Source organism: Dermacentor albipictus, unplaced genomic scaffold (assembly GCF_038994185.2).
Source record: "Dermacentor albipictus isolate Rhodes 1998 colony unplaced genomic scaffold, USDA_Dalb.pri_finalv2 scaffold_103, whole genome shotgun sequence".
In the NCBI taxonomy this organism is placed as follows: Eukaryota; Metazoa; Arthropoda; class Arachnida; order Ixodida; family Ixodidae; genus Dermacentor; species Dermacentor albipictus.
The window spans coordinates 103,941-244,194 of record NW_027225657.1 but is presented as its reverse complement, the minus strand read 5'-3'; the positions used below and the strand labels follow the sequence as shown (position 1 = coordinate 244,194).

At 47.4% G+C, this 140,254-nt stretch overlaps 1 protein-coding gene across 1 annotated transcript; it reads right to left on the bottom strand.

Moving 5' to 3' along the window:
* Positions 1 to 22,043: 22,043 nt before the first annotated feature.
* LOC139046651 (monocarboxylate transporter 12-like) lies at positions 22,044 to 104,425 on the bottom strand. The gene is made up of 7 exons (XM_070530384.1): positions 104,407 to 104,425; positions 72,974 to 73,074; positions 66,103 to 66,416; positions 64,295 to 64,438; positions 38,202 to 39,023; positions 31,368 to 31,487; positions 22,044 to 22,142 (listed from the first exon to the last, which is right to left on the bottom strand). The coding sequence occupies exons 2-7, from the start codon at positions 73,054 to 73,056 to the stop codon at positions 22,075 to 22,077; spliced, it is 1,551 nt and encodes a 516-aa protein (XP_070386485.1). The 5' UTR covers positions 73,057 to 73,074; positions 104,407 to 104,425; the 3' UTR covers positions 22,044 to 22,074.
* Between the last annotated feature and the right edge of the window lie 35,829 nt (positions 104,426 to 140,254).

The following is a 140,254-nucleotide window of genomic DNA, read 5'->3' as shown; positions in this document are numbered from 1 at the left end:
ACTGATGTCCTTGCTGCGTTACATCGCTTTCTACCGAATTACTCGGTGATTCAGCAAATCACATCAAAATATCCTCACTGCAATACATATGCGCCGTAAAGAGCACACTTACTTTATAAGAATAAACATCTGATGCCTACTTTGCTAGAGTTTGGGATCTGGCAGGTCTGGTTTGTCGTTATTTCACCCAGTAAAGTGCAGTTTACTAATCTGCTATTTCCAGAATCTGTCCACTCCCCAGGATACGTCGTCATAACGGGAGCTCATCCCAGATACACTGCAATGTGAGTTCACGAGGCCATATGATACGGTTCTCCATGTCTTGCCTCCTTCATTGACAGAGAGTTAATTGTTCTGGTGAAAAACGCTGTGAAATATACAAGTAGCTGCATGCGATTCCCTTACAGGCTTCCTGACAGCTTGCTTTACCAGATTCCAAACTGTAGGTTCGAAATGGATATTTTTATCCAAGGTGTGCTCATTATTCCAATGCTATTGCCGGCCAACTGTTTGAAAGCCTCACATTTGCTCGCAAGCACAAAACAGTTCATTCACTTTGCGCCGTGCTGCTTGGAGATTGCTCTTTCTAAGCGGTAAATTTTGCCCTTTTTGATTTCAAATTCAGAGCAATCTTGGTCCACACTAACATGCACTGCCTTGTCTTGGCACTTATCCCAAGTGCAATATATTCTACTTATACACTCCAGGGACTACCAAATTCAAAGAATAAAAGGATCGGAAGTCGTCGTTAGAAAATTACAGTAGAAATGATTTGAGGAAGGTAATCCACACCTTACAGCTATCACACAATGTGTGAAACAGGGAAGGGGCACGTCTAAGAGGACACTAAAAAGAAAAACAATTTCCCCGGTGTTAGTGAATTACCTTTCCACATACGAAAAACCACATTCTTACCGAGACACGACTGTTGCTACGCCAGAGAAGACGCAACAACAAAATCCGCGACTTCAAATTGGCGACGCCACCTTCAGCTATCGGCACCAGCTACCCATGGGGTCATCGCTTTTGACGCCATCTGCTCAGGCGTACCAAGCTTGCGTCAGAAAAAAGAATTAACTACATCGTATTCTAAAAAAGAAAAATACTAAAGTTACGATGTTTCAAGAACTTTTATTGAACCACAACCGCCGAAATGCGAAAAGGATACTTTCCTACCAGTGACTCGGCAATGAAGTATAGTCCCTGAGATTTCGGCGCGACATTCAAAGTTGGAACATTCACCACCTTTCTTGCTTATAATAATCAACCTATTGCCGCAACATCAATCAAAGTACAGTTTTTCAAGAGTACCCCTTCAACCCAAACTACTTCAGTGTTCTTTTTCAATGTTTCTTCAAGCACTCCATCTTCTACGCAGGTATACCTTTGAGGACATATACAAAGATCATGAGTCGTTCGACTCTGTGAAGGTGGTTGACCAGTAAAGCAGTTTAGCACACGACACGGCGGTAACTCATAATTTTGAAGAAAGGTAAGAATTCATTTATTTGATGAGTGGTCATCGTGATGAAAGCTACGTACACATTGTTTGATAATGTCAAATCGATACACGTACTCTACTAGGTGGTCGATAGGGCCGGGTCAGTGTGGCGTCGGACTGGATGTGTCTCCAACAAGGAACGAGTAAACTGCTCTATTTTCGCTACCGACACGTACACATGGAAATCACCGAGGATGCCAACAGGGGTAGTGTCATCGCAGCTAACTTAAGCAAAGTCAGCAGCCATGAACATTACCGGACTATGAGTCAGTGAATTTTTTGTATATACGCATATCTTCCTTATACCATCATCATTCATCCACCCTTTCCCTCCCCGTCCCTTTTCCCCAGTTTAGAGTAGCAGGCCAAATCATGTTATAGCTCAGGCCGACCTCTCTGCCTTTCTGTAAATAAATTTCTCTCTCTCTCTCTTGCTTGCTGATGGGGGTATGTGCCATTGCTCACGGGGTATGAGCCATTCATGATGACAGTTTTCGACATGCTCTTCTGTATGTTGTATGCATGGTTAGAAAGAATATAAGCACTGTTCGTTTAACTTTGCTGGGTGCTTGTAGCCTCTGCCTTACGCGGCTACTAGTATTGCATTTTATTTTCCTTGCCTACCTCACACGCTGCCTGTCGCTGCCTGCCACACGCTGCATCTATGCCTATGAGCCATAGATGATAATAGTTCTTGTTCAAGCAGAACAAAAAATAATGGAACCCTAGCCATATATAGCTTCAATGTAATATATTTTCATATTTACCACGACAGCATTGGCAATCCCAACTAAGTAGAAATTATTTTCTAGCAGCATGCTACGATGCAGTCCCACAAGTCCATAATAGGTGTAACACCCTATTTTATAGAACATTTTTAAATGCTCCCGCATTTAAAAATAAAAGCATCAAAAGTATTTACTAGTCTTACCATGAAAGCTCGGCAATAATTCATATTTTCTCAAATTATTACCCTATACTGCCATAGTTCGTCACGATTTTTGCTCCGAGCCCTCGTGCGCAATGTCTGGCTGCCACCTGCGAGCTCTCTTTCTATCGACCAAGGACACGAACGTCCACTGAACGCTCACAAAAAAGCTGAAGCCTCCAAGGACCCAGAACATCTCGTTGTACGAACCAAGGTCATCCCTGAAGAACCCTGAAAAAGAAAATGAGAAAGACATGTTCGGTAGGCCAACAGAAACAGCTAGTTATTTTGGACTTGAATCAATACTATAGGCTCTGCAAGAAATTAAATAACCTATGGGCAAGAATTGGGAGTTTCGCATGAAGGGCACAGCACTGACTGCGAGAACAAGGTTCAGCGTAACGCATGACAACGTCGCCCAGTGTTGAAACAACACGTGGGTCAGACTAACGAAAAAGAGATACGCAGCTGCGCCAAAATTTGTGGCGCCCTTACGAGCGTTAATACGCCATGTACGACCTGTAATGCAGTAGCACAGGCGTCACTACGTTGCCCGTAAGGAGCCGCTCCAGTAAAATTGCATAACGTTCAGGTTCGAGCACTCATATTGCTCTGCCGTTTTATCATTTCAAATTCTCAGATGATTTAAAATAACAGTCATGGGCTGTGAGTTATATGTTTCATCAAGTGTGTTTAGCAAGTATAATTAGTGTTATTGTAATAGCAATTATATCGAGACCCTAGGCGCATTTTTGCCGTCACCATCGCCGTTATCTTCTGGATAAAATCGAAGGGCGATAACACCGCCGCGCGTCGTGTGCTGTATGTGCAAGTGAAAGCACGCGAGGAAAGCCGACGATCGCGGCTCAATCTGGCGCGCGCGAAGGAAAAATGTGGAGAGCACACCGCCGTCTTCCATCGCGCGTAAGACCGCGGAGGGATGAGAGGGAGAGAGGTGGGCGCACTTGTGCTCCGGCAGCAGCTAAGGCCCCTGAATGAAACCAATAGATAGCGACATACTTTTATGTTGCAGCCGCCGCTACTACGAGGAGCATGCAAGGAGCAGGAGAGAAGGTCTGCATCTTGGAATTGGTTGAGCGCCATCGCATGGTATTTCTTGCGTGCTTTTCTCTATTTTTTTTTCTTATTTTCCTCTTCTTGTCGCGCTCCCCACCTTGACAGTTGGCCGCCGAGTTTCCGCGGCAAGGCTTTCACAAAGTATATCAGATTTTTTCGCTGAGTGACATGGCTATCCGCACCGTTGAAGAACTCAGTTCTTGTTTTGAGGTATGTTAGGTATTTATTTTAAGAGTGCCAGAGGTGCAAACGTGTACGAACGAAACTTATTTCTTTGTTGAAGGGGTACGGAGCTCAGGCATGGGTTAAGCTTACCCGTGCCTGAGCTCTGTACCCTTTCAACAATAGCAGGGGTCCTATTCTCGGTGCTCATTCACAATTGTTTTCCTGATCGCGCCGTCGCCAACAGGCGCATCAAGCTATGAGTGCGTAGGCTCTGCGCTGTCATAAATCGTGCTAGAAACGTAACACGTAAGATTGTTGTAGTACTGAAAGAGCGTAGCTTTGTCAGTCCATGCCTTCGTTAGGCGCTGCGAATATATATATATTGCGAGGAAAAGGTGTTCGCTACCAGTGCAAGTGATTTTGATTGACTATTGTACTTAGGCTTTCTCCGCTTCGCCGTCTCGGTAGGTTAAAGTGGCGCATGAATGCTTTGCGTCATATTCACCTGACACTTTGCAATAGCGAAAAGTGATCAACTTTGGCCTCGGCATACGCTTTGATGACAAATAATGTACAGGTTCCCCTGTAATGTTCGCGCTTGAGAGACAACGGCACCAGTCTACCATAAAAGTGTAGGACAACTTTAACTGTATAATGAGATGCCAGTGTCATGACGGAATGACGAGAATAGCTCAGATTCCCCACGTGGATAGGGCACGTTTTTACATGACGCTCACGTTATTCAGGCGAATATGCCACGTGCCTTGTGTTCAGTGGCACTCAGATGATTTTTTTTTATTGCGAGGCTAAATGCTTCAGGGAATACAGGGGTATGGGATGGGGGTGAATAAAGATGATTAAATGAATAAAAAAAGGTTAGCGGATCTAATGAAGTCTAAAAGGGATCGATAATGTGGTCCATGCGTCCACTCAGTGTAATCACTAGGATTATAATAATATTTTTGGGGTTTTACGTGCCAAAACCACTTTCTGATTATGAGGCACGCCGTAGTGGAGGACTCCGGAAATTTTGACCACCTGGGGTTCTTTAACGTGCACCTAAATCTAAGCACACGGGTGTTTTCGCATTTCGCCCCCATCGAAATGCGGCCGCCGTGGCCGGGATTCGATCCCGCGACCTCGTGCTCAGCAGCCCAACACCATAGCCACTGAGCAACCACGGCGGGTTGTCACTAGGATTATGCGGCGAAAGTCCCGCTACTGCGAGGTGCCGGAACCTCCTCGGTTTGAGTGCAGGACAGACCCACAGCAGGTGGTGGATGTCGGCTTCAGCATTTCGCGACTTGCAGACTGGACTCTCAGGGCGAAGATGCAACTGGCGAATGTGCGGCCACTTCCAAGTCACGGCAGGAGTGAGGGCAACCCCGACCCGTATCCTCCAATGCGCTACCTCCTCTGCACGTGTAAGACCGCGGGGGAAGTTTACCACATGGAGGTATGAGAGCACGTGTGCGGCGCGGGAGGTGCTCCTTTCTTGTTAAAAGGAGAGTGGCATCATTTAGGTGAAAGAGCTGAGGCAGTGACGATGGAGAGATCGCGAGACGGGTGGAAGAATCCGCGCAGCTTTGGAAGCTTAGAAGGTTGCGTGGGATCCACTCGATAGATATTGGCTGCGGGATGCGTGCCGCCAGAAGATCAACCTGCTGACATATTTCAGGGCTGCGACTGACGCGTCGCAGAAGCCGCGCCACCTGGAGGGTATCAGTGCGGATGACGATACAGGCCGTAGGGACTATGGGAAAGGCGACCACAGAGCGCAACGCTTCTCGAACAGCAAGGAGCTCAGCACAAAAGGAAGAGGCTCTTGTACTTGAAACCGGAATGGCACGGGCAGGTGCGCAAGGGCAAAAAAGTACGCTGGTCATTTCACTATCCTAAATACTTGCATCAACGTAAAGCACGATGGAGCCAAGCGGCAGGTGGGCGTCTTGAGCTATAATTCGGTCACGAAGCGACGCCGCCGCGTGATTTGATGTCGAGCGACGTATATCAGTTGGCGTGTCATCACCCAGCTGTACGAAACTCCAGGTAGGAAGAGCTGGCGATGGTGGTGGTAGAAGGGAGTACGAGAAAGCGTAAGCTCTGAGAGCACAGATTGCGTGTGATAGGCTGGCCTTAAGCCTGCGAGCATCACGTCGCTGCTTCACCAGCTCATCTAGTGTGTTCAGCTGTGCATTCTCTTGGAGAGCCATGATCGGGTTGATGCGGGGAAGGCAACGGATGACCCTCATTGCCTCGCGATTAACAGCTTCAAGGCGATCCCATTGTGCCCTCGTCAAATGCTGGAACTGGGAATGATAGACAAGGCGTGGTTGCGCTACCGCCTTCACCAAATGTCCCGCCAGATATGAGCGGGCGCCGCCCGTTTTAGTAGCAATGCGCCTAATCAGACTCAATGTCGGAATCGCCTGCTTTTTAGCGCTGGAGAGCCAAGCAGTTCCGGTTCCTGACTCGTGGACCGTCAGACCTAGAATTTTTATATTGAACATTATTGAAGTGACGTGGAAGTGCAGCGCAAACAACATCAGAGTTGTTGAATCGGCAGCTACATAGTGCTGCACACACGCAAGCGCATCGAATTTGGCGTATACCGGCGAAACCTTCATCGCACCCCTTTCACTCCGGGCAAGTGTCATTAAAAATCAAAATAAAGAGTATGATCAATGCAATAAAAATAACTGGTGAAGCAGGTTGATCCGTGCAAGCAGCGACAGTGTTTTCGCTTACGAGTACAATGCAAGGCCCATGGACGACATATAAATACATTCAAACCCTTACAAAAATGACTTTAGACTGTCTATAGAAAGTCTATAGACTTCTTATAGACGAGCTTTCCTTTCTATAGATTTGGACTTTTGTTGATACAAAGTCTGTAGACTGTCTATAGAAGAAAGTCGATAAAGTTTCTATTTCTTTTTGTCTATACGCAGTCTATAGACGGTCTATAGAAAAAAAGTCGATAAGGTGTTTGCTCTTTTTTGCCTACTTCCCCTCTATGGACTACCTATAGACGAAAGTCGATACAGCTTCTATCTATTTTTGTCCATACTTTGTCTATAGACTTTCTATAGACGAAAGTCGATAAGGTTTCTATTTCTTTTGTCTACTCGCAGTCTATAGACAGTTTATAGAAAAAAGTCGATAAGGAGTTTGTTTCTTTATTGTATCCTTCCCCTCTATGGACTACCTATAGACAAAAGTAGATTACGGTCTCTATCTATTTTTGTCCATACTTTGTCTATAAAATTAAATTAAATTATGGGGTTTTACGTGCCAAAACCACTTTCTGATTATGAGGCACGCCGTAGTGGAGGATTCCGGAAATTTCGACCACCTGGGGTTCTTTAACGTGCACCTAAATCTAAGTACACCGGTGTTTTCGCATTTCGCCCCCATCGAAATGCGGCCGCCGTGGCCGGGATTCGATCCCGCGACCTCGTGCTCAGCAGCCTAACACCATAGCCACTGAGCAACCACGGCGGCTATACTTTGTCTATAGACTTTCTATAGACGAAAGTCGATAAGGTTTCTATTTCTTTTTGTCTACTCGCAGTCTATAGACAGTCTATAGAAAAAAGTCGATAAGGTGTTTTTTTTTATCCTTCCCCTCTATGGACTACCTATAGATGAAAGTGGATATGGTCTCTATCTATTTTTGTCCATACTTTGTCTACAGGCTTTCTAAAGACGAAAGTCGATAAGGTTTCTATTTGTTTTCGTCTACTCGTAGATTATGGACGGTCTATAGAAAAAAGTCGATAAGGTGTTTGTTTCTTTTTTGTCTGCTTCTCCTCTATATGGACTACCTATAGACGAAAGCCGATACAGTCTCTATTTATTTTTGTCCATACTCTGTCTATAGACTGTCTATATTAGACAGTTAATAATAATAGTCGGCTAAGGTTTCTATTTCTTTTTCTCTCCTGGTGTATTGAATGTCTATATAAGAAAGTCGATAATATGTAATGCCGAGTTCCCATACTCCCCGCCCTCTGCGAAGGCGATGATATGGCACTGGTTCATGCGCGACCGGCACCGCGTGCAACCCCGGCGCGGCGGGCAAACCGTGCAGACTGCTAGTCGTCATTCGGTGCAGCTGCACCGAACGAGGATCGCGGCGGAACAGGCAACGTCTGAGCCACAAAGGTCTTCCAGGCACCCGAAGGCCCTAATCCTGGCTGCTTCCCGGACGTACACTTCGCGAGACCAGCTGGTGAAGGTCAGATGGTGATGATGTGGCAAAGGTGGTGAATAAGTCGCGAAAGCCGGCAGACCAGGTGGTGAATTCACCACCTGGTCTGCCTCTGAGTTGTCGTGGTATTGCATGTCTATAGATTAACAATAGACAAACATCGTTAATCTGGGCCCAACCCGTGTACGCTGTAACCAAGCGCAGGTACCGGTGGATAATACGTAGCTGCGTTTGATATAAGCCACTGAAGTTGTATACTGCTGAGATTGCTGTAGAGCCTATTTGTAGACATTAGTATACACATAGTGTATACCTCCGCATTTGTTGACCACATGATATGATCTACGTAGTCGGTCTCGGCAATCCCAAGACAGTCTTCACAGTTGTCGCATCACTTTTGCGGCAGTAGAATAAAGAAAGCAAAACGCCGATCCAATTGTTATAATAGTTGTTATGAACGCCAGCTTCAGCTACAAGTGGATTCCAAACAGGCATCGAGCTAACAGCAAGGACACTCGTAATGTTTGTAGCTGACTACGCGGACTTTGTGAATGTGCGATGAACCGATGTCGCGCATGTGGTGTTCGCGTTGTGTGTCGTCCGATTCTCGGATACTTTTCACATTTTCTTCATACCTCGGCTGCGTCACTAACATAGGGCGGTTTTTTGTTGACTGATATCCTGCACTGTAAACCCATCAAAGTTTCTCATTCACTTAAAATAGGTGCCAAATTATCAGAGCCCACCCAGTATTTCGCCGGCGGTATGCCTGGGCAGCCACGCATATGAGTACCTCAATGCTGTACTGATTGCTTTGACCTATCACCGGAACAGAAAATTAGCACTAACATACGTGCGGGCATCACATTTGGTGGTACGCTGGAAGATATGCTACAAGTACGCTGTATTACTAATCGACGCTGGCAATAATGCGTCTGAAACCTTTGAAGGGCCCTGTAATGGCTTTTACAAACAGCGCATTCAAGTTAGCGTTCCAGTTTCATACGATAGCCCACAGCGTTTGTCATACAACCTGCCAGCGCATTTCCTTCGTCCACGAAAAAAGATGAATAATGGTGATACAGATGAATAAGCCACCCGTTCCGGCGCGCATGGCGCGCAGAGAGAGAGCGAAAAAAAATGAAGGAGGAAAAGGCGCTCACACTCCTCCGAGCGCGCGCGCTTTCGCGCGCGGAGCTCATGCGCGTGCGCGGAGATCTTGCGCATGCGCGGCGGTGCGCCATCTTAACGAGTGCGCCAGGCACGTATACGGTTGTACCGGTGTGCGGTGTCCGCCTGAACGTTGGTGTCTGTGTATGCGTGTCATCTTTGTGACATCACACGTCAACTACACTGAACGGTAAGCTTTAGCAAAGATGTTTTGCGTCAATAGCTCATGATTATGTGAGCGCATTTCGTAGCGCGAAGCGGCTGCATGTAGCGCAGGCGACTCGGGTATAGTGTCGGTTTGTCGTTGACGTGGTTTCATAACGCGCTCTTGTTCTCGCTTCTACTATACGGAATGTTTTACGGCGAGCGATCGCTCGGGCTTGTTGATTTTCGCATAATAGTTTAGGTGCGTAAAGAAGGAAGCTACACTATGTTTTAACTTGATATTGAGCTACCACTAAGCGGATTGTGTATGTTGGGCAGCCAGTGTGGTAGATCTCATTTCGTGGCGCTTGATCCGGCCGCGATGAATGCTGCGCCGCATGTGTAGTGAAATTCTCGTGACACGCTTTACGTATATATCTCGAAATTGTGTTAGCATCAAGAATGTTCTGACAGACACGTATAGTTAAATAAATGCTAACGTACTCGGATGAAAGGCCGTGTTTGCGGGGCATGCATCAGCAGTGTGTGCACTGCCGTTTTCGCATTGTTTAAAGGTAGCAGTATTTTTAAGGTATCTGGCAACCAATCTAAATAATTTTGGGAAGTTACCGCAAGCAAAACACGAGACTTGAAGAAATGTCAAGCGAAAATCTCTAGATTCACCCACTCTATTTATATGCAACCACAAACGCTTTTGGAGCATGAAACCTGCGATAAGCTCAGTCACTCGCAGCTTCGCAACTTAGCCGAAAAAATTGGAGCACAATAAATTAGTCGCTCCGGGAAGCACCTTTGCACGTTTCAGACTGAAGGCATTGCGTTTGACGGTAGTTGGAAGATTTGTTTTTTGTCTCTTTTTTGAACAGTTTAGCAGCAGAAGTTATCTTTCGAGCTATATGAAAAGCGTTAAGCGCCTTTCGATGCTTCGGGGTTATGCAGTTTACGTGCTCTTAATCTCTAGGCAGCTGCTGGCGCAGATTCGCATTGTGCCAGTCGTGCACGGTATGAAGCCCTTGTCGTGCGCAATAAGTGTTCCGGTTTTCATTACTGTTGCATGTAGCGCCGTCGTCTTGGACAGACTGCATACTATATGCGCTGTACAAAAGAAAAAAGAGCCAGATTATCAATTTGGTGGTCTTTATTTAGTAGATAACGCACAGATTATTCAAATAATTCAGTGGACATTGCATTTGTTCTACCCTTATTAACACACCTGAGAGATCGTAACATGTTTTAGTTGATAAGTAACCTGATCAGTACGCCCCCATTCATGTGCATTCTACTGAAAGTGTGGCAAATGTATTCATCTCGAAGTATGAGAAAAGAGACAATGCAGACTGTTCTAAGCGGAAATAAATTGCAAATGTTAACGTGATTGTTCAAAACTGCAGTCAGTATGCTGAGCATGCTCGATCGGCACGGGCACATTGCATTAACACCTGAAAAATGTGCACAGTTCAGCAGGGTATCTTTGTTTCAACAATTATTATTATAGGAATCGTTTGGGATTCTCACATTTCTTTTATTTTTATAAGTACACTGTGTGTCACATGAACCTGTCTTGAAACGAAACGTACCGTTGCTAACACCGGCGACCATTATGGTTGTCTAACTGCTTATCATACTGTAATATAACGAAACATCATAATGGCACTGATTAATATTGCCATGTAGTCTTTAGTCATAGGTAAACAAAGTTAACTAGAGGCATAAGTGGTGAGAGCAAATTATATAGAAAACTACTATTGAACTGTAAAAATAACTCATTGTATAGTTTTCCCTCACATTCTTGCATTTGTTTTACGCGTGTCTCTGTGTCTTCCGTGCTGTACTCGTGCGGCCATCAATTACGAACTTGCCGAAGCCCTTGTCAGCTTTATTAAACAAGGGATTCAAGTCAGTTGCATCTAATCCTACATGTTAAGTGACTGACGTGTTATTCGTTTTATCTAAATATTATGGACTGGCACTACTTGGCAAGCATTAAACCATAGTATTTTTTATTGCACTTAAGCTGCAGGCGTCATAGATTGCCAGAAAATTTTCATGAAAACAGCCAGGAAAGGCTTGGAAAAAGATCGGGAAACTTTAAATTGGCCACATAGGTATGCTGTCTTGTTACATGTCAAAGTTTCCAGACAGTCTCTGTGTTAAATATATTTTTAAAACGTTTCACTTCATAAAAATTGAGGGAAATTGGTTCTATTTATTGAAAAAAAAAAAGAAAGTTAAGCAGACTGACAAAGCATTTCTTACTCAATATGTTTTTTTTTTTGCGTTAACTAAACGTCCTGAACCTCGATAGCCTAGAAAAAATTTTCATCTTTCAAAACACCTTAAATAATTTACTGTGATAGAATTCATTCGAACTATACTATCAGTTCTGTTTCCTAGGAGGTGCATATCTGTCGTGCCATGACACAAAGTGCTCGTGTGGTATTTCGGGTGCTCATGTGGTATACCTAACTTGGAAACCTGTTAGCATGCCCAAGAGGCCTCATTACCTGCAAGAAATGAAGGTACCATATCAATACAATCAACCCATCTGCCATCTGTTGAAGTTATGGCCAATGACCCATTCATTTAAAAGTATGAGAAATACATTTCAATGTGTACTAAGCAAAATAAATTACAATCTTAGGCATGATACTGGGAATATTCCAGTCACGTCTTCTGAAAACATCCCTCTGCACGGGCATACTTAACTACCAGCCAAAAAAACTGTACAGACAGCCCAACTGGGTAACGTTTCCGCAATAAATATAGGGACCATTTGGGATAAGTACATTAATGCATCATATATGAACTTGTCATAAAAGGGAACATACTGTTGCTGACACGAGCAGCAGTTGTGACTGTTTAATTGTTCACCATACCATGCAATAGCACATTGCATAAAGGTACTGATTTGTATTGACAAGCAGCCATTAGTCATAGTTAAACCGCATTAAGTATTGACTTAGATGGTTTGAGTAAATATATTCAGCTGCTTAATGAACATACAAAGAATACACATCTGTTATTTTTGCCTCATACTGCTGCATGTACTTATTTGCAGCATACACCTGCAGCACCTTTGGGACTAATGACACAAAGGTCAAGGCCAGCCTGCCGACCATGCTTGCCAAGGAGTAGTGTAAATATTTAATCGGATTCCATAATAGCATAAGACAAGAATTTAAGGAATTCATGTATTATATCCAGCAATAAAAACGGTTAATGCATTGCCGGTGCATTTGTTTTATTTTTTGCACTGCATGATTCAGCACTATATAAATTCTTTGTTTATGCAACATATATGAAAGTACAGCTGGTTCAGGAGCTTTATTAATCTACTAACGGTAATGCATAAGTGCAGATGAAAAGGAACAGGTGCACATGCATAATATCTGCATTCCATGCATTTCATATCTATAAAATGAAATGAAATACATTCAAAACGTTTTGCTACCGCATGTAATGAAAAATGTAAACTAACTTGTAGATAGCCGCTATGGAGTTATGGCCTTATACACTCTTTGTAGACTTGTCTATAAAATGTCTGTTTCTAAAGAGTGTCTATAAATTAATGAAAATGCATGTTTGTTGGCAAGTGTATGCAGAATGTCATAGAAAAAAGTGTATTGGATTATAAAGTTCTGTTTTTGTAGACTGAAGTCTATAGAATGTTTATAGTATATATACATTTGTCTGTAGACATTCCATAGACTTCAGTCTGCAAAAGTAGAACTGTAAGCCTATACACTTGCCCATAGACATTATGCAGACAACTGTCTACAAACATGAATTTTAATTAATCCATAGACACTCTAGACTCAGACTTTTTATGGACTAGTCCATAAAAAGTGTATGGCCATAAGTCTATAGACGGTCTATAGACAGTCTATAGACTCAGACTTCTTATAGACTAGTCTATAAAAAGTGTATGGCCATAAGTCTATCGAAAGTCTAAGGACAATCTATAGACTCAGACTTTTTATAGACTAGTCTATAAAAAGTGTATGGCCATAAGTCTACAGACAGTCTATAGACAGTGTATAGACAGTCTGTAGACTCAGACTTTTTATAGACTAGTCAATAAAAAGTGTGCGGCCATAAGTCTATAGACTGTCTATAGACTAGTCTAAAGAAATGTCTATAGACAGTCTGTAAACTCAGACTTTTTATAGACCAGTCTATAAAAAGTGTGCGTCCATAAATCTATAGACTGTCTATAGACCAGTCTAAAGAGATGTCTATAGACAGTCTATAGACTTCATAGACAAATGTCTATGGACCGTCTATGGACTTTCTATAAAAAGTTTTGTAAGGGAACAAAGCTCTGGCATGTATACAAACATCATGTACATTGCGTATACAATATTGGCGAGGAAAAGAAATATGATTTTTGTGCTAGTACTCCACAGCAAAAGGAATTCGTCCAGCAAACTTGCCTCAAAAGCCTTCTTCTAAGTGGAATTAGGCAGCCAACCCGAAGCCACAATAAAGGCGCGCAGTTGCGCGCCGAAAAAGCACAAAGGAGGTCTGCTCTTGCCAGTTTCATGGCGTTCCATCATCGCTATTTTCAGGGCACACAATAACCAAGTCCTAAATAAGGTAAAAATTCATGCGCAAACACCAAACAACAATTTTAATATTTCACCTCCTGTAACTCTATGAGCGGCTTCCGAGCGAACGACCAAACTGCGAGGGTAAGCTACGACAGAAAAAGCGAGCTGCGAGAAGGCCAGGGGGAAGGAGAGGCTGGGCATGGTGGAATGTCGCTACTTTTTAGATTTATTCAGGGACCTTAGCAGCAGCTGCGCTTTTCGCGTCCGGGCGCTAGAAGAACTGGCGATCGCGGCTCGAACTCGTGCGTGATGTATGGAAAAATGCTTGAGGCAGCCCGGGAGGGAGGGGGGGGGGAGGCTTTTACTACGCCAAGTGAGTGCTTTACACGGCCGTGCGTGGTCGCGCACACCGTATCTAGGACTTTAGGGATCTCCAGACGGCTCACGTACGCGTTTAAGTTCGCTGTGTGCTCGCTGCTGTTGCGTTCGCTGCTGCTCACAACCGCGTTGTGACAGCCAGTGCGCGTGCTCGTCGAATGTGATGTGTTCATGTTTGCTTGTGGGTTCTGACACCATACTTGTTAATTCAGTTAGCAAGTGAGTGTTTCCAAGTTTATACGGCCGATAAATCTATAGTCTTTACATCGTACTAATTGGCTATCACAATCGTTGTTCCGCCTTTCGGGGGAAACTTCAAGTTTTTATTTGATATTTAAACACACATCCACACACGGAAGAAAATAATGAAGAAGCAAGTGGGGAACTGCCACAAGAGACTTAGCCTGCATACCCTTTAGGATGGAGGGCAGGGAAACGGGAAATTGACCAGAAGGGAATCCAACAAGAAATATGCAGTCAGCTGACAAGCCACAAAGACGAAAGTAAAGCAAGACATAGACTGAGTAAGTAGGATCAGCACATTAAGGCAGGAACAACAAAAAGATGAACACAGGTCAAACTAATTACAAAAAGATGTAAAAACGCTGACAGTGACGATGAAGATTTGTCTCGTGTGTAAAAGAGATACATAAAGATGTGCTTATCACTTGCGGGTGAATATTTATACGGACATGAGAGCATTTCTGTGGTACAAACAGCAGTGACACGGAATGCACCGCAGCGAAATAAAACTAAGCGTCTTGGAACGAATGGAAAGCATCTTGAAACGCCCATACTGACGTCCATGATGCCCTTAATAAATCAATTTTTGATAGCCAAATTCACATTTATGTTTACTAGGCGATTTTAATTTTCTAAACATAGTGTAGCAAGACTGTGTTCCTTCCCTTATGCAATCATCTTCCGAGTGCGCCCACTTTTTAGACATCTGCGCCGATTTCAATCTAACCCAAATGATTCATGAGCCCACACACAGTACCAGGACTTCCTCTAACACTTTAGATGTCCTTTCTACAACAGCTCCCGATTTGGTCTCTCCTCCAACGTACCTAAAAGGAATCGGAACCTCTCGCTTCTGCACTTCGCACTTAAGAAGGGAGTTCGCTCCAGGAAAGTCGTTAAAACTGTACGTGATTGCAATGCCGCCGATACCACATTCATTACAACTAAAGTAGAATCACTCATTGCTGACTACACACACAACTTTTCTGAACGTGCAGTAAAAATGAGAACTGGTCATTGTACGAAAACAAACTGCTAACACTGATACATCGCTACGTGCCTAAAAGGAAGATTGTTTAGAATGCTGCCTCAACGTTGTTAACTGGAATCCTACGCCACCTACGAAACAAAAAGAAGCGAATTTTTCATCGCGCCAAAGCAACTAAGTGCACCGAACTCTGAGAAGCATATCATTACATTCAGGCTGATTATGCTATCGCTATTATAAATGCAAGGAAGATTTCTTTCGATAACGCTTTCCCATAACTTCTGTAATCTAATGCACGGAAATTCTGGAATATTGTTGGTGGGAAATAAAACAGAGTAATTGAACTAGCCCGTTCTGACAATGTTGCATCCCTTTGAAACAGCGCTGGTGCGTATTAAATGACGTATTTGCTCCCGTGTTTTACAAATTTGCTCCGGCTACTCTACCGTCTATAAGAAGTTGCTCTTGTTCACCAATGAATTATCTTTCAATAACGTGGGTAGGCATACGAAAGTTCATTGAAAGCCTGATATCTCCTTGATCCGGTGAAGATTCAATCAATTGTAAAATGCTGAAAATTCCTGAACCATATTCTTCCACTATGCATTCAATGCTCTTTTACCAGTCCCTACATTTCTCTGTACTTTCAAGATATTGCAAGGTTGGCAAGGTTGTTCCAGTCCCTAAATCAGCTAACACTCATTCTCCCGACAACTAATCCTATATCACTCATAAGCATACCATATAAAATATTGGATCATAATATGCATTCTCATATGATCGACATCCATTAGTCTAATTTCTTGTTTTGGACTGGATAACAAGGTTTCAGAAAAACACTTTCATGTGAAGCACAACTGATATGTTTTACTAATGACCTATTTAGGGTACTGGCATGGGCTTCGATGTAGACTGCGTGTTCTTGGACTAGGCCAAAGCTTTCGAAACTTTTTCACATGGTCTCCTCATCCTTAAACTAAGCATGCTTAACATTGTACCCAATGTACTAAACTGTATTAAAATCTTTCTATGTAATCTAACCTAGTATGTTTCTCCTAACGACTGTTTAGGCTCACTCACTTCTGCCTTCTCGTGTGTACCCCAGGGATCGCTAATGGGACCACTCCTGTTCCTTGTTTATATTAACGACCATCCTAAATGCATTTCCCATTCAACTATTACGATTTTCAAAGGTGGCTGCGTCATTTATCGCAAAATAGCTAACCACACTGATTCTGATAACGCTTAAGACAATCTAACAAGCGTACCCCACTTGTGCGATAAGTGGTTCCTGCGACTAATGGTTAATATATGTAAAACAATTCGTGAACTGCGTTCCACAAATAACACCGACAAAATGTCTCCTTACTTCACGACACTTCTCTTGAGTCCAACTGGTACAAATATATTACGTGTTCTTATCTCGCGCAACTTACCATGGCATACGCATATCGAACACGTCAGTACTAATGCTAACCAGTTTCTTGATACTTGCGTAGAAATTTCTCTGCTGCACCTCTACCGTTAATATTTACCCACTACAATACCTTAGTACGGCTAAAGCTATAATATGCATCCATAGTATGCGATACCTGTAAAATCACAGAGATAAAGACACCACGTTTCATGTTATCTAACTATTCCTGTTAAGCCAGTAATACTTCCGTGAAAACCACACTACTGTGCATTTTCCACAAGATATATCACCACAACCAACAATAAAGGACGATCTCAATGATCGCCCTTCATACACTTCATCCCGTTCTGATGACAAGTTTTTAGTTGGTGTTCCATTTTTTAGAGCGAAAATCTTTCATAATTCTTTTATTCCAAAAATCAGTGCCGACTGGAGCGACCTTTCTCCATCCATCGCTGCCATTTATGATGTTGAAACCTTCAAGACTACTGTATTTCCGGCCGTTCTTTAGAGCGCATTATTTTATAATTATGTACTGTTTCTTTTTCTACTCACCACTGCTTCCTCTAGTGCGTTCGGGCCAGGAAGGTATTCGAAATGAATAAAAATTACTAAATTTCGGCACAGTTCTCGCTTCGCAATACTGCACAGTCAGAGACGATAGAGCCATTAAATTATTGAAATCCTGCTGTTCTACACGTCAAATCTACAATGCGATTATGAGGTACGCTGTACAGGAGGGCTATGGATAAATTTTGACCACCTGGGTATCCTTGAAGGACTCCCAATGCTCGGTACATAGCACTTTTGCATTCCGCCCACACTAGAATGCGCTCGCTGTTGCCGGGCTCAAATCCGCCTCCTTGAGTTCAGGAGCGAAACGTCATAGCCAGTAAGCTACCGTGGCGAGTAAGAGGCCGCTGTTTAAGAGATAAGTATTAACAACCAATTTTCCCATCCCAACGACTGACACCGATTGAAAGAGAGAACAAGGTGATTGTTCCAATCTTGCCCATTTATACCTTTATTCATTTTATTGTGCGTTTTCTTTTCAAATATTTACTTACTTTGATCGTAATAATGCTTTACGTTGGTTCGAAGAACTAATAATAGGCGGGTTTCATCCCAGCCAGCTTATGTCTTATTTGTGTGCATGTATTTTCACATACGTTTCGGATTTGCTTCGAAAAGGCTTTGCACTTAATTGCCTGGTTATGCTGTTGCAAACTTCATCATCAAAAATGCCTTATCCTAAGCTTCACCATCGTTAGAGAGGGTAAGAAAGGAGAACTTTGCCCAAAACCAATACCACGGGATATCGAACTCGTGTCGTTGCAGCAATCACCACTTTTGAACCGGACGCGGTAACCCCTGTGCAAGAGTAAGATTTTTTGTTTTGTGTTACAAAATAGTTAGACAATCTAGAAAAAAAGTCGCATTTTCGCACGACAGGCGAGTGTTGATAGCGATAGCAAAGTATTTTACCTTTACATGTTGTATGGCTCTCAGTTTCATCTGCCAGGTAAACTGCACTAAACATCCGCCTAATAATTAAATTATCAAGCATGGTGGTAGGCGCTCACACGCAAAGATATACGGATCTCACTCGACCACCAAGAACATTCGCTCTCACAACGCTGGTGTAATGAATAGCGCCGGCTGTGGGGAGTGAACACTTCGGGCTTCTCAATCAATGCGTGCCGGAAAGATGAGATTACGCGACTTTCCACAGCAGGCGCACGGGAACACAGCATGCATGAAGCCACCGTCCATTTAAGCCTACCTTAATCTTCGCACCCGGCGCTGATAAAATTCCTGATACCGCCCGTAGACCGTGTACGCCCTCAGCAGCCATGGCCGAGATAGACGAGACAGGCGTTCACACACCCCCTGGATTGTGCCTGATGAAGCTACCGGGCGCGCACTTACCCGCACCGTCTAGCACACGCATGATCATGTGAACGAAAATTGAGCTTGCCGGAAGATGCGCACATCAAAGCACCATCCTGCTCGGCTCACACTCGCACGCTTTTCCTCGCACACTTTTGCTCACAGCCACAGGGTACAGTACGCTGGGAGTGTACGGCTTTTATTCCACTTGGTATCTGCAGGGAACATCATGATGACGCTGAAGATTTCCCTCTAGTGTCCATAAAATTGATATCGCAATAAAAACGACGCAGCTCGAAAAATTACAGGAACAACAAGTACACTGAGAACCAAGCTAGCAAACACAAGCGTCCAATATAGGTATTCAGTCCCGTAGTGATTCTGACGTGCATGCGCAATAAACATGTAATAATTATGGGGTTAAACGTGCCAAAACCACTTACTGATTATGAGGCACGCTGTAGTGGAGGACTCCGGAAATTTCGACCAACTGGGGATCTGTAACGTGCACCTAAATCTAAGTACACGGGTGTTTTCGCATTCCGCCCCCATCGAAATGCGGCCGCCGTGGCCGGGATTCGATCCCGCGACCTTGTGCTCAGCAGCCCAACGCCAAAGCCACTGAGCAACCACGGCGGGTCAATAAACATGTGAGCAGCAGGTTTAAGAAAGAACGGCAGCGTGTTAACGGTGTTTCAGCAGAGAACTATGGCATGTCGACTGCAGTTGACCAGTTGTGCAAGGTTTTGTGCTCTACACAGACTCTCAGAACAATGGCGTCTGCGCGTGTTTTTCAGGGGCCACTGCGGGTAGCACTAGAGTGGATTAGGATGGCGTCCGCATCACATAAAAGTTGTCCTTGACAAAATGATGGTTCTATAGAGCACAATTCTTTGTCATCATGGTTATGAATAAAGCGTGATGGATGGATGGATGGATGGATGGATGGATGGATGGATGGATGGATGGATGGATGGATGGATGGATGGATGGATGGATGGATGGATGGATGGATGGATGGATGGACGGACGGACGGACGGACGGATGGATGGATGGATGGATGGATGGATGGATGGATGGATGGATGGATGGATGGATGGATGGATGGATGGACGGACGAACGGACGGATGGACGGACGGACGGATGGGTGGATGGACGGATGGATGGATGGATGGATGGATGGATGGATGGATGGATGGATGGATGGATGGATGGACGGACGGATGGACGGATGGTCAGCCCCCCGAAAGTGTGGGAAGTACCCTAGGAATGCTAATCGTAATAAAGTTATATGTCCATCTTGTCAAGCCTTGCTGGGAGGGACGCCGTTGATGTCTACGACTTCCCTTTCCACAGACCGTCCGACTCTAGGTGCTTGCTTGATTGTGGATATGTGCCACGTTTCTTTGTTGATCGTTCTTGTACGGATGGATGGATGGATGGATGGATCCATCCATCCATCCATCCATCCATCCATCCATCCATCCATCCATCCATCCATCCATCCATTTTCCGCCAACCTATATCACCAGGCAGTCCATGGTAGAATGGATGGTACATCGGGCTACTGTACCGAGAGAAGACAGATTGGGACCAACCATTGGACCAACTCACGTCACTGCATATGTGGCAATGTGTACGTAAGTGCCGCTCTTCAATGAACCTATTTGTCGCCGACATGGGTCCATGGGAATGCGGCACAGGGTGTGAACCTCGGCACAGGGTGTGAACGCCGTCATGGAGTACGTCATGGAGTAATTGAATCACTTACGATGTGCCAATACGCATCTAGCGCTCTTCAATAAACATATCTGATGCCAGCTTTAGGTAAGCCCGCATATGGAAGTAAAAGATGTGCCCTTCTAGAACGGTGAAAAAGCATGCACTAATTTTCTTCCATGGTCCGAGGAATCGAACACATGACACGCGTGGACTTTGCAGCGGCGCTGCGAGATGGAACAGTGAGTGCAGTGCGAGTTGCCAGTGGGAACCTGCACTCGCGATAATGTTGATGAAAGCATCATACGATCAGCCATCGAGATAAGCCAGAGTTAAAGTATTGGTGGAAAAAAGCGAAAACCTGATTTGTTACTGACATAGGCAGTGGTACAAGGTAGATGGAGAAGTTATGAAGACGAGAAAACACTTTATGGAAATGTACACCAAAGTAGCAGAATGAAAAACATGTATAGCATCCCCGATTAACTCAAGCAGCTAACTGACGATTTATCATCGCCAAGATCCAAAAGACGTGGGAATAAATCGTCAACGTCATCATGATCGTCATCATCGTCGGGTGCGCGAGAGAAGAACAAGGCTGCACACAGTTTCATTGTTTCCCTTACAGTACGTATCTTCCCTGCTTCAGTGCTAATCACATTACCGTCGACATTCATCGTGAGGTGGCTTATGCCGATTTCTTAAAAAATAGAAGCATGTATTTGCGTAGTCAGAGGGAATGTCAAAGGAGAGGCCGTCCGACTCAACTGGAAAATGCTATTTGTTTTCAAAGACATCTGGTGATGGAAATAAATCATTATATTATATTATTATCTCATGAAGTAGGAATAGGGAACGAGACCCCGTTTGTACCAGGTGCTGTTTGTGTCAGTTTCAACTCGTTAACTCCAATCCCGTTTGATCATGGTCAGTCTTGCCCTGTTTAACAGCGTTCTGTTTGATCCCGGTTAGTTCCAGCCTGTTATCCCGTTTCAGACCTACTTATTCCCCAATTCCGACCACGTTTGTTCAGTATGCTTTGATGTCGCTTAAAAAAATTCCCTCTTTAAACCTATTTGCTGTACTTATGGAATTGCAATCAGCCTTAAAGACAAATGGATCTGCAAGTTTACTCCAAGAATGCCACTGCCACATATAGGTTTGCAGTACCGTTGCTTGATACAAAGATGAATACGATTTCCGGCATACATTATATAGCATAAGCAACACTGGCGTGACACATCATGAACAAGTTTTGTGTAACCTATGAGTGCGTTCACCATCTATGACCTGCGAGAGTGTGCACCCTGAAAAAGACTGGTGCCTCATATTGATATTTACTACTAGTATCCAAATGTCATTCTTTTAAGTTTACTACGTGCCTGATAATTCGTACTCATCTTATTGCTGTGTTGTGTTACTCTAGTGGTTTGTTGAAAAATCTAAAATAAAGCGTAATTTTGAGGTGGAAAGACTAAAGGCTTGCACTTGTACATAGAAGAGATAATAGAAGTAGTGGCTTGCACTCTTACATCAAATAAATAAATGTACTTTGCGTATGTATTTTGTCCAACCATTTCAGCTTTCACTAATCCTCAAGTCCTCCGGTTGAAGCAAGAGCACGTCATACATCTCGCAAGCATTGTTTATTGGGCCTTCTAATGGTATTTAGATACACCGTGTCTGCTGACAGAGACCATTGGAATTTGTTGCATTTTTGAGAGCTTGCAGGGCACCTGAAAAAGTAAAGCCAAGAAATTATTTTCAGTAATCCAATAAGTGAACATAAATGCAAAAGCAGCGCTGCCTATGTTCGCACAGGTGGTGATGGTTCAGCATTCAGAATATAGGAGATACTCAAGAAATCTTATCAAAATTAAGTGGTTTAATGCAATGCGTATTATCCATAAAGGAACATTCACTACTGTGGTAGAGTTAGTGGTCATAATTAGCAAGCAACTTAAACAAGAGTCCACTGGTAACGCAGGTGGCGCGTCACTATTACCACTGACGAAGCATGATAAGAAATGACATTAGAAATAGGCACTCCTACGAAATCGCGGTCCTGAACTTGCTAATAGAAAAAGTGCCCGAAGCATAGCAAACATGAGGCGCAGCTGCCGAAGCGCGCGGCATGCCCTAGAGGGCAGACCTACATAGAAACGCAGAGCCGATCGAACAAGAAAGCTGACAGCTCTCTGCGCACACTTGAACACGCGTGTTGTGGAAGTTACGTCTACCTTCTCGTGCTCATCACGCCTTGTCAGGGATCAGAGGAACATTCTACGCGGATTATCAATGAGATCGCAACCACCCATGAACAGTGGATAATAAGAGCGGCGTAGAATGAAGCGGAATGTGGTACAAACTTGCGGTCTTGTCGCTTTCTTGCAATATCGCAGATGCGCACAAAGTTTGGAAACCTTTCGGTGATGACTGTTTCACGACTTTTTCACAGTCAAGATTTTGAGATATCAGGAACACAGCCCAAAGGCATCGCGTGATAAAATGTGAAACATACATACAGCTGACGCCGAGTTAAACGATATTTCTAGATATCAGAGCTTGAGCTATCCAGGGTTTACTGGAGAATCCGGAGTTCTCACTACAGCATTCATCAATAATTATATCGTGGTTTTAGCATGTAAAACTCAATAATTTATTCTGTCAAACCAAATAGCATGTGCATAAGACAAAATACTGATATTGACTAAGCTGACATCAGCTGCATTTCGCAAATTTCATACTTTCCAGGACATGAAATTGTCAGATGGTCGGAGCAATGATCTACTAATGCCCAGATTATTGCCATCTGATTTAAATAGCCTATTCTGCGATACCTTCCTTAGTTTAACGAAAATGATAGGTGCAGTGTACATTCGTGGTGCTGACTACAGGAAACAATATTAAGCCATCATCCACGTTGCCGGTCACTCTCGGCAGGATCGGGTGAAACATCCTGCAGTGTTACAGTTCAGTAGACAAAATGGCAGTTTCAGGCTTGCAGGGCTTACAACAAGACAAGCTGAACATACCATCATGGTTTGAACGCGCTCTTTTAATTTCATTATATCAAACTTTCTTGTGACGGCCTGTACAGATGGTCTTTTAACGTCACCGCAAAGTTTATATGAAACTGTACGACCCGGAAGATACTAACAATGTCCTGCTCTAGTTGGAATCCTGTAAATAATTCGTCAAGTTCCTAGCCTTTGATTTCCTGTCAATATCCTTGAACGCGTGCTTCCAGTAATTCCTTCCAGGCTAGCCAAATTATTTTGAAACCTCACATTAACGCTATACCTATGTCTTCACTTGCAGACTTTTTAGGATAAGGTGCTCAGCTTTGCAACTCTGGTGCAAGGAAAGGGGGAACAAACAGGTGGCTATCCTGGACGCGAGTAGGACAAACCAGTGAGCCTTAGATAGAACTGCGTGGCCATAGGTTGTATAGGAAAGTTTATCAAAGGTTCGACTACAATTAATCTCATCAGGTTACATGATGATGGAAGTTGTAATCACTGACCATGTGACTATCATCTTACCAGTGAGGTCAATTTTGTCAATCCTTGACTAACTGCTACAGAACTAAAAATAAATAATTATATTTGGGGTTTTACGTGCCAAAACCACTTTCTGATTATGAGGCACGCCGTAGTGTAGGACTCCGGAAATTTTGACCACCTGGGGTTCTTTAACGTGCACCTAAATCTAAGCACACGGGTGTTTTCGCATTTCGCCCCCATCGAAATGCGGCCGCCGTGGCCGGGATTCGATCCCGCGACCTCGTGCTCAGCAGCCGAACACCATAGCCACTGAGCAACCACGGCGGGTGCTACAGAACTAGAGACAAGATGTAACCAATATTCGTCACTTTGTCTCACTAATGTCTAGGATAGCTACTTGTAAGTGCCTCGTTTGCTTCAACCACCCTTGCAAAGCAAAGAAACTTAACCTGAAAAGTATCCACTTGAACAAATCAGTAACATCAGCGTGGGGCCTAAAGATAATTCGGCAAGCCGAGAAATTGATGAACTTGGTATGTTCAGGCGCGAGGGACAAGTATGGCCAAACGGCGCCAAAACAGTGCCAATGAGTTGGCATTATGGCGATAAAGTTTGAGATAGAGGTGGCGTGACTGTATATCGGATCTTAGGAACAGTCGTTGTAGAAGTGCGTAAAATGTGCGGGTAGTAAAATTATGGCAGTGGCAGTCAAGTAGTATCAATGGAAAAGTGACACTGCTGATGAATTTGATTAAGTAAAATATGTCAGTGCTGAAAATCTGTGAAAAGCACTACTGCAATAACAAATCCCTCGAAACTCAAGGATTTGCAGGCATGTGCTTTACAAAAATACTGTCAGCATCATCTGGTTAGAGGGTGTGCTACGATCGTGGTGGATATTGTTTTTGGAGCAAGGGCCAGAAATGGCCAAATGGCGCCATGACACTTGATGATGGAGCCGATAAATTACTGACAGCATGAGTACTAGTATGCCAGCAGAAAATCAAGAGCTTGGCAGCCGATGCATTCTTTGCAAAGCGCGAGGTACAGCAGGTCATTGTTCAGGACTTCCCGGGTGTACAATTCTATGCCAACTTCACGCAGACACTGGAGAAGCACCCCTGTAGACAGTTTCAAGATAAAAAGGTTGATTTTCAAAGACAACTGTGACCACTCAAACAATGAGAGTTATAGTTAAATTGTCGTCCTACAACTAGACTGAACCTAAACCTGTTATTTTGCGTAAAAGAAAAACATCAACACTGGTGTCTCGACCAGCTCGAGTGATAGGCGCCGTGGAAGGCGCCGACACAGTTTCCTTCCGGATACGACGCCCGCACCTGCATTTGCATGTGCTGTACAAATTGCAGAAGCACAGCCCAGAACCTTTTCTGCCTTATGTTGAATTCCAATGGCGGAGTCAGAGCAAGTTTTTCTGCTCGTTTCGGAGCAAGTTTGTTCCAATGGCAGAGTGAGGGCGGGAGTAAGGTGTTCCAATGAGAGAGTCGGAGGGGATTCAGAGCGGGAGTCGGTGCGTGGAGCAGAAAAAGATGCTCCGCTGCAATCGGCGGAGTGGACCGGAACTCTGCGTGACGTATTTCCTTCACCACGTTTGTCTGCTGGGAGGCGCCACCGGTCACGACTCGCGAGGAAGCAAAAGCTGCTGCACGCATGGCGAGATATCCATTCCGCACTTTTTCCAGAACAACAGGTGAACGGCGCTGAAGAGACAAGTGACCGGTGCGGCAGTGCTGGGAGCAAACAGCGGAAGGAATGATAACACGCAAGGTATCCTGGGTAACTCTGTGATATAACTTCCGCTTCCGCCTTGCTCCGGCGGCGCAGGTTGTGTTCCACTCGCGGATCTGGAAGCGTTGCTCTGCGCCAGAGTCGAGTGCTCGCTCGCGGAGTCCGTCGGCTGCTCCGACTCCGCCATTGGAATTCAACATTAGTGTGAGCGAGGAACATGTATGGGATCGAAACCCCACCGAAACAATGAACCCAAAACCACGACCCAAGTTTGTTCCGCGCCGAGAAAAGTTTCTTATGTTGGCTTTTCCTACAATTATTTCTCGTCAAAAAAAAAAGCTTGGTTTTTTTGTGTACGAACGTAAATAATGAAAAGCATGCACAACTACCCGTGAAATAAAGCATGCAGTAAAAGCTCTATTAAGGATCGTTCACGCAGGAGCGTGCGGTTAGCATGGGCCTGGCAGTATAGGGCCAGCATGGAGGGGCACAGGCGGAGACGAAAGGCGCCCCAGGCGGCGAGTAACAAAAAACGTTAAATAGGTCGTTATCGAGCGGTCAGCTCTACAAGCTCCTCACAGAGAGCGACGCAGTCAACCTTGCTCAGTGAAGCCCGTTGGCGAGGGCAGGCTTTATATAGTGCGGAATGCCCTCACTCAGAAGTAAAGAGTGAACGCTCTCTACGCGCGAGGCCGCCGCTCGGTACACATAAAACAGCTCAACGGCTCCTCTAAACGGCACTGGCCCAACAGAGGGGAAAATCACTGACGTGCACACAGACACCACTGGCGTCTTCGTTGCGGATGAATGCAGGAATGAATGCACGCGCGTAGCCTGGCTGCCCCGCTCGCTGAACGGAGACAGCACTGCGCAGCCTCTGGGCAGATATCAGGGCGCCGCGCGCACCGCTGGGGTAGGAGGCCAGAATGCGCGTACAAACGGTAACGTCTTTTCGTCGTTCTGGCCTCCTAGGCTGGTGTTAACGTGCGGCTTGGCGTATCTGAAACGTCCCGGATTTCGCCGTTACTTGGGCGACACGGTATAAACCACCTGCAACCTAGCCGCGGGTGGTTGCCGAGCAGGTCACGTCCAGTAGAAGACCAGTGAACTTCTTCCGAAAGCTGCTCCATTACACGTTGAGAACGCCGCTGAATGGCTTATTAGCTCGTGCTGCAATCTCGAGTTCACAGGAGGCATCAATCAGTCAGAACCAAACCGAAAACGCGACCGTTCAGCCGGCCAGCCGAGGCACATTCTCACCAAGCTTTACCAGGCTTACTTTTCTATTTAAATGTCACGCTGCTCTATCAAAATGGCGCCGTGAGCACGTGAATTAGTCGCACTGCAAAAACAAATTCTGACAGAAAAATGCAAAACAAAGCAAAAGATCAAAAACGTAAGTCAGGAAGAAAAACCATACAAAGTTGATGCTATATAGGTCATTCATGCGTTAAGGGCTTTGACTTGAGCCATTAGCTTTGCCTTCGAGACTCCCTTTTATGACGCACCCCGAAATAATTTTTCTGAAAGGCTAGGCTCCAGTGCAGGACAAGGTAATTTCCCGAAAATTTGTTAGCAGCTGTTGTAATACGTTGAGAGAATTTAACCATCTCAACAAAGGTTCACGAGGCTGCGCATTCGCCTGACAATTTAGAAACAGCCTGGGCACAGTTGCGCTGTGTGGCTGCTCACGATGGCACGGTCTATTTATGACTCGGATAGAGAATTGGATGCTCCTGCTCTCTATGTTCTACCTGGCACGCAACATTGGTCTCGCCTCGCTCCCGAGCGTTTCTCTAAATATCCCACTCAATGGAAATCTGTGATTTGAGTACTGGCTTGCTAGACTGTGCTTTATATAGGATACGGAAAATCCATTCACTTTCCTCATCACACGAAACATTCCCCTGTGCCATCTTACACATCGCAACTTTGAATGCTAGTCCTACTTGGCGTAGGCGATTCAGCACTGCATTACTAAGCCCAAGTTGACGATTTCCAACTGTACAGTCATAGTAAATATTGGCTCTGTACTTAGCCTTCGTCCTTGGTTCACGTGATGCTTCTCGTGCACGATGCAATTTTTTCTCTATGTGAAGCGCACCCTTCACTGTAAGTGCATCACCCACAATCCGCCGAATGCGCTCTGTCGTGACTCGTACTAGCTTCGCTAGCCCCTTCGCTCGGTCTACTGGCTTGTCAACACATTGACGTGTGTAGCACGTTCCCACAGGTTGGTGTTTAACGCGGTAGCAACCAGTTTTTTTTTTTAACAACTGGCTCCGTGAAGCAGGGACACTTGCATGCGAAAAATGCAGCATGCCCTGGCGATAACGCTAAGGCGCGAATAGCTAATCGCACCCAGTTTCCCTGAATTGCGGACACTTTCGCTTCAGTGCAACGCCTTTCTCCTGAAAACTTACGTTATTTCGCGCTTCAATGTGGCTTACATCGCACTAGATGTTTTGTAGGCTGCCGTCCTCATTGTGCTCGGCTATAAAGACGGAACGACTCGTCTCTAGCCTCGCTGGGTTAAAGGTATGGGCGAAACGTTCGACTGTTAACCGGTCTACCCGTTTCGTTTCCCGTGCCGTCTCTAGCGTATCCCGCGATTGTGCCATATCAAAATGAAGCCTTCTACTGGACTTCACGGTTTCAAGACCGTGTGGCTCCGTCCCGTGGTGTGATTTATCTACACCGGGCTCCATCACAGAGATTGTACCGATATCACCATGCAGTGCCATGCAGTATCTCGTAATAATTAAACTTTTATCACAAAACTTAACAAAGAGAGAGTCCTCAAAGACTACTTAATCGGTCTAAACTCGTTTACTATTTCAATTTAGGGCTCATTTAACGTTATACCTCTTAAGTGTAATCACCGAGTTATGTGTCCCGAATCACCGACATTCATACCACTTACATTTGGCCTTAACCACTACAACCACTACCAAACGCCTTTGTATTCAATGCAACAAGAAATTGAGCAATACAGGGCATTGTGAAGGGAGAAACTAGCGTGAGGCACCAGCGCAGGCTTAAATGGACTGACAACACATTTTTCAAGGACCCGTTTTTTTAAGCCACAATGAAACGCTCATCTTCGGAAGTAGTCATACCTGCTTGTAGAGCCTGCAGGCTCTGCTGCTGTAGGTAGAGCTGCTTGTAGAGCCTACCTCACTAATCGGAAAATCACAAAGATAGTTGGCTTCTGGGGAATTTATTTCAACCTTATACATGCTTAGTCATGCTTAGTCATGCTTAGTCAGGTATTAGTCATGCTTTTGTCACCTGAGGGCGTCAAACGTGATTTTCCGCAGCCTAGGTGACGATTTATACCCACCCCGTTCCCAAAGGGTATGTCACTTAATGATAATGGTCGCTGTTTGTTGCAATGTAATAGAAAGGCAAATCCTCGTCCAATGAAGAAAACCGGGCTCGTTTCAGTCAATACGAGACACAATCTTTCCATCAGCTAGGTTATCTCGCTTTACGTTCTCAAAGGTTGTCCATCCCTTTAGGATAAAAGTGACTTCGTCGCAAAAGGACAAAGGAAAGAAAGCTTTGAATGACGCTCATCATGGTGCTACCTGAAAATTAAACATGTTCCTGTTCAGTCTGCGATTATCCTAGAAGCTTGCTAATGACACACACCTCGCTTTGTGCCACAGTGGCGTCTACGCGAAACTAGAGCCTAATGCTAGAAGTTCAGTGGTGGCACATATTTGCACCGTCTTGTGTGTTATGATCTTTGTTTGCACTTTTAATAGTTTGTACCTTTATCGACATAACTTGCTATAACGTTATTTTTTATGAAAGCATGGCGTGCCTAAACCAACTTTAGATTAGACAATATTGTTTCCGGTCCTCCTTAGGGGAGCGGCCCTCTGCGTGTTATTCACAATACAATACCTTGTTTCAGTGAGAATGTCATAGAAAATTGCATATTTTATATTGACCATCTTAAAATCCACCCAAGGTAGAGCGTGACTACAACGCAGCGCTATTTATTGAGGCATACACACATAAGTTCAGCAGTCTCCAGAAGTCGTGCATGTTAACTAGTTCACAGAATAATAAGGACGGGAAGGTTAGAGCGATTCTTCTGTGATAAGAGAAACAATAGCAGATTTCAAGCTTTATCCTGTGTCATATGCGGAAGAACCGAGCGTGCCCAGCTTGCGCTTACACTCTTATTTGCGACCATTCCAACAGGCTGACCGACATGCCTAACCGGAAGTTTGTTAGACCACATTTGCAGGATATATAATAAAGTTGTCACACACACACACACACCTTATTACAACCGGCAATTTTTGTGGGATATGAGGAGACCACCCTCAAGGTTGATAATACATTGCATTCGGCAGGCCTTATAAAATTGCCACATTTAAATCTTATGCTTCATGGTTTGTCGCCTTCTTCAGTAATATGAATATTTTTTGTACATGATCCCCATAGGCTCTAGCTAGAGTATTCCGTGCGGCGGTAGGAAAAAAATTCTGAAGAAGAACATTCTACAGAAGAAGTCAAAGAAAAGAAGAAAAACAGTATATCCTCTGCTATTGCGACAATGCGTTCGGCAGCTAGCTTATAAAAAGCAATCTTTTAATAAAGCGCACCTAATTGTAGTGCTTTACGAGACGGAATGCTGAATTCCAGGATTAGAACACTTTTAAGCCACCTCTTGTGGCTTTTCGTACTGAGGTTCCTTTGCCAGTATTATGAGAATCAATAACCTTCACCCCCCCCCCTCCAAAATAGAAAGAAAGTAGTGTAATACGCAATTTTGACTACTCATGGCTATACAATTAAGAACAGAGATTCTGTGCCGGCGCAGATGTTAGAAAAGAAGTGTACAAAAAAATCGTACTGATAAAGTTAGGCAAAGCGGTTCTGTTTAGGTCTCACAACACAGCCCCTAAAAATATTCGTCACAATACAGTCATTATGGAGCATATCATCGATATTCATTCTACCCCATGTTTAAATCAGAGTAGGCTACTTGTGTAAATCAGTTAAAACGAACGTAGGCGAGATATTAAAATAACGAGTCGTGAAGACCGAGAGTAGAAGTTAAGAATATGGCATCCAGAGCAAAAGTGTTGTAGATTATGTCGTAGCCGACACACTGCGAAGTTCATATTTTATAAAAATGTTGCAGTCACGCAATTCTATGTTGAGGGGATAGCCCAAGATTTCTTAAAGCTCGCTTTCAGTGCCCACATTATTGAATACATACCTTATTAATTATTATTTAACTTTACATGCAGCACGCGGAACAGCGAACTTGAGAAACACGGGAAACCGACAACCATGCATTTAGATCACAGGGAGCCTCATTGCTTTTGCTCCTGCAAATTTAGACTGCTTCAAGAATTTATCCAAATCAACCTGTCTAATAAATGTGCTCCCTCTAGTATGGTCGTTACAGATTTCCCGGTGCCAATAAGAAAGCAGGGCAATTACCGTAACAATTAATTTTACATGCAATTTAGCAACCTCATGTCACTCATCTCTTAACAGCTTCAAGGCATTTTAAACGAACATAAATTCACTGTCTTAAAACTTAATGCAGCATTCGTAAAATTCTAGAATGTACCCAAATTAGTAAACATCGTCAAAAATTCAGGAGAGTTGCCTGGTTAAAAATTTACGATAAAGTCCCACAACTCGTGTAAGTGACAGTGCCCGTTTTGTACACACCTGGTCGCAGCATACAGATCAGATGCTTTGTCGGGGTGTTCAGGTGGCAGAAGTGCTGAAAGTTCCTGTGGGGGTCGCATAGGAACCAAAGGCTCCAAGTGAGCCGAAGTCGTGACATTCCTAGACAATAAGAAACGTTTAATTTTTTTTTTGTTGTCTCTGCTGAAACTGCAAACTTGCGATTTAACAAGATCGTGTTAGATTGTGAAAGGATCCTCAAAAAGCCAGCTGCATGAAGCTGCGTCTGGTTTTAAATCACAGGTATTTGGAACTGGAAAGTAACATGTATATGGAACTGCAGCAAACATTAGTCTGCTATCAAAAGCTTGTCACTGATGTGCATGTGTAGTAATTGAAATGTGGATTGTACTATGAAGAAAATTCTTTAGAACATGAGAAGGGGTGTTCAAAAAGCTAATTTCTTGTGCGGTGCAACAAAGCACTGCCCGAAACCACGGTGCACTCAAAATTACAAAAACAGACTCCTCCATTTTCAAGGGAGATTTAAAAAGGAGGTTTCGTATAAAAAAAAAGTAATATTGCTGCTTTAAACTCGGCTTCTTCGCTAAATCAGAAACCTTTACAAATGTACGACGATGCACAGGGCACCTGACACTTGAATGGCAGGCTGTCTGCCGACACTGTATAAACGGAAGAATTTGCATACAAGCTAAAATCTGGCCATACATCTGGTCATCTCTCGCTGCCGTTCCCTGTGAAGACGGCACATCGACGTACCTCTGTAGGACCTATACGATTTGTCGCTGAGAAATAATACACACACACAGTGACTTTCCTTGCTTAAATTTTTTGAGCCTATTCATATCAAACAATCATTCACGCTAGCATACCTCATAACTAGAACAAATAAATGATAAATAAGGCTCTTTGCTAGATCAACACGTTTGAGGGCAATTTTTATATAGCTGTTGGATAATGTGCAGTATAACATGAACAAAGAACATTAGAAAAGAAAATAATTTTTTTTCTCGCTTTACGAATCCTCTTCCGATCCATACAACAAGGCGCACTTCACGAACGAGAGGCTAAAGGAATGCGCTCAACCGCCACTTACCTTTGCAGTCGTACTCGGCAAACGCTCCTTCGTGTCCCAGGTAGACCGGCATAATACAGGTACCATGCAAAGGACTGTCGGTGCAGGATCCATCCGTCGTAAACATTGTAGAATTACGGATGAACTACAGTGCCTGATAGGACTACTTTCAACAAATTTTTCCGAGCACTGTTCCCCAAGGCTATCGCTGTGAGAGTACCAGAGACTTTTCATGAACCGGGTACAAAGAAAGCGCAAACGGACCATAATTACGATGGTCGACACTTGGGCATCACATGAAAGATATGTTGCATGTAGTGCACGTGGGACCTGGTATCGAAAGATATGGCGAGCTATGTTATACGATCCAAGGAGTTTTATGGTCATCATTGCATGCAGAAAGCACTACATTTTCTCACCACAGCGTACCCATAATCGAACTACCACATCGGCCGGCCTTAATGCAGAGCGCAAGCACAGTGACAGAGAGAGGTAACACAGAGATACACAAAAAGAGAAATCCAAAAACAAGAAAGGGGCTGACAGATGGAATAGCACACTGTGGTATAAAGTTTGTAAACAGGGATAGCATGCCTCAGAAAGGCTGACCAACGTTTCGATAGTAGGACCTATCTTCGTCAAAGGCGGCCTCGTCATCCTCGGCGTGTTAGTTTTAAAGGGTTAGTGTAGTGACGTCACGTGCGGGTGTTGACACCAAATTAATACAGCAAATTAACAACCAATAAAACAAGACTCAATGGTCACCGCGCGGACACAAAACACAATTTACCTAAAGCATTAGCCAGCCACTTTAATGAACATGGTCATTTATTTGACAAAGCAAGGCTCTATATACTACAAACAAATTTTCGTTCCCCTCGCGAAAGGAAGTATACGGAATCATACCGCATACGCAAGTTTAACTGCCTACACCCGACAGGAATTAATTTGGCACGCGACAACTTAGAATCTTTAAAAGCGGTAACTTAAATCTGAAACTCTCATATCATCAACCAAGACACAAAACAGATTAGGCCACCAGCTAACTTTAATTCCTGACCTCACCTACTCTTCCATTTCTAAAAAAAAATTTTCCGGCCTAGTACTCAATTTGATGTACTCTTTAAGGTTTTTACGTCTATACCAACTGTACGACCCCTTCTTCCATGTACACTTGCCCACGCCCGCTTCTGCGCGCATCACCCTCCTGTTTGTTATTCCGGTTTCGGTCCCCCTTCCCCGTCTCCCTTCCCTCCGCCCCCCCCCCCTTTTTTAAATCTATTTTTTTTAAACCCCCTCATCAACACATTCCGAAGTCAATATGCTTTTTCGGCGACTCAACCCAGAGTATCGCCATTTCTGGATGCCGCCGTAAAGACACCTACGATGAGCGACTGGGGCAGTGCCCCTTGAAAGACCATGCCACTGCCTTTCAGGCACCCCACACATTGCACCGCAGACTCCTTGTCGCCATCTTAACTATTTCAGAATTAGTCGACCTACTGCTGCTATGCTACTCAAGTCACTTTCAACTCATGTTTTTTTTGTGTGTGTGCCTGTTTTTCTCTTTTTTTTTGTCTTGTGTTACTCGCGCACTGACCGCTTCACCGGCCGTTCTAATGCCTCAAAAACATGCTGCCAACGCCTCCCCCTGAATACTTCCTAACCTTTCGCATCCCCAACACGCCCCAAGCCCCCGTATTTCTTAAAAATTTCATTTTTCTCTTTCTTTTTCTTTCACGCTCCCCCCCTTTCTTTTTGTCTGTCTTGGTGCCGCCCTGGCTTCCTCCACCCCCCATTTTTTCTCTTTTTTTCTCCTTTTCTGCTTCTATTTCTTTTTCTTTTCTCCCCGCGTGCCCACTCTCACGCTCTTGTCACCTCGTCTTGGGAATGAAGCTCACAGACGTCGGACGACAGCACTTGTTTCCTCTGGTAATCTCTCTCTCTTTAAAACCAGCCGCCAGCGACAACACCCGCACGTGGCGTCACTACACTAACCCTTTAAAACTAACACGCCGAGGATGACGAGGCCGCCTTTGACGAATATAGGTCCTCCTATCGAAACGTTGGCCAGCCTTTCTGAGGCATCTTATCCCTGTTTACAAACTTTATAACACAAAGAGAAAGGTAATTCCACTTGTAGCTTGACGACCATCCTCCAATAATAATAATAATAATAATAATAATAATAATAAAAGCCAGGCACGACCGAGTTGAGACGACAAAGAAAATCACAGCGTATTTGTTAGCGCAGTGTTATTCTCCGGGGGCGCCTCTATAGCTGCTATAGTTCTTATGCAAGACGAAGACGAAATGATCTCAACAGGCGTAGCTTATTAGCCTTGCTGCGATAGTTTTCTACTAGCGGAGGCTTAATTGTGCTTCTTGGAGGAGATGTCGTCCGAGGCGATGAAAGACGGTGCGCCATCACTTGTGTCGAAGACGCCTCTTCGCACTGTATCCAAGGCATATAGTAACCAAAGCATATAGTCTAAGGCTTGCCACGTGGACATAGCGATGTCCGTTTCCTGTTTCTCCAAAAGCGAGCCAATGGACTCCGACAACGACTACACCATCGTGGAGGGCTAGCGACTGAAAAGAAAATACTGCAAGACAACCGTAGACCTGAGTGAGCAGGGTCACAACGGACCGCCTGCACCAACTCACAGGATTGCGTTTGTGCATCTCGACGTCTCTAAGAATTTACACTCTGTACACGGACACATTCTAAACAACTACCTTGGTAATGTGGCTGCAAAAGGAATTGACAAAGTGCGTTTGAGCACCAAGAAAAACGCAGTCACAGCGTATGTAGCGCGACAGGCCGCCCTAGAAAAATTGTACACCGGGCGCACACAAGGACACAGAAATCTGGTCGTTCATCGCGCACAGTCGTGGAACTAGGGCAGATGTTATGTCCAATGTACGGATTGACATCCGCGTCGAAGAGCTACAAGGGATTCTGTCTTCAACAAGGAAGGTCGTCGATTTTCACCGCTTCGGTCGCTCGACGAGCGTAAAGCTTCCTTTCGAGGGAGACACGCTACCTTATCATGTCAAGGTGGGATATGGGAGTCACCCTGTGCGTCCTTATGTGCCCACTGCAATGTCACAAGTGCCCGAAGATAGGCCATGTCAGTGCTGTCTGCACAGGCCAGACAGCATGCCTCCGCTGTGCCGGCAGCCATGACGTATCTTCGTGCACAATAAAAGAAATGAAGTGCTCGAATTGCGATGAACCCCACGAGGCGAATTCCAAGGACTGTAATAAAGAGAAAAAGGAGATCCTGACCCATATGAGCAAGACAAGTATGTTCTACAATGAGGCGGCAGCGTCAGTGCAACACCGGCGGGGACGAACGCGTCGTCGCTGTGGACAAGCTGTAGGTCCAAACGAGAGCTCCCTGGCTCTAACTACGCAGGTCCTGCATAAGCTAGTTGAATCGGCATCGACAGATCTCTCTAAACCATTGTTTCAAACCAGCCGCGCAAATCTGGTATCGAATGTATGGCCACGCTTGCCGATGCGCACACGGGCCTTAGATTGTCAGCGCGAGCAAGGACAGTGCACTCAGATATCACTCTCAGGCTCTGTCACCAAAGCTATGCTGCGACAAATAACCGATGCCCTGCATCTGCTACTGTCTGGTTTAAATACGCCAGTGGCGCTAACACCGACAAAATTATAAAAGCTATAGACAGTCTCCTAGCTACTCTGTACTAACTTCTACCTCTGCCCACGAAGAAAGCTGTGCTGCGCTGTGAAGCGTACACGTGCGCGTTGCACAGAAAAAGTATGTGGTGCGGTCCTCATCATATTCATCATACAATCACCATCCTTCCTCTTCACATCATATCTCTGTTATTGCCCCGAAACCCTTCCCCAACCTGAAGTAGCAGGCTAGAGGGACTTCCCTCAGGCCGATGTCTCCACCTTTCTGTCATTGAATATTCTCTCTCTCTCTCTTATATTGACTGGTGGCCAAGTTCTGAAACGCACGAGCATTCGCTTCGCGACGATTTTGGCGGCGGCCGCACTCAGTGACAGAGCACACGAGCCGAGCTTTGCTCACGACATTTAGTGCTCTCGTGCGGTGTCGTCACAGTAGCCGACACCAGAGCACGAAGCGCTCTGTTGTTCCCCTCCATACTGGACCAATTTGCGTACATTATTTTTGTTTCGGGTGACCGTTTCTCACAGGCTAACTGTTACAAAGTTCTCACTCGGCGCAACGTGCGCCTTTTTGTATTGTAACTTTCTTGCATTCCGTAGCTGATCTCTTAGCGAGGGATTCTCGCCTAATGAAATTGCGTGCGCGACGCTAATAGTGGTGTATATTCTGCGACATACGCAAGCACCAGGAATTGTGCTGGAATGTACGATGAATCGTCTTTAAGTAGCCGACGCGCTCGACCCGAAGTTCATATATCGACAAACGGCTACTGTGCTCACCGCTTTGAACACGCTTTTTATAGCGAAAGCCTTAGATGTCTATGCTGACGGTGCCCTTGGTAAAACTGCGCCGTAACGAAAAATGGCCAGTGATGCAAAGAGTAAAAACAAAAGCTAAAAAATGTACTCGAATTCACCTGCCATTGGTCAGGGTTGTTCCCGTAGTGCAAGTAAATTAGTGGCTTCGGAAAGAAAATTTGGTACACTTCGCTCTGGGCGGTAATCGAACCGGTGCCGCTGGGGTGCGAGGCAAGGACACTGCTCTAGGTGTCTGGGGCACTAAAGGTGTGCCTAGTGTGTGCCTGCCTACACATGTCTCGTCGCAGCCATCTCACCGCCTAGGGCGTGCTTTCACCGCCTAGGGCGTGCGGTGGCGCCACGTCATGAGTGTGTAAGATGAGCGCGTTGGTGACGTTTCGAGGACCAAAAAACGGCATGTTTTCGCATTCCCATCGAGAAGGAGTCTGAAGTCTCTGCCGAATTTCCAATTTAGCAATTGCTCTCGCGGAAAGTGTGCCACAGAAAATGAGTAGGGTGCATTCTGCGCATTGGCGTCGCATTGGGAGTGGCGGCGGCGGCTGTCGGCGGCCGGCCATGGATGAGCCTACACGCTCTTGCTGCTCTCCAGGACAGCCGCGGAAGTAAGCAACTGTGGAGGAAGCGCGTGCTGCTAGGCCGTAGTTAAAAGATTGCTTTAGTTCCGCACGTGTACTTCCCTATGCGGTTCCTTATATCTTGCAAGAAATCTAGCTCCGATTGTACAACTTGATGCATTACCAATATGTCATACAAAGAAGTGTAACGTCGAGCCTATAACTGTGTGTATCACCATGTGTGCATCAGGCTTTCGCCTTCTTTTGTTACAAGACTGTAACAGCTTCCGAACTTTTAATGTTTGTTTTGCTGCGCACAAGTTCGCCCAATCAAGAGTTCAGTCTTGAACTAACCCTCCGGCAGTGGTATCGGAGGAGCAACCAGATAAGCGCTTCGTCCGTCTCAGTCACGCCCCGTTGTCAAGAGCTGCTACTCGTTTTCTTCACACAGGTACCAACCCAACCCAAGTCAGCGCGTTATTGCGTGATTAAAATGTACTGTGTAAGCCACTGCCGTGAGTCAATTTACAAGCGTGTTAGTAAGCATCACACGTTTCTCCACATTCCTTACAACTGCTCTTCGTTCGTCTGCACGGCAAGACAAGCTTTTCAGTCCTATTACCACCAATGCAAACTAAACAACTCTCCCACATTTCGGTCGTTCCCACTTTCCTAAACGGCATCAGTTATGCACTGTTCATGCAAGCAGCAACAAATGAGAAAATGACGCTCACCTACGAAAGGGGCCTTTGCTAAGAGTGCTGGTCCACATAGGGCGCCCAGAACGGTATACCCTGCTGCAAGTTTTTCGATTCCCAAATACTGGGCCATCAGAACGCTGTGCATGGTAATGGCACAGCCGAGGAATAAGGCCACGCCTAGACACGCCACAAGCAGGACCCAGTAGGAGTCGCAGAATGGCAGTGACATAGTGCACAAGCCAAGGAGAAAGTAGTTCAATACGATTAACGTCGACCGCTGCAGGAGCCCACGATCAGTGAAAATAGGAAGGACAACCCTTCCCACGAGATCCGTGATAGACGTGTAGGTGATGAAAGACACGGTGTCCTCCAGGGGCATCCCTTTGTCCATGGCGAAGTCCACGATCGTGGAGAAGAAAATGTCGTAGTTGAAGCAGAACGCTAGCCACGTGGTCGTGAGAACGTACACCATGGGACACTTGAGCACTCCGAGAATGTTTCTTAGCATTATCACAGTGGCGGAAACGTTTTTCCCATGCTTTGAATCCGCTGTGAATATCGATGGCCTCCTTGTCCCCTGTGCGCCTTTTCTCCTCTTGATTCTGTCTCTCTTAACCCATGGTGGCTCTTGGAAAGCGAGACTCAAGGCGACCAAGTTCATGAGAACCGCACCAAACAGCAGCAGGCTGCCTCGGAAGCCGTAGGTGTCTCTAAAGTACAGCAGCATATGGGTGAAGATGAACGCAGAGGCAGTGGATCCGGCGAACATGATGCCGTTGGCGGCTCCACGGTACCGCTCGAAGTACATGCTGATGAGTACCTGCAGCATGGTTATCACCATGCCAAGGCCCAGACCTGCACATAGCGCGAGCAAAACAATGTCATGAAACCAATACGACACTATGAGAGAATCTGCAGCACAAATGATGTCTGGCTATACAAAAAACAGTTCCTTGTCTGTATGCACGCAGAGAAGTCCTTCGCGGCATTATACGTTCAAATTTGCATTGACCAGCCTTGCTCACAGGCATAGCTTTCTACAACAAGTCCCTAGACATGCAGGGTGGCATACTCAAGGTGGTTTATGTACGTCACTTGCTCCCCATTTTTACAACTGCCGTAGCCACTCCTCTACCCTCATTTGGCATACCAGAACCTTATACAGGATGCGACCGACAGTACGATACACAAACCAATTGTGCGGGGACGAGGAGGCATTGTAAAAAGAACATGGAGGCAGAATAGAACAGAAAACATAACTCAGTGAAGAGAACGGTTACAATGCAGAGGTTTAGCTTCAGTCGTTTACGCGCATGTATTTACACGTTGCTAAATATAGTAATCACTCATTCACAGTCGCCCAATTTTGCTTTTTTTCTGGCAATGCACTAACTGGTCCTGACGCCGCTGTCCTGCCACTCATCAACGCTCACTTGTGCTCAGGAACACTTACTGAGACCAGCCGCAGTGGCCCAGTGGCTATGGAATTGCGCTGGTGAGCTCGAGTACGCGGGTTTTTTCTAGTCCACTGCGGCTGCATTTCATTGGCGACAAAATGCGTAAACACCCCTAGTATCTAAAATAATTAACCTAGCTTTTAGGTAGCTTGCTTAAGTTGTTTTTAGGTTTTGCGAGGTTATGCTAGGTTTTTCTAAGTTGTTGGTAGGCTTGGCTAAGTCGTGTCTAGGGTCTTCGAGGTAATGATAGATTGGCGAAGTTGTTTCTAGGTTTGTGAGGTTAGTGTCTCGGCGGGCTTGAGGCTGAAAGTTTCCGAGCAGTCGGAGGCTGTGATCACTTTCTCGGCGACGCCGAGCGTTCAGGCGCAGATCCTTGCGTTCCCTTGACTGAAACTCGGGATCCTTGACTCGGCATCGCCTCTTCTCAGCCGCAGTTTTGGCGCAGTGTTCCTGATCGCTTTGGCAACGACGCGTCACTTCTTGCTTGGCAGTACGGGGCTCTTCCTGTTAAGCCGCTTCTTCGGGCGTCCGCAATTTGCTCAGTCTTCCCATGGCAGCAGCACGTGCGCACGGAGTAGAAGAGGCGAGAGGTGTGTCGCGTGCCGACTTCCTTTTTATTGCGACAGCGTGCCTTTTGGCATAAAGAAACATTTAAACGTGCAGATACACGCCAGATTCTTGGAAGAAGTCCAGCAATGTCCGATGATGGGGCCCCAAGATCCAACTGTCTACATCTGGCAGCCGGCCTGGGGGTGGTCCACATCGAACGAAGCAGGTGTTTCTGGCGGAGGGCATGTAGAGAGGAGGAAGTCCACAGGAGGTGCCCATTGTCCACCTCGCAGATGGGAGCGGGACAGAAGGGGCAGGAATCCCTGATGGAGGCACGGTACTGTGCCAACCACGACTAGGTTACCGCATATATGAGGGAGACACGGAGACGTAACTTTCGTAGCAAGACCTCTCTCGAGCGCGCTAGGCCGCCAGGGAGGTCGGTGCCACACGGTGAGAGAAGTGCTCGCGTGGCGCGCTGAAGGTGTTCTTTTTCTGTGAGGAGCCTAGTCTGTGGAGAGGTGGGGGCTAATGGAAGTGGACGAGAGAGAGAGAGAGAGAAACTTTATTTTGGTTCCTTCAAGGATTTAGCGTCTCGAGGTCTCGGTCGTCTTGGGCGCCGGCGACTTGGAGCCTCTTCCAGCAAGGGTGGGCCCCTATTCCAGGGCTCCACTGAGCCTAGCTACCTCACTAGCGTGCCGCACTAAGGCCCTTTGGGCCGTGAGCTCGCAGCTGGTAAGCCGACTCTCCCATTGCTCCGCACTCGGGTTATTGTGTTGGTGGAATGATTTATTGTGTTTACATTCCCATGTGACATGGTATAGTGTGGGTGTGGCCCCGCACCAAGGGCAGGTGTCTCTATATTGTGTTGGGTACATTTTGTTTAGGATGTATAAATTTGGGAAGGAGTTTGTCTGCAATCTGCGCCAACTCGTTGCTTCCTCCTGCGTTAGAGCTTTGTGCGGTAGGGGATATTTGGCTCTCGTCCCTCTGTATAAGTTTAAGATTTCTGTGTATCCTCCCTCACAAGCGTGTGGGTGATACTCCGGGGCGCGCGACTGCTCTGCTCGGAACGTGGTCTCTCGAGCTAGGCTGTCTGCCCTTTCGTTACCCTCTATGCCTGCGTGGGCCGGAATCCAAATTAACTTGTGCGTAACGTTCCTCTCGGCGAAGTTGGCTCCGCCAAGAATTCTGAGGGTGGCTTTGCTAATCCTGCCCCGCGTGTAATTTCTGCACGCTTCCTTCGAGTCTGTTAGGATGTTTAGAGGCCTGCCTGTCCTATATCCTTCTACTGCCGCCAGCGCCACGGCAATTTCTTCGGCCTCCGCTGTGTCGGCTGCCTTTGCCGTCGCACATGTGATCAGAATCCCGTCGCTGTCCACCACCACCACCGTGGCCATGCGCTTCCCTTCTCGCGGGTACGTGGCAGCATCCGTGTACACCGTGTTCTCTAGTAGCGCGAGTGTCTTTTCCACGTATTCGGCTCGCGCCTGCCTTCTGCTCTCGTGGAGGTTGGGGTCCATGTTCTTAGGTACTGGCCTAACGCTTATTGTTTTTCTTAAGCAGTCGGGCACGTCTGCGTATCTATCTACGTGTCCACTCGTGTCCCGTCCCAGCCTAGTCAGGAGCGCTCTCCCTGCAGGGGTGCTTTTGAGTCTGGCTTTTTGCGTTTCAAGCAGGGCTTCCGCCAGTTCGCTGAAAGTGTTGCTGATGCCCAGTTGGAGCAGTTTTTCGTTTGAAGTGTTTTTCGGCAGATGGAGAGCCGCCTTGTATGCTTTCCTGATTATCGTGTCCGCCTGTTCCCTCTCTCCTTTGGTCATCGCGTGGTACGGTAGCGAGTAGATGACTCGGCTGACGACCAGGCTGCCGACGAGTTTGAGTGTGTCTTCCTCTTTCATGCCGTATCTTTTTTGGGAGACCCTGTTGATTATCCGGCCCACCTGCTCCGTCACTTTGCTCAGCAGGCTGATGGTGTGGCTGCATTTTCTGCTGCCCTGTAGCCACATGCCCAGGATTTTGATCATATTCTTTTCCGGGATGTTTTGACCATCAAGCGTTACTTCCAACGTTGCGTGGGTGGGGTGTCTACCTACTCTCAGTAATTCGGATTTTTCTGTGGAGCATACCAGTCCCCTCTCTCTGGTGTACTTTTCGACACAGCGCGCAGCCTCTTGTAGCTTCTCTTGTTTTTCTCCCAGTGAACCTTGCGTGACCCAAACCGTGACGTCGTCAGCGTACATCGCGTGTTGGATGCCCTGAATCTCGCCAAGTCGTTTTGCCAGGCCGATCATCGCCACATTAAATAACACGGGCGATATCACGGAGCCTTGGGGTGTGCGTTTACACGGTGTGGAGAAGGTGTCGCTCCTCAACTCCCCCAGTCCTACCGTTGCCGTTCTGTCGGTTAGGAAGTCCTTGACGTAGTCGTGTACTTTCCTTCCGCAGTTGGTGTTGTTGAGGCCCTCCATTATGGCCGCGTGGCTGACGTTGTCGAAGGCGCCTTTGATGTCGAGCGCCATCACAACATTTTCACCCGCCTTAGGCATTGTGTCGAGTACCTCCTCTTTGAGTTGCAGGAGGACGTCCTGCGTCGATAGGTTGGCCCTGAAGCCATACATGCTGTCAGGGTACCACCTCCCGTTCTCCAGGTGCTGCTGGATCCTTCTGGTGACTATTCTCTCATACAGTTTTCCCAGGCACGACGTAAGCGAGATCGGCCTGAGATTCCCGATCTGTAGTTTCTTGCCCGGCTTGGGTATCATGACCACGATGGCGTGTTTCCATTCCGCCGGTACCTTCCCCTCTTGCCAGAGCGTGTTGAGGTACGACGTCAGCTGATCGACTGCCTCGTCGCTTAGGTTTCTTATGAGCGAGTTTCGAATCTTGTCCGCTCCCGCCGCTGTATTCTTGGTGGCCGCTCTCACGGCCTCGGTGACCTCCTCTCTTGTGATGGGTCGGTCCATTTTCGGGTTTTCCTCACCGAGATAATCTCCTTTGTAACCTTCGATTTGGTCTTTCCCGTAGCATTTCTCTCGGACTTCTTTCAGAAGCTGCTCTTCGGGACCTTCGTACTGGTGGACCAGTCTTTGGATCGATTTGCCGCTTTCGGACTTGTTCTTGCTAGGGTCCATTAGGGCCTTGAGGATGCGCCACGTTTTGGCCGTACTTAGGGTCCCGTTCAACGAGTTGCTAAACTGTTGCCACCCCTGTCTGGCCAGCTGCGTCGCGTACTCCTCCGTCTGCCTAGTGATGTCCGCTATCTTCTTCTTTAGCTTCTTATTTAGCTTTTGTCTTTTCCATCTCTTGGTGAGCCCGCGTCTAGCCTCCCAGAGCCCGAGGAGCCGCTTGTCTACCTCCGGTGTTTGTTCCGTTCTATGCACTTCTTGCGTGTACATTTCCTGAATTTGCTTGAGTTGCTGGCTCCACTCTTCAACCGAGGTAATGTTACCCTTTAGCTGTCGACAGTGTGCTCTAAAGGCGTCCCAATCCGTCAGCCGAGCCGTACCAATTTTCCTCTTGACATTGTCTGCCACCGTGCTGACTCCTATTATGTGGTGGTCGCTGCCAAGGTTCTCGAGCAGGTTTTCCCACTCTGCCTGCTTGGCGCCCCTGATAAAGGTTAAGTCGGGACACGTGTCTGGACTGACGCTGTTTCCCTGTCTAGTCGGCTGGTTTTCATCGGTTAGCAGCTCACACCCGGTGTTTTCTGCCGCCGTGCAGATGCCTCGTCCCTTCTTGTCTTCCTTCTTATAGCCCCAGCGCGGGCTTTTAGCGTTAAAGTCTCCCGCTATGATTAGGGTGTTTTGTCCCGCCAATTTTTTGGCCTCCGCGAAAAGTTATTAAAGTTTCCTTTTGTCTGTTTAGGTGGGCTGTACAAGTTTACTATGCACGTACTTCTAGCCTTTCTTTTCTTTTTGGGAATCACCTCCGTGATCACGTGTTCTATCTGGGTGTCCTCGATTTCTTTATGCGCTATGGTTACTACTTTGTTACTTATGAGGGTCGCGGTGCGGCCACTCTCCTGGCACGTGTAGCCCCTGAGTGCGGGGGTATTATTGGTTTCCTGTAGCATGATTATATCTGGTGGATTTTCTCGCGTAGATATGAGCTGTTGCAGGAGTCCTTGCTTGCGCTTGTACCCCCTGCAGTTCCACTGCCATACTTCTAGTTGGTTTTGTCCTGCCATGCTGCGTTGTTACTGTTGTTGCTTGTACCTTGGGTTTCTGATCCGAATCGCCTGTCATTGTATAGCCTATCCCTGGCGTCATTAGTGGTTTTCTGCGTGTTTTGATTTTTGACGTAGTTACGGAAGCTCTGGTCCTGCAGAGCTATCTTTTGTTGCGTTTGTTGCATCTGATTTTGCATCTGTTGCATTTGGTTTTGCACGCTAGTCATGAAATTCCTGATTTCATCATTAAAGCTTTTCTCCTCTGTGTTTTGCTGCACTGGTGCCACGGCCTGCGGTGGTGGCGTTGGCGTTCTGATCGGCGAGTAGCCCGCTCGTCTGAGCGGTTGCATTTCTTTAATTAGGTCGTCTATCCTCTTTCTGAGTTGTCGCGTTTCTTCTCGGCTTAGCTCGAGTTCGCGTTTGGGACGAGAAGTTTTGTTATGACTTGCTGCATCCACTATGGCTTGTTTGGGATGTGCATTGCGACGTATCCATTGTACAGTCGCCCAAATCTTTAACTGGTGTGCGGGAGCGGCGACTTTTCCGGGCGTCAGCGCCGTATGACGCGGCGAGGCTGGAAACAGCCTAGTAGACGATGGGCCCAGCTGAGCGCGCTTTGTCCGCATGCGCTTAGCCTCAGACTGTTTCCAGCCTCGCCCCGTCAAACAGCGCTGACGCACGGAAAAGTCGCCGCTCCCGCACACCAGTTAAAGATTTGGGCGACTGTACACGCACTGTAACGGGTAATTTCTCAACTGTGTCCTGAATCTCCTGCGCCAAAACGTCGCAATTCAGAACAAGCCGCAGAAAACGGATGGCAGCTGGGGTATCGGTGAAGATGTCAATGTGCCTACTAGACGGTGGAAGCAGCGGACAGGGGATGGATATTGCGTCTCAGATTGCCAAGAGCTCCGCCTGTCTCGACGGCCAGGCAGGGGAGCAAGCACACGAGCAGGTTGCTATTCATGACAATATTTCCTGGCTACCGATAACTCTCGTGACGCGATCATCACACACGCTAGACTCGATATACGCTACATGTCTGCAGGAAGAGCTCGCACTCGTAGTTGATGAGCTATTTGCTATTATACTTGACTCACTCAGGTGGCCAACGGATCGTGTGTGTATGGGAGTCAGAGGCCGATTGTTCCTAACTTGCTGATAAAGCCATGGTGGTCGTGCCAGGCAGGCATCGCAGGGCATCACTGAACCGTCCTCCATATTCTTCTCAAGAGTTGCGGCTTCAGCGATATCATAGAAATTTGCAGAACGAGCTCGGCGACGTTGGCGGACCAGTTCATCTAGCGTATTTATTTGCGCTTCGGCCTCGAGTGCGTGAATAGGCGTAATTTGTGGGAGGTCCGTAATAACCCGCATTGCGGCTCGATTGATAGATTCCAAGCAGTCCCACTCTGCTCGTGTCATGTGGTGAAACTGGGCTTGGTATATCAATTTTGGCTGCAGCACAGTACGTATGAGGAGGCGGGCGATGGTGGTTGTGGCAGCACCCTACTTTTGAGAAATCCTACGGATAAGTTGCAGCATTTGGGATGTCTTCTGATATGCTGTGCGAATTCAGGGGCCGGCGGAGCCGGAATCGTACAGGTCCGGGCCGAGGACTCGGAGTGAGTTGATGACTGAAATTCTGCTTCCGTGCAAGCGAAGGGTGATATGGCTGGTGTTAAACGCACGGCGGCCGCGCGCATTCGCGAATGAAAGCAGAGCCGTCTTTTGAGGCGACAGCGTGAGTCCAACAAAAGAACACCACTGATCTATGTAAAAGCGAGATGTAACCTTGTGGCTTGAATTTGGAGAGACGGGTGGACGCTCCAGACTGTGATGTCATCCGCATAAATGAGTGTGTGCAGGTCAGTAATGTCGCGCAATCGCCATGCCAAAGGTAGGAGGCTAAAGTTGAAAACTATGGGGGCCAACACTGACAGTTGCGGTACACCGCGATGTGGCGCAAAGGATCCCACATTGTCTTTGTTGATCCGGATGGCGAATTAACGAGATGTAAGAAAGTTATGAATAAACTTGCATATGTGGGCGGGTAAAAGAATCCAGCGTAGCACTTCAACGAGGGCAGCGTGGCTGACGTGGTCGTATACCTTGTGCACATCCACGTCGAGAATGGACCTCACTTGGGTCGATCGGCCTCCAATCAAAACTATAGAGGACAAGCGACCTAGGCTGCCTTCAGCACCAAGGTGGGAGCGGAAGCCAACTTGCGAGGAATGATACCAGTGATTTACGTCTTGCCACCACTGCAGATGGTTAGCCACCATGCATTCCAACAATTTCCATAATGAGACCATAATGAGGCGCCGAGAAGTCAATATGCCTTTCTCGGCGCCTCAACCCAGAGTATCGCCTTCTGGATGCCGCCGTAACGACACGTACGTTAAGCGCGTGGGGCAGTGCCCCTTGAAAGACCATGCCACTGCCTTTCAGTCACCCCACACATTGCACCGCAGACTCCTCGTCGCCACCTTAACTATTTCAAAATTACTCGACCTATTGCTTGACCGGCCGTTCTAATGCCTCAAAAACATGCCGCCAACGACTCCCCCTGAACACCTCCTAACCTTTCGCATCCCCAACACGCTCCCAAGCCCCCGTATTTCTTAAAGATTTCATTTTCTCTTTCTTTTTCTTTCACCCCCCCCCCTTGTTGTGTATTGGTACGGCCCTGGCTCCCCCCTCCTTTTTTTCCTTTTTTTCCCTTTTTTCTGCTTCTATTTCTTTTCTTTCCTCCCCGCGTGCCCACTCTCACGCTCTTGTCCCTTCGTCTTGAGAATGAGGCTCACAGACGTCGGACGACAGCGCCTGTTCCCTCTTGTAATCTCTCTCTTTAAAACCAGCCGCCAGCGACAACACCCGCACGTGACGTCACTGCACTAACCCTTTAAAACTAACACGCCGAGGATGACGAGGCCGCCTTTGACGAAGATAGGTCCACCTCTCGAAACGTTGGCCAGCCTGTCTGAGGTACTTCAACCCAGTTTAAAAGATTTTATATCACAGTGTGCCATTCCATCTGCCAGCCCCTTTCTTGTTTTTGGACTTCCGTGAACGGAGACTGTATCCCAGCCATAACATGAGCTGATGAGAGCGCCCTGTACTCGGCGGAAGCGTAAATCGGGCGGAAACCCCAGGTGGTTGCATATCCTAACCGGGAAATAATGCCTGCGCCAAGTCAAATGCAAAGACGTCTGCAATTTTGCCAGACGCGAGGCACGCGCTGGAACCCGGGTCAGGAGATCATCCACCAACTTCCATTGCTCGGACCTTTCTCCAAATTGAGGTGGCGCTGGTGGTCGGACCTAGCGAAGAACACCACGCCAACCAGCGTTGACGTGAGAAGCGGAGTTCGTGGCATCTAGCTGCAGCTGTTAGCTGACGGTGGCGGCGTTGAGCCTCCAGGGAATCTGGGTGTCGCCTGGCATGAACCTCTGCCTGGCGGCGCTGTGCCCAAAGCTGTAAGAGTCGAAGAACGGGTGCCGGACAAGATTCTTCAACCCATGACGTTAAAGTGGCTGGTTTGACCGCCGATTGTAACATTGGAATGGGGTCGCATAGAGGGGCGAGAGCGTCCCTTGATAAGGAAGCACGAAACGTGTCCCATTCGATCCCCCTACATTGGCGACGGAGGCGGTCGGTTTTCATAGGGGCTAGGCCGAGCCGAATGAGATGTTGATCACTCCCCCAGCAGTCTGGTTCCCGATGCCCGGTAACTGTCTGATGGCCCAAGCACCCGGCCAGGTCTGGTGAATATGGTGGCAATTTATGGTGGCAATTATGGTGGAATATGGTGGCAACGCCTTGTAGGCACGGATACGCCATTAATCGGACTAAAATTGTTCTGGGTGAGAGTATCAACGATGACACGTCCACGTTCACTGGACACAGAGTACCCCCACTCACGGTGAGGAGCATTGAAATCTGAGAATACGATAGCCAAGATGATACCGGCGAAGCCAGGTGATCCACCCTACACGAAGGCCTCTCCCGAGTGGACACGCACATAACCCGATACAAGCACATTGGCAGACTGAGAGAGTTGCACCTCTGCAGCCACGACCTCTTGCCACGCAGTCCACCATGTCACCATAGTTATAGCCGTCTGAACGAGAGAGGTTCGAACATATATAGTTGATTTGCTTGGTTTCTCACCTTACAGGCACGCACGGCGATCTGGAAAGGAAGGTCTTGCGTAGCTAGTAAACCCCGAGATTCGAGGAATAGAATTCTGCTCCTGCAGGAGGAACGCCGAAGCTCGAAGTGAGCCCAAGTGAATGCGTTCTCGGAGTTCACCAACGTTGTTAGCGAGACCCCGACAGTTTCATTGAACTACGTATGAAGGCGGGTTAGAGGCCATTGTGGCAGCCATCATAATAAGTGCTCCGAAAGAGTGGCAGTTAGGGCCTGTAACTGTTGCTCGACATAACGCAGACGCGATGCCGGGTCAGAGGCGAGTTTAGGCGCAGGTTCACGCACAGACGCAGTACTTGACGCCGGCACTGTTGGAGGAGATTTATGAGGCATTTGCGCCGCCGATGACCTACTTGTTGTCGACGAAGTGCTCGCAGTGACAAGGCGGTTGCAGCGAGAGTTGAGTTTGGATAATTCCGTTTGCAATCTTTCAATGTTGCGATCGATGTCACCCAATTCCTTTAAAAGTTTCTCCTGGGCCGTTGTTGTAGACGGACGATATATGTGACCAGTCCGGCTAGCAACGTCTCTGTATGTTGCCTGTGAGTAGATACCTCCTTAGATGTTGAAGGGTCATCTTCCTCGATGGCTTCATCCTCTTCTGGTAGTGGAGCGAAGGGGTTGGGAGACACCAACAGGTCCTGGGTATGTGGAGTAGGGCGAAAAGTGCGAAATTTGCCTTTACTTTTCTGAGCCTTACGTTTCGTTGGGCAAGCGCGATTCCTTATTGAATGGTCATTGGATTTGAATAGACCACATCGAAAGGCTTGGGAGGTGTTTGGCTCATTTGTCGGCACTGGAGCCGGGTTACCGCACGATGCACGCATGTGGCGTTGTTGTAGGCACTGATAACAGTCTACTACGCTTGGGCGGTATGAACGAGGTCAAAAGACGCACCCATTGTAGATGAACCAGTTGGGTGTGGTAGCGGGTCCTGAAACTGTTACCAGGCATGTGCGACCACGCCCTAGTTCGCGAGATAGCAGCACATGATGAGTGTCGCAAGTCAAAGCATCACATAGGGTTTCCGGCGATTCATCCGGATCGACCCCTGTTACCACGGAGCGACAGATGCCCGTGCCAAAGGGCAGGTATGCTTGAATGGGCAGGACGCGTCCATAGGGAAAGGTGATTGCTGTTAATGTGCACAAATGTGCGCTCATTTTTATGCGAAGCATATTACTAGAGCTCAACCCAGCTCCTCAGGCGCGGCGGTGTCGCCTTCAATACCACGCGACCGTGACGTCACGACAGAGGAGAAACGGGGCTCCAACTCGCGCCGTCGCTCGCGGCGTCGCGGCGATATATAAGCAGCTGCGCTTGCCTCTGCTAGACACTCACGAGGTGAGATGCCTCCTGGAGACAGAGCTGCTCGTTGGAATGAGAAGCGAAGGCTGCGGCGTGCTACAGAGACTGTTTCTAGGTGGCTTTGCTACGGCGCAGCGACTACGCGCCCCGCATCGGACGCGGTGAGCGTCGAGCAACGCAGCGTTCGGCGCGACAACGAAATGTGCGCCTGAGCAAGCGCCGCACGCCTGAGCCGACGCCGACGACACCGGCTTTTCTGCGACACGAGCTCCTTAACGCTATCGCGTTAAAATAAAGGCTAGTATGCTTCGCATCCTGGGCTTAACCTTAGCTAAGCCACAGCCAGATTTTTTCTAAGGACGGCACCCACATGGACGCCATGTTAAAGGCTCGGTGATATGTGTAGCCTGAGAAGCCCGTCGCGGTGATGCAAGAAACGAGCGTCTTCTGAAGCGTCGTCATAAGGATCTCTTCTCTCTTGTAGCCTTCCTTTGGATGGATTGCAACATAGTACGATCTATGGGGGCTGTTAGATGGGCGTTCCGGGAGAGCGCCAGCATTGAGCAGACACAGACGCTTTTGGGCAGGAGCAACTGACGAGGCAAGCATGGGAGACGCGCCCGGTGATGCAGCGTTGCACTGAGACGCCAGTGCTCGCGGGTCTTCTACCTCGTCTTCCATGGTCTCTTCGTTGGTGGCGGTTATCATCTCAGCAGCAGGAATAGTCACCATAATCTCTACAGGTAACTGCTGCCGCAGCTGCTGTGTCGTGTGTGGCATTATTGCGCCTTGGCGGGATCGCTGTTCGCGCGATGAGATGACTAAACCTAAAGGATTCTGACTCGCTTTAGGCGACGCTGTCTTGCCCTCGGGATGCTCCCGGATTCCTCCATGGCTCGGTTCGGTGTCACAGGTGGACTGGCTACGAGGAACGGCCAAAGGTGCTCGAATTCCACAGTTCAGTTCCAAAGGGAAAAAAACACTTCAAAAGCCGGAGCTGCAGGAACGCACGTCCGACGAAATCAAGCGTTGCAGCTCCCTTACCGGGCCGGCTGTTCCGTGCGTTTATTCACCTGTGACGTCACGACTCCGCCCCACGCGCGTGGGTTGCGAGGAGGTTACGTCGCTCGGTGCTCTCGCAGGTGGTCGCTAGGCAACGCAAGTCAGCCCACACCTGGGCCAAAGCCACCTGCCTGGGCTCAGTTTTCCGGTAACGCTCCACGGCGGAACTAAAGCTTAAACAGCTCCGCTGCTAAAATATAAATATATATTTATGTTAAAGAACCCTAGTTAGTCAAAAGTAAACCGGAGTATCCCACTGCGGCGTGCATCATAAGCAGATCATGGTTTTAGCACGTAATGTCCCTGAATGTATTATTTACATCTCGGAATTACTCTTGTATTTACGTCCCCTATTTCGCACATACATTCAAACTCTCACTCGGACTTGCACTACAGTAGGAGAAATGTGTGTGAGTGAACATGAATAACGTCACTCATGTGAACATGGCGACCTCAGAGTATTTTACACAGCTCGTGACAATGGGCACGCATTAAGAATATCAGCAACGATTCAAGTGCACTCGTGCTGTTCTTGGTGTGGCGACGCCCAGGTTTGCTCATCTGGTTCGTTCCATTTATAAAAGTTTTTCGGAAAGAAGCATACATCACTTACACTACGAATCACTATTGAAGAAAGTAAACGAGAAGAAAGGAGGTTAACTCAGGGGCCCGATTTTTATTGGTCATATCATGCGAACCCAACAAAGACTGACACCAAGGACATACCAAGGTCCTTAGTGTCAGTCTTTGTGAAGGACTGAGTCGTTGCTCTCATGGCAGTGCTTCCTTTTTCCAAGTGTTGCGTTTGTTCAAATTACCTGACGCTGAAGGCCAACGGCATGCTTTAGCAGTTTTGAGACGTAAGCAGCAGACTGCATGGCAGTCTGACTTCCCTCGAACCAGAGCCATATAACCAATTTACAGGACCACGTGAAGTGGCTCTCTATAGCGAAATAAAGTTCCCATTCTATGCGCATTGTTGTTACGACTGACCCGTGTGATGAACGAAACAATCTGTGTCACGCTGCCAATACCACGGCGAAATCCGCAATATTCCAAGTACGCCGAGCAATGACAGCTGTTGAAAAACGCCTAGAAGGCAACACCCGCCATGCTTTCTTAGTGGCTGTGGTGTTCGCCTGCTAAGCACGAGGTCGCGGAATGTCGCGGGCCCGGCAGCCGCATTTTGATGTGGGCGAAATGCAAAAATACCTGTGTACATAAATGTAGGTGTACGTTAAAAAAACACTAGGTGGTCCGAATTTCCGGTGTCCCCCCTTACGGTGGGCCTCATAGTCAGATCATGGTTTTGGCACGTAGAACACCATATTTTATTTATTTATTTATTTATTAGGCTACAATGGCGAACAGACGTTCCTTAGCCATCGCGCGCATTCTCGCCTCCTTCCACGCGGCGCGCGCGACCCTCCTATGTCTGCGTCGGTTCGGCACTGTTTTCTCTTTTCAGCGATCGAGCGAGACGGTTAACATATGCGCATTCGCTCCTTCCAAACAGTGGTCAAGAAAGCTTCTCAACTGAAGATGATATCCTAAAGGTGAAGCTAGCCGACTCCATCTTACCATGGGAGTCGATTAACATTTGGCGGAGAACAGGAAGCGTTTCCTGCCCGCGTTCCATTATATTCACAAGGCCTGTTTTGCCGCACAGATCCTTCTCGATGTGTCTGTCTTTGCCGCTGGTTTTAAGTTGAAGCTTGAACGTCTTGGTAACTTGCACGGGAGATCATGTTGTCATGACGCAGCCTACGGCAATATTTTTGCCAGAGACATCATTCTGGTGTCTTCCAATTAGCCTAAAAGTTATATTACCAGATCAAGAGCGGTTTAACTGCGACTGTTCTCCGTGTAGTTAGGCACGCTTTCATGGGTGAAGTAACGAAAAGCGCTGGCTTCGCTTCTGATGGTAAGAATCTGTGAGGGCTGCCACTCCATAATTTATTTTGATAACCTCTTTTCTCCTTCTACTCGGCGAAGGAGACTCCCGCGGTGCATGAGTGTGCGTGTGTACGCGTCAGTGTCCTTCCTTCGGCTGCGCGAACGGTACTCGGAAAATATGTTGTGCTTAATAACTAAGATACCGAGTGGCAGCCGCAACTGTGGGTGTTCCCGAAAGGCTATAAAATATGTCGCCGCAAATGCACTTCAGCATTCAGCACAAGTTTATATAGTGTCTGGCGCTCTCCGTTACGAAGCTTGTAGGGCTTACCGCTCCGTAGTGATGTAATTAAAGTCCGTGTTACTCGTTACGTCGATCGTCTTGCGTTTCTCCCTGGGCCTAACGTCCTGGTCAAGCTCCAGACAGCTAGGACCGCGCTACCTCCATGGTACTGGGTGCACATGCGCTTGTAAAAACTGGTGCCAGCAGTGCGAATTGATATCCACTGGTTGTCTGCATGAGATGCAACAGCACGTGTAACTACACGCGCTGGCTTGGTCTTGGCCGGATTTCTGGTGGCGAGGTTTAGTTAGCGCATTGCATTTGTCTGCAGAGTTTAACCGGTGGTTTCTCAGTGTGACAAAGTCGGTAAAAGCTGTCGTTTTCGCCCAGTTTGTGTGAGGATTGTCAGGAGCTCGGTTTAGCCGAGTCAAGCAATGCACGTTTTGACAGCTTGAGAAAGGAGAGTCGCCTGGCTTTATTCAAAAGTAAAAGAGGGTTTGCCGAGTGGCACTGGTGGCGCTCTAGTTAGGCAGCCGCTTCAGTTCCAATAAAGAGCAAGAGACCATCATCCCCATGGCTAGGCACGGCGAGGTAAGCTGAATTTTCAGAGCAAGGGGCAATGGTCCCCATGGCGGGAACAATGACCTGACGGACGGTCGCTACAAGGGTTCGTTCGCCGTAGAATGACGGAGGCTTATGCGTGAATGGCGGAAGGAACCAAGAGGTAATGTTCAAGATACGCTGGTTGCACGCGGTCGCACCACAGTTTCCTTTGCCGTGAACGTCAATCTTCAAGGTTTTCTCTGAACGCGAAACCACACGAAAGGGGCCTTCGAAGGAAGGAGTCAATGGTGGCTTGATAGACTCGTGTCGCAGAAAGGCGTGTGTGGTTGTGTCCATTGTCAGGAAACTAAACACAGGTAGCCGGCGGGCGATATATTGGGTCGAAGCTGGTTGATCAAGGAATACAGGATTAATGCTGCGCGGCCGCTGGTGAAGTGCCTTGCTGGGCGCACAAAAACTGGCCTGGAACGCGGATTTCTGACCCATAGAGCATCTCGGCTGCGCTGACACCGAGGGTATGCTTGATTGTTGTTCTCAGACCCAGTAGTACTACAGATGGCCTTTCCACCCAGTGCTGTCTGTCGAGCGGGGCGGTCAATGACGCCTTGTTACGTTTCGCCTACGACGCGCGATATGGCCGGCGCGGATGCAACGGACGTCGGGGCTTCGTTCAAAGCGGCGGACATTTTGGCCCGTTCGGAGCGGCCGCGACGCATCCCCGCCGAGCGCCTCCCGGCATGTTCAGTGCCACGTGTCTTTGTGTGTGCGTGTGTGTGTGTGTGTCCACGCTTGTCAAAGCGCGGCAGCCGGGGAGGGGAGCTCCCCCAGTGTGAAGCGAGGAGGTCTGACCGGCGCGGGCCCGGCTGATGCGTCACCTCCTTGTCCCAACGTGTCTCTCAGTCCGTCCGTCGCCGCTGTCACGTGGTGTCGTCCCGTGACCTTCCTTCTTGCCCGCGACGCCAAGAGTATAAGAGCAGCTGCCCCCGGACGCCCGGAGAGAGGCTCCGATTTCTTCTGTTGGGTAACGTGCTCTCCCGTCTCTCTACTTCGGTCGACCTGACCGCCCGCTCTTTGCGATGCTAGAATAAACAAGTTGTTCTGTTAGCAGTCGCCTCGTGCTTTGCTGGGACCTTCGGATGCTTCCAGTGTGCCCCAGGCCGCCAGGCCAACGCTACCCTTGGGGCTTGCGACCCATTCGCAACAACGGGCGCCAACGGTCCGGTTGCAACAACGGGTGTCAGCACTGAGGTTCCAACAGCCGGTGGCAGCGCTGAGATTCCAACAGCCGGTGCCATCGGTGCGGATCAAATAGCTGGTTGCCAGCGGTGAGATCGCGACAACGGAGGCCAGCAGCGAAGATATGCGGTTGACTGTATGCTGAGCAGCACAACGACCATCCGGGAGCAGTGCAACGAGCCCTGTGTGATGACTGGTTGCCTGCAGCGGAACCACTGCGCTGAATTCTTGGCTGCAAGGTTTGGTGAGTGCGGGACTTTCTTCTTCTGAGTTTTGCCAGGCTTTTGTTAGTGTCAGAAACAGAGCTGGTAATTGTGGTTGTCGTTGCTGCCGGGTTAGTTTGCGGCAAGACAATAGTAAGCAGTAGAGAAAGCAGCATTCAGAGCAGCCATGGATTTGAAGTCGTTGCGCAAACCGAAATTGTTGGAGCTTGCAAGAGAGTTGGGTCTGGATGTCTCAGACAAACTCAGAAAACCAGAACTGCTAAGTGCTATTCTTGAGTTAGGAGCTGAGGATGACGAGCTGTCGGAATTGCTTGAGACCATTGAGGAGAGGGAGACGGCAAAAAGACAGGAGCGCGAACTTAGAGAGCAACAAGAGAAAGATGAGCGTGAACGAAAAGAGCAAAAAAGATGAGCGTGAACGAAAAGAGCAGAAAGAAAAAGAACAGCGCGACCACGCTTTGGAAATGAAGCGTCTCGAGGTAGAGATGGAACGCGCTCGTAATGGAAATCAGGCACACGGTGCAGGAGAACGAGTATTGTTCAAAATGACTGACCTAATGCGGCCGTTTAACCTTGGAGAGGACATTGGTTTGTTCCTGGTTAACTTTGAGCGAACGTGCGAGAAGCAGGGGTTCCCTCGGGAAACGTGGCCACAGCGCTTGCTCACTTTGTTACCCGGCGAGGCTGCCGACGTAGTCGCTCGCTTGGAGAGAGAGGAGGCAGAGGATTTCGACAAAGTGAAATCGAGTCTGCTAAAAAAGTACAGGCTGTCAGCGGAGGCGTTCCGTCGGAAGTTTCGAGAAAATGAGAAAGGCAAAAGTGAGTCATATACAGAGTTTGCCTACAGGCTAATGTCAAACATACAGGAGTGGCTCAAAGAAGAGAAAGTGTTTGGTGACCACGAGAAAGTTCTGCAGTGTTTCAGGCTAGAACAGTTTTATAGTCGGTTACCTGAGAACGTGCGCTACTGGGTCTTGGATAGGCCAGACGTTAGTACGGTGGCTAGAGCCGCTGAGCTAGCCGAAGAGTTTGTGACGCGTCGGGCTCGCGGAGCTAAGGACGGTCAAAAGGGTGAATTTGGCTCCAAGTTTGAGAGGCCGAAGTTCACGCCCATGAGAGCAAAGGGGGACACACGTAGTGCGGATGCGAGTGAAAGCAGTCCGACCGAACGTAAGGAGACGGCGGCAACCGAAGCCGAACGCAGAAAGCGGTTCGAGACGAGGCAAGCGCGCGTTTGTTATACGTGTCAGAAGCCGGGTCATTTTTCGGCGCAGTGTCCAGAAACAAAAACAAAAGTCGTGTTTTTGTCGTTATGCAGCACTGACGAGAACATGAAGCTTCTCGAGCCTTACATGCGAGACCTCCTCGTGAACGGGAAAGAGTGCCGAGTGCTTCGCGATTCCGCAGCTACGATGGATGTAGTTCACCCCTCTTACGTAGAACCCGATATGTTCACGGGCGAGTGCGCATGGATCAAGCAAGCCGTGGAAGCTCACAGCGTGTGTCTGCCCGTAGCAAAAGTGCTTATTGAAGGACCTTTCGGTGCACTTGAGACGGAGGCGGCAGTGTCATCTATGCTGCCCCCTCAGTACCCGTACCTATTTTCGAACAGGTCCGATCACCTCCTGCGCGAGAAGGGGCTTTTGTTTGGTGAGGCTAGCGTTCAGGCCTTAACCAGATCGAAGGTTCGGGAGCTCGCTGCAAAGGCGGTAGTTGCGGGGCCGACGTTGTCGAACGATGAGAAAGGGTCAGAGGCGCAGCAAGCTGATATTCAGAGCACGCCCGAACTGAATAAAATTGAGCCTGTAGCGTTAAAGGCACCAGATACTGGAGAAGAAATTCCCGATGCGGGAAAGTTAGAAGAGCTATCTGCAGATTTGCTCGTCGCGCCTACGTCAGACGGACTTAATAGGTTGCTAAAAGTCAGCCGGTCGACTTTGATAGCCGAGCAAAAGAAGGATGGCAGCCTAGAAAACATACGCTGCATTGTCAAGGAAGGCGTCGCCAAGAAAAATGCTCGTTTTGTGGAAAGAGGTGGGGTCCTGTACCGGAAGTATCTAGACCGCAGGGGAGTGGAGTTCGATCAGCTGATCGTGCCTCAGTGCTACCGTCAGGATCTGTTGCGCTTGTCTCATGGGGGTTCGTGGTCCGGACACCTAGGAGTTAAGAAAACTAAGGACCGTCTCTTGCAAGAGTACTATTGGCCAGGGTGTTTTCGGGACGCAGACCACTTTGTGAAGACATGTGACACCTGTCAGCGGGTGGGCAAACCAGGGGACAAATCGAGGGCGCCGTTGAAGTTGGTACCTATCATTACGGAGCCTTTTAGACGGCTCGTTATTGACACAGTGGGACCTCTGCCGGCAACAGCCACGGGGTACAGACACATTTTGACTGTGATCTGCCCAGCGACAAAGTTCCCTGAAGCAGTGCCGCTTAAAGAACTCAGCTCAGTTGAGATAGTCAATGCACTACTGTCCATATTTGCGCGAGTTGGTTTTCCTGCGGAAATCCAATCAGATCAGGGCACAGTGTTTACTAGCGCTTTGACGACAGCCTTTCTCGAAAGGTGCGGGGTAAAGCTGTTACACAGCTCGGTGCACCACCCCCAGTCGAATTCCGTTGAGAAGCTCCACTCCGTCATGAAGCGCGTGTTGAGAGCATTGTGATTTGAACAACAAACTGACTGGGAGCTGTTTCTGCCTGGGGTGATGTTTGCATTGAGGACCGCGCTGCATGCAGCTACGGGGTTTTCGCCAGCTGAGCTAGTGTACGGTCGCTCGCTGCGATCTCCGCATCGCATGTTTCGAGACGGATCACTGCCCTCTCCAATGGCTGCAGACCATCTATTTCACAAATGGCCGCCTCCTGCGCTGGAGCCTCGCTTTGCAACAACATTCCTTTGAGGTGCGTTACAAAAAGGGGAGTCTCAACGGTAACGCCGATGGCTTAAGTCGAAGCCCCTAACGTGGGAATCAGCCTCAAAAATTGTTTGTTGTTGATGTTTTTCTTCCTGAGGCAGGATTTTTGACATATTGCTTTTGTGTAGTGTTTCAAAGTGATGATGTGCTTTCTAGTGCAATTTTCCAATTTGTGGACACGTTCTGAGTGCTGCTAGACCACTGTAAGGAACTAGGCAGTAGTATAAAAGGGGAAAGAGCCTGGCATGGCTTAGTGAGGGTTGTGCCGTGCTTGCTGACTGAGCGGCTGAGTTTCGGCGCAGTTCTAACGCTTGCTGGGAAAGAGAACAAAAATGGCAACTCTCCTGAAGTCACTTTGCAGTGTCCTGTGTGAACCTGAACGTGAGAACGAGGCCTTCTCGGTGCACTGCGCTCAAGAAACGCCGAGGGACGACCGACTTCGGTTATGAGCATCATCGAGCGACATCCCTCCGGACTGCGGATGCAGTCCCCTGACCATCGCGATCTCCCTCCCCCGGCGGGGCGGTCTGTTACGTTTCGCCTACAACGCGCGATATGGCCGGCGCGGATGCAACGGACGTCGGGGCTTCGTTCAAAGCGGCGGACATTTTGGCCCGTTCGGAGCGGCCGCGACGCATCCCCGCCGAGCGCGTCCCGGCATGTTCAGTGCCACGTGTCTTTGTGTGTGCGTGTGTGTGTGTGTGCCCACGCTTGTCAAAGCGCGGCAGCCGGGGAGAGGAGCTCCCCCAGTGTGAAGCGAGGAGGTCTGACCGGCGCCGGCCCGGCTGATGCGTCACCTCCTTGTCCCAACGTGTCTCTCAGTCCGTCCGTCGCCGCTGTCACGTGGTGTCGTTCCGTGACCTTCCTTCTTGCCCGCGACGCCAAGAGTATAAGAGCAGCTGCCCCCGGACGCCAGGAGAGAGGCTCCGATTTCTTCTGTTGAGTAACGTGCTCTCCCGTCTCTCTACTTCGGTCGACCTGACCGCCCGCTCTTTGCGATGCTAGAATAAACAAGTTGTTCTGTTAGCAGTCGCCTCATGCTTTGCTGGGACCTTCGGATGCTTCCAGTGTGCCCCAGGCCGCCAGGCCAACGCTACCCTTGGGGCTTGCGACCCATTCGCAACAACGGGCGCCAACGGTCCGGTTGCAACAACGGGTGTCAGCACTGAGGTTCCAACAGCCGGTGGCAGCGCTGAGATTCCAACAGCCGGTGCCATCGGTGCGGATCAAATAGCCTTCAGTTGTCGGTGGAGACGCTCGACCATGCCGTTCTGTGGGTGGTAAGCCGAGGCGTTATGAAGGCACGTGCCATGCAGTCAATCGGATATTGGCGCCATAATTGATGGGGCACAAACGGACGAGGAGCTGCCTGCGATATGTCGCACTTGACCAATGTTGCGTAGGAAAGTGGCAACTCCACAGGCTGAAGAGACGAGGCTGTTTCCAGCAATTGTCGCAGCTGGGGGTCGTTTTCCCGGGCGGAGGCTAGAGCGTAGAAATCCGCAGAGTCAGTAGGCAGAGAGCCAAGCGGCGACAATTTCTCAGCTGCCTGATTTTCAGTTCCAGGCATATGGCGTAGTATGGAGATAAAGCAAAGTTGCCGAAGCTCACGTTCTGAGTACGAGGAACTGTTGTTCTTAAAAATGAACGTTAATGGCTTGTGGTCGGTGAAAATATTAAAGCTATAGCCTTCAATAAAACACGGTAATTCTTGGCAGCGCAATAGGTGGCCAACATCTCCCTCCTGATAGTGCTGTAGCGAGATTCTATATGTTCGAGGCACATTAGGAAGAAACCCAGCAGCTTCCAGTCTGTAGTACTTCCAGTGCTGTAGTACTGCACCCACTGCCCTGGTCAACACTTCTACCATACGGCGAGCGGGCGCGTTGGGCAACGGATGAATCAGCAACACTGCAGTTGCCAACTATATTTTGGTTTCCTGGAAGGAGAGTTCGTGCTGGGAGGATAAGTGGAAGATAGGCATTTATTTATTTATTTATTATTTATTTCTTTGTATTGGAGTCGCGACGCAGTAGATCATTAATTGGCTGAAGAACTTGCGCACAGGATGGTAAGAAGCCCTGTGAAAATTTGTGAGCCCCAGAAACTCCCGCAACTTTCGGAAGATGTTGGAAAGGGGAAGTCCTCGATTGCACGCACCCGTGATTCCAGTGGCTTCATGCCTTGGGGGGAAATGCGATGGTTGATGAAATCCATGGCTTAAACACCGACAATGAATTTCTGGGACTTTAGGACCAGGACGTGTTCATCCAGTCGCTCAAATAGAAGGCGAAGGTGCTCTTCGTGCTCTTCGTCCCTGTGACTTGCAACTGGAATGTGGTCAACGTAGAAGAAAATGGATGGGAGTCCGTGCGTAACCTCGTCCATGAGCCTTTGAGAAGTTTGCCCGCATTCACCAAACCGTAAGGCACAAGGGCAAACTCAAGTAGGCAAAACAGAGTAATTGGTTCCTTCGGAGTGTCGCTAGGCTCGACCGAAACCTGGTGCTACGCACTCATCAAATTGATCTTGCTATACATTTTGGTTCTTGCGAGACGGGTGCCGAAGTCATGTATGTGGGGAAGCGGATATTGATTATGAGTAGGGATGGCATTCAAAGCTCGGTAGTCACCTCAAGTGCACCTGTCGCCACTGTCCTTCTTTGGAACCAGATGTGGGGGTGAAGCCCAATTGCTGTAGGACGACATTGCCAAACGCGTCATTGTGAGAATGGCGGTTGCTTAGGACATTCGATGGGGGGCGGTGTAGTGAGGTACGCCGACAAACTACGACACCACATTAGACCTAAGATTCATTATTTGCAGGAGCGTATCATAGACTCCACAGAATTCCTTGATGCGTGAAGTGATTTTTCAGTAGGTAATACGGCGTAGCCAAGCACAATGAACATCTTTTAACTCACTGACGAGACGACATGTTTCCAGTCATCTGAGAAGAGCGAGGAGACCGAGTGAGCAGCTGCCGCTGAGTAACGCCGAGTCGTCTGCGTATGTGAAGCCAGCGAACGACAACAGTGCCACTGCCTGCAGGTTCTGCTATTGGTGCAACCTTCTCAGCTGTGTAGCCACACAGTGAAGTGCATACACCTGTGCATGTCGATGGCGCGCTTACTAGCCTGTAGACAATGGTTGGGAAACGCCATGCCCTAGGATACGTTGGTGCTTTTTGAGTATAGTGACAGCCCAAGTACTTCAAAGCAACCAAGAAAGGGAAGTGTTGGCGTTTCAGATCCAAGAGGGCGGGTGCTCGTGCAAGATAGCCTTTGACCCGCTACATCTGACCACATTGAAGAATGAAACACTGTGTAGAGCCACCTTGGCGCCAACGTTACACGCCTCTGCAACTTAAAAGGAAGAAGTCTGGACACCGACCAAAAATGGTTTAAAAGAGTTATTTACGTATCGGCTCCCCCGGCTCCCCCTCTGCAACCTCACGAGTTTAATTACAAAAGGTATCGATCGGAAACAGTTTCGTCATGCTGAGCGCTACACACCCAAAATGTTAAGCAGTGATGACTATAACAGGTTCGCCGTATTTTGTCATATTGGTTACAATCAATAATGTCAACCCTAATTGGGTCTCTTCAAACGTAGGGAATAAGCGGCGGCTAAATACAAACTAACATCAATAAATTTCGGTACAATGTTTTATTTTCGCTCAAACTCTTAAAATCAACTCACGTTACTTCCAGATTACTTCGACAAAATATTTCATCGTGTCTCTAGAGCATTTCTACTCAATCTTGCTTCTTTTTGGACGTAATGCTCCATGTAGTGGTGTCGCCGAGAAAAGGAGTGTGGTGCGCCGATGGGTGAGAGCATTGAGAATTATTATCTAGCTTGTGGCCCACAGAGTCACACTTACTCAGTGGCCGAAGTTTGCGAGAGACAAATGGAAGGGAGGCACATACCCTGGCAATTCATGTTGCAACTCGCTAAGGCATTGGTGTCAACGGCGTCCACTGGAAGGGGCACATAATCAGAAAAGTTGTGGCACGGCCTCTTAATGCGTCGAGTTGCTCTCTTTGAGGGTAAATTGTGACGGGATTTCGATGCCGCTCATCATCCGAGAAATTAAAAGAATATGCTTCGCTATTGTAGAGCGACATATTTCTTGTGGCACATACCTAGTTACCCAAATTGGCGTCAAGGACGTTCATTGAAGAGCGGCACACACTTCCTCGCACAGGTCCAGTGACCAAAGCTGCCATCAGAGGTTTATTGAAAACCAGCACAGACCCATTGCCACGTAGCGAGTGCTCCAAGCCGTTGTCAGAGATTCTTCGAACAGCGGTACCTACAAAGATACACACAGTGCCCCATGTCGCCGTAAAAGAGGTTCGTTGAAGTGCGGCACATATATGCACATTGCCAAATCCTTGTGAGCCAAGTTAGTCCGATGGTTGATTTCGTACCCTGTTCTCTCAGCACAGCAGCCAGATGCGCTACCCTTTTGGCCACTGACTGCTCAATGGACTAGGTAGCAGGGGAAACGGTTACAAACATACATGCGTCCATAAATACATACACATCCCCCGGAATGTGCGTGAAGTAGCCTAACAACGCTAACGCAAATAAAGTCCAAGTCTGAGGTTTTAGCCATGGTGTTCTGCACCTACTCTGTTCAGTGGAACGAGGTAGTCTGTGGTGCCACGAAGGGGCCTTTATACTCCATTAAATACACACAGTTTCACAATATGGCAAAGGGAGGGATCCAAACTTGGAAAGATGCGCAAAATTTCTTGCACAGCCCACCCTTTGAATTGTTCTAAAAGTTAAGGCGTGCAACTAGTTCTTGGCAATGTCTTCACATGTAGTATAAGTGATTCTCTATGCCGGATTCTCTGAGTGAACATATGGAGCTATGAGTTCAGGTAATCTTTTCAGGCGGCTTAGTGCCGTTGGCTTGGGCTTAGCGCACCTAAACGTATGGCAACGGGTACCTAAAGTGTTCTTTCTTTTCGTGACGCTTTTCACTCAATAGTTCGAGCTTTCTTCTAGCTCAACTTGGTGCATGTTCTATCTAACATAGTAGTTCATGAAATTTTTCTTTGCAGCCAAGTCGTTGTGGGTTTATGAATGAAGTGTACTTCTCCCTTAGGGTTTTAACGGTGAGCTTCACAAACGATAACTTGTGCTCTGTATCACGAAGGAACCTATTCAGCGATTTGTTATTAATGTTGTTCCCGCCCCCAAATCACCGCGCAAAATATTTCAGCATGCAAGGACTGATATTACTAGCTCGTATGTGTAAAATGCCACTGCCTCCATGTGCAAAAAGCGTTCTTCTTTCAGTTAGGTGTGGAAACCTTGCCTGTGAGGACTCGGCTACATTGAAGAGATATTTGCGTGACAGCAATTATTTTCTGCTAGTTTATGCACCCACACCAATAGAGCGTTGTTTTAGAAGCTACAGAAAATATATATTGTTTTGGTGCGTGCTTCAATGAACTCCTTAAATAGACCTTGATATAAATCCTAATTAGGTGCATTAGCTGGTGCCGACAAGCTTTAAGAATGTACCCTTTCATATGGTTTTACTTATTGAAATTGCATAACCATCAAAACTTTAATGTTGGATCGAAATTCTAAGCCTGTAATTTCATCAGCAACTCATTTTATTCAAATGATTGTCCAAATAAAAATATATGTTAACAAATCAAATTTTTTTCTAAATTGCTTGTCTGTATTGTTATGGTGCTTACTTTTACCACTATTTTTTGCTGTTTTTGTGGATATCGGCCATGTCCTAAGCAGCAGTTTTCACGAATGAATAGGTACTCTATGCTGTTCTGTCTATGTGTCTTCCTCTCCGTGCGAGTGGAAAACGTTTCTTAGCTTGTTAATTGCTTTTGCTCAGACGAATCACGTGTGCTACACTGAAACCTCGAGGTTCGAATTGTGCCAAGGACGCACTTTATTCTTTTTAGATCAATGAGAAATTTATTCGGTGAGAATCCAACCAGCGCCCTACGTGGTGAAACCATACAAAGACGCATAAAGAAAACTTCGCTCTAAAAAGACTCCTCTTTTCAAAACAGTGTCTTTTATCTTTCATTCAGACGTATGTTTACATTTGAAGCCTTCAAAAATATCTGATCTCACTTTGTGTCCTCGCTCAATGAGTTCAGAACGCCACTTCGCTCAACCACTCTCTCAGTTACAGACGCGGATTCAATGAAATCGGAAACAAATCATACGGCATGAAGAGCTCTTAAATTACCATGCACAGCTCCCAGCGTGACGCTAAGCCATGTGATATCCGGGGCAAATGAAGATGCTATGACGCCGGCTGCAGCCAGCACGGATCCCCCAACCAGCACGGGAACTGTGGTGAAGACTTCGCTTAGAGGTCCAGAGATTAGGCCTGGAAAAAATGTAAACGGCGTAATGTTTATTTTAATGTGCTAGCAATTATGGGGACACTCGAAGACAACTTCGGCCGTCGTCATCGGCGTGAAAATCCGTATATATTTAGGTATTCGTATGCCATATAGGCCATGCCATGCCATATAACAAGTGACATTTGCCGGTTATGTCGAGACAGTCACAAGGCTGCTCTACCACTTCTTACGTTCTTGAGAAAACTATTTCTCAGATTTCTGAAAATCGCATCCCGCTAACAAATGTCATAAAACATAGCGCTGACAGTGTGAATGGATATTCGCGCCGTTATGCTCACTTTACTACAGTCACTCTCGGATGACTGCTAACTTCTCGCTGTACGTTAACTAAGCGCGACGGCGCAGGCCGTGTGCTCAGTAGCCATGAATAGAATACCTTCACTCTTTTAGATTCGCTTCGAGACTGGTTTATTGTGCAGCAAACTACCAGAGCGGGCAAATGAAAGTGGGGAAAGAGATATAGAAATAACTAAGCAAGGAGGAATGAGACAGGCAGCAGAAGCCTCGCGGATCCGAGTGGCCGCAATGGCCACTGTTCGGTCAGCGAAACGGGGGCGCGGTGGAATTCTATTGTTCGGACGGTTTTTTTTAGGTGCCCCCCTCGGATATTGATGCGATCGCGTGACACATTCCCCCCTTCTTCTCTTTAGTAGCGTTTTCTTTGTGTAATGTGCGTTGTGCTGTCGTCTAAATTCTCCACACCATCCCCCGTAAGGAGCACCGGCTCATTACTGGCAGCGATTGTCCATACAGATTAGCTATTCGTTGTGCTTGAGTGGGTGCAACAGTTTACAAGCGCTTATTCGTCTGTCTGTTCCTGGGAAGGTTTCCACAACACGACACATCTTGTACATCTCGCGAGGAACCCGATCGTACCCGAAAAGAACTCTGTCTCTCTCAACGATACCTCTTCCCCTGCCTGGCTTTCTGGCGACGTCTTCCCACTGCGATTACTAGAGAAAGTTCTGGCACTGCCATCATTCAGCCGCAATGGGAGAGATCGTTCTGACCTTCTTGCTTTTGGCTTAAGACGTTATTGTGGCATAAATTAATATGCTTAATCTATCTTCATAGGCATACATTTTAAAGCTATTTACACTTTTCTTTAAATGCAGAAGGACTTTGCGAGCACGTATAATCACTACACATTGCAGCGATTCCGATTGGGCCGCGTCCCTGCTGTAATGGCTCCAGTTTCCTCCTTCTGTGCTAGAGGTCTTGTTTTCGAATCCACCAATCGGACAAGCGTTTGTATGAATATTTAATTATTGAAAACTCAGTACGTTCGTGACAATGATCAGTTTGTAAAGTCACAATGTCATTGAAAGCCAGAAGGACGAAGTCTAGGCAAATTCCTGTGCTAGTCATCATCCCCACGCTGGCTGAACCACCCGTTCGCAGCTCCCATTAAAACTAGTGCCACAGTTCCGTGTAGTACAGGCATAAATGTGTGAGGCACGGGCGCCCAGGATTTGGGCAGGATTGTGTAAGGAAGCTCTCTCTCCAGGCGGGGACGGCACCAGGACACGGTAACCGCTCCGTACCGTACCAGGAACGGCACAGTGACGTGATGAACAGTCTCTGTGCGGTTCAAGCTTCCCGCAACCTGCAAACTCGAAGTTCTCACCTCCGCAGTCGATAAGGGAGCCGATGAGGCTGACAGGCCAGGAGGCGAGGCCGCGTTCGACGTTCATCTGCTCCATGATTCCGACCATGAGGAAGCCGGAGCAGCGGCTGGACGACGACTCCATGACGGTCATGAGAAAGGCCAGCACCGCCACCCACCAGCATTTGTCAATACCGGCCGCGTAGGACTTCTTTTCTGCCTGTACACGGCTCGGCTTTAAAGCGATGGGGTCACAGCCGCCCAAAGAAAGTCTTCCAGCCGCAGTTAAGCGCCTTGGTGGAGATGGCGTGAGCTCCTGTGACTCCGGCTCCAACCTGCAGTTCATATTTAACTGCGTGTATATAAAAGGAAGCTCCACCGCAAGAGCGACAGAGATATATTTGTTACTATGTGCTCAAGATGTTTGCTGAACGATATGCCTAGCAAGCTACTCCAGGTTGTAATGATTATGCATGAAATGACCAACTTCTACACAGTACGCACGCACACAAATGCACGACTAACGATCACAAGGATACGCTATAGCAAGCATCTAGAGCGTCTCGTTAAAGCCAGTGCGATGGTGGACAACGCGCCTGACTCGAATATGTCGGTACGAAGAAATCGCTACAGCTATCTCCACTATGTTTGTTGCATTTTAAATAAAGCTGCTATCTACCAACTGCAGGCAGCAATTTTTTTTACATCGATTTAAGCAGCCAGATGAGGCAGTAAAATCCGCAAAACATGAAAATAAAGAACTAGAGAATAAGGTTTACAAGGCGCTAATTAAGAAATCAATAATAATATCATTATATTTAGGCTGCAGCTTCTGTGACCTCTTTAACGAACAAATACGCAACTCCAAAGTATATCACTTAGCTAATACCTAAATTTTCGTGATGCCATTGTAAGCATCGTAACGATTCCACGTAAGCTGTCCGTTGTATTCGTGCGCTTTGCTCTAACACATGGCGTAATATAAATTGCGGTGCGTGTTCATGGTGCAGAGTTAAGGATATGTAAACTGTGTGATTCAATTTTCTTAGTTTGTCAGTTTCCGGCAACATTGCAACAATATTAAAGCCCTATTTCAAAATTTGCTTTCTACGGTCGGTAAATTCGGCTTTCTATCGTAAATGCAACAAATTGTGTTGTCATCGGTTGTGCGCTTCTCTGATGAGCGTAATAACGCTTTTTCCATGTATTTGAATTCGTAATGCGAATCTATCATGTGTCACACATAAAGCAAGAAAGTGAGCAACTCAAGTCGGAGATGAGTAGAATTACCGAGTAGGTTCCCCTAACTTGCTCAAGCATTATGCGAGCATGCTCGTCTAACCTTATTTGACCCCTGCTACAATACATTGGAGATGGCCTTGTGTCCTTTTCAAAGGTAACTCTGAAGTAGTCAAGCCAAATATTCTCCTCGAATTGAACGTCAGTGGGAGGCGATACCTTACTAAAGCAGTTTAGTGCTATTCCTGCCATCAACGTTTGTTAAAATAGACACTAACTTGTCCCTGACCTCTGTGTTCGAGCAGACGACAGAAGGCATCCTTGACATACGTTTGTAGTACCGCCAACCAGAATGGCACATCGACATAATATTACCATGCACAATGTGACATATTGATCAGGCAAAGATAAGTGGTTGCTGTGAGAACAAGCATTACTGCAGTATCTCAAACATCACTAAAGCGCATACCTAGACAAGGGACCAAAAGAACGACGAAGACAGGTGCTGGTTCTATAAATCTTGCCGCCCTTAAAATCTTAGTGTGTACTTAACAGCGCCTGTTTTCGTCGTTCTTTTGGTCCCTTGTCTTTGTATGCGCTGTAACTACCCCATACCCAAACCTTGCTTCAGTATATTACTGCAGTAAACGGTTACTGTCTCGGCGTACATAAAGAGGCTACTCTCAGCATCTAGCCACTGTATATATGAACAACAGTCCTATTTTTGAAGTTTATAATACGCAAGTAGGTATTACGAACTAACTTGAAATAGTATTCGACTTCTGAGCTGTATTCAGATATCAGCAGGTTAAAGCCAACTTCGTGTGCCAACCTTAGTCTTTATAATTTACGAGGAAACAAGTGCTGATTTTATTGGAAAGCTCAGTATCTGTGTCTCGCTGGATCCTGGTATTATGTAAGGCATACAGTATCTTCGAGCTCACCTGTGCAAGGTGTCAAAAAATATGAAATTTTGCATACACGAACGCAACTTGCAAGAATTGCTGACTGTCAACTTGAACTACTAAAACACATATTAATGTTAGCTGATGACATTCATTATCAAAATATGTTCAGGCAGTTCATCAAGTATTGATTCGAACGCAAAACTTCGATGGATAATTATTCGACCCTGTTATAAACACCAAACGGATGAGCCCAATCGTTATAACTTATTTCAGTAGTTTTTTGAGCACGCTCGCCGCACCTGGCTTCTTGACGAAAAGCACCTCGGCTGTGGAACGCAGTTTCGCGTGTGCTGAATTTTGCCGGGACAAGTTTTCGCGCTTTCTCTGACTCCAGACATTATTGTAACTAATTTCGCTACTTTAGGGGATAGTTTTGAAGCAGAGTGGGCGCGCTCGGCGCAGTGGCGCAGCTCGTTGTGCGCCGCAGTTTCGCGTGTACTAAATCGTACTGGGACGAGTTCGTGACGCATTCTCTGACCCCCAAAATTATTGTAATCCATGTCGTAACTTTTTTGGGATACTTTTAAGGCATGCTCCCCACGCCTGGGGTTCTGAAACTGTTAGGAAGAAAGCAAGCCTGTCATGGTGTTAGTGTTGCGTGTACGGAATTTTAGTGGGACAAGTTTGTGACGCTTTTTATGGCCCTGCAACAACGTATGCCTTATTTCGGTGCTCACGCTTGCCGAAAACGCGACGAGCGATTGCCTAGAGTGATAACACGGGAGTGTGTTGCTTGAACTGGCAGGACGCGTAAAAGATAACACCGAGGAGCTCAATAACTTGACATTTATGTCTTCCGAGTGACTGGAAACAGGCTTTGCACCCGCGAATCTGTCTTGAGTGCGACTAGAAGGCATTCTGCGAGCGTGTAACATCGTCTGGCTCAGAGCCTCTGTTGTAGCCACCTCTCTGTATTTGGCGTACCATCGCGTCGACTGAGGCAATTGGAAACGCGCAGTCACCCGTGTATTTCTGCTCTTAAATTGCAGGGAGTAATACAGGGGAAGGGAGGGATGCTTCAAGATGGGAAGTTTTCTTCAGGTGTTATTGCACTCTTTGGGAGGGGTCTATTTGCTATGAATTGCACGTAAAAGTGAATTTATCTGTAATGCCGCTCGTTAACCACTTAGGCACGTTTCGCCTTTACATGCAATATGCCTGTTAGGTCAATATACCAAAATCATACATGCTTGTAATTTACTTTTCTTTTAGCTGATGGCATCCGGTGGAGCTTCATACGGCAACGAGTGCTGCTTACCTGGTGCCATAAGTTTGGATGAATGGACAAGAAGCCCAGAACGAGGATTTATATAGAGCAAAGTAAACATTTCATCATTTCAGAAGAGGTCTTGCGTTTTCTTTGTGAAATTGCACGTGACACAGATTCATTGGATGCTTGAAATATCGTTCCGAATCATTTTTTCTAAATAATACAACGATTCCGCGCCATGTCCGTGGTTGGTTCAGCAGTAGAAGCAAAAAAAAAATTGCCCCGCCGATCATCGGAGCCGCCTGGGCCAAAACCGAAACCGGAAGGTGTTAATACCATCCGCTTGGGACGCTACAGTCAATTCGGCCACTGGGCTCTATGGGAGTGTCCGCTCTTGTTGAAAGTTCCTTCTCTATGGCCTCACTGCAAAGCATGCGTCGCCCCAGTCATTCGTCCCATTCAACCGTAATCTAGTACCTTGTGCTGCATGCAACCGAGCCTTCCTCTGCTATAAAATCAGCCGCCACACCACCTGAGTTCGGAGCATAGCTGCCTTTTTTGCCGTATTTCTCTCAGATATAGGGTTGCATGTCTTCTACAACTCCAACTTCGCGTTGTTAAGCAAGCGACGAATCTTAGAGCAGCAGAAGCAGCGATGGTGCTACACCCCTCCCCCAGTTTGAGTTCGACTTCATCGCCACCAGCTTAGTGACCGCAAAGAACACAGTAGCAATGCTGTGAAAGACGAAACTAACTTTTATTCGGCGAACCTGTGCCCACAAAAACAGGCTACGCTCAAAGAATGGCGGCAGCGGTGAACGAAGTTGGAGATCGTCGAAATGTGATCAGCGGGTCAAGCGCGTCCGCTTTTATACATCAGTCGTCGAATGTTTCAGAGTAATCAAGGGGACCCGTGTACATTGGAGATGGCCTTGTGTCCTTTTCAAAGGTAACTCTGAAGTAGTCAAGCCAAATATTCTCCTCGAATTGAACGTCAGTGGGAGGCGATACCTTACTAAAGCAGTTTAGTGCTATTCCTGCCATCAACGTTTGTTAAAATGGACACTAACTTGTCCCTGACCTCTGTGTTGGAGCAGACGACAGAAGGCATCCTTGACATACGTTTGTAGTACCGCCAACCAGAATGACACATCGACATAATATTACCATGCACAATGTTACATACTGATCAGGCAAAGATAAGTGGTTGCTGTGAGAACAAGCATTACTGCAGTATCTCAAACATCACTAAAGCGCATACCTAGACAAGGGACCAAAAGAACGACGAAGACAGGTGCTGGTTCTATAAATCTTGCCGCCCTTAAAATCTTAGTGTGTACTTAACAGCGCCTGTTTTAGTCGTTCTTTTGGTCCCTTGTCTTTGTATGCGCTGTAACTACCCCATACCCAAACCTTGCTTCAGTATATTACTGCAGTAAACGGTTACTGTCTCGGCGTACATAAAGAGGCTACTCTCAGCATCTAGCCACTGTATATATGAACAACAGTCCTGTTTTTGAAGTTTATAATACGCAAGTAGGTATTACGAACTAACTTGAAATAGTATTCGACTTCTGAGCTGTATTCAGATATCAGCAGGTTAAAGCCAACTTCGTGTGCCAACTTTAGTCTTTATAATTTACGAGGAAACAAGTGCTGATTTTATTGGAAAGCTCAGTATCTGTGTCTCGCTGGATCCTGGTATTATGTAAGGCATACAGTATCTTCGAGCTCACCTGTGCAAGGTGTCAAAAAATATGAAATTTTGCATACACGAACGCAACTTGCAAGAATTGCTGACTGTCAACTTGAACTACTAAAACACATATTAATGTTAGCTGATGACATTCATTATCAAAATATGTTCAGGCAGTTCATCAAGTATTGATTCGAACGCAAAACTTCGATGGATAATTATTCGACCCTGTTATAAAGCACCAAACGGATTGCTTTCCACGAGGAGAATTGCTGTGATTTGGAGTTCTTTGGTGCTACAATAACTGCACGCGATATATGTTTTTTAAGTGTACATCAGCAACAGTAGCTTTCTATGCTGCACGGTGGAGATGTGCTCGCATCTATCCGCTTGGAAAATGTTGACCACCTTTAGAGTCTCTGTCACATAAAAGGATTGGATTGAAAGAAGGCCTAATCATGAGGAAAATATTGAAATTTCTAAAAATGTATCATTCAGCGCTCAACAAGACCATCCATTACAAACAAACGAGCAGCAGCAACAAAACAACATCAGAAAGAATACTTCAGTGAAAGCCATCGTCCAGAAAGCAGTGGAGTATTGTCCTACAACCAGCTATTGGTTGTCGTAAGTTCTAGTTGCTGCATAGAACTACCCCAAAGATGTGGCTGATAATTTCATTTTGTCATGCAAAAGCAATTATCGCTTGCGCATGGGCTTGCCATCTTATTGCTATAAGGAGTCGTAGCTTAGAATGGTCAAACTAGTGGCAGTGTCTGGCCGCGTATAGCATAATGCGAAATACGGGTCTTGCAATATCCTCTCCACCCGGAACACTCATTCCTTTTTCAGAATGTGATACTTCTGCTTGGGAAAACTTTGCAGTTGATGGAGGGTGAGCAAGCTGGAGCGCACAGTTAGGCTAAATAGTTATTATAGTTAAAAAGTTAAATAGTTATTATAGTTATAATATCTTCAGTTTCATGCAAAACTCATTTAATGTATTTCCTATAGCAAATCTATAAAACTTATGGCCCTTAAGATACCTAACTGCTAGGGCAGAAATCAGGCAGAAGAAGACAGGGCACAATTGCAACAAAATTTCTATTTTTCTCTATATTTTTGACAAACCAAAACTGTATTGCAATTTAGGGAATGGGAAAATTACGATATGATCCTTTAGAAATAGTTACTTCAAAGAAATAATGTAGTACATATGTGACTTTTTCACAATGTTCATATTCATATTTTAGAATATGAATATTCAATATTCATACTATAAACACACACAGAAACCTCAGTTTGGAGCACACAGTGCCGTCCATCAATCTTTAGCGAGAGCCTGAGAAGGAGACGCTAGACTTCAATGGCCTAATTATGCTCTTTTCTATAGCAAAATTTTAAGAACACCGAGTCTGGTAGCAGATAATAATGTCCAAAGCATTATGAATTATCGTTCCATCACGGAAATAAAGAAGGACTAGCAGAGAGAGACAAAAAGAACGCCGGAATGCCGTCCCTCTCTGCTTGCACTTGTTCATTTACGCGCTGGAACGATATTCCCTAGTGCAATTCACAGCCAACTAGCCCAGCTTTGGATAATGTGCGAATTGCTCCCATTTGACGCTTCTACTATTTTATCGTCAATCAAGGATGAAACAATAAACGATGATTCGAATAGTATGCAATCGTTGTTTCCTTCGAGTCTTCCTTACAAATCTTATGAGAAGAGTCATTTGCTGAATAAATGTTAGACAGTAACATTGAATATTTACTTACTTGGAAAGTGTGAAAATTTCACTTGAAGTTGGACGTCTTGTGTTTGCATCTTCCATTCTTTGTGAATGCCGTCGTTGTTCCATATGTAGTTTGTGAGAGCCCTGCGAGAATACACATATGAACTAAGGGTTTATGTATTCAGTTGCACTCCTGAATGGGAACATATATGAAAACAATGTGTATTCCACAAGGCGAAGCACATGAAGGTAAATGATGTAGTGAATGAAGAATGCGCTCATCTCATGACAACATGAAATGCGAAAGACAAGCTCACCATAGACAATGAAAACCCTGTTTTCAGTACTGTCTTGCAAATTCACATCACACAAGAGATCACAGAACATCGCTAAGAATCAAGTATTTAGCAGAAAGGCACCGTAATGTGCAAAGTTCTACTCGTATACGGAACACAAAAGTGTTAAACTTCTCCGTCCTAACCTCACTTAACATTCATTACAAGAACCGTTCATAGCATATTCTAATACGTGTCTGATCTGCGATTCCTGGTATCATGCAGAGGGTGACGAAAGTACACATCTCTTGTACATGTTTTTTGCAAGCCGCGTTAATGCAGGGGCCAGCCAAATACCCTGCAATGTTTACGTACGAAATTGTTTCGCAGTAATTTGTATGTACATTTCGGAGCGTTCGTTCTTGCAAAAGATCTTTTGTCGCCCATTCCTCTTTTGCCATCAGTACAGCTACACACTACGCACTCGGCAGCTCAATCAGACTTGCACGGAATAGCATGGCGACTATACCCGTTGACAACTTTCTGTGGCCGCACAGCCAAGCTACACATCCAAAACGCAATTTTATTGCAACGTAGCTGTATGTAGACTGCAAATGTAATCATCTTTAGGCTTCGTCACATTTAACAAAGCATACAATCCATTATTTCTTTCGTGATAAAAATGTCCTTCTTGTAGTAAATAAAAATTTCGCGCGTAAAACATTTTCGTTTTTGCCTTGGCACCGTAAACTCATCTGAATTCATCTATCAGAGAAAGTCATGGCAATGGCGTGTTAGCGGAATATTTCGTTGGCAGCATACGAAAACTGCGAAAGATGTGCAACGTTAAACTCATGCCAGAAGCGCAAGTTGATCGCTGGTCGCGATAAGCCGCCTTGACGCCGTCAAGCTGGCCGTCATGCACGAGTCCGCCAGCTGTACAAGTCCAACAGCAATTCCGAACTTTATTTTTCATTTCATGAGTTCGTAAATTTTATGACATACAGAGTCGTATTCTCGGTGGTTCACTGTGAAGGATGTTCTCATTTTGGCAACATTTCCAGTGTATATAGCCCCGCAAGCGTCCGCGTTTGCAGGAGACAGTGCTGCCGGTGCGTTGTGACGACCGCGTTCAGCATCAGGGATGCAATCACCCTTTCGCTTGTAGCAGCACACACATCGAAGGTCGCGCTAGAATGCTGGCAGCGTCATTTGCACGCACGCGTACCAGCGTAGCGGCGGTCCACTACTGGGTCCGCAGTTTTCGGTCAAGTGAGCGAAAAACAGCGTGCCAAGAATGGTGCTTCCCGTAGACGCGAATGGCTTCTCTCGCCCACTGTACTAACCCCCGTATTCGGGAATACATCTTAACTTGAAGTCCATGCTTTCGCTGATCTAAATACCTCCTGGCGTGAACGTGCCGAGACGATCATTGCGTTTCCTTCAGCACGTTCACGACAGCCGTCATTTAAAGAAGGCATGACGCGGCCACCCTACATTTTGCGGTTTTTCACGAGCAATTGTAGTAGAGGGCCCATTATGGCTGCAAAGGCGCAAAAACTGGGAAGTATAGGCGCATTTCTGTCCAAAATATTAGCTAAAACTCGTCGGCTCTACGCACCGCTCTCCGGCGCCTAGAGCCATTTTGCCGAGCCACGTGTCACGCCATGTGTGGAATGTACTAGACATTGGTCGAGTGGAATGAAAACCTCTCTTCCGATTAGGCGCCCCGTGTCGAAAAATTGTGTGAGGGCGCTGCGAGCCAGCTAGATGGGGGCGAAGGTGTGCTTCGCGATATATTTAACGTAATTTTGATGCGGGCGCTGAGACCGATCGAGCCCATACGCCCTTGTAATGGTACTTTATTTCAACCGCAAATTTATATTGACAGCTTTCTGCTGCGTATACATATTTAAGTAAAGGGTTATACAAGATGAAGTCTTCAATTTTGCTGTCGGTGTCAAGTGCGTCGTCTGCTTGCGAGCTCGCGTTCGCGTCCAGGACACTAGCGGACGCCCAGTTTTTCTCGCAGGAAGTCTGTTCACTAAAATGTTTTTATGGTTTTACTTACTCTGGTGTGCCTGCGACTCTTGTTGATGGAATATTGATCAGGGACAATGATCAAAGGAAACGGTATTATAGTGAAATGAACCAGGGTTATTAATGGCGTGGCTCGAAGAGACGCAGATGACCAATGTAATTCTAACTTAATCTAACGATATATATATATATATATATATATATATATATATATATATATATATATATATATATATATATGTATATCCACCACCACCACCACATCCATATATACGTAAGAGAAAAATTATCAAATACATACTAAATGTGCAGATTCACAAACTGGAAACACCCGACCGGAATAGGCGTGTTTCATTATAAAGCTGCACCAGGCCCAGGTGAACCAATTAACTTCCCGAGAAAAGAATTCTAGGCAATTATTGGACATTAAAATGAACAACAATGTTAGGGAATAGATATTGTCTATGTACTCATATGGAATCGGCAAGGTAGGGAAGTCTTTACCAATGTAAATCTCCGTAGCCTGTCTGGCTATCTCCTTCAACGTGCCAGCAGGCAAAATGAAATAGCAACATATATTCTAATCGAATGATATTTGCTGAATGATATCGTATGCGACTTCAGAATTCACTATTAAATATTCAGACCCATTCCACTTTGTGAAAGCGGATGACCAGCGGAGCTCTTTGTAACTATTGTAAAGGGGGTTTATTCGGCTCGTAGAGCAGCAGCGACAAACTCAGCACCAGCAGGTAGGGCGCAGCGAGCGAACGAACTGGGTACGTGCCACGCGATGGCAACGGGCTTTTCAGCCTGCCGATCTTCTTCGTCACACTATAAACAAAATAAACAACAAAACAATATAACCGATATATGCACGTTGTTAAGGTTATTTGTAATGGTGTTTATGCCACGACCACACTAATTATGGCTTTATGGTCGCTATAATAGACAGCCATGCGCTCTATGGTTACACTGGAGATCTTAGCGAACGTGAGGACCAATGTCGTGTCGCGGAGACATTGGTCTTGGTGTAACATTGAAGGCCGAACTTTTCCAAGAGAAGCGCCAAGAACCACTTTTCGTTGTGGGAGACGCATCGACGCTAAATGACGATGGAATGGGGGCCCATCGGGAGGACTCACCTACATGTGATGATCTTAATGTCTTCGGGGTCCCTCTCTGACGTTCCGGCATGAACTTGCGCGATGGGACGATTCCGTCCCCACTCTGTACAGGGCACACGCCGCCACATTGCAAATCAAGGCTCTCGCCCTCGTCGGTAAGGCCTAGGGCGCAACGGCCAAGCTGTCGTTATTTGCGTAGAACCATCATCCACCATCGATCACCGGTTTTGACACATCTGGCCTCAATCGCAGCTGGGACATATACGCCGATACGTCTTTGCCTCATGCTTAAGCTATTTTATCTTTATAAACGGCGCCATCGTTTTTTCCTATGCACACCACGAAACGCTGGAAACTAGCACATGACAGCTCCGCCGTGAAATTATCGAATAGCCGTTTTCATTCGAACGCAACGCGTAACAACACTTTTGAAGTCTCGAAGTTGAGGGGCCGATGAAAGTGAGAACTCTCGTTCAGAATGATTGCACTTCAGTAGAGTGGCGTCTATGGCGCAGAGGCGCACCAGTTCCTGAGAGTTAACGCACGGGTTCTAATCGGTTCTGCTGAACAAGTTCCCAGCTGTCATTGAAAATAAACGCCCCGTTTTGGGGCAGCTTGTAAATCTGCTGACTTGATTCAGGCAAGCAAAACATTTTTCCGGTGGTCTCACCATGTCTGCCACCAGATTAAAACTGGGTGCCTAATGTGGCACGACACTAATCTTCTTCAATGAACACAGCAGGTTTACAAATATCTCTACGTGTACGTGAGGAATACCGTTCCTTTGCTTCATTATTGTCCTCATGGTAGTGCACCGGATAACTGAAAGCAGCCGTTTAAAATACAGAAGTTGCTTAGTTTAGCGGGCGCACAGTTGAGAGTGACATTACATTTAGGTGTGAAATATAAAATAAGTATAACATGTTTTTCTCAGAAATTTCCTAGTATAATTTTTTTTCTTTACACCCCTAGAAAATCCGATGGACGCAGCTACCTTTTTTTCACTAAACAAATTCTGGCGTTTCGCGTCAGTCAGTAGTATAATGAAGCGCCCTGTTCAGTTCTGACCAACTGGGGTTCCTTAACGTGTACCTAAAGAAAACTACACAAGTATTTTGCTATATCGTTTTCATCAAATTCTGCGAACGGGTCTGAACTCGTGAGCACGAGGTTAGCAGCGCAACACCATATCCACTATGTAGCCACTAATCAAGCTACAGTGTTGCATGACATGACAAGAACTTTATTTGAGTCCTCAGGGACTGAGACCTCGGGGAGCCAAACCGAAGGCTCCCGAAGATCAAGTCGGTGGCTCCGCCCACGATGGAACCGGGAGATCAAGCCCCGCGGCAATGTAGTGGGCCCTCTGGACAGCCTGGAGTTGATTGCTGAGATTGCTGCTCTTGAGAGAGTCCTGCCATTGTTCTTTCATGATGGGTGGAGAGGCGTTAAGGGCTGGGCACAGCCAGAGCACGTGGTCACAGAAGCATGAGTCATGGCCACATTTGGGGCACGACTGTGAGTGTTCAGGATCTATCCTGTGAAGAGAACGAGGAGTGGGATATGTACGGGTTTGCAGGAGTCTTAGTATGGTAGCCTGAGGTTTGTTCAGTTTGGGGTGAGGGGGTGGAAATGTCCTCTTGCCTAGTCGATAATGGGAAACAATTTCGTGGAATGTACTTAATGGATCTTTGTGGATGTTGACCTCGTTCCAAGCCTGGCTACCCGCGACAGCGCGGTGTGTGAAATCGCGCGCTCTCCGGTGGGCCTGCTCGTTAGGATTACATCCAAGCGGGTTAACTGAGCTATCTAGATGGGCTGGGAACCACAAGATTTGGTATCCTCCTTCGGTACTCTCCCTGCTCCTTTGAAGTGCTTTGATCACAATACTGTACGCCTGTTCACATATGAGGGCGGACGAGAAGGATCTAACCGCTGTGCGCGAGTCCGAGAAGACGATAGCGGGAACTTTTGAGCTGTGAAAAAGCCAGAGTGATCGCTGCTTCCTCCGCCACATGGGCAAACTTAGTATAAACAGAGGCTGCATTGACCAGGTTGCCCCCCGCTTCTACCAACGAGACAGCGAACTTATCCCCGCTGTCATATTTGGTAGCATCGACAAAGAGGGCATCTAGCTTCTGCTGATTGATCTTTTTAAGGATGGACTTGGCTCTCGCGAATCTTCTTCCCTGGTTATGCACTGGGTGAATGTGTCGCGGGACGGGGTCAACCATGATTCGAGCTCTGGTTTCTCGGGTCAAGCTAACTTTGGTCGCCGGTTCATGTCTGGGTTGGATTCCTGCTTCTCCTAAAATCTTAATCCCTGGCTTAGTGGATGAAAATCTCATTATCTGAGCCGCTGTGTGAGATTCTATTAGCTCATCGATGATGTTATGGAGTCCTAGCTCCAGCAGCTTCTCAGTGCTTGTGGACTGCGGAAGGCCGAGCACGCACTTGAGGCCGGTTCTGATTACGGAGTCGAGCTTGGCCTTTTCCGCTTTACCCCAATTAAGGTACGGCGCGATGTAGGTGACATGACTCAGGAAGAATGCCTGATAAGCTCTGAGCAAATTATCCTCTTAAAGACCGCCTCTTCCATTTGAGACGCGGGCTACAAGTCTTAGGACATTACTAGCCTGTCCAGTGAGCCTGTTGAGGGCCGTCGAGTTACAGCCCTTGGCATCGATGAGGAGGCCTAGTATCTTGACCGAGTCCTTCCTCGGTATGGGATGTCCATTTTTAGCTCGAATTTCTACCGGCAAAGTTTCCAGAGGGGCAAGATTTCTGACCCCCTGTCTGGACTGGCGGTATAACAGTAGCTCTGATTTAGCGGGGGAGAGTTTAAGGCCCGTGTTTTTAAGAAAATCTTCGGTAGCCTCCAACGCGCTTTGTAACGAGTGTTCGAGCATGGCTAGCGATCCGCCCGGCGCCCAGATCGTAATATCGTCCGCATAAATGGCGTGACCCACGTTCGGGATTGCATCGAGGCGAGTGGAGAGTTTGTGCATGGCTATATTAAATAAGAGTGGGGAGAGGACTGAGCCCTGCGGGTTGCCGCAGATGCCTAGTTCGTAGGGTCCTCCCGTGGCCATGCCTAGTCGGAGGTGTGCCTTGCGATCCGCGAGGAAGGATCTGGTGTAATCATGAAACCGCTGGCCCAGGTTGAGAGACGAAGTCTCTGTCAGGATGTGTTTATGGGCGACCCTGTCGAAGGCCTTGGAGAGGTCCAGTGCGAGGATCCCTGTCACGTCGCGAGTAGGGTTATTAAAGATTGCTTTCTTAAGCAAAAGCATAGCGTCCTGCGTGGCCAACGCCTGTCTAAAGCCGATTGGTCTGTGTCTAAAGAGCTCCTTGTTTTCAATATGTTCAGTGATCCTGTTATATACCGCGTGCTCCGCAACCTTGGCGATGCATGATGCAAGGGAAATAGGCCGCAGATTATTTATATGTGAACGTTTTCCTGGTTTGGGTATGAGTACCAATTTTGCGGTACGCCAGTCTATCGGGACCTGTCCACTTTTCCATACCTCATTTATTTTGGCCGTGACTATGTCGATTGTCCTATAGTCTAGGTTCCTCAGGAGTTTGTTAGTGATTCCATCAGGTCCCGGGGCTGATCTGCCATTTAGATTGAAGAGAACGTGTCTGATCTCTGACTCGGTGAAAGGTTCGTCTAGATCAGGTTCCGAGAATCCCATGTAGTTCACACGCTCTACCGGGCGATCCGCGTCTTCGGCGAGGGGGAGATAAGTACGTGCTAAGTTATTGGCTAATTCCCTGTCGGTGAGACCGATTGCGGTTTGCTTTTTAATGAGCCTATCCGTTGCAAGGCTAAGGGTGTCCTTAGACTGTTTATCGTTGAGGAGACTTTTAAGTAAGCTCCATTTGCTACCTCTTCGTATACGCCCCTCCGTTTCGCTACACATCTCATCCCATTGCTGCAGGGCGAGCTGGGCCGAATAGGTTTCAATCTCCTTGTTAAGAAGCGCGATTTTTGATCTGAGTCTACGATTAAGCTTTTGTGTCTTCCACCTGGCTGAGAGGGCGTGTTTAGCCTCCAGAAGGTGAGCAAGTCTCGAGTCCATTTTAGGAACATCCACATCCGTAATGATTTCTTTGGTTGCTCCTTTAACCGCCTTGTTCAGATTATCTAGCAGATCGGCATACGTTTCGTCTGGCGGGACTGTTTCATTTCTGATATTTCGAAACAGGTCCCAGTCCATATACTCATATCTTGCGGGTGGTCTGGGTTTGACACGCAACCGAATTTCAAGTTTGTAATGGTCACTGCCTAGCCCCTCCTGGAGGTCGTCCCACGTGCCCTCGATACCTCGGAGGAAGGTGAGATCGGGAGACGTATCTCGACTGACCGAATTAGCGGATCTGGTGGGGAGCCTTGGGTCTATGACGAGTATTAAGCCGAGCTCTGCAGCGTTGAAGGCCAAGTTCGTCCCTTTTGCACTTTTGTAAATGTACCCCCATTCCGTATTGGGTGCGTTGATGTCACCCGCAACAACCAGAGGCGCGCTTCTCGCCGCCCTAGACGTGGTGCCTAGTAATGTTTTAAAGTCTCTTTTCCTGTCCGATGGTGCGCTGTACACGTTGAGAATTAAAATTTCAGAATTGATTCTTCTGTTGGGTACGATCTCTCTTAACTGGGACTCGAGGCCCGCTTTGTACGCGCTGACCTCGTGCTCAACGAACGAGATGTTTTTTTCTGATTAGTGTAGCGATACCTCTTCACTTTTCTCTCCTGTATGCTACCATGCAGTGCCCCGAGAGGAAAATTTCAGCTCTACATAGCGTTTCCTGTAACAACATAAGCTGCGGCTTGTGCGCAATAGACCTGATAAACTGTCCTAATGGGGCCTTGCGCCTCTGGAAACTGGCGCAGTTCCACTGCCAGATTTTCAGATTCGTGCTGTTTGCGTTCGCCATTTTGCCTACTGAGTATGATGAATTAGCCCTTTAGCCCCACTTTCGGGATTCGGCTCTGTCTGATTCTGCACTGTCGACACCATAAGCCTGCCTTTGGCTTGAACCTTGGGTCTCTCTAGTTGAGTTAATCTCGTCTCCATCCCGGAGAGCATTTCCATCATGCGTCCTGGGGCCTTTTCTATGGCGGCTAGCTTGCCTCTGCTGTTTATTTTGGCAGGAGCATCGGCGGCGATAGCTATGGCTTCGCTCGGCTCAGCCATCTCATCCTCCTCTTCTGTCTCGCTCACCGGTTTTGGGTTGGGAGCTTTAAGCTTGGATTTACCAGCAAGTGGGCCTAGATCTTTAATGTTATCCTCATCGCGGTTCCAGATTTGCCCTCTAATGCTATTTAACGCTTCTTTAAGCTCTGCAGGTTCGCGCCTGAGCTGTTATTTTCCGCCTCAAGTGATTGGATTCGGGGATCGTAGTCTTCTTTCCCATCGACGGTGTTGTCCGGAGCCCTCGACATTGTGGGCCCACGTGTCCCGTTTCGCGGGCTGGGAGCGAGACCGGGACGGGGATCTCGACCTGGATGCGCTGGAATCCCCACCTTTCCCTGAGCTGGGTCGCCTCCTGGAGCGAGAGTGTCCCCTCGATTGTGAGCGGGATTGCAGGTTGGAGCCACCATATGCTGCCGCACATGTCACCGAGCTCTGTGCGTAGGAGATACTGATGTCATCGCCGCTGGCCATCTGTGCTTTTTGCAACATTCGTCGTCGCCTTCGACGCCGACGCCTAACAATGTATGGGATCTGGTAGCGTTCCTATCCCCGGTGATATGGGGGCCGCCACATGCTTCACATTTGGGTGGGCATTGGTGTTCCTCCTCTTGTAACTCTGATGACTTCATTTTCCCACAGCCGTGGCACTTCTTTTCCTCTTCGCTATTGGGCCACGCGTCGGCTCGGTTACCCACGTGGCCACACGCGTAGCATACATCCATCTGGCGTTTGTACAGAAAGCATGGAACGAGGGCGGCTCCACACATGACCGTGTTGGGCAATCGCATGCCATCGAACAGTATAACAATTACTTGTGTGTTCTTAATTCTTCTGACTTCCAATGCCGTAGAGTTTCTTGGGTTCAGAATCATCCTCCTAAGGGCTCCTTCGTCAAATGAAGGGTAGATGTTTCTTATTACACCTTTGCACGTGTCATCACAGGCAGAAATGTAGGCTGAGACCTCAAAGGCGCCGAGCTTAGTATGTATCTTGCTGATTCTAGCATACGCCCTCGCGTTTTGATCGTGAGGGGTAGAGATAACCAAAATGTTCTGCATCTTGTTTGGGCACACGGTATCCTCGGCAGTCTGCTGTTCCGTCAAGGCCGCCTCCATGGCCAGGGCTTGGGCGAGGAGTATGATATCCGTTTTGGAAACGTCGAGGCCTCCTTTGGAGCGCACGATGATCTTGATTTGGTCCTTAGGTAATTTCGGTAGCCTCGAGGCTGCCGTTACCTGCTTCATGAACGTTTTGGCCGGTGAGCTGGCCGTGCGGCTGCCAGCCGGCATATTCTTGGTGACACGTTGCCCGCCATATGAAGGCGTACTCGTTGGTTGTTTTCGTTTGCTGCCGAGGGCGGTCGTCCATCCCGCTTCATCGAGCTCCTCCGGGGCGATTTTCATCCCCTCGACGACTACGGTCCCGGGCATGGTTTCTGTTGGTCAGTAGTTCACTTGGAACGCCGGTCGCCCGCGCCGGAGGGTGGTTAGGCCTACGCCTTCTCGCGCTGCCGCGCCTAAGTAGGCGCAGCCCGTTAGGCTTGGCGCTCTCGTGGCGTGGTCGGAGATTCAAGGAGTCACAAAATGGTGAAAAGTCCACCCACCGATTAGAGTCCACTATCTGCGCAATCCTCGGAACTTTCCGCTTCATAAAAGGTATAGGTTCCGTGGGTCGGCATCGCAAAACAGCCGAAAACCTTGGAAAAAGGGAGCCGATGTGGGCACGTCCGCACTGCTCTGCGACTTCTTCTTCGTCCTCCAACTGTCGAAGTCTACAGTGCTGCATTTTTTTTTTTGTATGGGCTGGACATAAAATTTTGCATGGCTTACGGACCAAAGATTAACATGTATAATGGCTACCTGCTGCAGTTTTCGGCGCCCGAGGTCCGACCGCAATAATCTAACCCGTGCCAATTACTCTGCATTCGATTGCGCGAAGAAGACAGAAGCATGAGAGCAATGTTGAACTGCAGGTTTCTTTTTTCCTATGAGAATGCCACCCGTATACCATTGTGTACATGGTGTCGAGTCGGGCACACATGTTTTATATGTTTGAAGCGGAAAGCAGGAAGTTCGCGTCCGTTTTTTTTCCCCTGCGTTTCGCCAGACCTACCGATGGAAACCTGTATGCGCAAAAATACACACCAGAGATACATGCTGCTTCAAGAAGAAAAATATTTTTTCTCCAGACGGAACCGTACAATAACATAGCAGAATGAAAGCCGACAATGTGGCAGCAATGCACGCGAAATCACCGAGGGGCATTAACAAGAATAAAACGAAACAAATAAAAAAGAAAGGTACTTACTCCTGAGGCATAAATAGACGTCATATGCAATCATAAACACCGTTCGAGCTGTCTGAACGCATATACCAGCGTGCGGAGTAGTACGAATTATCCTTCCGAGAAGTAGCGCCAGCAGTTTCCAACGGCGCGACCTTGATGCTGCGGCTTGCAGCGCCGCCGCAGCATTTTTTTTTTTTTTGTCGTCGAGCGCCTCACCATAGAGTAAGAAATTCAACAAGAGGTGAAACTCGGCAAAAACTGGCAACAGGAATCGCGTCACGCCCAGTATCAACTCCATCCGTTAGTTGACGCGAGCATCAGAAAAAAAGAATGCGAAATGAACTTACAAAGTTTTATTTTTATTATTCTTCCCCACTAAAACTAAAAAGAAGTTTTGAGTGTAAATGAACTTATACTTTGCGACTTATTATTCTTGCGTTGCCCAGCAACAAGCTAGCGGCACTCCAGACACGCGTGCATGCGTCATGCGCCAGACAAGCCACAGGAGCCAGCGTGGCCGGCAGCGCATGTGAAACTCGCGCGCTCGGCGACTCGTTTGTTTTGTGTTCCGCCTGCATTTCGACATGGCACCGCTGCACTACTGGACTACAGCAAGGTCAGAAATTTTGTTTTACGGTCTTCGATGCACTTCAAGCACGCAGACCGCACGCATATTGCACGCATATTACCGCAGTTATCGAAAAACAGCGCCGCCGTCCAGGCATAATTAATTTGTGTTAATTACTCGTACTGGGAGGTGTTTGCGACGCTTTCTATGAGCCCAATCGTTATAACTTATTTCAGTAGTTTTCTGAGCACGCTCGCCGCACCTGGCTTCTTGACGAAAAGCACCTCGGATGTGGAACGCAGTTTCCCGTGTGCTGAATCTTCCGGGACAAGTTTTGGCGCTTTTTCTGACTACAGACATCATTGTAACTAATTTCGCTACTTTTGGGGGTGGTTTTGAAGCACAGTGACCGCGCTCGGCGTAGTAGCGCAGCTCGTTGTGTGCCGCAGAGGGTTTCGCGTGTACTAAATCTTACTGGGACAAGTTCGTGACGCATTCTCTGACCCCCAAAATTATTGTAATCCATGTCGTAACTTTTTTGGGATACTTTTAAGGCATGCTCCCCACGCCTGGGGTTTTGAAACTGTTAGGAAGAAAGCAAGCCTGTCATGGTGTTAGTTTTGCGTGTACGGAATTTTAGTGGGACAAGTTTGTGACGCTTTTTATGGCCCTGCAACAACGTATGCCTTATTTCGGTGCTCACGCTTGTCAAAAACGCGACGAGCGATTGCCGAGAGTGATAACACGGGAGTGTGTTGCTTGAACTGGCAGGACGCGTGAAAGATAACACCGAGGAGCTCAATAACTTGACATTTCTGTCTTCCGAGTGACTGGAAACAGGCCTTGCACCCGCGAATCTGTCTTGAGTGCGACTAGAAGGCATTCTGCGAGCGTGTAACATGGTCTGGCTCAGAGCCTCTGTTGTAGCCACCTCTCTGTATATGGCGTACCAACGCGTCGACTGAGGCAATTGGAAACGCGCAGTCACCCGTGTATTTCTGCTCTTAAATTGCAGGGAGTAATACAGGGGAAGGAAGGGATGCTTCAAGATGGGAAGTTTTCTTCAGATGTTATTGTGCTCTTTGGGAGGGGTCTATTTGCTACGAAATGCACGTAAAAGTGAATTTATCTGTAATGCCGCTCGTTCACCACTTAGGCACGTTTCGCCTTTACATGCAATATGCCTGTTAGGTCAATATACCAAAATCATACATTCTTGTAATTTACTTTTCTTTTAGCTGATGGCATCCGGTGGAGCTTCGTACGGCAACGAGTGCTGCTTACCTGGTGCCATAAGTTTGGATGAATGCACAAGAAGCCCAGAACGAGGATTTATATAGAGCAAAGTAAACATTTCATCATTTCAGAAGACGTCTTGCGTTTTCTTTGTGAAATTGCACGTGACACAGATTCATTGGATGCTTGAAATATCGTTCCGAATCATTTTTCCTAAATAATACAAGGATTCCGCGACATGTCCGCAGTTGGTTCAGCAGTAGAAGCGAAAAAAAATTGCCGCTCCGATCAGCGGAGCCGCCCGGGCCAAAACCGAAACCTGAAGGTGTTAATACCATTCGCTTGGGACGCTACAGTCAATTCGGCCGCTGGGCTCTATGGGAGTGTCCGCTCTTGTTGAAAGTTCTTTCTCTATGGTCTCACTGCAAAGCATGCGTCGCCCCAGCGATTCGTCCCATTCAACCGTAATCTAGTACCTTGTGCTGCATGCAACCGAGCCTTCCTCTGCTGTAAAATCAGCCGCCACACCACGTGAGCTCGGAGCATAGCTGCCTTTTTTTTCCGTACTTCTCTCAGATATAGGGTTGCATGTCTTCTACAACTCCAACTTCGCGTTGTTAAGCAAGCGACGAATCTTAGAGCAGCAGAAGCAGCGATGGTGCTACACCCCTCCCCCAGTTTGAGTTCGACTTCATCGCCACCAGCTTAGTGACCGTAAAGAACACAGTAGCAATGCTGTGAAAGACGAAACTAACTTTTATTCGGCGAACCTGTGCCCACAAAAACAGGCTACGCTCAAAGAATGGCGACAGCGGTGAACGAAGTTGGAGATCGTCGAAATGTGATCAGCGGGTCAAGCGCGTCGGCTTTTATGCATCAGTCGTCGAATGTTTCAGAGTAATCAAGGGGACCCGTGTACCTGCCACAAAGTTCTACGCTGTTCGCGTCGCGCGTACATGCAAACAGATTACACAAGGTTCCGTGACAGACATCGGATGGAACCATCGATAACATTCCAAAAACTTTCGATACATGCAGGCGTGTCCTGCGTTGTGCGATAACCTTTGTTGGGCGATGAAATGCGGTCGCCCGATAACGAAAATCAAGTACAAAGCTGGCGCGCGCGCACCTTGTAGGCCATGGACGAAGACATCCTAGTGAGCGTGGTCAACATAATATAGCGACATTGGTTTTGCGCGAAATACTGCTGTCTTTCCTCACTCTTATTTCATGCGTGCAGCGCTGCTTATCCAGCCGTTGACGGAAGGGCAAGGTTCGTGGTACTTAGCACAGTGAAAATTGTTACGCTCATAGATTGTTTGCTGGCATGCATTTTATGTATGCATGCTTCTCTATCTGTAGTCAACAAAACATTTTTTTTAAGCTCTCGCGCGTTACCACAAGCTTTTTTTTCCCTCTGATGTTGCGTGAGGCATATTTAAAGAAATGCCCGCGCACATGTGTCCGCGGCGCAAGGATTTAGGGCGATCTACACTTTACCTGAACCGTTACTTGGACCCAATTTGTTACGCCCGATACTGCAAAAAAAAAAAAAAATAAGGCTCACGTTTTTCCGGGGGACTGCCTGCCGGATGGCTTGGTGCGCGAAAACGGTTGGCTTCGCGCCTGACGGCAGCCTCAGTTTTTTCACAGGTATCCCGTACTCGGTGAGCAGGCGCGTATCGCCGCTGTAGTTGTCAGGCTTGAAGCGTTCCGAGAAGAAAAAAAAAAAAAGGGTCACATGAGCGCCGGTTCTTTCTCCTCACATTCATCTCCCAAGCCTTACGCTTGACGGGCTGGAACCTGATGTACGATAAGGAGTACTCCTGCCTTCGTTCGCTCTCGCACCCACAGAACTACATAGGCGCCCCGATGGCATTGTTTCAGCCACTGAGTTGAAAAATTGCAATGGCAAGCCGAACAAAGAACTTTTCCATATGCCCACAGATTTGGAACGCCGATTCTTCGTCGTATTATTCATGCTCTCCCGGCAGGCATGCTGCGTGGGACGTCAAGGCTCGTGATCGTGCCAGTGTTGCTCAATTGTTATGCCATTTGTGTGTAATTTAAAGAAAAACATTTACAAATTGCTTGCTGTCACAAATGCGCTCAAATTTCGTCAACGTGTCCTTGAAGGCACAAGGATTATCTCACACAATACAGATTATGATCGAACATTTGGTGTCATCCCCATTTATATCAAGTCAGGCGTGGGCTTCAATTTAAGATGCGTTGCTCAATACGGGGCTAAGTCTCCTAAAGGTTCATGTATAAAACAGCGGCCTTCGGCCCTCCCTTCCCTCTATAAATGTGTACATTTATTAATTCCCCGAGAATGGACAATAAAGAGCGCCAACTTTGTATGGCATATAATCTATGAAATGGCTTGTTTCATTTACGTATGACTTCTAAATGCGTCATTCCTGTGCATTCTAGCGTTTTTTAAACCGAAAAGATGGTTCAATTGAATTGAATTCTCAGGTTTTACGTGCCAAAAGAGAAAAAAAAAAGATGTTGCTCAAATAAGACTACTTCCTACGTTCCTGCTCTATATATATATTATTGATTACCACAGAAAATAATTGCAATGCATTCGTACGCGTCAGTAAAAACCATACGGTTATGTGTCAAATCGGCGAGGACTTCGAAGTAATGTGTTCACGAGAAGAGAAGAGCTTCACTAACTCCGCTAACATAGCGGAAACTGAAGCCGCCAGCAAAACGCTGGAACCACTTGGCGTAGTAACACAACCACGGCAGCTCCATCCACGTTGCTTTCGCTGTGCTGCTACGGAACTGTACACATTGCCCATGGGTACGTGCTACGTGTAAATGTTCCTGTTTAGATTTTATTTTGAATATATTTTATTGTTACCAAAATGACAGGCTGAAACATGGCAGCGCCTTTGTAGTAGCCCCTTTTTTCACCCAGGTCTTCCTCCATGGTTAGTATACTATCTCTGTGGATTCAGGCTTGATGTACCCCTAAGTCGCTTCAGTGCTTAGGCGAGCCGCGATGGATGATCGCTTTATGTGGCCTACCTTCCCGCGCACGTAGTGCTCGAGTTCATGTTAGTGCAAGTCTCGGAAATGCGTTGGAGCGAAAGCCCGCAAGAAGTGTGCGGTCCGTGATGCCGGTTCTCTTCATCGCGCATGCGCTGTGGCAGCTAGTGTTCTCGGTCATCGGTCATCAATAGATATCTGTTCGCGTTTGCTTTTCTGCGTGACATCACTCTTCGAAATGTAATTAGTAAGTGAAGGTTTACTGCAGTTCATACGGTCGGTAAAAGTATAAACATTACTTCGTGTAGTTGTAGAATACTTTGCTATCGCTGTCCCCGCTTCACCTTTCTTGTGATACTAAGTTTTGTTTCTATTGCATCTTGGAAAACACATAGAGGGGTGTAATTCACACTAATAAGTCACTACTAGTGGGCAGTTGCGACAGCGCTCGTGGATCTATTGAGTTTAAGCGCCTTTATCAGTACATGCGAGTGGCACTGACTGCGAGGCAGAACAGGCAGCCGCCGAGGGGCAGTAAACTGTGTATCTTTACCTATTGTACCAATGTTCAGTCGCGGACAAGCCTGCAGTGAGAGGGACATTTAATGTGAAGCACTTTTTCTCCTGGAATTTCTATATCTCCTGGATTGTCAAACTTCCGGAGTGGAACGCGTTGTATGCCTATCTTGTAGAGTAAACTGCGCTGATCTTGTAGGTGGTGTAGCTAGAACAGGGTCAATCTGCGGTCTTAGTCTTTACGTTCGTCCTCACAAGGATTTTAGTGTAATTGCAACACGGCCCAATTCTGCAGGCAGTGCAAAGGCCCATGAATGGGCCAATCCAGAAATTTATATCGCAATCACTGCCCATATGTAGTATGTACTCATAGCTTCTTCGCCTGTTGTTCCCGTTCGCCGTCATTTTTTCATCGAATAGACGTGGCAGGGCGTCTCTCATATAACTGAGGCTCTGCAACGGAAAGCACGAAGAACAGCTATGAGGTTAGCACGGCCCGTACAAAAATGACTGCTCATTAACCACTGATATATTGTTAAGGAATTGTTGAAGCAACGGACTTCAACAAATTTTCAAAAGCAATTGAGTTCACTCAACACTTGCACAACAATATTACCGTTGAGTGTTCTCAATAAACAATTTATTGGGTAATTTCTGTTGATTTTTGTAGTTGTTTTTTTGTGCTGCAGTTGAGTTCTGTATCAATAATTACGACTCGCATATGAAGATATCCGAAAAATATAATGCGAAGCGTTCCAACCTCATTACTTTCGCTTTGCGGCAGGTAGGTTCTTCTTTCGCCTCGTTTTCATTAAAAGAAAATAATGTGTGACTGATGGGTGGCTTTGAACGTCGGCCGTTGAGCCCGGTGCTCTAACCATTAGGCCACGAACCCGCGCATGCTCCTCTCGTTCGACAGCCAGTAAGTTCTGAAATGCTTGGCGCGTGCGCAGTGTGCCACTTCCTCGTGCTGTAGCTAAAGCTGGCGCTTTCAAGCGCCTATCTCCGGGACCGCTTCACTTTCGTAGCCGTTTTCTCTCTCTAAAAACTGCAGCGTTAGACTAGCTTCATGAGCGCCCAAATTCATAACGACTTATTTCTTCGCCGGTGTACAAATGCCATCGTCGTTTAAGCATACAGTAGATGACATAGCAATTGGTACGATCCAAAACGAGCACGTTTCCGCGAGCAGAAGAATGCGAAGTTCACTCGCAAACACGGTGACTACGCACATGTGGAGTTCCCCAAAAGTAGACACGGCGGCAGCGCGGCCGGCGATAAGACAGGCGCCGACACGCGACGACGCTACCTTCGAGCATACAACGTGCTGTGGGGACCGTAGGATGCAAGCGGCGCACATGCTGCAAACATACACGTCAGAGATCTTCGAAATTCCTGCGACGCACCCTCTGTCCGGAAAGTAAATATAGCTATTTTTATCCAACGGCCGTGGTACTAGAGATAAAACAACGAACACGCTTTGAGATCGCAGCGCGCAGCCGCTTTAACCTTTGACTTCAAAGAGCTTCTGATTCAGAAACAGCCGCAAAAGTATCGCAGCTAATCGCTGTATCTGCGGCTGCTCCCGACTCTCGCCTTGCAAGAATCATGCGATTTATTTGAGCCTCGCCGAACTGTCGTCCTCTCCCAAGCCTGCAGGACAGGTCCCGTAGGTTCAGCTAGATAGAACACCAAAGGGAAATGAAAGAAATACAGGTAACGGACTCTTATCACACCTTACTTGTCACCTCGTCATCTGCAAAGGTGCTATAAACTATTGCAGTATCATTACTTTTGTAAAAATAATAAAATTAGTAGAAATTTTTATTTCTAGGTGGCGCTACCAACGTCAAGGCAGCGTTCGGGTGTGTGCGTGTGCGCACGCGGTTGCAACCGTTGTAGTTTCGTTTTGAGCACACTTTTGCAATAGTACACATAGTTACCACTAGTTTCGTAGCCGCATATTTTGGTCGTAGTATTTGTTGTTTACGCTACAAATTAGGTTGTTCTTGAAACTTCATGAAGGTTAGCGGATGAAAAATTAGTACTAATTAATTAGTCGTTTTTCCGGACGGTTATTTGGTGTTTGCAATGTTTTTATAACTCCATACTATAGTGAAGCTGTGAACGGGTTACGGGCTCAGTTGGTTACCTTGTGTGGTGGTTCGCCTTTTGTGCTTTTCGATGAAAGTATTTTTTTTCTTTTCGGACATCATGACGCACATTTTAGTGAAATGCTTTAACGACCATAAGTGGGACGTTTATCCGTTGGAGTCGTTGGCTGACTCAGCTACTAGTCTTCAACTGATGTCCGAGCCTGGCTGTTTTGATGAGTTGCGCGGCAGAGGTCATGATGCCTGTTGGAGAGAAGGCACCTCGAAAGAGTCGCAGCCGAGCTTCTGCAGATAGGTAAGTAATCTCGTTTTCTTGGGCACGTAGCCTTTTTTCCTATTTTTACATTGACATGTGTGAGATGTTAAGCACACCGTTCACTTTCTTCAAGCAAACCGTATGCCCCGGAGCGAAAGCGCGCGATACTAACGCTCGCTGCCGCTGTCACTTCGTTCGAAACAATAGTAAGCGAAGAGACAGCGGCGCCCCACGTGCGTAAAATTGCATTGCTTCATTTGTTCCTGCCTAATGACCTTTCCTTAATTATATGAGAGAACACAATTGGAACATAAGGATCAGCTTCTCTGAGCAGTGATAATTTTGTACAGTGGCCGCGCCATCTTTCATAGGGGCTCACGTGGGTCGTCTAAGCGCTTGTGATCGCGTTCCGATACGATAGAGGCGCGCTGCCTTTCAAGGTATTTAGGCAGACACTACGAGCTTAGGAGAACCGCGACAGGAGTGCAGCTGCTGTGACAGCAGGTGTGCAGCTGTGCTACGTTTGTATCACACTCGTACCGGAAGGCAGTGTTGCACGTCACGCTTACGCATTTCGTAACTATGGCGGCCGCCGTGGCAATTTGGGGCTCGAGGTCGTGGATACGATCCCTGGAGCGGCCGCATTCCAAAGGTGCGGAATGCCAAAACGCTCGTGCAGTGTGCATTGTATACACGTAAAAATTTCCAGGCAGTCAAAATTAATACGGAGTCCCCAACTAGGACCTGCCTCATAATCAGAGCGTTGGTTTCGGACGTAAGACATCATAATGATTTCTTTTAATCAGTAGTGGCTCACCGTATACCATACGGTTAGTGTGATCACCTTTTGTGACGTAGCGGTTAAGCGTGCCTCGATTTACGTTGCGCCTAATGGTGCGGCGCGCCGCAAAATATATTTCGCCTCTTTGGGATTTGTGGAGAACGGCCAACCGATAAGTCGCAGCTTCCGCGCGGTAACTGTTCAGATACACAGCGCAAATGAACAGAGGTGTGGTGACGACGTCGGCAAAGAACACAGCCGCCTACGGGCTCGCCTTATCGCCTATCACTGCCAAAACTACCGCAGTAAGCATCTTCATCTAGCGCGGCGCGTTTCTGTTGAAGGCGCACTGTACAATTTTAATTCTCGATAACTGAAACACGCCATGGTTCTCTGCTGCTTCTTTGAGCTGGACCGATCCGAATGTACGTTGCTTGCAGAAACGAAAGGAGCGCCAATCGGCGCGTTGTCGCCTCGAGCACCGTTTGCGCGGTGAAGAATGACGCGTGCATGAAGCTAGCTCACTGCGCAGACGCTACCGCGCAAAACGCGCGAGAGCGTGTACGCGACGTTCTGCACACAAATCGCGTGGGATGATCGCAGACACGCCGGAGCGGCTAGCTTCAAAGCAGCAGTGCTTGTTCTCACTCGTACAGGCACGCTCACGCTCGCATCGCTCTCGGCGTATCTTTAGGTCATTCCTGCTGCTGTACTTCTACCCAAAGATTCGATATCTGCTTGGTGTTGGCTATGCACTGTCGCGTGCTCTTTGGTTCTGCGAGAGAGCCAGGAATATTTGTCCCCGCTGTGAAACATCACTGTGCGTGTCTTAGCTAACATTTACAGTAGTGACCCATTTCTTCCTTTTCTAGAGAGCACTCGTAGAGAGTCGCAAATTCTTACTTGCCAGTATAGTGTGTACTTCTATTTCGTGCATAGTTATGTGCAGTGTGTGGCAGATTCTTAATCCGCGCAATCTCATTTTCTGTCCACATTCCATTCTCGCAGGTTACACATGCAGCAAATGCCTAGATGCTAAAATGTCCTACGTCAAGAGCAGCTTGGCATCGGGCAAGAGACACCCGTTGATATGTGGCTGATTCACTAGCAAGCTCGCATTTCTGTTGCCACTCTCCATCAAGTGGGATTTTTAACTATTTTTTGTGCTGCTATGTGGTGTACTAGCTGCCGCATGGACGCTGCGAAGGCTTACTTTCGATTTGCTCTCTCTTTTAGTAGTGAAGGACGGGCTACCTTTCGAGGGAGGTATTTCCTTTTGCTTGCGAGAATGTTTACCAGCCTAACCAAGTGGTACGTGCGTACTGGAAGCAGCAACGCGAACAGAGGCGGACGACGAAATAGGTAGGAGCACACACGAGCGCAAGTTCAGCTAGGTTTATTTTTGAAGACAGGGTATTAAAGGCACTGGTCAACTTGACAAAGGTAAAAAGCCGTGCATGCGTGGCAGAAACAGCCACGTGCGACAAGAAAGAAATATGAAAAAGCCATGCCATGTAAAATAAACGTGCGTAAAAAACGAACTACCGGACAAATCTTTCGAAAAAGCGAAAGATTTGTCCGATAAGTGATACTACACAACGAGAAATACTCTTGAGAACTGCAACTTTTTCCCACTAAAGGCAACAGATAACTTGGTTATGCATTTGTTTCGTTTGTGATCAATAAATATTGCTTCTGGAACTGCTCTGGTGTTGAGGTATAGAGCAGAAAGAACGGTTGTTTCATCACGAAGACCAGAACACAAGAGGACTTATGGCCGAATTATTTATTGATCACGAAGAAAAATTTATAAGCAAGATTTCTGTGACTCTTAGTGGGAAAGAGTTGCTGCAGTATTTCACGTTAATATCACTTGCAGGACAAACCTTTCAGTTTTCATGTTTTTTTTTATTTTTGACGCACATGTTTCTTCTACAGGACATGTCTTTCGGTTCTTTTTTGATCTGCCGGGCTGTTTCTGCTGCGCATCCATGGCTTTTTCTCTGTGAAGTTGGCCAATGTGTTTAAAATCTTTGTCTTCAGGAATAAACTTCTAGTTGAGTCACCGTTCATGTGTGTTCCTACCTTAATTCATCCTTCTCGTATCTGTTTTGGTGGTTGTCAAATATAAATGTACACCGAATTGGCGAAGTGTCCATAGAATTGATACAAGAAATATTTGCGCTGTTTATTTCAGGAAGAACGCTATAGGGTCTTATCTTCTGTTTTTAACACTGATGTACATTTTTCTAGTTCAACTTCAAGGAGTCCCCTGAGGAAGCCAATAAGAGTGATGGTAACTTCATTTGTGTGAGATTTATGAATTCCGTCCATTCAAGGCATGACATGTCACAAGCCTGTAGGTATGCAAGTATTCGTAAGTTTTAAACATACTAAGCTCTAGTTTTCGGTTCTCATGACGCTGCTTTGTACTGTGCTGCATTTTCCAGGCGTAGGAACCTTCTTTTATGCCTTCAGTGCATGGGCTCTTCTTGTAAATACTGGAGAAAAAATTGTCTTGAGCTTAAATATGCACGTATATCACTTGTAATTTCATTTCAACACGGGTGCTGTATCTCCCTCCGTCTTTGTTACTGCTTTGTCCCAATTTTTTTGCAACTTCTATGTATTTTATGCAATCAAATTCTGGTAGCATTTTAATATTTTACCTGCGCAATTGAGGTCATTGGTTTTTCGTATACGCATTTATTTGCGTTTTTCACTGTCTCACCAAACTGGCTGTCCAGTCATCGAAACCTTTTCCCATCCTTTATGACGATTTCTGGGGCACTTGATATTGCAAGTGCAGGTGACCATCTATTTGGCTCTTTGGAATTGTGTTAGCCATGTGTTACTACCAATTTTCTGTGGTAAATAATTACGTTTTCTCTTATCGTTCAAGGTATTATCCTTGCCTTATCTCTTTATTGACTGAGGTACCACTTAGTTGCTGGGTGTAGTGGAAAAAGCCCCAATAAGTGCTCTAATTAGCTTTGTGCAAGTCCAGAAAAATTAACTGAAAATTAGCTCACTAAATTGAGGAAATACCACAAACAAACTCTTCTGTACCTCAATTTATTATATAAAAATGGTGTACGGTTCTTGCAAACCTGGCTTGTGAAAAACATGATTCAGGTGTTCACCATGCCAGACAACTTTCTAAATGATGTCTCATCAATTAATAGCGAAGTTGAGTGATGCTATTTTATAAGATAATCGGGCTACCTGAAAATATATACATCTCGAAGACAAAAAGCTCAGACAAGTCTACTTTGGTACTTCATTAAATTTTAATCGAGGTGAAGACGTGTGCTAAACCTTGTATATATTTACATGAGGTCGTTTGTTTCAAGTCTGTTATTTTGCCTTCTCACAATCAGCCGTAACTGTTCCTGTGATGGGTTAGTGTGCGAGACTATTTAATCTAACGTATTCAGATGTCTTGTGTGTGTTAACACGCAAGCAGCTTCAAGTGTTCATGTGTTCAAAATTGGTTGTTAAAATGGTATGCTTAAGCTCTGCCTTTTGAGTCGCTTTGCCTTCTAGTCGTAAACTTAAGTCGCAAGGGAAGACCACAATGATCGTTTTGATTTAATTCATATGCATAGGTATTTTCAGATGTATTTACTCTGTTAAGAGTGCTGTAGGTACTAGCCTATGTCGCTAGGTTTGATGTAGTGGTGCCTTATGTACTGTAATAACGTTTCATCGGCACGCATCTTTAGTGTAAAGGTACTTCAATTTGATCAGTCTCTCCTTTGCTTTTGTTTGTGAAAGTTATGACCAGGCACCGGGGCATGAAAGTATGAATAGCAAAGCAATTTCAATATGTGAATAAAAATCCACTATCCCAACGAAATGTCAATCATATTTCAATGGCCACTTCTGAAATCTCAATGCTATCTCAACTGTGCCACAACGTACTTTTCAGTGCTGTGACAACAATAACTCAGCAGGTCAACAGAATGACCCCAACGTCAGTTCAATGCATTATCAATGGTAACCCAACAACCATTCAACAAAATGAACACAACGAGCCGTCTAAGCGCAATGGAATTTCAATGGTAATTTAACAATTATTCAACATTGAGGTACCCAATGGTGTTCCAAATAAATTTTAGTGGCCAATATTCAAGACCACTCAACAATCAGCCCAGCAATTCTCCAACAAAATTTCCACAATTCTTCAATGAAAAACTCAACATTGATCAATAATAATTCAATGCCTTCTCAATAATTTTTTTTTCTACGGGGAGGAGTTTATGGAAGACGCACTTGCATTGTGACGGAGCTCTATATGTCACGAACAGTGCCCTCATAGTACAGCACGATCCCGAAGGACATTTACCTCCCGAAAGGGTGACATAAGGACTTCTGTGCAGCGATGCCAAGCCCGCGGGCTTGGAATAGAATCCCTGCCATGGCGGCCGCAGTTCGATGGAGGCGAAATGAAAGAACGCCGGTGTACCGTACATTGGGTGCACGGTAAAAGCTACAGTTGGCCGAAATGAATCCGGCGTCCTTTTTTACGGCCCGCCTTATAAATATACAGTGTTTTTGGCACGTAGAAAACCTACCATTTATAGAAGCACATTTACGAACGTCTCGACTAGGATGTGCCATTGATCAAGTATTTACAAACTGTATGAGCGCATTAAACATCGGGTTGCATTTACGTTTGGTACTTCTTAGCACATACATTCGTGCTTACAATTTTACCTGCACCATGAATTCAACATCGTCGTCGTACTGACTGCGTTACGTCGACTGATTTCCACAGTGCTTAAGGTGACACTAAAGCGGAACAATAAATCGATTTAGGGTAATAAAGCATTGTTTGGGAACCCTGCAGGCAGTCATTTCAAAATAATAGTTCGAATATAAGATGAGAAAATCAAGGTCTAAGTATGAGTATTTGAATTTCGCGCCGAAAGCCCACCGTCGGCACGTCAGTATGACGCTAGGGATTCCAAAGTATGCTTTCACATTTGGGCCACGTTGCCTGAGTAAAGGTTCTCGAAACTTGCCATGTTTAATATTCGGTTTCTTTAGGACACAATGCAGTAAGTCTGTACTGCTATATAATTAGGTAGGCCCTAGAAGGTGCCATCAAAATCCATGACGTCACAGCGACCAGGTGCGGGAACTTGAAGAACGCGTCGCCACCCGTCTTTCGCTCTTGTGCTTTTTCTGGCTTACCAAGAGTCTTATCGTGGTAAGACTGGTGTGTTTGATCTTGCAGAAAGGTAATTTACTGATGCAGAAGAAATCTTTCTCTTTAGTGTCCCTTTAAGATCTTATCCACAAAGCTTTCGTCTACTCTCGACACGATAAGTCTTTGGAAACGTGTGCGCGAATATGTGAAAATTTTCACGTGGTGGCGGAACGTGACATGACAGTAATTTCAAGACGGCTCGTCCATTTGAGAATCTACCCAGCGACATAATCATTAAGGCCAGCTGTCATTCACGTATTGCGACAAAAGTTCTAACTCATGCTCCGGTCGATCCCTCCGACGCAAGAGAGACTGAATGTTTTAGTTATATTCGAAGACATAAAAAGGCCTTACAAAAGCTCTGAAGTGTAGGAACGCTTCCGAGAGCGCAACTTGCCAGTATCCCTTGCAAAGATTGATTTGGGAAAAGAAGAAACAGCAACCTGTTTCGTCGATTATATGATGTATTCATGTCATTGGGTAGGGAAATAAATGAGTATGACGGTTTACGAGTCTGTAGTCGGTAGACATTTTACATTTACCGTCGTCTTTGTGCACTATAATAGTTGGAACATGAATGAAGATGTAGAAGGCTGAATAATCCCAGCGTCGATCAAACCAGTAATTGTTGCTTCAGCGAATTATTATTTTCGTAGGACTTGCCGTATGGGTTCTTCCGGACATCAATAGTGTCAATGAGCTTGAAAGGCACTTTGGAACGTTGGTTGCTGTTGGATACTGTTCGACGCATATGAGTTCTGAATACTGGTTTGGCGCTTCTTCACTTGCAGTTACCAGATTCGCTTTCACTCGAGCACTGTACACATTGTTTCGACCAAGTGCTCCACCTCTACATCATTGAGACACAATATATTCATTCGCATCCTTTTCATGTCAAGACGAGACAAGAGAACAACAGTATGCGGCATCCTGTACGAGTGCCTCGACATCTATCTTGCTTCCTTGGTATTTCACGGATGCTCTCACCCATCTGTCAATCATTTAAGAGCTTCCGTCGTAGCGCCGCACGTTAACAACCTTGCCAGTCAATGTCGCTTCCGGAGAAATCAGTTCGGGGTTGACAATGCTCACCGAAGCCCCGGTGTCATCTTTGACTTCGGTTGGCCTTCCGTTGACAGTCATTCAGAAAAAGAACAAATTTTCTGCTCACCTTGCCAAATGAACTATTTCTTTCGGCGATGCCCGGTAGCATACAGCGGCCCGATATTGCCTGTCTTTCTGCTCGTGATTCACCTTGAATTCTGATTCTTGCACTCTGGCGCGGCCACAAGAAGCTTTGCAGCAAGAGCACCTCTGATCACACGTTAAGCTTCTGACGTACGGATGATCGGCCGCTGGTGTTACCTGGTTGGTTATGGGCTGGTAACACACCAGCGGAGAAATTCCTCAGAGAATGCAATAGTTGTTCTACTGTCGCGTTTCGTCCAGGAAGAACTTCGCACTGAGAATTCTTCGTCATCCCATGAATTATTAGCGCAACTCTAAATGGTTCAGATATGTTCAGGCCGGCAAGCTGCAAGACCCGTCCATTTTCAATGTAGTAGTCGACAGCTGTTCCTTCTCGATTGTCGACAAAACTAGCCCTGTCTCAACATTCAACAGAATTCTGTAGAAATGCGGACCGCTTACATCAAAACCCTCCGCAGCTGTTCACTTTGTTGCATTTGCTGCTCGTGCGTAAACTAAAAGTGTCGCACAACTAGGCTAACCTCTTGCTCCTTAATTGTCAGGGCGCAGTGGCTACTTGGTCTGCGGACCCACTGTTGGAACAGGACGACAAATGTCCACGGTGCAATGCGAAACCCTAAATATACCGCATAACACGGACATGTCAACAAACTGACGTAGTCCCAATCATATCACACCCAAGTGTGGAGCAATGGGAGGAAGTGCTGTCCAGTAATCGCTGCGAAAACAAGCTTCATCCAATGAGGCGTGGACGATGGACACAGAAGCCAGCGGTGCATCAGCATGGCCCCATGCTTACGGTTGCCAGAGCACGAGTGCCCGGGATTTATTGAGCAGTTATTTTATACAGTAAAATTGGGCAACGCCCCTCATATGGTCATGCGACGATATACAGAGAAGTGGGACTAGCCCCCTCAGCTTATCATGCTTAGCACACGTGTCAGACGTGATACGATATATCCTCTTTCATTACAAGAAAATAAAAAAAAAACAGCGCAATTATTTGCATATGTGGTATAGCGATGATTCCGAAGTTACACATTTGTAACGAATTAAAGCATATAAATATTGACACAGCGTGTTTAGGAAATCTGTTCGATGTTCTGATCATACTGAAGTCGTGGAGGTAGTCTTGGTTGCCTCAGGGACCTCCTCGGTGCTAGTGCAGGTGGCGATCTGTCCCTAGTTGCCGTAACACTGGCTGGCGTTGGCAGCCAGCCAACTTGTGGAACATGTCCGCGGCTGTCGTAACACTATTACTGGGCGCTGCGTCGTCGGTGCCGTGAGCAGATGTCGAGCACTCGGGTTCCGCGTCGCTGCCATTGGGAATGAAGTCACGTTCGAAGGTCTCCCTGGGCAATCGCCGCTTTACAGAGGAAAACGCTCTAGGACATTGGCCCAGACGGGCTTCGGCACTCAAGGCCTTAAGGGCTTTGTTGAAGTTTTCAAGGACATGCGAATTGTGCGACCGCCTTTGAACGTTGCAGCGCGTAGTTTCGCGTTACTGTGTGCATTTTCTTTTTTCCAATTTTTCCTCTTCTTTCTCATTTTTATCCCTTTACCCCTTCCCCAGCACAGGGTAGCCAGCCGGTACTTACACTGGCTAACCTCCCTGTCTTTCCTCTCCTTCGTCGCCTCTCCAGTCGGCAGTAAGTGTTTGCGATTGTGCCCAAAGGACCGCCCCTCCGGCGTGATGACATAGTACGACATGGGGTACGTCCACGGTTTCAGAACCTGTGCTTTCGTGGCCCACGTGGCGGTCTGGATTCGCATGACATCGTCTTCGTGGAGTGGTGCTAGTGCCTGCGCGGAAGTTTGAAGCTGATGGTGCCTGACAACTTGGTGGGCTAGACCACATTTGAAAGCAGGCAGCAGTGTTCGTAGGTGGCGGCCTTGGAGGATCTCTGCTGGTGACCGGCCACACTACAAGGAAGAAGTCCTGTAATCCAAAAGTGCCAACCAGAAATCCTGTTTAGCTTCAGTCGTTTTCTATAGGCCTGGTCACGCCCATATCAGCCTGGTTACGCCCACTGCAGGGCAAAGGCCTCTCCCGTACTTCTCCAACAATCGCGGTCATGTCGTAATTGTGGACATGTCGTCCGTGCAAACTTCTTAATCACATCCGCCCACCTAACTTTCTGCCGCCCCCTGCTACGCTTCCCTTCCCCATGAATCCAGTCCGTAACCCTTAATGACCATCGGTTATCTTCCCTACTCATTACATGTCCTGCCTAAGCTCATTTTTTTTCTTGATTTCGACTAAGACGTCATTAACTCGCGTTTGTTCCTTCACCCAATCTGCTCTTTTCTTATCCCTTAACGTTATACCCATCATTCTTCTTTCCATAGCTCGCTGCGTCGTTCTCAGTTTAAGCAGAAGCCTTTTCGTAAGCCTCCAGGTTTCTGCCCTGTACGTGAGTACTAGTAAGACACAGCTATTATACACTTTTCTCTGGAGGGATAATGCCAGCCTACTGTTCATGATCTGAGAAAGCCTGCCAAATGCACTCCAGCCCATTCTTATTCTTCTGATTATTTCCATCTCATGATCCGGATCCGCCGTCACTACCTGCCCTAAGTAGATGTATTCCCTTACCATTTCCAGTGCCTCGCTACCTATTCTAAATTGCTGCTCTCGTCCGAGACTGTTAAACATTGCTTTAGTTTTCTGTACATTATTTTTTTTGACCCATTCTTCTGCTTTGCCTCTCCAGGTCAGTGAGCATGCATTGCAATTGGCCCCATGAGTTACTAAGCAAGGCAATATCATCAGCGAATCGCAAGTTACTAAGGTATTCTCCATTAACTTTTATCGCCAAGTCTTCCCAATCGAGGTCTCTGAATACCTCCTGTAAGCACGCTGTGAATAGCATTGGAGAGATCGTATCTCTATGCCTGACGCCTTTCTTTATTGGGATTTTGTTGCTTTTTCAACGGAAGACTATGGCTGCTGTGGAGCCGCTATAAATATCTTTCAGTATTTTTAAATACGGCTCGTCTACACCCTGATTCCGCAATGCCTCCATGACTGCTTAGGTTTCGACAGAATCAAACGCTTTCTCGTAATCAATGAAAGCTATTAATAATGGTTGGTTATATTCCGCACATTTCTCTATAACCTGATAGATAGTGTGAATATAGTCTATTGTTGAGTAGCCCTTACGGAATCCTGCCTGGTCCTTTGCTGGACAGAAGTCTAAGATGTCCCTGATTCTATTTGCGATTACCTTAGTGAATAGTTTGTAGGCAAATGAAGGTAAGCTGATCGGCCTATAATTGTTTAAGTCTTTGGCGTCCCCTTTCTTATCGATGAGGATTACGTCAGCGTTCTTCCAAGATTCCTGTACGCACGAGGTCGTGAGGCATTGCTTATACAGGGTGGCCAGTTTCTCTAGAACAACCTGCCCACCATCCTTCAACAAATCTGCTGTTACCTGATCCTCCCCAGCTGCCTGCCCCCTTTGCATAGCTCCCAAGGCTTTCTTTACTTCTTCCGGTGTTACCTGTTATATTTCGAATTCCTCTAGACTATTCTCTGTTCCGTTATCGTCGTGGGTGCCAGTGGTACCCTATAAATTTCTATAGAACTCCTCAGCCACCTGAACTATCTCATCCATATTAGTAATGATATTGCTGGCTTTGTCTCTTAACGCATACATGTGATTCTTGCCGATTCCTAGTTAATTCTTCACTGCCTTTAGTCTTCTTTCGTTCGTGAGAGCATGTTCAATTCTATCCATATTTTACTTCCTTATGTCAGCTGTCTTACGGGGGTATGAGCCATCGGAGGTATGAGCCACTTAAGGCTTTCGCCTCAATAAATACCGTTATCTTGGCAGGTACTGGTCGTTCCACTCAGACCAGCACATGGAGCTAGCAGCTCAGGAGGGACGCTGGTGTGCTTATAGGGTGTGTGTTCCCAACGCTCGCAACAGCAGTGGAGCGCAGAGCGCTCCCTTGGCTCCTTCACCGAGCCTGTTGAGCGCAGCGTGACGCCGCTTTCACTTCCCATCGTCGTTTTATTGCGACAGGTATTGTATACACGCTCCAGGCGCATTTTAGCCACGCCGTGATGCTCCGCATAAAGTCTAAGGGCGATAACACCGTCCCAGCGCGTCGTATGCTGTATGTCCGACTGAAAGAAAATGAGGGAAGCAGACGATCGCGGCTCTATCTGGTGCGCGAAAGAAAAAACGGATAGCAAACGCGCCATCTTCCGTCGCGCGAATGGCCGTGGCGGGATGTGACGCACGGAGGGAGGCCGGCGTTGTGCTCCGGCAGCAAATATGTATTTCGCTACAGGGCGCAAGGGGAACTGGCAATCGAGGCTCAATCTTGTTCGCCATATATGGAGCCAGGCCCGCAGTCTTCTTGGTGGCAAGGCAATCACGCACCACTTCATTTATTGGTTTCCCGCACATCAGGGTCAGACAAAGCGTGCTCCTCTCAACTTCAACGAGTCGGCTCACGGGGCTGCGCGTGAACTTTCCCACCGCGCTACCCTCGACCAATCGGAAGCAGACTCCCCAGAGAACAGAGACACGCCCTCCACCTGCAACGAGATTACTAAACACTACTATCTCAGCCGTAGAACCTACTTTGTTCCTCATCCGCAGCTCAATAGAGCTCAAGCATTAACGCTCCGTCTACTACAAACGAATACGTATCGAAATCCGTCGCTCTTACATAAAGTATATCCGGATACTTACACCAGTGCTACCTGCCATGATTGTGAAGAAACAGCCACGTTAGACCACATGCTCTGGGGGTGTGCACGGTCCCACTCTATCATCGATAACAGCTCGGCCAGATGGGAGGCGGTTCTCCGCAGCCCTGTGGCTGACCAACTCTGACTCTGACCAACTGTGACCAATTCAGCAGGCCCGCGATGCGGCTGAGAGGCTCGGCCTTCCGTTTCCCACGTGGGAGCGGCCCGCTTCGTGAAGACTCATGATCTGCAGGACTTAATTAAAGTTTTGCGTTACTATACCATACCATATACGGAGCGAAGCGGGGAGACAGCGCAGGAGGGAGGGCGGGGGGAGGGCAGCTTCGACTTCGCCAACAGAACCGCGCGCGGTCACATGCGCCGTATCTTCAGAGGAATCTGCAGACGGTTCATACCTTTGTGTGTGCTGTGTTCTAGTCGCTCTTGCGTTCAAGCGATAGACGGCACAAAGGTCACTCCGCTCGCTGCTGCTGCTACCGCACTTGTTCACGCCATCGTTCTGACAGCGAGTGTCCGCGGTCATAGAGGGTGCTGATATGTTGATTTTTCCCTGAACGCGCTGACGCCATACTTGTTAATTCAGTTATTAAGGGAATATTTCCAAGTGTATGCGGCCGCCAAAGCTACTATCCTCACTTCGTATGGCTGGCGATTAATTTGCTATCGCAATCGACGCTTCGTCTTTCGGACGAAGCTGCGACTATTTTTCACAGCCAAACGCTCTCCGTGTCTCCCGAGTACATCCACCGCTCGCCGGCCGCGCGTTCGCCGTCAATAGCGGGATAGCATGATGGCGGCAGTAGTGCCGTGAATGCACCTTTAGCGGCCATACAATTGCTATTGCAATAAAAACGGAAGTTCTCCCTTGCATAAGGAGCGAAGAAGCGCACGGCACGAAACGCCCTATTAGGCACATTACTCACCCAATCACGGAACTTTTCTGTCCAAATTTTTCAACGAGCCATCCACACTCACCTCGCTCTTTCCGCTAATTGTTCCACGATGACGTCATCATTTCGTGGATGCCTTTAACCAGGGCGGCGTTCCGCATGCGTGAGCTGCCGCCCGGCGATGACGCGCACTTGCACTGCGCAGTAAATTCCCTTTCCTGAGCCACTAATCACGTCGTGTGACGTCCGGCGCGAGTAAAGTGATCCTTCTGCGAGTGATATGCTGCCACTGCAATGGGAAGCTGCGCCTCTCTGTGCTGCTCCTGTCGGGGCGTCTCGCGAGCTCCAATAAACGATGTCACAAGCGGCGGCAAACGAGGTACGCTCTCTTAGCAGCCTTGCTTTTGTGCATCTCTTTTTTTATATAATGGAAAAGGAGGAAGTGAGTGTGTTTAGTGCCTTCGGATGAACATCGCATTTAGCGTACTTTTACGATCGTACGCTAAATGCGATGATAATTCACGGTGTACGTTTGATCGCTCCGCGACTTTCACCCTTGCAATTCCATAGTGATTTCATTAAAATCACTTGAGCAATGTTTTGAGCAGACAATGCGTACATAGGAAAAGGTGCATAATAATGTCGACTATGTTAAAATAGTTGTCATGCAATTTTACAGCAGCTGAAGTCTGGACAGCCTAAGCAGCTACATTCGTTATCTTTTTGGAAGCACCGTGTAACATTTATTCCTTCAGTTCTTTCTATTTCTATATATAGAGGTGCAGAGCACAGAGTATTCCGAAAAGATCCTAGTGCAGTTCTGGGAGCCGGAAACCAAGTGCCAGGAGACTGAACATGCACCTCATGTATCGATGATGGAATATCATCACGCTTGTTGACGCCACAACTCTCAGACGAAAACATTGTCGGCTAGCTTTGAGAGTACTTGAAAGTGTGCACCCCAAATGCATTTTTAGAGTTGGTGGCATACCAGCATTGCTAATATATATTTCATCAAGTAGAGGATGGCGGAAAACTTAGTGGGGTGATGAAATCAGGAAATTCGCAGGTGCATGTTGGAATGAGTTGGCGCAGGAAAGGGGCAATTGGAGATCGCAGGGATTGGCCTCCGTCCTGCAGTGAACCTAAAATAGGCGGATGATTATGATGACGACGACGATGATGACGATGACGACTTCGCCGATGAGGCTACCCGTTGAACTCTTTCAGCATCTTTCAGTGAGTAGCATTTTGCCTTATGAGAGTTTTTACCATCCTAGGTGGAGAGATCATATTGCCAATGTATCTCGGTAAGGGATGCTTTTAAAGGGACAGATTATATTTACTAGTCTAAATTTTTGAAACCATTTCAAGGCCATTTCAGGAAATGACAAATATATTGTTTCAAGATATTGTACACATGCGAGTCCAGTTTTAGAAAGGAGATTAAGAAAAGATCTCTAACACTATTCACTATTTTAACACAGGTCCTCAGTCATCACAACAATTGATTCGCTAGTGACTCCATTAGGTTAAGTAAAAGCTAAATTATACCGTTTTACGCGCCAAAACGAAGAGTTGATTATGATGCACGCCGTAGTGGAGGACTCTGGAATAATATGTACCACTAGGGGTTCTTTACCGAGCACCTAAATCTAAGTACATAGGTGTTTTCTCATTTCAGCCCCATGTAAATGCGGCCGCCATCGCCGAACTATATTAACTCCGGTGTTGTTAGCCTGTTGCATACTGTTGGTGACACACAACATACTACTTTGGAGCTCAAATTTTAAGAGCTAACAGACATGTCATGGACGACCTTAACATTGAATTTCTCAAACAGATCATTTTGTCATACCAACAGTGTATCAAAAGCATTTCACCATCCGTACGGCTGTGAAAAGGTGGCAGTGTCGTGTCGTGGCTTCCAAAATGCCTGGCCAGTGACATTCTTTGTTTAGCCGACCATTCAGGCCTCCTCAGCGTCTGAATCATCGACGCCATAGGTTGTCTCTTCATGCTGGGCAACCAGCTTATCAGCCTTTATTCCAAACAAGCTTTCAATTTCTTTTTGTTTGTTTCTGCTGCTGTTATTCTGACTACCTGTTTTCAAAATACCATATTGTTGTGATTAAGATGGCCTCCATTGATTACATTTACTTGACGTGTAAAATCCCACAGCATCCAACACGTATACATGTAGAAGCGATTGAAAAATTTCCGCCAATCCGTTCCTTCAAGGTGGTTCGTCAGCGCAATTCTACATATGTTGCACGTAATGTGGGGCAGATTGTCAAATGCTGATACCATGATGTACAACTATTACGCACATTGCTTCTGAACGTGCTATATTGACCCAAACACACGTTTCAGTGCAGTTTACAAAACAATCATTTAGATATTACTGTAAAATTACGGCTACATCTGCTTTGCGATAGCTGTAATACACATCTGTCTTCCATTCTAATTTCAGAAATATTTTTGGCCAAGGTTAAATCGAAGCATGACCAGTGTGCGGTAGTTGGTCGAATCCCACTGTTGAAGCAACCGAAGCCAACGTCTTCCACGAAGTGGGTGAACCACTGCTTTGTTCCTGGTTTCTAGAATTCTCGGACAACGACCACCGGCGTGGGAGCGGGAATTGTGTCCGAACGGCGCAGCTAATTATATTCTGCCCCTAGTGTCGCCAGCCGCTGCCTGGGACACCGAGAACGTCAGGCTATAAATTGGTGACCTTTGTCGTATTTGCTGGAGCGTTGCGCATAGGCATGAGTTGCGAAAGGAACATCTGGGGACTTCCTGCTTCCCGGAGTCCGCCTTTCCTAAGATACAACCATTCGCACATTATAACAACGTTCTCGCTCATGACTGGGCGGCGCATACGCAGAACATGCCCACGTGTCACATACTCCTCCCGTCGCCGACGACTGTGCCATTGAGAAAGCGCCGGACACGTACTACGAAGCGGTAAACCTAATGCTACATGCTCCACAGTTACACGGACTACCCACTCACGACAAGCAACTGCCGTTTCGCCATTAGGGACTGTGTATCGGCTGTTATTATTCGCTTAGACGGAAGTTTACGTAGTGCTTACAAGGAGGCATTGAGCAAAGCGCGCCGTCCTCCGTAGTACCTAGGTGAACGCACCATTACAAGCAAAGCCCCCCAGCAAAAAGCTCTCACGTCTCATGCAAGTGCATAGCAAAAGTTCCCAGATGACCCTCTTGCAACTCCCTCATGCGCACGATACTCAGGAAAAAACGGGAAGACGCTCTCTAAAGATATCCCTGAAGGATTCGTAACAGCAGCAAGCCGCCGTGTCGGAAGGCAGCTGTTGACCCTGAATAGAGGAAATGGAAAGCGCGACGAGGCTAATAGACAGCTTTAGTACTGCGTACGCTGCGTATGTAAGGGGGCTACGTTCTGCATAGTTTTCATGCGTAGAACTCAATACGAACGGTACGTGATCCATATGTGGCCACCACGTGCGCACGCATCCCATTCTTGCGCACGTACGTACGTTGCCTCGCACTCGAATTAACATGTGTGACACTACTTTTGCGAAATGGCGGCTACTGTGTCGTAATCTGGCTAGAAATCGAGCTAGCACGTTTGGATTGGCTTGGCTTAACCGTAGACAACAATGCATTTTATTTTTGTTCTAAAGATGGCGCAACAAGTTTGCGTACATTTCCACATCTACTTTCCATGTACCAAAAGCCCTTTAGTGACATGCTGTCACGTTCCGCAGAGCACTTGCGCGCTCCCTACGCATCGTCATGGCACAGTACTAAAATTGCTTAATGCGATTGCCGACACACGTTAAGCACGCGTAAGCCACACCAACAAGACAATCGAAGCTCGCGACGTCCATCTCGCCAAATGCATCATTCGTATCGTGCCCATCAGAAGCCGCAGCACGTCGAGCAGTGTTGGCGGAAATGGGGGAAATAGCGGAAGAGATTCGTGCAAAGCAGATGCGCGGCTGCCGAGACTGAAGAAGGCAACGAGCGCCACCTACGGTGCAGCATGACCGAGAAGATCCCCATTGTGCACCATCGTGATTGTGCATGAAATCCGATAAGACTAAGAAATAAACTCGCTGAATAATTACCATGAAAAAGAGACAGTATGCCAACTTACAATGAACATTGAATATCGAATCGTTGAACAACCATGTGTACCTCGCATGCTTCAGCATCGACAGGTGGTTGTAGCTTTCCCTTTTTATTAGGCAGGATAGTGGTAGAATAGAATATATATATATATATATATATATATATATATATATATATATATATATATATATATATATGTGGCAACATCCGCCAAAATACCCCGACCGACACAGCAGGAGACAGCAATATAGCAGTGGCGGGAATCTCAGGATGCTAGACAAAGAGGTCTCAGCTTTAAGACGGTATTTCTGCTTAAAAGGGTCCACTGCCCATTGGCGAGAGCACGGAGATATTAGCAGAAGCAATGCGAGCGCTCATCAACTCCCGCATCCAGCAAGCCAGTTAGCAGGCGTACGAAGATCTATTCCAAGGCCAAGCAACATCAACAAAATGCGACTGATATCGCACATAACGCCTAAGACGAACAAAAACATGCACACATTAAAGCAAGACGGTCCCGCGGTGCGCAGTATAGGCAGAACAAGCTAACCTGTAGCAAATCATACGGTAATGGTCATGCCTTAGTGATTTCTCGCAAGCCGGTAATCACTGATTTGCCCATCACACAACGCACCCAATCATACAGTACATTCACCCCGCTGGAACACCACCGAAATGAAAGAAGCAATTCAGCTTCCTAATGGACACTTCATTTGGGCGGCACAGCTGCAGCATTTCGCTTGATTCACACAGCACGGTCAAAGCGCAAAGCACTAGGAGCGTGGTCCATAGTAGTTATCCCGGTCAACAAAGTCGTTTACAGTTTATTGGTCAATTCAGCTGGCGTGCCTTCGCTCGCCGCCATTGCTGTGTGGTGATGTAATTTCGTTTTTTAAGCGAAGCTTTCTTTGTATCTTCTGCCCAGTTAGCGGGTACTGGCTGAATGCGGTTGACTCTTGCCGCTTATACAACGCGTTGTATCACTGGGTTATTAGGCTGTTTTAGCAGAGCGTTTTTGACGGTCCGCTCCGCTCAGCGGGCTAGCGGAAGCGCAAGTGCGCATGCGCGACCCGTTCAGCAGTGAGCGGGCGAGCGGACGGGAGCCCCCCCTCCGCTAGAAAGCTTTCTCAGCGGAGCGCGGCGAGCGCGTCAAGCGGGTCTAGCGAAGCAAAATGGCTGCCCCCAGTGCTGATGGCCCGTCCACGAGGTCGTTTGAATCGGGATTTGTAAAGCGCAAACCTAGAGTACACTTTAGGAGACACGAAGATCTTCTATTCGGGAGGTTGTGGCTATGAACCCGTTTCAGAACCATGCCATGTGTGTACGTTTTTTTATGCGGACCACGTTTTGGGTGTACTGAAAGAGCAAAAAACCTTGTCTTGGCTACAACACAGCGTAACGGCTTTGTTAATGTAAGAATTATATATATATATATATATATATATATATATATATATATATATATATATATATATATATATATATATATATATATATATATAAATGAAAATGCAATGTATTGCGTGAAATGCCTTCAGACACTTGAGCAATTCCACATATATTATTTTATTGCGGCAATTCTTACAACTTGAGTATTATGTTCATAGCGGTTTTACCTTCCGCGGCAAGGTGGCGCGTCAGGCAAGCACATGCCTTTCGGACGCAGCCGGGCGCTCCGCTAAAACTGATTCTTCGTCCGGCGCTCCGCTCTGTGAGCAGGTACGCGAGAGCGGACCGGACCGTCAAAAACGTTCTGCTAAAACACTCTATTGCCACTGAGAAATTGCCGGAATAGACACCTTGGGTCCCTGGGTATGTGCAACAGAGATGTACCTCTTCGTATGTGAACACTCTTAGCGGATACTTCAGAATGGTTCATGTGCAAGTGCAAGGTGGCCGATTAGACATGCATGAGCACGAAGCCTGAAGAAGTTGGCAACAGAGGTATGAAGAAGTGCACATCAAAACAATTAAGCGTGGAGAAGGAAGTAAAGGGAACAACATGCAACAAGATCGTTCATTTGGCGACAAGTGTTACACTAGGGAATAAAGAAGTCATAAACAAAAAATTGAAAATGTCGGCTATGGAACTGATGAAGAAGTCGGCAACAAAAGCAGCTGAGTGTTGAAAAACAAGTTAAAGGAACAAACTTGGACCAGGGCATGCGTGGAGCAAGCAAAGTTCCAGTTCATAAAAGTTTAAAAGGAGGAGAAGCGAATGAAAACATTTCTGTACGCATTAAGGAAAGCTTTGATGAGTTGACAAAGTTTTAAGTGCATCAGTTCATTTCCCATATTGCGAACGAGAAATACTTTAATGAAGTGCCGAAAATCGTCGCGTGGCCGTTGTACGCCGTTTTCCAGTTTCCTGGGTTAACCGCATTTTTTCTTTTCGTTTCATCACAATTGAAGGTTGAAAGTTACAAATTGCGGGGAATAGTAACGGTGCAGTAACTTCAGCAAGTTATGGAGAAGGTTTAAAGCTTCTGGCTCAATGTATAATATTCCAAGTAATTTCTAAATACTCGTTTTCGACGAAATTTCAGGCAAACAAATAAACAGTGCCTAGATGGTTTGCCGGCTTCCCTTCGAGAACTAAGAGGTACATCGACCTCATCTTTAGCGGAAATAGAAGACGGGTTGTGTCTGTAGTGCGTTCAACGTTTAATGTTTACATGCTTACTACGAAGAGCGCTATAGAAACGATTGGCTCATGTTTTTTCGTGATGCGGAAAAACTTATACTGGCATGGAATTTAATTCGCTGTGAGATGGGGTTCATGTTATTACTCACATGCGGAAAATTAATCATTCAGTCAATCAATCAATCACTCAACGAATTTTTAATATTTCACAGAAACAGTTTACAGATAGAGGTTTACAGAAGGAGATGCCAAGTAAAAACTGAATTGGGACCTCCTGTTCACGGTTATTACACTTGCAATAAAGAGCAGCTGAAACAGTACAATTACAAAAATGATAAATAATGAAATACACATATTTAATAAGTGAAAATACTAATAGACAACAATGTACAAGCTGTAAGTTACATTACGAAACTATATGAAACTAATATAGAAGAGGAGAAAAAAAAAGAAAGACAGTCAGTCAGTCAGTCAGTCAAGAACTTTATTGAGGTCCTGAGGAGGTTTAAGCCATTGGAGATCGCACGCGCGTAGCTCCCCGGGCCGAAAGCGTAGGCGACGCGCAAGTCGGGACGTTGAGTTTGAGGTCCGGGCATTTAGGGCTTCTTTCCATTTGGACTCACTGTAGAGAAGGCCCTCTTGTAACGCGGTTCATTGCCCAAGCATGTGCGAGAGCGAGCCATAGAGTTCTGGGCAGTCTGAGCAATGTGCCAGATTTCTGAGTTTAGTGGCTTAGTAGGCCTCGTGACGGATACGAGTCCGTTTGCAGCATTCGAAACGCGGCCGCCTGCGCGCGTTCGAGTTTGGCGTGCGGGAGCGGGTATTTCATTCTGCCTTTTCGATAGTGTGAGCTGATTTCTTGGTAAGTGAGTAGCGGGTCATTAAACTAAATGTCCAGCCCTTCGGAAGCCGTGGGGACGTCGCGGCGGGCAAGTTCTCGCGCACGGTCGTGGGCCGTTTCATTGAGGTTGGGTTTTTGCGGGTGAATGTCTTTCCCCATGTGAGCGGGGAAACAGGAGAGGCATCGTTTGCACTCTTTTGAGCTCGCTAGTAGTATATGCGCTACCTCTTTCGATACGTTGCCACTTTCGTAAGCACGAATTGCACGCGAATTCGTGAGGACATGGGCGAATGTGGGGTCTGCCATGGCGATGGCTACGGCTATCTGTTCTGCTTTAGCGCTGGTGGTCGATTTAACCGATGCGGATTATCATAACGTTCCGTTGCCGTCCAAAACTGCTATCGCGAAATTTGATGTATTGCCGTACTGGGCCGCGTCCACAAATGCGGTGGCTTCACGATCCGCGTCGGTGCGGTAGAGAATCGCGCGGGCGTGGGCCCGGCGCCTACCCACGTTGTATAGTCGGCGGACGTTTCTGGGAAACGGTGAGGCTCTGTAGTTGGGGGGGTCTCTAATTTCACTCGGTAGGGCAACCGCGTGCTCGAGATAGGGAGATGTGGAGACATTAGCCTCGCTTAGAATTAGTCTACCGGCTTTGGACGAGGATAGATGGAGTACTTGCACCATAGTCTGGGCCTCGATCACTTCGTCGATGTTGTTGTGCATGCCTAGCTGATCAACCTTTGCTGTACTTGCTCTTTGCGGAATGCCCAAGACCTGTTCGATGCTCTTGCGCGTGAGTGTGTGTAGTTTCGTCTTTTCTATTTTCGTCCAATTGTGGGCAGAGGCGACGTAATTAATGTGGCTCATAAGGAACCTGTGGTCTACGCGCAGGAGGTTATCTTCGCAGAGACCCTTCCTGTGCCCTGAGACTCTGTGGATGAGTCTGATCATGTTTTCGGTTTTCGCGGTTAAGTGTTTGATCGTGTGTCCGTGGCATCCGGTGGCTTCGATTAGGAGCCCAAGAATGCGTATGTGGTTGACTCGCGGAATCTGTTGTCCGTCTCTTGTGTGTAGTGCGATCGGAAGTTCATCTAGAGGAGTTAGGTAGCGGACTCCTTGGCAAGACTTGCGATTTAGTAAGAGTTCCGATTTCTTGGAGGATAGTTTCATCCCTGTATCTAGTAGGTACTCCTCCGTGGCATCTTGGGCAGACTGTAATGCCTGCTCCATGTCTGCCAGGGAGCCTCCCGGGCTCCAGATGATGTCATCTGCATATAGAGCGCAGTTTACGTTCGGGATGTCTCGTAGTTTGTCTGCGAGTCCCTTCATCACTATGTTAAATAGTAATGGAGAGATGACTGAGCCTTGCGGTGTAGCGATGGAGCCCACCATGTAGCAGACCGACTTAAGTTGCGAGATCGCAGTCGGGCTTCTCTGTCTTTTAGGAAGGAGCGCACGTACTCCTAAAATCTCTGGCCGAGGCCGAGGCCTGCCACCGACTTCAATATGAAGCGGTGCGAGACGGTGTCGAAGGCTTTCGTGAGATCGAGGGCGAGGATGCCTCGAACGTTTCTTGTTTTAACGTTCAAGACCTGTCTCTTTAGGAGTAGCATGACATCCTGCGTCGATAGGTGGGATCGAAACACTACCATGTTGTGTGGGAGGACTTCCTGTTCCTCAATGTAGCGTGACACTCGGTTTTGAATGACGTGCTCGGCTACTTTACCCACGCATGAAGTAAGAGAGATAGGGCGTAAATTGTCGAGGTTAAGTGGTTTGCTGTGTTAGGGGTAAGGACAACCGTGGCCGCGCGCCATTGCGTTGGTACCTCTCCTGTTTCTCACATGTGGTTGATGTCTTTAGTGAGTAATGTAATGGCCTGGCCGTCTGAGTTTCATAATATTCGGTTGGTTACACCGTCGGGTCCTGAGGCCGACCTGCTGTTTAGGTTGTGTAGCGCCTCTCGGACTTCTGCTTCCGTGAAGGCACCGTCTAGTTTTGGAGTGGTTTCGCACTTGATGCTCGTGTAATGGTTGGGGTGAGCGTCGCCTAGCGGAAGGTAACGTTTGGCAATTTCTTCCAGGAAGGACTCTTCCATTCCCCCTTTCTCAATGTGTGAGTGTAAATGTCGGTCTAGCGCGTGGCTTTGATTATCCTTTCTTTGGCTGTCGTCTAACATGCGTTTCAGGAGGTTCCGCTTACCTGCGGTCCGCATGCGGCCGTCGACCGCCGAACATAGTTCGAGCCATTGGAGTCTTGTAAGCTCCGTACAGTATTGTTCGATGTATCGGTTGAGTATCGCAATGCGTTTGCGCAGGCGTCTGTTGAGACGTTGCTTTCTCCATCGCGCAAGTATCGAGGCCTTGGCCTCGAGTAAGTGTGCGAGGTGAGGGTCGACCCTTGGGACCTCCATTTCCGTTTGTATGGTTTTCGTGGCTCTAGTTACGTGGCCCTTTATCGCAGAGAGGAGCACCGCGAAGGAGTCGTCGTTTAGCGCTGTTTTTATTGCTCGTAATCATGAACCAACCAGCCCAAATGCGTACTCTTTTGGAGTCGTACGTGTTCGTGTCTTCCTTCCGTAACTGGCGGAAGGTATCCCAGTCTGTGAGGTTGAAAGACCGGGGTGGGGCCATCGTGTTTGATATTTCTGTGCGTATGACGAAGTGATCACTGCCCAGGTTCTCTTGCGTGTTCGTCCATGTGTAGTTTGCTACATTTTGGAGTAACTTGAGGTCCGGTGTAGTATCGCGTCGGGTCGGCGTACCCAATCTGGTGGGGAACCTATGGTCCGTCACCAGGGTGAGGGACAGGTCGTCGATCGCGCGCGAGAGGTTGTTGCCGCTAGGCTTGATTTTGGGGTAACCCCAGGACGGGCGGGGGGTGTTGAAGTCTCTTGCGATAATGAGCGGTGTGTTTTGTGCCAATGATGTGGCTTTAGTTAGGATCGCATGGAAAGATTGTTTGTAGTACGCGGGGGAGCTGTAGACGTTTAGAACAAAAACGCTTTGTTTTAAAGGCGGTTAGGTACGAGCTCGATTAAGATCGCCTCGATGCGACTGTTTTTCGGCAATACGTTATGAACGATATGCGCGAATTTTCTATTAACGAGCGTGGCGCTGCCTCTCCTGGCCTCTCCTGCTCTTTGGGAGACGGGGCTGTACCCTGAGAGCGTGAGGGTTTCGCATACGGCTTCTTGTAATAGTATTACGTGCGGCTTTTTGGGTTGAATTTTAAGGTACTCTTGCAGCGAGGATTTGCGTTTCGCGTAGCTAGCGCAATTCCACTGCCAAATTTCTAAGGTATCCCGTGTCGTGTTAGCTATGATGCTTCTGCGTGGAAATTATTGGTGGCGAAGGGTGCGCCGTCGTGTCCATCTGTTGTGGCTGACTAGCTTTGTTTTTAATTTTATGGCGACTTTATTTTCGACCACCTCTACACGATTCTTTAGGATACGAATACTTTCAAGGTTCTCTCGTGTGAGACTCAGAATTTCGCCTAGGGTGTCTTGCGGTGCATTACTCTTCTTCCGTCTCTGGGAGCGGAGGGGGACGGTTGTCTCTTGGGATGGTGCTTGTTTGGGAGATTTAAGGTTTTGAATCTGCTGTTTTGCATCATTAAGCTGCGCTGTAAGCACTTTTATGGTAACCCGGAGACCCGCTGGTTCCTGTCGTAGGGCTGTGATATCTCTCTCATGCTCGCGCAATGAAGACCGCGTTACCTGTCTGGTAGATGAGGCGTCCCGTTGCTGCTGCTGGTGTTGTCTCCCTCGCACTCGGTCTGCCCACGTCAGTTCGGTGTGGCCGGATGTAGGGCGCCCCCAGAGCAGGAGTGGCTATTGCGTCATCCCCTGTAGCGGGAGCGGCTGCTGCGGAGGGCGCTGCAGCGCTCGGGTGTGGGCGTGACCGAACGACTCCTTGTGGTCGATACAGGAATACCCGAGGTGACACTCGAGTCGCTGTGACTGACGCCGCTCGGTTGCGGCCGCGTCGGTTGCGTTTGCGGCGGCGCCTCTGTCGCACGATGTAAGGGACTTGAAATTTGCGTTTGCAGTCCTTGTCGGTGCTGGTGCTCTTCTGCTGGCATTCTGAGGCCACACTTCCGGCACCACGTGGTGCTGGAGTTAGGGCAGACATCCGTGCGGTGACCGATGTTCCCACAGTTGTAGCAAACTTCTGCGTGTCTGCGAAAGCGTGTGCATCGAACAATACTTGCTCCGCAGTAGATGTAATTTGGTACTTGCATTCCTTGGAAAAGGATTGTCACGGCTGTGGTGTTCTTGATTCTCTTCACCTCCAAGGCATTGGGGTTGCGTTTCGTGACGATCAGTTCTCGGAGTTGGGAGTCGTTGAGCTCGAGGTCAATGCCTCGGACTACGCCGTTGCAGGTGTCATCGGGTGGCGCCGGGTATACTGCGACCCGATACGTAGTACCTTTCATGCGAATCTGTTGCACCGTGGCGTGTGCTATTGCGTTACGTTCGCTGGGGGTACAGATGATGAAGATATTCTGAGTTACGTTGGGGCAGATGGAGTCTTCCGTGAGGTCTTGAGGAGCCAGGGCTGCCGCCATTGCCAGGGCTTGCTCATCCTGCACTGGTGTAGATTTGGCCACGCTAAGACCGTCTCGGGGTCTCACGATGATACGGAACGCGTCGGTTGGCGGTTATATGCCGCAATCCAGCCCGGCTCATTGGCGTCTTCCGGCGATATCGTCTCACCGGTGACGATTTCTACGGTGGCAATGACAGACTTGCGGTGTTTGGCCTAGGCCTACCCGCCTTTGAACGCCGAGGTTGAGGATGCGAATGCAGAAAATGTTGAGGAAGAGTCCCCCCACCGAATTAAATCCGATATCCACGGAATCCGGGTATATTCCTGCTTTCGTTGGTATGCAATTCACTTCGATTTAGGCTAAATAAGCTCGTGAAATCATTCATGATATCGGAAGCCAATGTTTGCACATCCGCACTAGTCGGCGCCCCACTACTCGTCGAAAAACAAAGAAATAATAAAAATAATTTAAGCAACATGTTGAAGTACGTAATACTGGCAGGTCTAAAATGAAAATCGGGTTATACAGTACACTGTGTCGCATACATGTCACAGTAAAAAAGTTAAGTTCACGCAAAATGGAAGAAGAGGTGCCGAGCAGTGCAGACGTATCCACGTCGGCTCCCGCGTTCTTAAATATTTTTGGGCGTCTTTCCAAGAAGAAGCCTGGATATATATACCTCCTCGGAACCTCCAAGTTTCAAGGAATCCACCGATGGCAGAGTTTTATCAGTGGGTGCACTTTCCGTCATATTCTGAGGCTTTTGCTCTACGATCACGCCGACGAGGGAGCTACCCCTAACGGGCACAGCCTGCTCTCGGCGCGGCGGTGCAGGCAGGCCTGCCTGTGGAGGCAGTCCCACGCTTGCGTTTTCCCGTCTGTATGCTCGACTGAAGCGACAACACGTGCATTCATCGAAAGCGATGCCATGCCCGAAGTCGTAATTGAGGAAGGTATGCACGTAGCCCAAGAACTCAACGGTGCGGCGTGGATCACTGCCCTCAGCAACCGCAAAAAGCAGGAGACGAAGAGGCCGCCATTATGAGATGGCCAACGTGGTACCGTGAACAAGACGGCTGGCTACCGCACTGCCAAGGGACCGGCTAAAAGTCTGTTGTCGCAAGTAACGGCAGCTTCGCGACTTCCGAAGCTCCCGAAGGAACAGATCAGGGTTATCGTGCGCCCCAAGGGAGGGCTCGACGTATCAAAAGCCGGCGTAGTACTGCTCGCTCAAGCCCTGGCCATGGCGGCGACCTTTCCTGAGCATCAAATGAAGGAAGACACCATGTGCCCAAACAAGGTACAGAATATTTTAATCATCGCCACTCCACACGCCTCTAATGCTAGGGCCTATGCGAGACTAAATAAAATCCATACCAAGTACGGCGCCTACGAAGTCTCAGCGTGCGTCGCCGCCCCCGAAGATGCGTGCAAAGGCGTAATAAAGCACATCGACCCCTGTCACGATGAAGGCACGCTTAGAAACATGATTGTGAATGAAAGAAATCCCACGGCACTAGAAGCCAGATGAATCAAGGACTCGCACGTAGTCATGATTTTATTCAGAGGCATGCGTGTGCCCAACCACGTGATCTGCGGCACGGCCTTGTTACCACGTTCTTTATACCGACGCCAAGTCGACATTTGCCATGCTTGTGGCCACATAGGCCACCGTGCCGACGTTTGCATCAGCAGCGAGGAAGAGAGAAATAAATCTCGCGGTTGCGGAAAAGCAAAATTTGGACAACAAAGAAGAACATCAATGCACCCCCAAATGCGAGGCGTGAAACGTGCAAAAAGCGCTGTCAAATCCCATACATCGTGTGACGCCGACGCCGAAGACGCCGACAAAGAGCAAGGAAGGCACAACTGGACGAAGAATCTGACGTCACCGACGTAATTTGCGACATCTCGTCTGCTGCGCCAGCTGCGCGGAGTGATTCCATCCTAGGTACCCGATCTCTATCCGGAGGGCGCTCACGCTCGACATGGAGAGAACCCAAACCGAGGCAAGGCTCCTCTAGATCGAGACCCCGGTCTCGCTCCCAGTCCGTCAGCGGGCCACGTGGGCGGACAAGGTCAAGGGAGTGACGCAGCCGCCTAGGAAGAAGAACGCATGAAGCAAAAAACGACAGGTGAGGCACAGCCAGAGCATAGGATCGATCCCCGTATCGAAGCGCTCGAAGCGGAATATAGGAAACTTAGACGCGAGCTCGCAGCGCTTAAGGAATCCTTTAACAGCATGAAAGGAAAACTTATAAACGGGCGTGAGGTTAGCAACAGCAACCCAGGCTCGTTAGCCCTGCAGCCGAAACGCAAAGCGCCCAACCCTGAACCTTTTAGTGACACAGAGGAGGAAGAAGAGGGCGACATAACCGAGGTCAACGAGACCCCGTCCGCCGCCTCGGCTTACCCCGTCAAAAACGAGGGTAAACTGGAAAATACCCTGAGTAGGATTATGGAAATGCTCTCCGCCATAGAGTCGAGAGTAACGCTATTAGAAAGACCTAGGGCTTAGCCCAAAAGTAGACAAACAATACATACTGAACCGCTCCCGACTGGATCAAATCCCGACGAGGACGCCAAAGGTTTCTAAAATTTCACAGTAAACAAGATGGCTATCACAAATAATAATACTGTTAAAATTTGGCAGTGGAACTGCGCTAGCTTCCAGAGGCGTAAGGCTCCGTTAGGTCAGCTTGTCAGATCGGTGACAGACAAGCCACAAGCCAATTTACTGCAGCAGACACTCGCGGAGAAGGAGATTACTCTGTCGGGGTATCGTGCAGTACCGTACAAAGGCGAAACGGGGAGAGGCATTGCCGCCTTAGTTAAATAGAGCGTTTCCTTTGTGGAGCACACTGTTCCAAAATATTGTAGCGGACTAGAAGCACAACTGACCGAGCTCGTGCCCAGTAGATCGAGCAACGCGAATGTCTTTATTCTTAACGTCTACAGTTCGCCTGCAGATAAGAACAGGGACTTTAATGCATTAGTCCATTCCGCAATCAGGGCAGCCAGAGACGCATCCCTCTTAATTGCGAGGGACTTCGACGCTCCGAACACAGAATGGGGTTATGGGTTTAACAGCAAGAAGGGCCCTAACTTAGCCAGATGTGCAGCCTATTTTAACCTCACGCTTGTTACAGATCCTAGGTTTCCCACTAGGAGGGGTAATTCGGTCAGTCGAGACACAACGCCAGACCTCAGATTCTTCTGAAATATCGAGGACACGTGGGATAATCTCCAAGAGGACTTGGGTAGTGACCACTACGTTCTCGATATCGCGGTGCAGGTCAAACCCAAACCTCCGGTCAAATACGAATACGTAGATTGGGATCTTTTCGGAAAATTCTAGCCGAAACGGTCCCCTCAAGCGAATCCTATAAAGAACTAATTGCCAATCTTAAACAGGCCGTCAAAAACGCGACCAAAGAAATTAGCACAGAACTTGAAGTCCCCAAAATGGACTCGTGGTTAGCGCATCTCCTGGAGGCTAAACACGCTCTTAGAGAGAGGTGGAAAATACGGAAATGAAATCGCCGACTGCGAGCAAAACTAACGTCACTAAACAAGGAAATAGAGTGCTATTCCAAGCAACTGGCCTTGCAGCAGTGGGATGAAACGTGCAACGAAACGGATGGTCGCATGAGAAGAGGTAGTAAGTGGAATCTGCTTAAAAGCCTCCCAAACGACAAACAGTCCCAGAATGCGCTAAATCTCGCCGTTGATAGGCTCGTACATAAACAGGTCACCTCGGGTCTCCCAAACCATGTAAGTGTCAACGACCTGGCGCGAACTTACCTACCCATCAAGGAAGGAGATTCGCAAGGCATAAGCGCGAGAGCGGTTTACACGGGGCTAGACAGGCCAGAATCAGACCAACCTTTTACGATTTCAGAAATCATAGACGTACTCTTCAACCTAAATGGAAGATCAGCCCCGGGGCCAGACGGGGTCACCAACAAGCTCCTCCGGAACCTGGACGACAAGGCCATCGAAATCCTAACGGCAGAGATAAACGAGGTGTGGAGCTCGGGGCAGGTCCCGTCGAAATGGCGCACCGCCAAGGTGGTGCTCAAGCCCAAACCTGGGAAACCTCCGCACATAAATAACCTGCGTCCCATCTCTCCAACATCGTGCATTTGCAAAGGGGCAGAACATGAAGTACACAATCGAATCGTCGAACACGTAGAAAAACACGAACTATTTAGGCATAATCTAATAGGTTTTAGAAAGGGACTCTCAACACAGGACGCAATGCTCCTCCTGAAAAGATCTATATTCGATAACGAGACGCGGGACGTACGAGGTATCATTGCACTCGACCTCGCTAAGGCCTTTGATAGGGTGGCTCACGAACACATCTTGACCGAAATTTCCAATCTCAAACTAGGGCGGAAATTCTTTAATTTCAGTCTCTCGTTCCTATCGGAATGGAAAGCGTTCCTTCGACTGGGCACGATCTTGGGAGATCCTTACGAACTGGGCAACCGCGGAACCCCTGAGGGCTCGGTCCTTTCCCACCTGCTATTTAATATCGCCATGCATAAGCTCTCCGAAAGGCTGGCCGCACTCCCAAAAATAGGCCACGCAATCTATGCATACGATATCACAATCTGGTCCCCGGGGGGATCTCTGGCCGATCTAGATAATCTCTCCAGGCGGCCATAGATGTAACGGAATAATTTTTTACAAGCACGGGTCTCCGATCCGAACTCCTCCTCTACAGAAAGTCGAGGCAGGGCATTAGGAACCGCGAGCCTCTGGAAAGGCTGCCAGTCGAAATTACAACACGAGAAGGGCACCCCATTCCGAGGGTGAATTCCATCAAACTTTTAAGACCTTTAATCAACGCCAAAGGCTGTAATTCAGAAGCTCTAAACAAGCTGGGTGGGCAGGCGAAAAACATATTAAGACTCATAACTAGAATCGCTAGCAAAAGGGGGTGACTCAAGGAGGACAACCTACTCAGGATCTTCCAAGCTTTCTTCAACGGTAACATTACTTGCACGGCACCGTACCTCAAAAGGAGCAAAATTGAAAAGAATAAACTCGACACGCTCATCAGGTCCGGCATCAAAAGAATACTCGGTATTCCACAATCCGCTAGCACAGTAAAACTACTTCAACTCGGAATGTACAATACCACAGAAGAATTAATTGAAGCGCAGTTTATTGCACAGATCTCCAGGCTTTCGTCAACTAAGCCGGGAACCAAAATTCTTGATGAAGCTGGTCAACTCTCTATACAGGCACCGCACGACAGACACCCCCTAAATAAGCCCGTGAAGGTATAAAGGTTGAGCCCGTGCCGAGGAGCATCCACCCAATATATAACGAAGGTCGCAGAAGTGCGCGGGCTAGAACCATCCTTCGACGAATCGATCCTTACGGGGCAGATGCATTCTTCGTCGGCGCCGCCAAATATGGCAGCGAAGACAGGTTTGCAATCACGGTCGTTGACGCACGGGAACACTTAGGAGCGCCGCATCAATTTACGCTAAACACGCGAACAAGGCGGAGGAAACCGCGATAGCCTTGGCTCTTCAAGCCGCAAAAGGCGCGGCGACCATTTTCTCCGACTCGCGCACGGCGGTCAGGGCTTTCTCGTCCGCTCTAGTTTGTAAACACGCAGCCGACATCGTCAACAGATCATTTTGTATTACTACGCGAGAAGACATTGGAGGTCATACATTAGCGTGGTTCCCGGCGCACATGAACGATGTAAATAACCAAGCGGGTTGCAACCCTAACGAGCGGGCCAACTGTCTGGCGCGTGAATTGACGAACCGCGCCCGACCTAACGGTCCGGCTCTCCCGCAGGATTGCCCCTTCAAAGATAATCTTACGACCTTTCATGAAATTACGTCTCATTACAGACACAGCAGGAGAAAATTCCCTCCCCCCAGCCCGAAACTGAACAGGGCTCAGGCTGTTACTTTCAGGCTTTTACAGACGAGATCCTACCCCACCCTGAGAGCGCTTAGTTGGATAGACGCGAACTTCCCGCAGTCGTGCTCCAAATGTGGTCACGCGTGCTGCTCCTTCGACCACATGCTCTGGCTGTGCCCGTGTGCCCGTACAACGCGGGCTCCGACTTTCATAACAAGCCCCAGTGGGACGCCTTGCTGAAGAGCTCGGATTTCACAAACCAACTACAGGCCATCCAGAGTGCCCGTGACATCGCGGAGAGTCACCACCTCCCTGTCCCGTCGTGGGCGGAGCCACCAACTTGATCGGGGAGCTTTCGGTCCCCCCAATCGAGTTCCTCGGGACACTCTAATAAAGTTCTTGTCACTGTCACGTCCGATTGTATGAAGGACTCACAATGCACTGTACACGAGCACTTTTGCATTACGCCAACAATAGAATGCGGCCGCCGTTGCCGGGATCGAAACGGCTGCCTCGAACTCAGGAGCGAAATGTCGTAGCCACTAAGCTACCACGGCAAATAAAAGGAAGCTGTTCGCGACAATGGTATTCACAACTTATATTCCCACCCCAAAGATTGACTTCGATGAGAAGAAAGCACAAGGCGATTATTCGAACCTTACCCATTTATACCTTTGCTCCTTTTATTCTGCGTCTTCTTTCGAAATATACATTCATTGTAAGAAAGCTTTACGCAGGTTCGAAGAGATAATTATATGCGCCTTTCATCCACGCCAGTTTATGTCTCATACGTGTCTTTGTCTTTTCAGAAACATCTGGGAATCGCTTGAAAGAGCGTTCGCACTTATTTGCCAGGTTAGGGTGTCGCAAACGTAATCGTCAAGCCATCGTCCTTATCCTGAGCTTCACCATCGTTGCAGAGGGCAAGAAACGAAAAATTGGCCCACAACCACCGCCACGGGATTTCGAACTTATGTCGCAGCAGCAAAGACGACTTGGGAACCGGACGCGATGACTGCTGCGCAGGCGTAAAATTTTTTGTTTTGTGTTACAAAGGAGTGAAATAATATAGAAAAAAAGTTGCACTTGCACACGATAGGCGAGTGTTGATAGCCATAGCAATTATATTGACCCTACATGTTTTATGCAACCCAGAAAGATGAGATTGCGTGGCTTTCCACAATAGGCGCGGGAGCACAGCGCGCATGAAATCGCCAGTCATTTGTCCTTCCCTTAACCTTCGCCCCTGCCGCTGATAAAATCCATGATACAGCGCGTAGACAGTGTAGGCGTTCAGCAGCCATGGCTGACCTAGACGAGATCGCGATCACAAAACCCCTAGAATGTGCCTGCTCAAGTTACCGCGCGCACACCTACCTGTACCCCCTAGCACGCGTTTGATCATGTGACTTCAAAAATTGCGCTCGCTGAAAGATGCGTGCATTAAGGTACCACCTTGCTCGGCTCCCACTCTTATTTTATTCCATTGGGTCTCTACACCGAACATCGTGATTCCAGCTAGGATTCGCCTGTAGTGTCCATAAAATTGATATCGCCATAAAAACACCCAGCTCCAAAAATTGCAGTGACAGCAAGTAAAGTCGGAATCAGGCTGGAAAACGTAAGCATCCAACATAGATATTCAGTCCCGCAGTGATTCTGACGTCCATGCGCCTTAAACAAGTAAGCCGCAGATTTAATAAAAAACGACAGGGTATTTAGCGATATTTAAGCACAGTACAATTGCGCGACAACCGCAGTCCACCATTTAAGCAAGGTTTTGTGCTCCGCACAGACTGTAAGAGCAATGACGTCTGCGCGTCTTTTTTCAGAGGCCACTGCCCGCAGTACTATAGCGGATGCTAAGGACGTGCGCATCACATAAAAGTCGTCCTTGGCAAAATGGCGGTTCGATAGAGCACAATTCTCCGTCTTCACGGTTATGAAGAAAGTGTAGACGGCGAAGAAAAGAACGTACAAGAGCGATCATGATCAACCAGATCTATGGCATATATGCACAATGAAGCTAACGCTTAGAATGACACTTTGTGCAATGTCTTGAAATAGCCAACGGCGTCACTCCCATCAAGACACCCGCCGGGGTTTCTCAGTGGCTATGGTGTTAGGCTGCTGAGCACGAGGTCGCGGGATCGAATCCCGGCCGCGGCGGCCGCATTTGGATGGGGGCGAAAATGCCCACGTACTTAGATTTAAGTGCACGTTAAAGAAGCCCAGGTGGTCCAAATTTCCGGAGTCCTCCACGACGGCGTGCCTCATAATCAGAAAGTCGTTTTGGCACGTAAAACCCCAGAATTTATTTCAATTTAACTCCCAGCAAGACGTCACAGTAGTATGCCACATACAGTTATTGCGATTACCATTCCTACTTTACTTCTCGCACTTTTCGAAGTCGGACTATCTATCTATCTACGTTTATCTACCTATGTATTTACGTCTATAACCCTTTTTTGCCAACCTGTCACCAGGCAGTCCATGGTCAAATGGGTGGCACATCGGGCTACTGTGCTCAGAGCTAGGAGATAGCTAGATAGCTCGGGACGAACCATTGAACCCACTTAGGTCACTGGATATGTGGCAGTGTGTACCTAAGTCCCGCTCTTCAATGAACTTCTTCGCAATGAAAAAAAAAATCCTTCGGTGCTGACATGGGTCACTGGGGATGCGGCACTGAATATGTGCCGCTCATAAATGAACATCTTCGATGCATTCTCGAAGTACTGTGCATGTTCCACTCGGCCTGTTGAATTTGAATTCCGGCGTTCGCGTTGTTCTTCTCTTCTCATCCATGTTCAATTGTGCGCTGACACGATGTTTCGATATATCAGGAGGCTCTGTGCCGTTCTATAACGACGCAAAAACATCTGCTAACTTTCTTCGATAGTTCGCGGAATCGAACGCGTGACAGGCGTGGACTTTACGGTGGCGCCGCTAGTTGGAACAGGGAGTGCAGTAGGAGTTGCGCAGTGGGAACCATTGGTTGGATTTAATATTGATGAAAGCATCAAACGTTCAGCCGTCGAGATAAGCAAGAGTTTACAGTATCGGTGGAAACATTGCAAAGACCTGATTCGTTACAGTGGTAGTGGTATAAGGTAGATGGAGAATTTATGAAGACGAGAAAGCAATTAATGGAAATGTGCACAAACATTCCACAATAAAAAGCATGTACAGCATCCTCGAGCACCTCAAGCAGCTAGGTTAACATTTTTCATCGCAAAGATTCAAAGGGCATGCGAATATACCATCAACGTTATCATGGTCATCGTCGTCGTCCGGCGCGAGAGAAAACAGCAAGCCTGCACACAAGTTTCATCGTTTCCATTACAGCCTGTATCTTCATTGCTTCAATGCTAATCACATCAACGTCAACATACTTCGTGAGATGGGTTATGCCGATTTTTTTTTTAATGTTCGAAGCATGTATTTGCTTAGTAACAGGGAATGTCGAACGGGAGGCCATCCGACCCTGTTAGAAGAGGCTACTCATTTTCAAACGCATCTCATGAAAAATGAATATGGAAAGGGACCGCTTTCTACCAGGTCTAGTTTGTCCCGATCGCACCCTTGGGGTGCGATCGGAGATCGTTGTTCGGCTCGTTTGTTCGGTTAAGGCCGATCCACACGACGGACCAAATTGCTCTTTTGGACCGCGGTCCGCGCATCACGTGATAGGACGTCACCAGTTCGTGCGTACCGCCGTTGGCCCGCGCAAGACCGCGGCCCTCGCGGTCCAACAAATCGCCGAGGCTTTTCCCGCTTCCGTATTGGCGGCGGACCGCATGCAAACCGCAGCGATTTTGGCTTAGCCAACTAATGTTGTCCAGCAACGGGGTGTCTTCAGCCAAATCCAATATAGTTTTCGGCTCAGCAAAAGCCAGTCAAGCCAGTCGTTTCATGTCCGCCGTTTCGCCTACACGTGCGTGCAGCAGATATATATTTTTAAACACCGTGTCCTCTTGGATTGACGAGGTTTTTTTCATCTTGTATGCCTCGTTGAGCAGTTCCCGGCTTTGTGGGACTCGAGCCGGAATGATAACAATGATAACACTCTGGCCGAGAGTGTAGCTGGTTGGTCCGCTCTGCCGTCTGCTATGGCGGTCCGCCGTGTGGATGTGCTCTGCGCCGGACCAGACCACTGCGGGCCGTGACGTCGCATCACGTGACCGATCGGCCCGCGCACTTGGTCCGTCGTGTGGATCGGCCTTTACCGGCGCGCGCGCGAGTGGCCTACTCCGCGCCGACAATGCCAGCCGCTGGGCGCGGCCACGTTTTTGGTGACGTCAAAATGACGACACGCTCCTGTCAATCATCTTACCACCGAGCACGTCGTCTGCTAGGCGCCGAACGCAACGGGAGTTGGGAAGTTTGGAGCGATCATACGCTCGTTAAGGCCGATCCACACGACTGACCAAATTGCTCTTTTGGACCGCGGTCCGCGCATCACGTGATAGGACGTCACCAGTTCGTGCGTACCACCGTTGGCCCGCGCAAGACCGCGGCCCTCGCGGTCCAACAAATCGCCGAGGTTTTTCCCGCTTCAGTTTTGGCGGTGGACCGCATGCAAACTGCAGCGATTTTGGCGTAGCAAACGAATGTTGTCCGGCAACAGAGTGTCTTCAGCCAAATCCAATCTAGTTTTCGGCTCAGCAAAAGCCAGTCAAGCCAGTCGTTCCGCCTACACATGCGTGCAGCAGATATATTTTTTTAAACACCGTGTCCTCTTGAAGTGACGAGGAGGTTTTTTTCATTTTGTATACCTCGTTGAGCAGTTCCCGGCTTTGTGGGATTCGAGCCGGAATGATAACAATGATAACACTCTGGCCGAGAGTGTAGCTGGTTGGGCTGCTCTGCCGTCTGCTATGGCGGTCCGCCGTGTGGATGGGCTCTGCGCCGGACCGGACCGTGCCGGTCCGTGACGTCGCATCACGTGACCGAGCTGCCCGCGGTCTTGGTCCGTAGTGTGGATCGGCCTTTACGAGACCGGCTTCGCATGGCGCGTCTGCTAGATTGGATTGGATCCAAATGGCGGCTTCGGCAGCTGAATAGCACGTTTGGATTAAATCAATAGTTTATTTAGACAAAAATCGCGCTTGTGTTGGGACCATAGGTTGTTGCGCTGGCGTTGCTCAAGGCGGAAAGAGAGCGGGTGGCGGTGTGAAACGCGTTTGAAGAAATAGCCGAAAGCGGATTCCGGCGTCCTTTTCGTTCCTCGAAACAAATGGTGCGTTCGTTGTACAGCAAAATCGGCCCCATTCAATACAAGCGAGGCGCTGGAATGTTGTTCCTGCCTCTTGAGAAGTGCGCCACTGTTCCCGTCGTTCCTTTTTTTTTACTTCTCGCTGTGCGCGACACCACCTAGGAACGACGCAGAGAAACTTATAGTTATAAATTGCAGTGGTCACACGTACTACTATTTGAAAACGTGTTCGAGCTTCAGAAGAAAAACATTCATTTTTTAGATAAAGATTTCATTCGCTGGAAGACGAAAAAAAGTTCGCTTTGTGGTATACTGTCTGCAAGCAGATGACAAACGAGGGATGTAAACTTCCTGGAGTTCCCCGCTTGCCGATTGGCTGCGCTGTCCGCGCCGTTCTCAGAAATTTTGCATACTGCCACTTAGTGACGTTGGAGGAACCAAATGGAACGCGTATCAAACAAAGGTCTCCACTCGTGCCCCATGTCATCGGATGCCAAGCCTGCCGGCCAGCACAGTCACACGCAAAAAACAAAGCAATTATCTGGCGGTCGTAACTCGTTAATTTTGACTGAACAGGGTAAGAAGCGATGAAGCTACCCGCGTCGCCAAGTTCAGGCAAACTTCGACAAGCAAAAAAGCACAACATGTGAGGGGGACCTATTTAAACAGGTGAACTTTACGAGTGCGCCTTTCTGCCCATTTCAAGATGTGCATTGCATTGCGAGTGATAGTGGCGTCAACGCCTCCTCTAACTGTGGGCGTTGAAAATAAATGCATTTATTAACAATATTAAAATTGAATAAACCTGTATTTTCTTAACTCGTCACGAATATAATAAATTAACCAGGAATTTTATTTTCATTGCATGAATCTAATGTGTCTCGTTTGAACTAAAAAAAATGCTTTATTCTTTCCCAATGTTTGTACCCTCCAAACATAGTCGCGCTTCAATCGCTGCTCCCATAACCCGTCTTGCTGATGTCTGTGACATTTTGTACTGAACCGCTTTTCGCCCAAAGTTTCGTGACCTATTTGCATCGACCTTGCGTGCTTGAGTGCGCATGTAAAGTCATAGCCATTTCACCGACTAGTGTCTGCATCACTGAACAGCCCACGTGACTGCGGAAGAGGTGGAGCCGTGTCAGGAGTATAAAACGAGCTCATTCACGACGTTGCCAGGTCTAAAAACGGTATAATATTTTCGCGGTGTCATACGAAAGCAGTCATAAGTACCTGCGGGATTTTAGGTTTAATTTGTGCAAGAAGCTGTTGCGCCGAAAAGCAGTCACGTGCATATTGCGCATTGACGTCGCAGTCGGAGTTGCAGCGGCGGCGGCTGCTGCTGTCGGTGGCTAGCCATGGAGGAGCCTGCACGCCTTGCTGCTTGCAAGGATATCCGCGAAAGTAAGCCATTGTGGAAGAACCGCATGCCGCTTCGCCACGTTCAGGTGATCGCTAGTGCCCCACATGTAGTTGCGATTGCGGTTCGTTATGTCTTGCAAGAAATCTAGCCTCAATTGTACAGCTTAACGCATTACCAACATGTCTTACAAAGAAGTCTAACCCCCGATTGTGTTAGTTCATGTATTACCGTGTGTGCGGCAGGCTTTCGTCTTCTTCTGTTACAAGGGTGTAACACCTTACGAACTTATAATGTTGGTTTTGCTGAGCAAAAGTTCGCCCAATCAGGACTTCAGCCGGGAACTAACCCTTCCGCAGTAGTATCACAGGAGCGCCCAGATAAGCACTTCGTCTGTCTTAGTCACGTCCCGTTGTCCAGCGCTGCTACAAGTTTTCTTCAGACATGTACCAACCAGCACAAGTTAGCACGTTATTGCGTGAATAAAATTTATTTTCGCACCCACTGCTGTGAGAAATTCTCAAGCGTTTTAGTAAGCGTTGCACAACCTTTCTCAAGCTTCCATTCAACTGTTATTCGTTCTTCTGCACGGCAGGACAAGCTTTTCTATCTTATTACCACCAATGCAAACTCACCAATCTCCTTACATCTTTGTCGCTCTCACTTCTCTAAACGGCGCCACCTACGCACTGTGCATGCAAGCAGCAATAAATGAGAAAACGACGCTCACCTACGAAAGGGGCCTTTCCTAAGAGTGCTGGTCCACATAGGCCGCCCAGGACGGTATACCCGGCAGCAAGTTTCTCGATTCCCAAATACTGTGCCATCAGAACGCTCTGCATGGTGATGGCACAGCCGAGGAATAAGGCCATGCCTAGACATGACACCAGCAGGACCCAGTAGGACTCGCAGAATGGCAGTGATATAGTGCACAAGCCCAGAAGAAAGTAGTTCAATATCATTAACGTGGAGCGCTGCAGCAGCCCACGGTCAGTAAAAATAGGAAGGACAACCCTTCCCACGAGATCCGTGATAGACGTGTAGGTGATGAAAAATAAGGTGTCCTCTAGGGGCATCCCCTTGTCCATGACAAAGTCCACGATCGTGGAGAAGAAAATGTCGTAGTTGTAGCAGAACGCTAGCCACGTGATCGCGAGAACGTACAGCATGGTGCACTTGAGAACTCCACGAATATTTCTTAGAACTACCTCGGTGGCGGACATCTTTTTTGTGCCACGCTTTGAGCCCACTGTGAATATCGATGGCCTCATTGACCCCTGTAAGCCCTTTATATCCGCGTTTCTGTCCCTCCTAATCCAAGGTGGCTCCTGGAAGGCGAGACTCAGGGCGACCAAGTTCATGAGAATGCCACCAAACAGCAGCAGGCTGCCATGGAAGCCATAGGTTTCTCTAAAGTACAGCAGCAGATGGGAGAAGATGAACGCAGAGGCAGTGGAGCCGGCGTACATGATGCCGTTGGCGGCACCACGGTACCGCTCGAAGTACATGCTGATGAGGACTTGCAGCATGGTTATCACCATGCCAAGGCCGAGACCTGCGCATAGCGTGCACAAAACATGTCAGGAAACTAACAGTTCTTTGTCTTTATGCACGTAGAGGAGTGCTTCACGGCATTACATGTTCAAATTTGCAATGACAGGCCTTGTTTCCGGGCATAGGCTTTCCGCAACAAGTTCACAGACATGCAGGGTGTCACACTCAAGGTGATTTCTGTACATCACTTGCTCCCCATATTTGCGGCTTCCGTAGCCACTTCACTGCCCTCCAATCACATACCAGAACTTTATACAGGTCACCACCGACGACGAGGCATTTTAAAAGGAACATGGAACCCGAATTTAACAGATAACATAACTCGGTGAACAGAACGGGGAAAACGCAGACCTTTAATTTAAACTTGTTTACGCGCATATATATACAGGTTTATAAATATAGTAAGCACACAGTCATAGTCGCTTACCTTTACTTTTTTTTCTAGCTGTGCACTAACTGTTCCTTACACTGCTGTCCTCTCACTCATCGACGCTCATTGTTGCTTGCCAACGCTTACTGACACTAGCCGCAGTGGCCCAGTGGCTATGGAATTACGCTGGTGATCTCGAGGATGCGGTTCCGATATAGTCCGCTGCGGCTGCATTTCGTTGGCGACGAAATGTGTAAACACCCTGTATTTAAAATAAAAGAAATGATAAATATACGCGTAGGGTAAAGAACCCCAATTGGTCAAAAGTAATCTGTGTCCCGCACCGCGGCGTGCCTCATAATGAGATTATGGTTTTGACACAAAAAATCGCTGATTGTGTTATTTATATTTCACTAATTACTCTTGTATTTGCGCCCCCTCTTTCACCCGTATATTCAAATCCCTCACTCTAACTTGCACGATCGTATGAAAAATGAGTGTGAGTGGGCATGAATAACGTCACTCGTATAAACCTGCCGACATCTGTGTATCTTACACAGCTCGTGGCAATGGGCAACTATTCAGAATATCGCCAATGACGCAACTCCTCTAGTGTTGTTATTGGTGTGGCCAGGCCCAGGTTTTCTCATCTGGTTCCAGTTAAAGAAGTTTCTTGGGAAGAATCATACATCACTTACAGTACGAACCACTGTTGAAAGGAGTGGTTATGCATTATTCGGCTACCAATTAGTGCGCGATGAATACAAAAAGGCATGCGTTGTTTTATCTATGAATGCCAAGCTAATGCATCCTATAAGGTTTTTTTTTTAGTTTTGATAAAACACAAGTGTTCTAGATACATTGATCTTAGCACCAGCTAGGCATTCAATTTAGACAAGACAGGTGTACGTTGTTCTCGGGGCAGTGCTTTTCACTCTCTTCCAAATGTTGTGTTTGTTCAAATTACCCGACGCTGACGGCCAAGGACACGTTTTTACCGTTCTAAGCAGCAGGCTGCTGGCAGTATGACTTCCCTCAAACTAGAGCCCTATACCAAATGTACTGAATCATGGGACGTGGTTCCTTATAGCAAAATCAAGTTCCGATGTTATACGCATTATTGTTACGACTAACCCATGAGATGAACAATGTGTCATGCTGCCGATACGACGGCGACAGCCCAAATATTTTAAATACCCAGAACAGCCCGCAACTCTTGAAAAACACTTAGAAATGTCACATCCAACGTGGTTTCTTAGTGTATGTGGTATTCGGCTCCTAAGCACGCGGTCACAGGGTCGAATCTCAGCCCCGACAGCCGCATTTAAATGTTGGCGAAATGCGAAAACGCCCATTTACTTAGATTATGTGCGCGTCGAAGAACACCAGGTGGTGCAAATTTCCGGAGTCCCCGATCGTTGTTTGTCACGTAAAACTCCATAATTTATTTAATAATTTAAGAGGCTACAACGGCGAACAAACATTTCTTAGCCATTGCGCGCGCATTCTCGCCTCAATCCCCACGGCGCGTGCGACCCTCTGCGTCGGTTCGCCCACTGCTGTCTCTTCGGCTATCGAGCGGGACGGTTACCGTGCGTGCATTCGCTCCTTCTAAAGGAGGTTTTTCTAAAAAAAAACTATTGGAGTGTAGATGATGTCCGAAAGATGACACTGGCCACCTCCATCTTACCAGGGGGCCCGAAGAGCATTGCCATTTGGCGGGGAACAGGATGCGTTTCCTGCTCCCTTCCAATGACTTTCACAAGGCCAGTTCTGTCGTACAGATGCTTCTCGAAATATATGTCTGTGCCGCTGGTTTTAGGATAAAACTTCAAAGCATTGGCAACTTGTACGAGAGATCAGTATGTCACTACTCAGCCTAGAGCAATATTTTAGCCCGTGACAACGTTTGGCTATCTTCCAATTAGTCTGAAATTTATATTAACAGATAAAGAGCCGTTCAACTGCGGCTCCTCGCCATGTAGTTCAGTACGATTTCAAGGGTGATGTAGGTGAAAGCGCTGGCTTCGACTCTGCTGGTAAGGATGTGTGAGGGCTGCCACTCCAGAATTTGTTTTTACAACCTCTTTGCTCCTGCTACTCGGCAAGGAAGACACCAGCAGTGTATGAGTGTGCTTTTGCGCGCGTCAGTATCTTTGCCTCTGCTGCGCGAGTGGTGGTTGGAAAATCTGTTTAACTTAACCCAGGTGCCGAGCGACGGTCGCAAGAGTAGCAAGCGCTCGCTTCTTCCTTCTCTTGGCCGAAGGCGTTCCGGAGAGGCTATAAAATACGCCCCCGCCATTGAACATCAGCCTTCAGCACAAGCTTATACAGTGTGCGTCGCTCTCCGTCACGAGGGTTGTAGAGCTCACCGCTCCGTAGCAATGTAATTAAAAGTGCATGTTACTCGTTATGTCGATCAACCTGCGTTTCTGCCTGGGCCGAACGTTCTGACGAAGCTCCAGGCTGCTGCGACCGCACTACCTCCATGGTACTGGGTGCATACGCAGTTGTAGCAACTAGTGTGAGCAGTGTGACATAATATCCACTGGTTGCCTGCATGAGATGCAAGAGCCTTGGGGCTGATCTAGGCCGCATTCTTTGTAGCGAGGTTTAGGAAGTTCGTTACAGTTCTCTACTAAGTTTAACCGATGCTTTTCAGTGCAGATGACAAAGCAAGTAAAAGCTGCCATTGTTGCCTAGTTTGAGTGAGGATCGTCAGGAGCTCAGTTTGGCGGAGGCAGGGAATACACATTTTGACAGCTTGAGAACGGCGAGTCAACTGGCTTTATTCAAAAGTAAAAGCACGTTTGCCCAGTGGCACTGGTGGTGCCCCGGTCAGGCAGCCGCTTCGGTTCCAAGCAAGAAAAGGGGCAATAACCCCCACGGCTAGGCACGGAGAGGTAGCCTGTATTTCCAGAGCAAGGGGCAATGACCACCATGGCGGGGATAACGACGTGACGGACGGCCGCTACAAGGGCTCCCCCGCCATTGAATTACGGAGGTTTATGCACGAATTGCAGAAGTAAAGAAGTATTAATGTTCAAGATAGGCTGGTTTCACGTGGTCGCACGACTCTCTCTTCTTTGCCGTGAACGTCAAACTTCAAGATTTTCTCTGAACAGGAAGCCACACGAAAGCGGCTTTCGTAAGAAGGAGTCAATGGTGGCTTGATAGACCAGGGTCGCAGAAAGGTGTGCGTGGTTGAGTTCATTGTCGGGAAACTAAACAAAGGCTTCCCGCGGGCGATACGGCGGGTGTAGGTCAAAGCTGGTCGAGCAAGGCATAAAGGCTCTCCCTTGTTCGGTGCCGCGAAACTGGCTTGGAACACAGATTGCTGACCCATAGAGTATCTCGGCTGCGCTGAGTCTGAAATCATCCCTTATTGTTGCTCGCAGCACCAGTAATACTAGTGGTAGCCTTTGCGTCCAGTGCTGTTTGTTCAATGACGCCTTCAGTTGTCGGTGGAGACGCTCGATCACGCCGTTCTCTGTGGGTGGTAAGTCGTGGTGTCATGAAGATGCGTGCCGAGCAGACGCGTGCCGTGCAATGAATCGAATACTGGCCGCCGACACTGATGGGGCACGAACGGGCACGAAGCTGCCTGGGATGTGTCGCACGTGACCAATGTTGTCGCGCACGCAAGCGGCATTTCCACAAGCTGAAGCGACGAGTGTATTTTCTGCAATTCGCGCAGCTCAGGGTCGTTTTTCTGGGTGTGGGCTAGTGCTTGGACATCAGCAAGGCTAGCAGGCACAGCTCCGATCGGCGACAGTTCCTCAGCTGCCTGAGTTTTGGTCCCAGAGATACGGCGTATAATATTCGAAGATAACGGAATGTTCCTGAAGCTCACGTTCTGATTGCGAGGAACTGTTCTTGAACACGAAGGTTAACGGCTTGTGGTCGGTCAAATTGTAAAAGCTCTATTCTTCAAGAAAGAAACCTAAAAGCTTGGCTTCGCAATACATGGCCAACATCCCCCTCGCGAAGGTAGTGTAGCGAGCTTCTGTAGGTTTCAGGTGCTTTGAAACGAAGCATAGCGGCCTCCACTCTGTACCATCGTGCTACTGCAGTACTGGAGTACCCAACCCACTACCATGGTTGACGCGTCTACCATACGGAGAGTTGGCGCGTCGGGCAACGGATGAATCAGCAACACTGCAGTCGCCGATCACACTTTGACTTCTTGGATAGAGTGTTCATGCTCCGAGGACCAGTACAAGGTAAGCGTTTTTTTGGAGTCGCGAGGCAGGATGTTGATAAGCGGCTGAAGAACTTGCGCATAAGATGGTACGAAGCACCTGTCAATCTGTCAATTTTTATGATCCCCAGAATCTCGCGTAATTTCGGAAGCAGGTTGAAGACGGGAAGTCTTCGATTACCCTCACTCGTTATACTAGCAGCTAGAATCCGTGATGATGCGATTGCCGAGAAAATATAAGGTTCCAACGACGAAAATATATTTCTCGGACTTTCTGACCAAACTGTTTTCATGCAGTAGCTCAAATAGAAGGCAAACATGCTCTTGGTCCTCTTCATCTATGTGACTTGCAACCATAATGTCGTGAAGGTAGAAGAAAATGAACGGGAGTCCATGCGTAACCTCTTCCATGAGCCTTTGAGAAGCATTCAACAAACCGTAAGGCATAAGGACAAACTCAAATAGGCCAAACGGAGTAATGATTGGTGCCTTCGGAGGGCCGTTTGTCTCGACAGGAACCTGGTGCTACGCGCTCATCAAATTGGTCTTGCTGCACATTTTGGTTCCTGCAAGACGGGCGCCGAAGTCATGTATGTGGGGAAGTGGATATTGATCCTGAGTAGTGATGGCATTAAAAGCTCGGTAATCACCACAAGTGCATCTGTCGCCACTATCATGGGGCCCTATAACGAAAAACTATTCCAATATAGTCTTATTCCAGTCTCCTGACGTCAAATTTGCGTAACCACCAACGCAAGCATCGGGCGTTGGCCCGCAGGGTTGTCTGCACAGACCAATCAAACGGTCTCCTCATTCACAGGAGGCCAATTTTGTTTGCTTGAAAAACAAATACCATTGCCTACACTGAGCGGCCTGTCTTTTCTAATTGGCTGACAAGAGGCGAGGAGCACGCTCAAGTGGAGAGAGAGTCGATGGGGCCGAGCCAGTGCACTGAAACTCGATAACCGGAGAAGAGTGAGGGTGGGGCCGGTGTCTGCAAGTGGTCTGTTTTCCCTTATTTAGCTTGTGGTGGCTGGTTCAAAATCGCGGTGGTATGCAACGGAAGCTTAAGAATGACGCTAAAACAGATCCTCAGCAAGGAAGAGTGGGCAGAACGAAGTTTTAAACCTGCCGAAAGTGCTCGATAACGTTACACGGCCACTCAACAGTTTTATTGTAAGCAAATAAACCCATGCTCTCCGGCAGGTGCGAATAGCCAGTGCCTGAGCGATCGGTGGCCACCATCTTTTATTCCTTTCAGAACACGGTAGCCTGCAGCTATGCAGAAAAAAATTCTGTTCTATTGCGGCATATTAATTCACCTTTAACTCGTAGGCATCACTTTGACGAGGTGAGTTTTCGTGGCTTTGTCACGTCGTGTGACAGGCACATGAAGTGCGTGCCGCCCGAAAACTTTTGACCAATAGCCGAGGGCTAATGGCGAAAAGGCATCGAATAGAGAACAATTTTTCTTTTGTTCAGTACAAGCATGCATAATCACTATGTACACGTCATATGAGATGGGGAGCTATCGCTGTTTTCATGACGTCACGTGACCGACAGGCGAAGTGCGGGTGGTCCAAAAAATTTTCCACCAATCGCGGAGGGCTGATTGCAGAATTGGAGTAGAAAAGTTTGGAATAACTTTACGTTATAGTGCCCCTACTTTGGAACCAGATGTACGGGCGAAGACCAATTGATGTACGACGACATTGCCGAACGCCTCGTTGTGAGATTGGCGGTCGGTTAGGACATTCGACGGCGGATGGTGTAGTGAAGTACGCTGACAAACTACAACACCACATTAGACCTAAGAATGATGCTTTGCAGGAGCGTATCACAGACTCCACACAAGTCCTTGATGCGTCAAGTCATTTTTCAGTGTGTAATACAGCGAAGCCAAGCACAGCGAACACCTTTTTACTCACTGACGGGACGACAACGTGTCTCCAGTAATCTGAGAAGAGCGGGGAGAACGAGTGAGCTGCTGCCGCTGCGTAATGGCGAGTCGTATCCGGATGTGAAGCCAGCGAACGACAAGAGGGTCGCTGCAGTTGCTGTTACTGGTGCGACTAGCGCTGCTGCGTAACTACACAGCCGAATTCATACACCTCTTCACGTAGATGGTCCGCTGACAAGCCTATAGACAATGCTTGGGAAAATGCATGCCCTTCGATATGCCGGTGTATTTTGAGAAAAGTGACAATGCAAGTACTTCAAAGCAATTAAGAAAGGGAAGTGTCGGCGTTTGAGATCCAGGAGGCTGGGGGCTGGTGCAAGTGAGTCTTTGGCCCGCTACACACGACAACATAGAATAATAATATACTGTGCAGCCACCATGGCACCTAGGCTACGCGCTTCTGCAACCTCACGATTTTGATTCCAAAAGGCATCAGTAGACGACAGTTTTGTCGTGCTGAGGGCTAAAGACCCATAACATTAAGCAATGCTGAATATAACACGTTTGCCGCATTTTGTCACATCCGTTTTAATCTGTAATGTCAATCCTAATTGGGCCTCTTCACACGTAGAGAACAAAGGGCCGCTCAATAAAAACTAACATCCATTAATAGCACCTACCATGTCTGATTATCGCTCAAATCCTTATGAGCAACTGAAATTACTTCCAGATGACTTCGATAAAGCATTTGATCACGTCTGACAAGCGTTTCTACCTGCTCGCGCTTCTTTTTGGACACACTGCGCCACGTAGTGGCGTTGCCGAGAAGGCTACGCTTCCCCTCCGAGAGGAGGAGTCATGTTGGTCTACACCTACTCTTTTCAGTGGAATGGAGTACGCTGTGGTGCCACCAAGGAGCCTTGGTATTCCATTAAATCGACACATTGACATGCTATTGCAGAGAGGGTTCCAAACATGAAAAGTTATGCAACGCTTCTTGCATAGCACATCCTTTGAATTTTTGTAAAAGCGAAGGCGTGCAACCTGTTCTTGGTAACAAAACGTTTCCATGCAATATAAGTGATTCTCTATGCTGGATTCCCCTGAGTTATGTTATGAAGGTATGAGTATGAGGCCGGTTAGCGCCGGTTGCTTCGGCTTAGTGCACCTATATGCAGGCACGTACTCCCCCGAAATTAAGGTGCATAACCCCCCCCCTCCCCTCCCTGCTCATGCCACCACTTCTCACACACATTCCTAAAGCGTCGCCAAATCAATGTTGAGACTTGACAGCTATTCGGCAGTCAACATTTTGCTGCCGTTTTCACTTCTTTTGGATGGCGGTAGTTATTGGCCTCTCCTGGGATGTGAAGGCCAGTTCCCTTGTCAATTCGGTGCCCGCGTGATTAACTCCAGATACATGCAGTTGTCACCGTCAATTCAAAGGTCACGCGCATCGCTGTTGCTTCATTAGTTCAACTTTCTTTGTTTAAATTAATGCAGGGACCAGAAAGTGGATTCAGTTCACGGTCAACTGGTCTGTATGCACGTGGAACGAGCTGCGGCCAGAGAAAATGCCAATTGCATTAAACTTTTCTATTTGAATAATTATTTCCTCGAGTGATGGCTCGCCGCGAGCCTGATAGATTCTCGGAACCATATACCCGTGATATGGGTTAGATAAGGTGGAAAATTCGAGACAGCGTCCATCATCAAACCCTGCAATAACCCTTAAACTCATAGGCAATATGAGTGTCACCCGTTAACTTGTCTATCTTTTCCCTAATTTTACAGCTCTTTTCATCCAATATTGCCCGCTGGAAACAAGAGTCGCAAGTATTTCACAAATTAAGTGATCTACTAAGGGAGAGAGTCAAGGCAACCCCCAAACAGGAAGGAAAAGCGAAAATTAACAAATTTAACCGTTGTTTATGAAAATATGTATGGATGAACATCTTTTTATTTAAAAGGAAGTAGAGAAAACGCCGGCAGAAGTGTAGGACAATTCCTTGTGTTCTGAATGACGCTTCTACAGTTATCATTCGAGCCACCTAACGTAGCCAATTCTTTGTTGAGATTATGTAGGTATTTTTCTAACCTTCTGCGGTGGGCGTAGTACGTGTAGAATCGCAGATTCCTGCGCCATACGCCGTTGTACGCGACTGGCGGCCACGCATTGTTACGTAACTTTCTAAATAAGAATACGAGTCGGTTGAGGCACTTAGCTTGCTAGAGCAGTTACGAGGTTCCAAAAGAACTGTGATTGTTCCGCAAATATATATTTCTGTATAATTCTGCCAGAGATAATTGAAAAAAAATGCTGCTATATTCGGATACAACTTAAGTCTGCAATGAAGCCCCGCCCACGCCCTCATAACCACAAGCCACTGTTTCTCCGCGGGGCTGCTAATAATTCGTACTTCAAACTTTTTATGTTACCCAGATAAGTCCGTAACTACAAAAATAAAATTACAAGCGCATAATGTTATGCCTTTTCCCTCGCCTATTACAGTGGAATGGCGAATGCCTAATTCATTATTGAACTGAAATAACATGCTTGCTTCGCAACAACCACTTGTTGTAAAGGTTCACTTCTGTTGAGGGCGATGAAGTTTCATGAGTAAAACGGGTTCAGCAGTGAAATGAACTGCACCGCAGATTTGGAAGAGCGACATGCTCAGACTCCATACACTTTGTCCATGTATGTTGCACACCTCATTGCTTCCGCCGATGAAAAGACACTTCAAAAACAGCAGACGCTCGGGAGGTACGTATCAAGTACTACATATCTTGAAAAGGGCGCATGAGGACGATTTTGTTTTCTTCTGTGATTGGCTGGCGGAGTAACACAACTCCGCGCGCTCCGTGTGCCTTTGTTGCCAACTGCTGTTTTTTTAACTTCTATTGTAGTAAAATAATCTTTATTTTACACTTTCGCTTCTTTACTTGTTCTTGGCAGTGTGCTTCCTGCGCTTCTTTCCTGCGCGAGTCCATTTGACGTGGTTCTTTGTTTGACAAGTAAAGGGGAGATCTATCGCACAGGTGTACCTGAACAATACACCTTATTTAATTTATCTTTTGTGACTTTATGCGTTTTTATGGCGAGTGGTGGGCGTTATTCACATTTGTACTAGTAAGGGTACTCCCCCCTCATTTGCATAGAAAAGTTACCTTGGGTTGCCTCTCCCCCCCCCCCCCCGCACAAGAATCCTGGGTACGTGCC

Coding starts and splice junctions, on each gene's coding strand:
- LOC139046651 (XM_070530384.1), bottom strand. CDS start 73,056: ATGGAACAACGACGGCATTCACAAAGAATGGAAGATGCAAACACAAGA. Junction 64,439..66,102: donor CTCCCTTATCGACTGCGGAG/GTGAGAACTTCG, acceptor CATTTTTTCCAG/GCCTAATCTCTGGACCTCTA. Junction 39,024..64,294: donor CACGCTGGGAGCTGTGCATG/GTAATTTAAGAG, acceptor CGCTATGTGCAG/GTCTGGGCCTTGGCATGGTG.